General features: G+C 45.7%; 1 protein-coding gene across 1 annotated transcript; it reads right to left on the reverse strand.

The window, feature by feature from the left end:
• Window positions 1-1,516: 1,516 nt before the first annotated feature.
• LOC136657168 (collagen alpha-1(VII) chain-like) lies at window positions 1,517-97,682 on the reverse strand. The gene is made up of 33 exons (XM_066633847.1): window positions 97,470-97,682; window positions 91,713-91,829; window positions 83,792-83,872; window positions 83,650-83,703; window positions 82,136-82,171; window positions 75,319-75,372; window positions 74,191-74,235; window positions 72,305-72,340; window positions 72,034-72,069; window positions 70,677-70,736; window positions 70,264-70,389; window positions 65,256-65,327; window positions 62,009-62,044; window positions 61,164-61,223; window positions 56,556-56,600; window positions 54,659-54,694; window positions 54,080-54,115; window positions 53,414-53,470; window positions 51,604-51,675; window positions 47,871-47,942; window positions 46,721-46,756; window positions 36,279-36,359; window positions 35,821-35,874; window positions 34,526-34,579; window positions 32,414-32,476; window positions 29,193-29,255; window positions 23,157-23,273; window positions 21,325-21,402; window positions 19,002-19,055; window positions 15,573-15,621; window positions 11,833-12,015; window positions 4,473-4,643; window positions 1,517-1,676 (listed from the first exon to the last, which is right to left on the reverse strand). Exons 2-33 carry the CDS (start codon window positions 91,827-91,829, stop codon window positions 1,669-1,671), a joined length of 2,142 nt encoding a protein of 713 aa, XP_066489944.1. The 5' UTR covers window positions 97,470-97,682; the 3' UTR covers window positions 1,517-1,668.
• Window positions 97,683-144,179: the final 46,497 nt, after the last annotated feature.

Raw genomic sequence — 144,179 nt, forward strand, 5'->3', positions numbered from 1 at the left:
CGCCTGTCCAGCAAACCAGATAAAATCAAATACTGCCAAACAAGTTCAAATACCACCACACACAATTTAATAAATTCTGCACACGGTGTAGAATCAATGCAAAGGCAAGGCAAAATAAAATTGCAGTGTAGAATCAACGCAAAGGCTAGGCAAAATAAAATTGCAGAGGCAACCAGGTAATGTGTATGGGGGAGGGATGTTAGGATTACACCTAATGTCCCTGCTTTTGACCGCCATGTGTTCATCTGATCTTCTCTACAGAACTCACAGCCTATTCCAAATGAAATCCCCACCAGAACACTTGTTGCATCCTGCAGTGTGCAGTCCCTTACCCTCCTCTGGGTAAGGGGACATTTGTTCCCTTGCTGGGTAGGGGGGTAAGCTTCTGCTGCCCAAATGAGTCTCCTTGGGCTGGCACAAGTCGAAGTGGACTCAGGAAGGCAGATCGAGGTTGGAAAGGGGGACAGGATATTGGTGGGGCTGCTAACCGCCAATACAGCCTCTCTTCCAGCAGTGGGTTACTAGCTGTGCTAGGAGCAGCAGACTTTGGCTGTGCTTGCAAAATGGCTGCTGCTGTGGCACACTGAGGGTGCCATTGGCAGGCATTTTACACCAGTGGATGTAACACCCTAGGTTGTGCCTGTTGCAAGCCCTCCCAGTTGTTGCCCCCTCAAACTCTTGAGACATGGTGGTAGAGCTGAGGCCTCACAATGGCCACTATGATAAGACCTCTACTAGACCCTGGATGCTGTCAAGGAAACTAGGGATCGCATGAACTACATTTCCCATTATTCCCAGTGTCCCTGGAATGGTGCCCAAACCTTTAAAGTGCTAAAGACAGAATCCATAAGCTTCTCACCTAAAGTGACAATGGTCTGTGTAAGAATGCTCAGATCCAACCATTTAAAACTCCAAGGGGTGTTAAAGTTGAACTAGACGTAATGTTCTCACAGGAACAATTTCCAAACTCATTTTGCAGGGCAAAATCTTCTTGTCTACTCTTGACATTAACTAGTTAATTTAAAAAAACAACAACACACCAGTTGTGTTGTATCTCCATGTTGAAAAGAACAGCTGCTGACGGGTAAGGCTGCAATCCTATATACCAGTGGGCACCAAATCCCCTGGGTGAACAGTGCTTACCATTCTGCCTGGGGGCCTCCCTGTCATGCTGCAGATCACCCCCAACCTTCGCACCAGCCAGCAGCTTCCAGGGTCTATCACCCCAGCAGGCTTTGCGCTCAAATTTCCAGGCATGAGTAGCTGGCCTGGGGATGTCTTTACTGGTGCATAGTGGTATCCACTTTCAAAACTACTGCTTATACACATTTATACACACAGTGAGTAAGTTCCATTAAACTCAATGAGGCTTACTTCTGAGTAGACATGCACAGGATTGTATTGTAGGTTGGTTAACTGCACTGACCTTTTGGTTCACATCTAGGGTTTTCACAGACCCAAGGAAAATCTCTGAATGTGGCAGATGTTACAATAAACCAAGCAAAACAATGGCATCCTCTTTCTGAATGGATTTATTTTCTCCTTTGTTCACAGAACAGGTAAGTGGCCAAAATCCAGCTTGTGCTAAATCACTCCTTTGTCATATGTACAGTCCTGGAGATGGCTGGGTTCTGCCTTTTTCCACCACTGCCTCTTCACTTCCCCAAGTCACCTTCCTGGGACAGATTTCCAGAAGCAAGGAAAGGAAAACAGTATGTTTTATGCTTGCAAAACGTGAAAGATACACCATCACTTGACCTTTTGGGAACATAAAGGGTCAGGGAGGCCTGTTTAACTTGAGGTACATTTGAATTCCCAACAACAGTCAAAGGTCACCCATTGCACAATGGATTCGGGTCAAATGAAAGACAGTATAGTCACAGAATGCAAAAATAACTCAGGGAATTTGCTGCTACCAGATGGTCACTAGTACCTTAGATAGCTTGAACAGGGGATCAGACAAACTCATGGAGGAGAGGTCTATCAAAGGTGATTAGCCATGAGGGCTCACTGGAACATCCATATTCATGTGCCTCTGTTGTTGGAAGGTAAGCAGCACTGGAAGGCCTTGATGTCTTGCTTATGAGCTTATTGGAAGTGCCTGGTTGACCAATGTGAACAGAGGCTCTCTGACCAGATGGGCCCTTCAGTTTTTCTTATAAACATATAAGCAGCTCTCCTGTGGTTGATGGCAGCTCTTCATAGGTCTTTCCTAGTGCAGGGTCCCAGGCAGGGGTCTTGCCCAGCCTATGTTACGTTTGTGTGGTGCTTCGAGGGACTGACCTTGGGCCCTTCTGCACGCAGACCAAGCACTTTATCACTGAGGTTGGACCCTTCCCCATAATGAGCATTGTACGTATTTGAAAAAAGTACATCATTCAGAAGGTATTTGATCATTTCAGGAGAGAAGTAGTACATTTCCCAAGTGTGCACTAAATTTTGCATGAAGGGAACTGTGAGGCACTTTTGGAAGAGTCTGCAGGAATTTCAACTAAAATTAAAAGAATTTCATGAAATTTCTCGGGGGTGTAGACCACAGAACATTGTTTCAAATCAGTACTGCAGCAAACTTTTTAGCAATTCAGAACTTTTGTCCTACTCAATATGCAAATTTGATTCTCCTTTCATGTACAGGAGACCAACCACAGGGCAAGTGTCATATTGACACCTGAGTGGAAGTTCAGGAAGTTCTATTGTAAAGAGGAGAATGACAATGTGAGCTCATCAAAACAGCAGTAGCTAAGGGGCTGAGGAGCAGTCAGCATGGCTGGTTTCATTGTCAGCGGCATCCAATTTCCTCATGAGACTCTCTATGCATCACCACCTACTAGCCTGGAAGGGATGGGGGGAGTGGGGGTGGGATAAGTAGGGCACCTGCTTTAGCACTTAACCCAACAGATTTTCAGTGAGGCAATGACAGCTCAGCAGGGCTTCCAAGAACAGTTTCTGGGATCAAGAGACATGGATGTGATTCTTAGAGAATGAGTGCAGTACCAGATCCGCAGCTGTGGTGATCTGTTTGGCACACAATTTATGAAAGTCACTGCCAAAAAGATATTGTGCTACCCAATAGCTTATAAAGGGCTGGAGGTGTTAGACAAATTGTTGACCTGGAGGACATGTCTTTCAATAAGAATTCACATAAGAAACTGCCTAATCCTGGTCAGACCCTTGGTCCACCTACCCCAGTGCTGTCTATACTGATTGGCAACAGTGCTCCAGGGTCTCTGATAAACATCCTTCCCAGCCCATCCTGCCAGGGATTATATGTGGGGCCACCACATGCACAAAAGGGGTGCTACAATTTAGTTATGGCCACATGGACCTTGCATGTTTACAGACAGTACACCTCTGACTACCAGTTGCTGGGTTGCAACAGCAGGGAAGGGCTGCTGCCTTCAGGCCTTGCTTGTGGACTGCCCAGAAGCGTCTGGTTGGCCACAGTGGGAAACAGGACACTGGACTGCACGGGCCCCCTCTGGCCTTATCCAGCATGGCTTTTCTTAAGTTTATATAAACTCAGAGAATTGTGTACATTCCAGTGGACAGGGACAGTAGTACAGAGAATGTAAAAATGCTGTCAAGAGGTAAGGCCAGTTCTCATTGGTCCTTCTCCTGGTTGCCCTGATGACTGTGAAATCACAGACATCTTTGCCTTCTCAGCCCTGAAAGCTGCAGCATTCCTCCAGTGGATGGGGGTGGGTGTCTAGAGGTCCCAACAGGCAGTCTCAGTTGTCACTTTTGGCATCCTTCCTCCTATATCTGTTCCTGTAGATGAGGGGTGCCCAAATCCTGGCCCGGGGGCCACTTGCGGCCCTCGGGGGTTCTCAATCTGGCCCACAGGGAGCCCCCAGTCTCCAATGAGCCTCTGGCCCTCCAGAGACTTGCTGGAATCTCTGCTGGCCTGACGAAACTGCTCTCAGCATGAGGACGACTCTCACCTGAGCTGTGGGATGAGGGCTCCTTCCACTTCTTGCTGTTTCAGATGCAGCAGTGGCAGCAAAGGAAAGGCTAGCCTTGCTTTGTGCAAGGCCTTTTATAGGCCTTGAGCTACTGCAAGACCTTCATTCATTCATATAAATTCCATCTCTAACAAATTCATTTATGTAAATTTATTTAAATTTTAAATGTAAATTAATTCTTTTTTCCCCTGGCCCCCAACACAGTGTCAGAGAGATGATGTGGCCCTCCTGCCAAAATGTTTGGACACCCCTGCTGTAGACTCTAGACCCATGCCCCCATATTTGTTTTAATGAAATAGGCTTTGTCAAATGAAAACAAGTTGCCCAGAAAAATACTAAGACAGGGTCAGTTTATATTGTCAGTAAGCAGGAATGGTAGTGCTTTTGTGGTACTGCAAGTAAGTGTGGGTATTCAACGCTCCCTATGGAATAACTCCCATCATTCAGGAAATGAGCCTATCAAGAAGAATATTTCCAGCATTTCCTAGCTTCAGTATTAACCCATCTCACCTGTAGTTCTCTTGCACCACAGCTCACATTGCCGCTTGGATGGAAACTGGTTTGCATTCCCGCCACAGCCTCCAAATATGAATGGCCGGCAGTTGTTGTCTTCTGGATGATAATACCAGAGAACTGTGTATTGCAGGCACGAGCCCTCGTCCATTGGCAGGACACAAGGATCTGCAAGGGGCATCCCACCAAAGAGGAGACATTAGTATCACTGTGTATGTTATGAAATATAAGCAGGTTTGAGGAGGGGGCAGGAGGGGAAAAAATCCCTGGGGCCTGGGCTTCCAGGGTGGGGGAGGGCCAACAATCTATACAGTACAAAACAAATTTATTACAAAGTAAAAATAGGTACCTAGATCTCAGCCCAACCAGAGCTGTGTTACCCCGATGCATTCTGCAGACTGTAGTTTGTTAAGGTTGCTGTAAGACTTCTCAGATTTCTTAACAAACTACAGTTCATCCCCCCCAAAGCATTTGGGGAACAGAAGTGCACTGAAGGTGGATTAAAACTGTAGTGGAAATGCAGCCCAGGTCTTCTCCATAAGCACCAACATGAGTACAATTCAGATAGGGACAGTGAAACTTACATCTTCAGACCAGAACTACTAGGCCCCAGTAGCAGGTTCAGACCATATGGAGAGATGTCCTTGAATGACATGTGCATATCATTAATATTTTTGTATACGTGGAATAATTGTGAAATTTGGGTAGCACAGCAAAAGTCTGAAGTCAGCACACTGGATCTGAAGGGCTGTGGCCAGCAAGGCCATAAACCAGCAGGAAAGTTTATTTCACCTGGGCCTTGTTTCAAAAATTATCACATGGGAATGAGGAAGATCGTGTAAGCCAGTCCTTGGATGCCTGCGCATTATTAGAAGAAAGAGCAAATGAGGAGGATTTTGCTGTGGTAGAAGAAAAGAAATGCAGTAGCACTACACAAAGTAAGGAAATCATCTCATTCTGATAAATGTTTTCATTTAGTTTCAGTCTTGCTCATGCCAAGTTAAAATTGTCAAATAAAAACTTGTTTTAAAAATGTGGTAACGTGATTTGTAGGAAAATTTAGGAAGGAGGCCTCAATCAGGCATCTTGCCCCAGGCCCAGTGCCATCTCTCAGTGGCCCTGAGCACAAGAGAGAAGATCCCAGCCCCCAGGGACTTGCAGGTTAAAATCTGACTTCATGCAGTTGTTCTAGGAGGCACCCCAGGCAGACAGGCCTGGTATGCCTTTGCCTGAAGCCAGCAAGATACTAGAGTAGAGTCAAGTTGAAAATGCCCTTTCCAATGTTCCCTCCCTCTTTACAGGTTGGGGCCTTGGGAAGGGCATTCCCCCAAATGATGGGGGAATGAAAAGGAGCTTTGGGGGGGGGAGAAGACTGGGGGAGGTGGGTGGATCAAGGCAGAGACGTGGGCAGTATTGGTGGCACTGGCACTGCTGATACTCTATCACCCTTCCTTACTGGGCCTTACTGGGTCCATTCAGACTTGCACCAACAAAATTGCTGGCGCAGGTTTGGGTAGACTCATCAGAGCAGTGGAGGTGCGCCCTTGAGCAAAGTAACAAATGATCCCTTTCCTCAAGGAAGTTTCTGGGACCTGAAACTCCCTTGTGGGATGCAGAACGTGCTCCATTAGGGCACATGCATCAGCACAGGTGGAGTTAGGTAGGATTGGGTTGCTTGACACCAAAGTGCAGGGAAATGGGACACAGCTGGATTGGGGAGGTATAGCAGACCAGTCACTAATATCCTGGTGAAGGACAGGCGAAGAAGAGAGCTCTATGAAGTGGAGGTTCTGTGAAGCTGCCATAAAGAAAGGAGGAGGACCAGGTGATCCAACCCAATCCACTTCCTCAATATGTGCATATAACACCATCTCTGTGCATAGATCTTTTTTAAGTGTGAGGAAAATCTCAGTCCCAAAGTGCTTATAAACTATAATTCAGGGCATGAGAGATCACAGAAGAAGGAGAGGGACATGGAGGCAGGGGTAAACAGGGGAAGAAGATGCATTCATTTTACCCTACAAGAGCCAAGAAGGATTATTTGATCAGATGCAGCGTACCTGTCAGTGGCAAAGACCCAGCCTACTGGCTGATTTCCTTCCTGAATGCAGAAATGAGGTGGGGGATTTTCAGAGCGATTAAACCAGTTTATAACTGTCTCTGCACAAGCTCCATTATAAAATCTACTTTCCTTAGTGAAAGTGCCTCTCCTAAATGCCATTTAATTCAGTGTCTTTTGCCTCGCATTGGGCTATAGAGCTCATTGCTGCTTGTGCCGAGATGGATCCATTATCCGCTTATCCCTCAGAGCTGGTGCTGTGAAAGCAAATGGAAATTCATGGCTAATGAGGACACACAGATAAATTAGCCACGATTTAAATATTGATCGTTAGGGGCTTACATGCTCTCCCCATCATATGAGAAGCTCTGGATAAAAATGTCACGGAAACAATCCCCGGGTGGCGGAAGAATCGGCAGCAATAAAAAGAAGTCTTAATGGCTTTTAACAACTTAGGGAAAAAGGTCAGTTGTTAGTCAGAGGAAGATTGAAGTGCTGGTGGTTGCTTGGCGGGAGAATGGAGATGAATGTCAGAGTGGGGATTTCTACATCTGAGAGGTCTGAAAAAGAAACAGAGGTGGGGGCAATATCCCTCCTGAGTCTGCCCTGACTGGAGAATTCTGTCAGCTTGGAGATCTATCCATGCTTGGCACTGAGGAAAAGCTATTTATAAGCCATGTTGCCTGCCACTCAGAGCGTAATGGAATTTCTGGCTGGATATGTATATGGCTATAGCTGCGAATCAGTAGTGTGTGAACTCACAACTGTTGAACCACTGGCTCAAAATATTTTTGTTGATGTAAAGAGGAGGAGTTCATCCTCAGCATCGAGTTCCCCTACTTGGTCCAATTCTGTGTGAACCCCTACCTGAGCCTGGCATTAATGGGAAGCAACAAGTACACATCCTATTCTTTAGTACAGTTCAGTGGAGGTTCCCACAGCAAGTGCAAGCCTTGTTCTCATTTGAGGCACCCCAAAGCCTGCCTGGGTTGCACCACTGCATGTTACAGGGGGTGAAAGCTGTTCCATGCAAAAAATTCCTGCATATAGAAAACCAGCCTGTCCAAAAAAAAAAAAAAAAAAAAAAGGTTAGGCTAGAACCTGCCTCCCTGACATGTGACTTTCCGCATACAGGGAATTCCTTGATGGAAGTACATTCAGCCATGGGAACCCTCAAGCTGCAGTTGGTAATGGGTGGAGAAAGAAATACTTTCAACCTTCTTCCCTCCACCTGAGGTCAGAGGGAATCACTGTGGGAACCAAAGAACAACACGAGAGCTGCCCAGACTTGTTCTCCTTTCTACAGTAGTGTTTCTTTCCTCCTGAGATCTGCCCCTCCTGCCAGAAAACCTGAGCTTTCCCCCCCAAAAAATTGGTCCTGGAAAGACCCTGAGTGTCCCACTGAATTCCTTAAAGTTGAGTTAGTTTCCTGAGCAGACCTATTAGAGACCTATTCAGGCCAGATCTGTGAGAAAACACAGATAACATGGTGTCGAGAAAACGCAGATAATGGTTTCTCTGTGAACAACAGGGCCTCTAAGAAAGTGGCCTTTTGATATCATGAGATCAGGAAGTGGAGAATGCAGTGGTCCAGCTTCCCAGATTAGGTGGCCAGACAAAAGCTGAAATAGTTGATACTTTTAAAATTATATGGAAAATAATGGGAGAAAATTCTGTCCAAAGTGGGCCATGTGCTGACACTGATTAACACAAACACACAATATGGAACACTCTACATATGGTGAAAGGTCAAACTCAAAATAGAATGGGGGTGAAGTTGATTGTAAAGGGGTGTAAGAAAGATATACCCACAGAAAGTATGGTGTACTTTTTCTTTTGTTTTTTTCTCCCATTTTATGGTGATTCTCATTTTTAAGTTTGACGCTTCTCTGTTTCCTCTGGGATCATGGACATACTTTTATTTTACTTTTGAATGAATCCCCTATGGCAGTGGTTCTCAAACTTTTAACACTGGGACCCACTTTTTAGAACGAGAAACTGTCAGGACCCACCAAAAGCGATGTCATGACTAGAAGTGACATCATCAAGCAGGACAATTTTTAACAATCTTAGGCTGGAATCCTACAAACACCCAGAAGTTCCATTTTCTATCATTGTTAAACGCATATACAGAGTAGTCTGTTAAAAGTACGGCTGTGTAGCATTTCCCCAAGTGCAATCACATACCATGGTAGCATCAAATCTAATATATTAAAAATAAAATATTGAATGAATACGGCCCCCCTGAAATTGGCTCATGACCCACCTAGTGGGTCCTGACCCAGAGTTTGAGAAATTCCTATGGATTTATTTTATTCATAGATTTTTTTAAAAAAAAATTTCCTGCTCTTACCTCAACTTTTTCTCATCAAGTTTGCAAACTCATTTCTGGGTTATTTTTGTGGATTGCTAATCTTTCTTTCAGTAATGCTTTTCTGATTATACTTAAGCCATTTCTGCCCAATGGTGCATATATGCAACAGGGATCAAATGTGTACACCTGTGGGCTGGGCAGAAATGGGTTAATCATAGCCCATGCTGGGCGGATAGTCAGCAATTTGGGATCTAACCAAAATCCTGGGAATCCTAGAGATATCTATGTGGGCTATTTGCTGTTTCAAGCAATGTGGTTTTCTGGAGCTGAGATGGTATAGTTTGTGCAAGGCCAAGATTGTCGAGGAGTTTTGTCAGATTTCTAGGCACTGCTCCAAGAGCTCCAATGACAATTGGCACAATGCTGAACTTCTTCTCCCAGAGATGCCCAAGTTCTATTTGCAGGTCTCAATGTTTTGTAATTTCTCACATGCTTTGTCTTCAATTCTACTGTCACCAGGGATTGCAATATCAATGAGCCAAACTTGATTTTTCTATTTGTCAACTGCTGTTACATTTGGTGTACAGGCCTCTGCCAGATTCAGAATGACTGTAAGCATTTTAAAAAATGCGACCTCTGGTTTTTTGTGAAAACTGGAAGTGATTTTTTTAATGCCTTATAAGGCACAGTGAGGTCTGGGAAGTTTCCGGGAACTTAGATGAATGAATGGGCTCAAAGTTCCAGGACTTCTCCAAGCACCAATACACACCACAGAAATAAAGCACACGCTCAAATTGACTCCCATACCCCACCCCACAAGCAGCTTACTTACATGTACAGGAATAAATACCTCAGAACCTGCAAATCACAGGATATACCCAGAGTGTGTTCTGAGGGCCGGAGAAGCCCCCCAATCCTCAGAAAGCTTTCTAAGGTTTGCAGAGGACCCTTCAGAAGGTCTTTTTTTTGGTTGTTTTTTTTTTGGGGGGGGGGGGGAACTAGGAAGAGATGCTTTTAGGTATTCTGAGGGCTGCAGAGGCCACGTGCAGCCTCCCTGGCCCTTAGAGCATACCCCTGGTTGCATTCAGTCTAGCGGGCCAGAGGCCCATAAGGGATCAGAGATTTGCAGTGGGCTGCATCCGGCCCCAGGGCTGGGGTTTGGAGACCTCAGCCATAAATCAATGAACAGCTTGTGTTTCAGTTACACTTTGGGGTCTGTGGGCTTTTCTGTTGGATTAGCTAACCCACTGGGGTGTAGAAAGAACCTTTCAGTGCATGCTTGTGCCCTCCCATTGCCAGAAGGGATGCCCATCCGACTCTGTTGGAGTTTGTGTCTCCTTGAGAAGGGGAGGGTTGCAGACTTGCTCAGGAAAGTTTACATTACCCCTTTTTCTTCTAAACTCTGCAAAAGAAGCCAATCCATCTGATACATGAGCAGTGCTTTAAATTCTGTAGCTCAGGGTGGTATTTGGGTCAGTGCTAAGGCGGATTCTAATTGCAATGCCTTGGGGGTCAACAATAGGTTGGGGAAGGGGACACAGGCTGTTAACAGGAGGTGGGAGAATTAACCTTGATTGTCTTTTTCTTAGCATTTCATTTTGTATGTGAATTTCCTGTGCTTTCCCCCTCAATTAAACCTAAAGTAGTACACAACATGTTGCCTGAGCCTGCTGGATTCTTTTGAAAGGTGACAGGAATCTCAAGAAACAAAAAGAGATAGTAATGGACTGATGCAGCTTACAACTTGTGAGGAAGTATGGGATGGAAAAGGACCCTCTCTTCTCCTGCTCTCTGGTCCTTCTTTCCCCTTACACCCCTGCCCACAAACTTGAGTATTCCCCTCAGGAACCCAAAATATTTCTCCTTTCTGCCCAGCTTCTCTTTCTATTCCTTATGTCTGCATGTATCCTTCATGGAGAACATAGTTGTCAGTGGCTATTAGCATGATGGCTATATGGAACTTCCAAGCTACAACACAGTGTGCCTTGCAACTGGGGTGAAGGCACAACAATGGAGACTAGCAGGGTTTATCACCTGCCCACTTCCCTGAAGCATTAGGTGACCGCTGTCAGAATTCAGATTTCTAGACTAGATGGACCTTTGGTCTAATTCAGGAGGGCTCTTCTCGTAGCCCAATGCTCTGCTTGCTTACTCAGATGTAAGTCCCACCCAATGCAATGGTGCTTACTTCCAAACAAGTGTACCCCAGGGTTGCAACCTTACTGTATGTTCATAACTCTCACTCAGAGGAGCTATGTGATACCATTGCCATTCTCCCTTGGCCTTTAATCTCTCCTCAAAAGCCTCCTTTTCACATGACTCCCCCTAATTCCTATCTCCAACTGAAGCAGTGCTTCATGGCCAAACTACATGTGATGACAAGCATGTGATTGACTCTTGACTGCTGAGTTTTAAAAGTCTCCATTTCAATCAGACAGCTGCAGTTGTCCAATCTGTCTCTGGCTAGTATTTGGAAGAAAGCTCTCATTGGGCTAATAGGGATTCTTCCCCTTGGAACAAACTGCAGCTACAGCATGAGGGGGGATCCAGGTCAGGACTGTGGTAGAGGCAAAGAGTTAAGGCCTTTTCAGTCCATGCCATGGTCCCAGTTTCAATATGCTCTGTTTGGCTGCTAGCTAGAGTTTAAAAAAACATGCACATAAGGGCCAATCATGAGCATATTGTAAGTTGGCCCAAGGTGCATAGCTTGTTCCCCATGCCTCTCTGCCTTTCATTCCTTTCTTTACCTCCTCCTCCATTGAACTTAGACTGCAAGCTGCTCAAGGCAGAGACCTCTCTTTTTCCCATGTCAAACTGTAAAATGGAAAGTATATGATAATATCATATACACTCTTACTTATGGCTGGAGTGTGTACATTGGGCCTCAGCCCTGCATGACTGCTCTTTGGAGAAATTCATTACCTGTCACTGAATACCAGTTCAGTGTGAATGTATTTAGAGTGAATAAAAGAAAACCAACTTACCTGCAGCAAACAGAGCCAATTCTCTCAGAAGCATGTCTGGTTTTGTTCTGTTCTGCATTTCGCCAAACAATTCTTGCTTTATCAAATCTTTGGACAATAAGGCCCTTTCCTCCCCCTGCACAGTATCTGTTAGATAATCATCGCCTAAGTCTTCAGATCTATTTGCCAAGAGAACATTTCTGCCTGCATAAAAGGAGGGGGGGAGAGAGGGCACAAATCACTCAATTGCCCATCAAACACAGAACTGACATGACTTTCTGTATACAGAGGTGCTGAAACTACGGGCCAGTTTAGGACATTCTCCATGCAGAGGCCATAACATGTAAGCTGGTCCTCAAAGCAATTTTCAACCTTTTTCATCTCATGGCGCACATCTCAAAGCACTAAAACTGTCAAAGCACACCATCAGTTTTTTGACAATTGGCAAGGCACAACCACAATGCCATCTGGGGACCTACATCCACCAAACCAATGTGCCATGACACACTGGTTGAAAATGTGTGCCCTAAGCTGTTGTGTCTGAAGCAAAGAATGTGTCTGGAAAAATCCATGCAAAATTTTGGGTTCACAGATCAGAGACATGAAGAGCTGATCCAGGTGTGTTCATGTGAGCTCCTCCAAGGATTACTGTGTGTGCACAGAAACACTGTCATGGGATGGGCTGTTCTGGCCTAGTGTGCACTATCTGATTTTGAGATTAAAGTTCCACACTTATCCTTTGGGTTAGTCAGCAAACAGTATCACGCGTGATGCAGTCCTTTTTCCAACTCACCAACACATGCTATGAAAAAAGGAAAGAGAAATGCATGCATAAGGCTCATGATCCAAAAACATTGATCAAGAGCAAGTCTGGAAAAGAAGCACCTTTCAAGTGTTTCAGATGGCTTTTCTTTTAGGACCAGGTCTGTGCAGGACCGTGATTTTTGCACTGGGGTGCTCCACCATCATATAACCAGAACCTGGCAAATTATTTCTCATCAATATGTAAAACTCAACATCCTCTGGGCCTCCCTTATTGTTGGCTCCAGGTCTTTGGTGTCCCTGTGGATCCATAAAGCAAGGAACTCTCTGAGCCTCCCTAAAATATGAATGTTCCCACCCTTCTAGTGGCACAGTGTACCTATCCTGTCCATGGCACCAACTGAAGGAGTGTAGAGAAAATCACTGGCTTTCATGCTTAGCGCTCAGCCTCAGTGTACTGCAGCCGTAAAAAGGGACAGTTGCATATATTATTTGACCTTGGCTATCTTGGCTGACCTGGTATCTTGGCTTACTTTTTTCAGTCAGGTGTTCAATATGTGTTTATATTCTCTGCCATGGATGCATGTGTAGCCCAAGATTGTTTTCTCAGCCTGGCAGGGGCTCTTTCCCAGGCTTGCCAGCTGAGATCCTTCCATCACAAATAGCAGGTCACTGTGACTAGTGCTACATCTGAGCCAACATTTTGTAAATGGCTCCAGCTAGTTTAACCAGAGCTCTTCTCACCCATGAAGTAAAAAGTTGCTTTCTACTGACTCAGATCTCTGGTCTCTGTAGCCCAAGATGGTTTTCTCAGCCTGGCAGGGGCTCTTTCTCAGGCTTGCCAGCTGAGATTCTTCCATCACAAATACCACAGACTGATGTTGAGACCTTCTACATGCCCTTGAGACATTGTGCCTTGAATTCCTAGAAGTTAATAAGAGCACAGAGCAAAAGAGAACTGTATACGGCATTTTTAGATCTAAAAGGAGCATTTGACTCCGTAGAATGTGCCCTGCTATGGGAGAAACTAGCTAGTCTTAAACTAGATCCCAGGCTCCTAGCCCTTATTAAAAAAACTCCACATGGGGATGACTTGTCAGGTTAAATGTACATCATCCGGGAAGTTGACACCCAGAATCTCGGTGGAAAAGGGTGTGAAGCAGGGGTGCATTCTGGCACCTTTCCTCTTTCCTCTTTTTGAAAGTAATATGACCCCCTTCAAGCTGACAGGCACTGTCCCAAGCTAGGTTCAACCTATATTCCCATTTTATTATATGCGGACGATGCTGTGTTGATTTCTCAAACACAAATTGGCCTCAAAAGACTATTAAAAAGAAGCTCTGCCTACCTTTCCAAAAATAAATTGGAGTTAAATACCAGAAGACTAAGATATTAGTGTTCTCTAAATCTTGGAACCCGCTTACCTGGGATATAAATGGTGAGAAAATCGAACAGGTCAAGAGTTTTAAATATCTAGGGGTACACATCCAACATAAGCTATCATGGTGTATTCATTGTAAATTGGAAATTAACTTAGCCCATGCTACCTCCCAAGCTATCCTTAGGTTTTTCCATAGAAAGGGTAATTGTTTCATTCCTGTGGTAGTTAAGATCATTAATGCTAAGTCAGTTGCGCAATTACTATATGGCATTCCAATTTGGATTAGGGCAGCAAACCATGAGCTGGAACGAGTCCAGGCAAAATTTCTTAGGGCAATGTTGGGGTTACCTAGGTATGACCCCTATGCCGCCACATGCTTGGAAACAGGGCAAAAGCTCTTGTTAACCAGAGCCTGGCTTTTGTCCATCTGATATTGGTTGCACATTCATTACAATTTGCCTCCAGGCAGTCTGCTATAGTTGATGCTCAGCAAACTTGATCTTTCTTCATGGTCAAACTATATAAGGAAGAAAATTGAGACAATAGGGATCTCACTAGACCATCTGAACATGTGTTCATATTCTGAGGCCTATCGGAGCATCCACAGTCAGACTGTTGGATATTGAAATTCAAAATCTTAATGAACAGGCAACAAAGGTATGCTCGCCCTTATATTATTCCATCCCATACCAGTTAGGGAAAATGGCAATCTAACTCTCCTCACTGACAGACCCCACAGAACGTCGTGCCATAAACCTGGCAAGGTTCATTCCCTCAAGGGTGACAATTGGGAGGTATAAGACTCCCTATCAAGATTGTCCCTGCCCTTGTAACATGGGGTCGATTGAATCTCTTCCGCATATATCTTTCTACTGTCCTCGGCATAAGAGCACCTGCTCTACCTATCTAACGCCCATCCTGGTTAATAAGGTGGGTCTTCCAGATATGGAAAAAATCAAGCTATTATTAAATGATTGCTCACCCTCAGCGTTGAAAAAAGTTTCAAAATTCTTGATGGCGGTGATAAGCCATAACAGCTGAATGATGTATTCAGTCCTATCACTGAGAGGGTGGCAGTCTATCTGCAGCTGATGGTAGCAAGTAGACCCAAGAGAGGCTATGCAGTATATTTTATATGTTAGGCCACTATGTTTTATATGGGACAAATATACTTGATTTATTCAGTTGTTATGTATCATATATCATAGGTTTGTACTCACTACTGTTGTTCTCTTTGTTGTGTTGTTGCGTTTGTGTTTGTTATGTATGCCAATAAAGGTCTTATCTATCTATCTACAGAGGAAGTGGTGAGAAAAGAAATGAAGGGGATTTGATGCTAAGACTCCACAGTGCAAGGGAATGGGGAAACTGAAGTTCCAGATGACATGACAGCCCAAGGTCAGGGTTACATCAGGGACCTCGTGCCCAGCAGCAAGTAGGATTCATCTAGCCAATTGGCTTGACAAAACAGCCCTGTTTGAAACTAATGGGGTGAAATTTGTTTTGCCAGGCAAGGCTGTGCTGCCATTCAGATTGCTCTAATTTACATTACTGACTGGAGACTCAGGGGCAGGCAGTGTGCCTCAACAGAGGGAAGGGTCTGTGTTGATGTGCTCACCATGTTTGTCGCTCATCTCGCCTCTGATGATGTCTTTCACTTCTTCTGCCTGTGTTCATAAGGCCCAAAGCTGAGGTTAGAAACCTGCTAGTAGGATTTCCTAATTCAGACTTCCTTTACACACAAAATAGATTCTGCTCCATTTGCAATTGTTGTGCAATACAAAGGTCAAAGCCCATTCCAAGCAATGCTGGGGAATCTCCTCCTGGCTCAGATTGGATTGGTTTAGAAATTAGCAGAGCTATGTCTAAAAACATGGGGAAATAGCTTGTCTTATTCCTTAGCAAACCCAAATTCAATTAACCTACCTCACACTCCATTCCAATCAACCTCCTTTCTCTCCTCCTGCCCCCCACTGATACTCCAAATCACTTCTCCCTCTGGTCTGGCAGCTGCTGATGCACCAAGTTAGAAATGGAAGTTGGGGTTCTCTCCACTCCAGTGCAAGTCACCCTTGACATTGCTGCAGCCCTTAAAAAACCCTATTTTCCTGGGTCTAGTTGCATCTATCTTCCTTATTTCCTTCCATTTGCTTGCTATTGGACTCAGGTTAAGTAGGGAGGGAAGGAAAGTGAAAAAGGGGTTGGGAGATCACAGGTAGTTAAGAGAGGTTTGGGGGCAGGATGAGAATTCTTCTCTAGCATGTACTAAAATGGGAGCTGGAGAATAATTTGACTCATACACTATGTTGAGGCAAAGCAATACAAGCCCTGGAAACCACAGAGACGCTCGTCTCGAGTCAGGGATTAGCAATCAAGGCACAAAAGAAAGGTCCTTGTTGAGGTTGCCTCACAAAAGCCACTATGCTATGGGAGTTTAGAGAGAAGCTGGATCATGACATCTTCACTGGCTGATCTCAGGATGTCAAAAGATCTCAAAAAGCAGATCCAGTAACATAGCAGTGTTGGAGTTGATGCAACTCCGTCTGCTGTCCAGAGGGAGCAGGATGCTGTCCAGAAGGGGTCAAGCTATGGCCCAGTGACTCTGACCTTTCTACCTGTTCTCTCTGTGATACTTGTGGGGTGTGGCCCTAGCCCTTTATCCTTCCCTTCTCCTCTGAGCACTTCCTCTTGTCCTCTGACCACCGACCTGTTAAGGTGGCGCACACCAGGGCTCTGATGCCCAGGCCATCTTGAGCACAAGACATGCAGGGCAAGGCAGCTCTAGGGCCTTGCTATCTCTAAGTGTTAGCTGAACCTCTGATCCTAATCAGATGCTGTAAATATACACTCAATGGAACTGTAAGTAAATAACTTCTTTTTTGCAACTTTAACAAGCCATTGCCTCTTTGTCTTTTCTTTATTGATTAGCAGTCAGCCGGGTGAGGGAGATTCCCTGAGGTGATACCCAAAGGGGGGGGGGTGTCTGCTGCTTAAGCTACTCTGCTCCCCCCCCCCCACCCAAAGAGGAAACTATTTTTAATTTCCTCCAACAAGCAGTCCCTGAAGGGTAGTGCATTCCTGGCCATAACAAGCATATTTCTAATCTTAGAAATACAAGGTACGGTAATGAATTCTTGACTTGCTCGGGAAGCCAGGGCATCAATTAACATACAACTCTTGAGGAAAGCTTGGATTGGAGACCCTTCTATTGTGTCGGTAACTTTTTGCTCCAAGTCAGGAAGTTCACACAGTGGCGTCGCTAGGAGGTGCAGTGGGTGTGGTCTGCACCGGGTGACGCGCACAGGGGGGTGATGCACTGGGGGGGTGACACGCTAAAATCACCCCCCAGTGGTTAGGTGGTTAGGAGTGGTTAGGAGTAACCCCATTATATTATATACTTTTGGATATGGAATTTCGAGCTGAATGCAATGCAAAAAACCAGAGTGAAATATCTCCTTGCTATCAAAAGTTATGGCCAAAAAACAGGAGAACAAAAAATGCATGGAGCCCTATGGAAAGTTAAAGTGAGCCGTATCGTGCATTTACTTGTGAGTAGGCGAACTTGCCTTAGTCCATCAAAAAGGGCAGGCTGATAGGAATCCAACTAAACCAGAATGGTCCTGATCCAATGAATGCAGCCCCCAAAAACACCTGGGAAGGAAGTCCCTCCTTCCAAGCAGATGAATGTAATGAGCCCTATGGAAAGCGAAACTAAGCCTTACGGTCGTGTTTACTCACAAGTAAGCAAATGTGCCTTGGCTGGTGTGGAAGATCAGGTGAAGGAGAGTGCAAGGCTACCATAATGGTCCTGATCCTATGCACCTGCAGCTAAACAAGTGCTCCAGAAGGCAGTCCCCCCCCCCCACTAAAAAGGATCAAAACGGAGTATTCAGCTGATAAGGTGAACCTTTTTGAGACTTGCAAAGCCAGGTGGATCCTGACAGTGATCTGGTTTAAACAGAAGTTCTTAAACTGAACTGGGCACTGGGTAGGGCTGAAAACCTAACTGGTTTTAGAGGGTGGTGTTATTGCAGGCAGGCTATAGAGGAAATTCACTTGGTGGAACATGGCTGGCTTCTGCTTATTTAATTATTTGTTTTACTTTAATTATTTATACTTATTTTAATTTGCCTGATGATGTCACTTCCACCATGACATCACTTCTGGTGGATTTTGGGACAAATTGTCATTCTAAAAAGTGGGTCCCAGTGCTAAGCGTTTGAGAACTGCTGCAATACGGTGTTAGTAAGTTGACACCCTGGGTGTGTGTGTGTGTGTGTGTGTGTGTGTGTGACACCACTAGTGACCAAAATCACTAAAATCATAATTTGGAAGAATAATACCATCATGTTATATATCAATCAATGCGTAATTTCATGCAGAATGTGTTCTATCTTTGTTCTATCAAAAGGGTGGTGGCTTATGTATATGTGTGAGGTCTTCCTTGAGGCCTGTGGAACCTGAGGCCTCTTGCTATCAGTCCTACGTGACATTGGTCTGGATCATGCTGTCTTGGCAAGTACAAGTGCAAACAAATGCATCAGTAAGAAAATTTGAATAAAAAGCTTATCTGGCAACAGCTCTCTCAACAACATGCTATCTCATCCTGCCTTTATCTTAACATGTATTAGCCTCACTTTCTACCAAGCAATTGCCTTCTCAATTGTTGCCATCCAAGTCTCAGCCTGCTACTTACTGTCCAAGTCCTTGGACTGTACAAACTGAAAAGATTCCAAAATAACAGGACCAACAGATGCCATGGGGATGTTGTCAAACACTGTCAATGTGGAGTCCAAATCATATCCAATGCAAGTGATTTTACCTGCAACATTGCCTAACAAATGTGTTATAGCAAACAACCAATCCGTCCACCTAGGGGACCAGATGGAGCAAGTTCTCTGTCATTTAGCATCTCAGTTTCCCAATGCATCCCCAGCTTATCCTTTTACTCAATTTCTTGCTTGTGTTCTAGTCTAGACCTTCCTCTTGGAGGATGCTACCCTATTGTCTTGCGTAATATGCAGGGTTCAATAAATAAAGTACTTACAGAAAGACCAGGATCACCCTTTTCTCCTTTCCGACCAGCTGGGCCTTCTTCCCCCTGTTCAAAAGATTTCAGCAATGATGAAAAGACAACTTTGGGGGAGAGGGTTGTGTCATTATCCTTCCTCCCACCCAACAAAATGTTTTGCAAACAAAGGGCGATGCCAAAAGAGGGGCAGCCCAATCCTAAAGCCAGCGGCTCTGCTGGGTACAGCGGTGCCAAAACGGCTACCACTGCATCCAGCAGTATGCCAAGGCCACCAGAGATCTCCTGGGGGGATGGGACACTTTCATTCCTTACCTCCAGGGAAAGCCCCAAGCTCTGCAATGGGGCTTCTCATGTCTGCACCAGCTATTTCGCCAGTGCAGACTTTAGAGACTCTGAGTTCAGAATCTGGCTGGTCCCATCCCCTCCCGCCCTGGCTCCTCCCTCGCCTTGGCCTTGGAATTTAAGGTCAAGCCAAAATTTTCTTAAGAGTACTTTCAGTTTGAATTGAATGGTAATGTGTCCCCCCATTTTATTTATCTGAAGATTTATATTCTTTCAGCCCCCAAAAGGGCTTTTATGGTGGTTATGAGGTGTTTTCCCAAAGCTGCCTGTGCTCACATGAACTTTTGGCAACTGGCCTGCTGACTCTCTTAACCCTCAAGTCTAACACAATGGGCTAGTGACGATTCTCCAATTCTGTGGAATATTCTGCTCTTGGGTTGCTTCTAGTAATGTCTGAGTCACCAAGGGCACAATCCTACCTAAGTAGTTAGGTACTTTCATGCCACCCTGGAGGAAGTTAGGCCAGCGCAAGTCCCTAACTATGCCATCGCAGGCCCCAGGCACAGGGGTTTGGGATGGTGTGGGAAGGGCAGGAGAAGGTGTTTTGGGGCAGGTGGTGGGCAGTCCTGGGAAGTGGGCAGGTGGGGAGCGGAAGATGGGGCAAGGATCCAGCTGTTATACTGGATCCTAACCCCATTCCTGGGCAGCCTGGGCCAGCCCTGGGCTGATTGGATTTGTGCTACCTCTGGAGGTGGTACAGATTTGTGTAGCCCCATTGGGGCTGCAGTGGCTCTCCCCAAGGTAAGGTGAAGTAATTCCTCTTGCCCTGGGTGGAACCACTAAGCACCTGAAACTTGCACTGGGTACAGCGCATGCCCACTGGCCTGCCTGTTTCCAGTACAAGTTAGGATTGCGCTGCAAAGAGCTCAGTGACATACACAGATGGAACAACTGTCCAAGCCTCAGGATCCAGAGGGGGTGATGTGAGACTTTGAGGCTAAGTATTCCACTCATCCCTATCCCTGATTCTGCTGTTATTCTTCCCTTCCATCTTCTTTACTCCTCAGGTCTGGGTTAATGGTTTGTATGTGTGTATAGGGTGAAGACACTGCTTTGCAGTTGCTGTGTGTTCACTTGCTCCTTTCACAGAACCAGCAAAATTCCCAATTCAGGACTGATGAGCTGTGTTGGGTGCATGTTTACTATGTGAGTGTGTGTGTGTAGCAGCAATATCAGTTAGAGGGGATCCAAAGTCCATGTCCAGGGTATTGGAATAGCTAGGCATGGACCTGGTTATTCTGCCCAATGCATGACTCTTACAGGACCAGGTTCCCAAATTAATGTTCCTAGATCTGAAATTGACTTCCACCAACTGTGCCACTTGATTTTTGGGAAGACAGGTGCTTTCTCTAGGCACAAGTGTTTTTCAGTCAAAGATCTATGGACCAGGGTCACCTGTGGGCTGCTCTCTACCTGTTGAAATGTGGCATGGTTTGCCAATTTGCTCCACCTGCTGGCAAGTGGGAAGCCTCTACATTTGTCCTCCTCTAGGAGCAAGCAGAATTTCATCTTTCCAATGGTGAGAAGGCAAGACTGCCTTTTGCACCTGAGTTCAAACAGTGAAACTCCTCCCATGCAAAAGTGACAGAGGCAACAGGTGGTGGACCAGCTTGCTGCATACAAAGGAATGGAAGCCACATTTCCATGCCTTGTGGGTCAGGACTCAGTCCATAACAGGATTCCATTGGGTATCTGCTTAAGGAATGTCAGGCAAGGATTCAGCCTGTGTGCCACACACACCTTTGGCCAAAGACAGGAAGATCCACCATGAAAGCATCTTCATACCAATAGGGTGAAATGGGCCAGGTGATACTCTCTGATTAATGATTCTGGGTCAGCCTTACTTGATGGTTTGTCACACTATGAGATATGCTCTAATTAGTTACAGGTGACTTTTACCTTGTCCCAAACCACCCTCAGCTTCACAGGATATGTGTCTGATAGGCTCTTGGCCTTCCATTTCATCATCAAAACTATGAAGTGTCTAAGTACTCACAGTTCCTCCCTTGGTGCCAGGAGTCCCTGGGGCCCCCCTGAGGCACAGCTGTTGTCTTCCTCTTCTACCCCTTTCACCCTGAAAAAAAAAATGCAGACCTACTATGCGTATATAAGTATCTGTGCCATATACAGGTGTGATCTATACTGGTCCTGCAGTTTCTCTTGATGCCAGCGACCATTGCAACATGTCTGATTGTAAGCTGAAAATAAATGCACACCAATTTCACTGCCCTGTTCACAGACAATGAAATTGGGAAAACTATTTCAGCAATTTGGAAGGGGAGGGGAACAGACATGGCTCATCATTAGTTGATGTTCACCACCACCATCACCCCCCAGCTACTAGAATGATGCTATATGATGAGTTTCTCTGATAGGAGCTTCTGGTAAACAGGCAATAAGGAGAAAAGGGAAAGCGGTTCTCCCCCTTCCCCCAAATCAGCTCCATCCCAGCTCTATGTTCATTTTCATTACAGAGAAGGGTTCCAAAATGCATGAAATGGATTCCTCAGTCACCAGGGAACTGCTTTGAACAAGCAATGCACTGAAGAAAGTGACTTATGAACCATGGACCTGCAAGATCACTTGCACCTGCTAAAGGGAGGATGGAGCCAGTGCTAAGCATATCGAGAGTAATTAACATGGAAGAACAGAAGCAAAGATGAGCTTCAGAATGAGTGCTGAGCTAGTAGAAAAGGGGAGAGCATGTATGAAGAAGACGGCATGTTTACTTCTCACAATCCCCAGATAGGGAGAAAATAATCCCTGCCTGAAACCCTGGAGAGCTGCTGTTGATAGTGTGTGCTGATAGTCAGAGGGAGCCAGACTGAGTCAGAGGGACGAGTGGTCTGACTCAGTTGAAGGCAGTTTCCTGAGTACAAACATCTTTAGTCAACCTAGCCACTGCTGACTGTGTTTTCTCACTTGGCCTATGCAATCTTCTACAGGTAGGCCCATCCTTCAAGATAGCTTGGCCAGTGCTGAATGCGGCAAGTCATTTGCCGATAGGAACAAAATGTTGGTAGCACACTGGCCTGTTTGGGGCCATTTTTGCATTGGCTTCACTTTGCCTCTGGGCTCAAGCTGCTGCTGGTGCTTATTTTGAAGACCAATAAAGAAGAGGGGGAACTCTACTGTGCTGGAAATAAGTATTGCATTGCATTGATTGAGGTTTCCACACAGCAAAATTTTGTTGATTGATTTTAAATTGATTTTACTTGACCGACCACTGAATCTTATCCCCTACCCCATTGGCGTGCAGCCAAGCCAATGGACGCTACATTGCATGTTATGATTGGGAGGGTGATCAGTCAGCCTGCAGGAGGAATTTTTTATCCCCCAGTAGGCTGCCTGATAGCCTATGAGTTCCTTGGATCTATACTGGGCATTTTGCTGGTGTTAAGTTCGAGAAGAGAAAAGGAGTGAGGAGAGTTCAAAAAGAGAAGATAGGATCCCGGTGCAAGTTGCTGCAGCACAGTGTTTAGTCTCATGCTGGGGTTTGACAGGGCCAAACCTGCACATTTGAGGACTAGTATGGAAGTATTAGAACCCAGCACTGATAAAGCCTAATAAAAACACATTATAGCAATGATGGCAGCACCTGACCTTCGCCCACATCTCCCTCAGAGGGAGCCAGGAAAGTCCTCCTGCTTTGTGGCCACCCTGTGGATAACAGGCTGAAGCAGCCAGCCCCCAAAGACAGTTCTGGACATTCTTTAAAGAGGCTGCATAGGCAAGAAGAAAGGGGGTAGCAGACAAGACTACAGCCCATGGCTCCTGTAAGAAATTCCATTTTGTGTACACCTTCAAAATCCACCCAAAGCCTCTTACCTGTGGTCCTGGCTCACCCTGCAGTCCTTGTGGCCCTGGAGGCCCAGGGGCACCTATCTTACCAGGTAAGCCAATCTGTCCTTTAAAGCCGCCCAGGCCAGGCACTCCCTTGGCACCCTGAAAATTCCAAACAGAGGCTTCCTTTAACAATGTAAATGGTTGAATCCCAGCATTGTTGCCACATGAATACACTATAGCCACTGGTATGCCACTCTGAGTGAAGACAGATGTCTACTCTAAGCAGTGCTGAGCCAACAGATTCTTACAAAATAACTATTGACTTAAAATTAGGGTGGGGGCAGAAGGGGCAAGGAAGTTGCCCCAGCTCACCTTTACTGATGTCTGTTTCATGGCAGTGGTGAAGTCCTGGAGAGCATACATAGCTAGAGGAAGCTATTTTGTGCCCCAGAATTCCCAGTGCCACAATGCTATGGGGTTGGCTAGTTTCCTGGTTTTATCAGCAGGTTTAAAAGGGCTATGCATGCTCTCCAGGTTGTGAGTTGGCATCTCAATCAGGCTTCTTGGATGCATGATACTTTTAAGTGATCATATAACTAGCCCAGAACATTTTTGAAAGGGCTTGTTTGATGTGCTTTCATGCCTAATGAAAGACATGAGATTAGGAGTGGGGCCAGGAGAACATGGCTGTTCAGTTCTCCCTAACACCCTCCTCACCCACAGAACATTCTAGACAGTGTTTCTCAAAGTGCGGGTCGGGACCCACTAGGTGAGTTGTGAGCCAATTTCAGGTGGGTCTCCATTCATTTCAATGTGTATTTTATTTTTAATATATATATGACTTGATGCTACCCTGGAATGTGTACAGATCTGTACTTTTAACAAGCTACAATGTATAGGTTTTTAACAATGATAGTCAATGGGGCTTACTGCTGGACAAGTGTGGATAGGATTGCAGCCTTTGAAATGTTTGGAGAATTTTTTTTCAAACTGATCAGCAACTGTTTGGGATGGTTAGGAGGGTTCTTCTTTATTTTAAATAAATTTATACAATAAATACTTATTGTACTTGCAATAAATACTTATTGTAAACTTTTAATTTGTTTACTTATTTAATGTAATGGGAGTATTAAAAATTTTCCTGCTTGATTATGTCGCTTCCAGCCATCACTTCCGGTGGGTTCTGGTAGATTATCATTCTAAAAAAGTAGATCCTGGTGCTAAAAATTTAAAAAACACTGTTCTAGAAAGTTCCAGGCAAAGGGGAGGTGTGCGTGTTTGTGTGGGTAACCTTAAGTGGAACTACACAGAAACTGTTAATGGAGTTTACGTATGCAAATTGTTTAGACAGATTAATGATTAAAGATTTGCCTCTCTCTTTGCTAGCTGAATACATGCTGTGAGTCTTCTTCTTTTATTGGATCTATAAATAGGCTCATCTATGCAGCAAGAGAGGCTTGTGTCAAAAGGTGGTAACATCACTCTCCAAAGAAGAGTCCTCCTGGCAAAAGGAAATGAACTGCTGAACCAAGCAGGCTGTGGAGTGCTGGCTGATTAAGATGGGAGATTCCGGAGATGATGGATGGCATGAGTGGTTTACACTCGACAAGGCTGGCTTTCCCATTTAATACAAGTGACCCCCAGTGACTCCCAATGCTATTATTACAGAAAAGAGGCTGTGCAAACAGATTAAAAGTGAGATGACTAGAACTATCAGCAAGGAGGCCTGACTTCTATCTCTCACTCCACTGAGCCGGTCAGCTGCCAGGAGGGAAGGAGCTCATTAGCAACACCTGTGGACCCTTGGGACTGACGAGTGGCTCCTTCTCTCTGCAGGTACCTGCTAAAGCCTCTGGCTTGCCAGAGGCGCGAGCGTTTGGTGCAAGCCTAAGGGCAAGAGGCAAAGGGCTCTTGGCCCGGGGATCATGCCCAGAAGACAGAGGTTCCATTCCTGGCTGGTGGACCAAAAATAGTGGTCGGAATATTCCTCCCCTTCTGTTAAGGCAGGGGAGAGAGGAGCAACATAAACTCTTAGGGCAGCACAGTTGTTTTCCGGCAGAGCATTGGCCTGTGAGACACCCAGTGCTAGGCTTGCCTTGTTTTTATCTTTTTCATAAGCAGTCCTGCTGGGTGTTTCTCTTTGTATAGGCCAGTCTCAGAAGGTGGGCCTTGCCACATGTGTTTCTTTTTAGGAGGGAGCTCAGGGGAGGGGAGGGGTGCCACTATCAAGAGAGTGACGGGCCAAGGGAGATATAGCGGTGGGGGTTGGACAGGCCATTACAGGAGAAGGAGAGTTCATCATAGGCAGATCATCTCCCCTTCTGGTCCTTCCCCCAATTCTCGGATGCCTGGTGGTCTTGACAGTGAGTCCCTGGATCTGAAGCTGCTGCTTTTGAATGCCAGGTCGGTGAATAACAAAACCTACATCATCCGGGATTTAATCCTGGATGAGAAAGCCAACCTGGTATGTATTACAGAGACCTGGTTGGACATGGCGGGAAGAGTTAGTCTCTCCGAACTTTGTCCAGCAGGTTTCCAGGTGTTGCAGCAGCCAAGATTGCAGGGACAGGGAGGGGGAGTTGCAATGGTCTATTGTGAGTCCATCTCCCTTGCCAGGTGCCCTGTCCAGCAGTTTGCTGGGTTCAAGTGCCTGCATGTTGTGTTGAGAGGACTGGACAGGATTGGGATTCTGTTGGTGTACCGCCCGCCCTGCTGCCCAACAGTCTCCCTGCCCGAGCTGACCGGGGTGATCTCGGGGGTGGCATTGGAGGCCCCCCGCCTACTAGTGCTGGGGGACTTCAATGTTCATGCCGAGGCCCCTGCAGCAGGTGCAGCTCAGGATGTCATAGCTGCCATGAAAACCATTGGCCTGTCCCAGAAGATCTTGGCCCCAACACATACTGCAGGACACGTGTTGGACCTGATGTTTACAGCTGGGCACGGGCGCAGTGATCTGGATGTAGAGGAGACCAAGATCACTCCGCTGTCATGGACAGATCACTTCCTGGCAAGGTTTAGGCTTGTTGCGACTTCTTATCTCCACAGAGGCGGGGGACCGCATTCTATGGTCCGCCCCCGGAGGCTAATGGATCCAGAAGGTTTCCTGAGGGCTCTGGGGCATTTCCCCACTGCCAAGACTGGCATCTCAACTGAGGCCCTGGTTGACCTCTGGAATGGGGAAAAGACCAGGGCAGTGGATGAGATTGCTCCAGAGTGACCTCTGCCACATCGCAGACTCGGAGCGGCTCCTTGGTTCACTGAGGAGCTACAAATGATGAAGCGGCAGGGCAGGTGTCTAGAGCGACGGTGGCAGAAAACTTGGGATGAATCCAATCGGACACGGAGTAGAGCTCATTACAGAGCCTATTCCGTGGCGGTGGTAGCAGCGAATAGATCTTTCTTCTCTGCTACCATTGCATCTGCTGACAACCGTCCGGCAGAGCTGTTCCGTGTGGTGTGGGGCCTCCTCCATCAGGCCCCTCCAGTAGACCAGGAGGAACACACGGTCAGCCGCTGTGACATGTTTGCACAACATTTTGCAGATAAAATAGATCATATTCGTCACAACTTGGATGCCACATTGACAACGTCTGACGATGTACCCTTGGCAACTGCTTGTCCAGTGTTGTGGGATTCTTTTCAGCTTGTACAGCCTGAGGATGTGGTCAGACTCCTTTGGAGTGTGAGGCCATCTGCCTGCCTGCTTGACCCTTGCCCAGCTTGGTTGATAAGAGCTGCCCGGGATGGACTGGCTGAGTGGACAGGGAGGGTGGTCAACTCTTCCTTGATGGAGGGGAAGTTTGTCATGTGCTTTGCAACAGGTGGTGGTTCACCCCCTCCTGAAGAAGCCCTCCCTGGATTCCACTGTGTTAGACAACTAGTAGTTGGAGAGGTAGCTGAGTGGAAGAGACTGCAAGGCATGCAGAAGCTCCCAGGTTTAGTCCCCAGCAGCATCTCCAGGTACGGCAGGACCAGACCCTGCCTGCAACCCTGCAAAATGGCTGCCAGTCAAGACAGGCAATACAGCAGTAGGTGGACCAATCATAGAATCATAGAGTTGGTAGGGACCTCAAAGGTCACCTAGTCCAACCCCCTACCTGTAGCAAGAAATTCTCTTCAACAGGTGCCTCTTCAGCAGGTGCTTGTTCAGCAGGTGCTTGTTGAGCCTCTGCTTGAAGATTTCCAGTGAAGGAGGATCAACCACCTCCCTTGGCAATCTGTTCCACTGCCGAATCACCCTTACTGTCAGGAATTTTTTCCTGATATGTAATTGGAATCTCTTGCAGTTTATGCCCATTGGCTCCAGTTCTACTTTCAGAGGCAGCTGAGAACAAACTTGTCCCTTCTTCCATTTGACAGCCCTTCAGGTACTTGAAGAGAGCTATCATATCCCCTCTCAGCCTTCTCTTCTCAGGCTGAACGTGCCAAGTTCCCTCAACCTTTCCTTGTACGGCTTATTCTCCAGCCCTCTGATCATCCTTGTTGCTCTCCTCTGAACCCGCTCCAGTTTGGCTACATCTTTCTTAAAGTGAAGTGCCCAGAACTGGACACAGGACTCCAAGTGAGGTCTCACCAATGCAGGATAAAGCAGACCCACTACTTTTCGCAACTTGGAAGCTACAGATGTACTAATGCAGGCTAAAATTGCATTCGCCTTCTTTGCAGCTGCATCACACTGCTGACTCATGTTCATCTTGAGCATCACTAGCCCCTGAATTCTTCTCTGGCTAAAATTCAAATCCAAGGTGAAGAAGAATTTCTGGTTTGCAACCCCACCTGGTCTCTAAACCCCATTGTTCACCCTAAATTGTTTCCACTTTCTTTTTAAACACATACTTGGTGGGACAGCAATGGTGGCATTTTGGTTGGGAGAAGGAGAAGGGAGGGGAGGGAGATCTTTCCTCCCTCACCTCTTTGGCACACTACTAGCATGCCAGCACATAAAGTCTGCTAGCTTGCCAGGACAAAAAGTCCCAGAGGCCCTTGGATTAAGTAGTCTGACAATTATGACAATGCTATTGTTTAAGGGGTTGGTGCACGAATTTGGATTACCTTGGAAAAATGTGGAGCTAGTTCCAGTGGGGTTTTTGAAAATAGCACAGAACATTTCTGAGTCAAACTCCTATGCACATGGGGAGAATTTTGGGAGTTTTTTCATTTCCTAAGAAAGGAAGAAGAGCTTCCAGTATGATGGAAGTGGGTTTAATTGGGAAAATAAGATATTTTACATTGTTATTGGCCTTGAGGTACAGAGATAATGATGGCAATTGTTCCCAAGTGTAGGGAGTTGTAATTAAGATAAGCAGCTGAGTGCAAGTGTAATCAGAAGTTTGACTGGACCATAAGCTTGATCCATGATGATTCAGCAAATTTGGAGTAACACCAATGGTCTAAGGACCCTTGTGGGGTTTTGGAATACAGCCATAAATTTGGTGTGAGTTTTTTGCTCAGGGCACATCTTCCTCTGCAGCTGCCAGCAGAAGTCCTGCTAATTTGACTTCCGGATGAGAAGTTCCAGTATTTTGATGTGGTAAAGTTTTAGTATTGTAGAACAGCTAGGTTCTTTGTTTTGTAAATTGTGCCTTTGTGTATTGACTCTGAGTGAACACCCATTGAATTGCTCTCCTGTCTTTTGAACCTGTGAGTGGTGTTCTCTGATATGTTAATTTTGTGCCTAGCTCTGAATAAAACTCTCTGTCTGAATTACCATGTTTCTTTGGGAGAGATTAAGCTCATTAGAACCCAGAGTTTTGTGCCCTTGAGTGGGTTTGGTAGCTTTTCCTTTGCCCTGACTCTTTGAGACGAGGTAGGGAGGTTAAGAGTGAGCAATTGAAAGCACTGAGAGTTTTAAGCGCTGGGACAGTTGTTTGCAATTGTTAGTAAGACCTGTGGTGGGCGGTCTATCCCTTGAAGCAGCAACCTCTGTCACATCCAGCACCTCAAGGGTTAAAGTTACTGCGGCCAACAAGAGACAACCATTTTCTGCATTTTCAAGAATTGTATGTAATACTGTTAACTGTGACTGACTGACATTTGAGGATGAAATAACCTTTTGCAACATGATTTGAGAGCACTAACCTTTTCTCCTTTCTGCCCCCAAATTCCCTCCAGACCATCCTTGCCAGACTCTCCACGTTCACCCTAGATACAGTCCAAAGATCACAGTAATCATTACAGAATAAACTCATATATGCAGAATGGACAACAAAGACGCATTACCCTTGAGAGACAAACTACATGTTCGATGCAGGCATGGGTATCAAAACACACAGCTACTTCTTTTGGGGAAAGGCAACACTAGTAGGGGGCAATTCAAAGCAGAGAAGTTATAGGTGACAGGGTGTTCATCCCCTGGCTGAAGTGGACTGAGCAATGGGTCAGAGAAGGAAGCAAACCGAAAAGGGATGTCCTATACCAGGGGTCGGCAACCCGCGGCTCTGGAGCCGCATGTGGCTCTTTCAGCTGTCTGCTGCGGCTCCTCCGGGTGAAAGTGGCAAAGGGGGTGACAGGAGGCACCTGTGTTGGGAAGGCAGGCTTCTTCCCTCCGCCCCCTGAGCTCACTGCCCTCCTCTCCCTTCACCCCCACCTGCCCCGCATTGGTTTCCCTTTTCAATTTTGCCCACTCTGCAGGCTTAAGCTCCCTGTTTTTCCCTTCCCCAACTCTCCAGCAGGACGCCCTCCTCCACAGCAGAGGAGACATCCTGTGTGTCTACTCAGTAGTAAGCGCCATTACAGCGGATGAGGCTTACTCCCAGGAAAGGGTGCCTGGGATGGCAGCCTTGGAGCCTGCTCAAGGCCAAGCGCAAGGACAGGTGAGTGGGAGCCCGCACCCGGCAGGTCTGTTCGCGGGCAAGCCCCGCTGTAGTCCCTGGGCTACTCCCAGGAAGGTGTGGAGGGCTGTAGCCTCAGCCCCCTCCTGTGCAGGTCTACTCACAAGTAAGCCCCACTGTAGTCAGTGGGGCTTCCTCCCAGGAAGGTGTGGAGGGCTGCAGCCTCAGCCCCCTCCTGTGCAGGTCTACTCACAAGTAGTCAGTGAGGCTTCCTCCCAGGAAAGTGTGGAGAGGACTGCAACCTGAGAGCTCCAACCAACTTGTCTGCTCAGTCCCATTGTAGTCAATGGGGCTTACTCCCAGGATAGTGTGGAGAGGGTTGCAGCCTGAGTGAGGGAGGGCAGGCAGGCAGGGCAGAAGCTGGCCTGTGGCTGCCCCCCCTTCTTCCCCACCTCTGGAGTCTGTGTCCTTTTGTCCTTCCAGCAGGGTGCCTCTGGAAGGTGGGGGGAGTTCTTTAGTATCCATGTAAGATAAGCAGATGTCATAACCGCCATATGTATTGGAATCCTGGAAGATCTGGTGAGGAGGTAGATGTGGTGTCAGCAGTGGCCCCTTTAAGGGTAAGGCCTGGGCATCCAGCAGAGTGTGCTGCACAGCTGCAGCCACTTGTAGGCAACAGGGCCCTCAGGGATATAAGGAGCACCTGAGGAAGGGGGTGTGGGTTGTAGAAGGAGTGCAGGTTGAAGAGGAGACTGACTGAGTGGGCTTATTGACTTTGACACTCTGACTGATTTGACTGACTTACTTTGGATTCTGACCTTGGACTGTGACTTGGCTTATTGACTTTGGACTCTGCCCTGGATTCTCTCTGACTGACTTTGTGACTAACGGACTGCTGGAGACACTGGAGTTTGAAGTGTGGCTGCTGTGCCCAAGACCTGCTGACAACCCAGGGTCTGCTGTAGTGGTGGGAGGCTGCTGGCAGGAGAGAGGACCTCTGCAGGTTGAACAGGCGAGCTACCCTGGAAGTGGGGTCCAGCAGGACTGCAGGGCAGAACCAGGGTCATTTGTTGGGGGAAAGAAGGGGAGCTAATTTGCTTAAAGTGGGCATAATTCTCCCGGCAGAGAATGGCCTTGGAATCAGGCAAAACACCATAGAGGACCAGGTGTCTGAAAACACAGGACAAGAATGTGTGACAAAACAAACTAAAAGCTACAAGAGGGGGCTACATTATAAAAATGGGATCTATAAGAGCATAAAGGTAAAAAAAAACTATATATGCAGTATTATCTTCATTTTAGATGTCAAAAGGGTTTTGTGGCTCCCAAGGTGTTTTTTCCTTTGGAAAACATGTCCAAATGGCTCTTTGAGTGTTTAAGGTTGCCGACCCCTGCCCTATAGTATGCACCTGCATGCAGCCTTGTCCGGCCCATCACCCACCTGGCCACTTCATTACATGCTCTCACTCACTGGGAGTGAGCGCTGGGGCAGCAGCAACTAACATCTTCCTCCAGCAACTGCCCTGCCAGCAATTGCTCTGGCACTGCTGGAGAAAAAAGCAGCAGGAGGCCACGGCAACATGTTCTGATTGTTAAAAACCTTCTCTGTTCTTTTCCAGCATCAGTTAAGGGACTGGCATAAAATAGCAGGTGTCACCCCAACCCCTGTTTTCTTGTTCATTCTTTTCCTTTGATGCAATCAATATGCTGGCTTTCATGCATTCCTTCACTGATAATGTACACCATTAATTCTGCACAATTGATACAATTATCTGTGAACTCTGTCAAAGCTGCTTTCCTCTCAGGGTCCAAACCCACCTAACTGTAGTCCTGGTGGAACGCGCATTCCACTGATGCAGGACATTGGGAGAGGGGCACTGAGAGGACAGAATGGGGAGGAGATGGGGCAGGGGATGGGTGTGGGTTTGGTGGTGGCTGTGCTAGCCAAATCCAAACCCCCTGGGCCAAATTCGCCTGCATGGGTAAATGCATACTTGTGCTAGCAATATTGCTCAGGCAGGTTCAAGCTGATGCATAGCAGCTGGAGGACAAATGTCACTTTACCCTGTGGAGACCTTCAGCAACCAAAACCCCCCTGCAGGATGCAGTGAAGACTATGCCGCTGCATCGCCAGTTCACCACATGGGGGTTTAGGTAAGATTGGACTGACTGTCTCTTAAATTGTTGGCCTTTGCTCATGCACCTTGTCAGACCCTGCAAAATCACCAGTTGGTTGTTGAGATGCAACAAGAGTGTGCATTCCACACAATTTCAACTGCCCACACATTAAGCCCCAAGTAAGCCACACAACTGCCCCCAAGTAAGCCTGTTGCTAACACCAAATCTATTGGAGAGAAATCCAGTTCTTTAAGCATGCACACCCCATTCACAACAGATGGTGACATGGGCCATTTGAACGTTTTTTGGGATCCAAGTCCAAAAGCAAAGTAATCCATGTCATCAGCCCTAAGATTAAGGATGCATAACCACTCTTTCATGCAGAAAGAGGAGAAGGGTATTACATCTTACCTTTGGCCCCAAAAGCCCATCAGCCCCTGGGATTCCTGGCTTCCCAGTGCCACCAACCTCACCCTGTACATGGAATCAGATGCACAAAAATTAGCCTCTGTCTTTTAATCACACAGGTTGGAAATTTTCACTGTCTCACATGCTTGGTTTTATGTATGTGCCAATCTAAGATGTGGTACAGCACGTTACATTTTTCCAATCAAAATGTTTGAAAAGCAAACTTTTAAGATTCTGGAGAAAAATCCACAACTGCCAAAAGTTTTAGCTTTGGTTCAAAATTCTTGACTTTTGCTTTGTGTTCAAAATTTGGGACAGCTAAAATATAGCAGCACTGAAACAAAACCTTAGGAACTATCTGGAAACCACAGATTTTTTTTCCACATGGTGGGAATGCACTAGTCCTCCCTGCAGCTTGTGTTATCTGTGTTGGGCGAGAGGGGATGAGAAGAACAGGAGCAGCTCTGGGCAGTAGTAGTACTAGGAAAGAAGGTGGCAGCAATACCAAGAGCTTCGGAGGAGCTGGTGAGGGAGCCCTATTCCCAGGACTTACCACTTCCCTGGTGGGTGTATTTCCAGTGGCTGTGTCTGTGGTGCAGGGTTGCCACCAGCAGGGTTGCCCCTTAGGAGAGAACTGGGGGTGAGGGCCCTCCCCATTCTTCAATCTTTGTGAGGGGGGCTGGAGGCTATGGGGCGGGTAGAGTTATAGGTAGAGACCCAGGGGTTTGGGTGACTCAGGTGAGAGCTGATAACCTTGCAGATGGGGAAAAATTACTATTTCCCTCTCGCTCCAGCTCTCCCCTTCAACAATAATTAAGGTGGGTGAAGGATAGTAGAATTTGGAGAAGTGGTTGGGAAAAGTGGGATCTTTTGGGGGGAGTGAGTCCTGCCGGGATTATGTGTTGTAGGGCTGGGGGAAGGGTTGTCGTGCCGCATTTAAAAGGATGGCAGGTCACGGAAGATATGGGCGGTGGGGGTTGGGTCAGCTCTTCCAGGAGATAGAAGGTTAAACCATGTTCAGTCATGAAAACCCATGTTCAGTAGAATTCATCAGCTGGGGCATTTAGACCAGGGCTGTGGAATGGGAAATAGACTCCCATTTCCCCAGATCACAACCCTAATCCATACCAACCCCCCATGGCTATTTTTTGAAAAATAATAATACTTATAAATATCAAATATAAAACAAAAATATAAGAAGACATTTTAGGAGTTTTAATCATGGCGCTTGTGTGTTGTATCTAGTTCGTAGGGTTAGTAGGGCACAAGTTGTAAATGTCAAAGACTTTTGCAGAAAAGGTGGGGCTTGAGAAGGAATCTGAAGGAAGAAAGAGGCAACCCACATGAGAGGGAGAGCCAGACACAAGGGGAAGGAAAAACAAATAGGCAGACAGGGCAGTGTTAGAGATTGGTCAGGTTGGGCATTAATCAAGGGCCCTTGAAGGTCCACTCAAGCCCCCCAAATATACCTTTATGTGAGGCAATAGTGGAGCAATGTACTCAGCTGAGTGCATCACTCCATTGGCGCATGCAATTCAAGGCAGCAATCCAAGTGGCCAGGTGGCTGAGGAAAGGAAGAAGGCCCAAACAATTCCCCGACCCCTAGACTTGTCCCTGAACCTTCTGCCTCCATTCCCCACCAGTCAACCAATCTTCTAGAGAACCTCAATATGCCTCTGCCTGCCCATTTGTCCTACCTCAGTCTGGGGTGAAGATGAAAGGTAAGAGCAATGGAAGAGCAGAGCTTGTTTATGGGAGGGGGGGCATAGAGAGGAGGCCATAGACATGCAAAGCACATGCAAAGCACATGCATAAGGGTCCTCCAGTATGGGATGAGTGTGGCCTGACAGAGAAACCTGGGCTGCCACTGTAGGCAGGGTTGTTCAAGAGAGCAGAAGACCTTTGGGCTGCCAAGGGGGTAAAACTGGAGGAGCAAAGGTCACAGGCAGAGTTGGAAACATTGAACTATGATGTAGGAAAACAAGGAGTTCTAGAAGCTCCTTGCCTGTCCTCTGGAAAGGAAGAAGCTCTTTTCTTTCAAGGGCTATTTGCACAGGTACTTTTCCTCAGTGCAAAAACTCAGAGAGGTCAGAGTGGCAAAATCATCTTGCTTACCTTGATCCCATCTGTTCCTGGGGGCCCTGTCCTCCCTGGCAGCCCACGTAAGCCCTGAGGACAAATTGCAACCAAGCATTAGCTAAGAGCAAACAACAAGTAAAGTACAAAATGATGCCTCCTATTGGACAAGGTGTGTTTCCAGAGCTGCAATCCTATGCACACTTGTTCCAGTGAGGCAAATACACTTCAGTGGACTATGGGAGGATGGCCAATGCCAGGGGCTGCCTATTCCAGTCTCTTTCAAGGGTCACTCCCCATAATAAAGAAAACAAGGTTACTTCATCCAAATGGCCAGTCTTTGCTAGGTCCTTGCCCCTGGGGTCAAACACCCCCCTTTTGCTTCAGGGAGAGCACCTCTGCCTAAGGATACTTCCCATGGTTCAGAGAAATTGGAGGGCTTGATTGGCAAACTGGATCAGCTATTCTAGAAGCGACTGTGATGCTGTGGAGCCCTGCAGCGCACCACAACTCTCATTTGGAAATGAGTCCTATAGAACAAAATGAAACTCACAGCCCAATCCTAGCTAAATTTCAATACGCCCCCCCCCCACCGCTGATGCAGTTATGCCAGTGGCGTGTGCATGCCAACGGAGTATCCTGCCGCAGGGGCAGTCTGGTAGTTTCTCCAAAGTAAGCCTATGCTACCCCAAAAGGTCTCCTAAGATCTATACCAGCTATTTTGCTCACACAAGTTTGAGGATAGTAAGGGAGATGGAAGAGGATAGCATTAGGACTTTGCACACACCAGTACTAACAAATTCCACTCCCTCCATCTCCCATTCCACTTCCCACCCACTCCCTCCCTGCCCAGAAACTCCCCTGTTCACTCCTCCCCATCCTGCCCACACCCTATAGCTCACCACCCCTGCTGCCAGGCAACCTTCACTGCTGGAGGTAGCCGGCAGTGGATCTCCAGCACCACTGCTGTTTGTGGTGGTGGAGCCAAAATGGCTGCATCCCTGTATAACCATTTACAATGGTTTACTGTGTTCTGCTGACATAAACAGCAGCCGAGTCCCAGTTAGGGACTAGGGACTAGTAGGCTGTTACTTCTGAAAAAAGATACATGGGATCAGGCTGTAAGCTTTTGCAGACAAGAATAACGAAGGTGACAGTTGCTCAGATTTTTCCAAAGAGACTGCAGATAGTTGTTCAACCATTCTGCTTACTGCAGTGGTCTTTCATGTCAGTTCACATTCCTACTGGGAATACTTTTTGATCCTCAAACAGTACAAAGCTGAGCCCCACACCTCACTCTTCCTGGCATGGCTTTTCAAGAACCATTCACTCACCTTCGAACCTTTCCGTCCAATGTCACCAGTGATACCAGGATCCCCTTTTTCCCCCTGTGTGGAAAGCATATGGTCTGTATATCACATAGACAATGCAGTACAAAAGTGAAATGGCAGCCTTCTAATGCAATTGACTTGTGACTCAAATGCAGCCCGCATCACCGACAAAGACCCAAACTCTGACTTCGTGCTTGCATAATTGCTTCGCTCTCATTTTCCCTCACCCCTAAGACGTGATGCAGAACACCCCAAACATTGAGTTACTTTATCTATATAGGTTCATAACTTCCAAACAAGGCCAGCTCTCTGGTTGCCTCTTTCAGAATGGAACAAAGAGGACCTTGGCATTCTTCATTTGTGTACACTACAATATTCAAATATATGCACAGTTCAAATAGATGCACCCATTTTCCAGCAGAGGGGGTGAAAAGGAAGAGGACATAAATGCTAATACTCACTGGTTCCCCTTTCTGGCCCTGCAGGCCTCTGTCCCCCTTTCCTCCTTTCATGCCATTCTTCCCATCAAGTCCTGCAGTTCCCTGTAATCGGAACATTCAGTTTGTCCATGCTTTGGAAAATTATGAATGACTCTTAAGTAGTGCATCTCAAACTCTCTGGTAGAGTTTGAGAGCCTGTAAGTCCTAGCACGGGCGGGAGGAAAGCAGCAACACGATGCCCAGCATTACGCTGCTGTGGAGGGGCGCAGGAGCGCCCTTCCACTCACCCCCGCCTGCAGTAGCCTCCCAGGAGTCAAAGGAGCCTGGTGCCAGCCTCAGTAAGGCTCTCCACGTAGCGCAGAAACCTGCAGAATGTGATCGCCACCACTTCCTGTTTCTCAATCACAAAAGTCTTGCTGAGGCTAGCGCTGGGCTCCTCCGACCCCCGGGCGGCTGCTGCAGGCGGGGGTGAGTGGAAGGGTGCCCCTGCGCAGTGATCAGAGGCATGATCCAGGGGATCGTGTTTCTGCCTTTCCCCCACCCCCTCCCCTTAAGGGGACAGAGCCCAGGGTTCTCAGGCTAGGGCGTCATGACGCCCCAGTTTGAAAACTACTGGTCTTAAGCCTAGATAGATTGATCAGACAAACAACTAACCAGTTCTCAAAATTCTCTGACACACTACAGTAACCAAGAAACACAACCTAGGATGTGACTAGGCAGATAGGGCGTGATAACTCAGAAACTAAGTAGAATTCCAGCGCAATCAAAGGAGAGGCTGGACTCTTGCTGTTGCAAGCTCTAGTCTCTCCCTGTATAGTAGCAGGCATGTGAGGCTATTTTCATTGGAGGCGTTGCCTCCCCTGCCCACATGTCCTTGGCTAATACATATAGAAGACAGGAAAAGGATCCAAGCTTATCTTGACAGGATACAGACTGGACAAATGTGAATAAAATCGACTTCAGCAGGGAAAAATGTGAAGTTCTGTATTAAAGTAAGAAAAACCAGAAGCACACATACAAGACTGGGGATACTTACCTAAGTAGTACGTCTGAAAAAGGCCTGGACTTTAGTAGATGACAAGCTAAATGTGAGCTGACAGTGTGACATGGTGGCAAAGAAGGTGAATGTGACTCTAGGCTGCATAGGCTGCAACAGAGGTATAGTATTGAGATAGCGAGAAGTATTGGTACTACTGTATTCTACTTTAGTCAGACCTGAAATATTGGGTCCAGTTCTAGGTACCACAGGTTAAGAGGGACATTGACAAACTGAAGTAGGTCCAGAGGAGGTTGATTAGGATGTTGAGGGAGATGGAGACCATGTTCTATAAAGACAGATTGAAGGAATTGGGCATGTTTAATTTGGAGAAATGATAGTTTTCAATTATTATCAAATATCAGTTATAACTATCCATAAATATCTTAAAGCCTGTCAAGTGGAAGAGGGAGCAGATTTGTTCTTGGTTGCTCTGGAGGTAGGAGAAGGACAAATGAGTTCAAATGACAAGGGAGATTTCAATTAAACATTACAATCAACTTGCGACAGTACCAAGTTTTCAGCAGTGGACCTGTCTGCCTCAGACTCTACTTCAATTAAGCAGAGTCTGGATAGCCATCTGCCGAGGTTGATGTAATTGTGGATGGTCTAAGTTGGCCGGGATTGAACTCAGTGACCTTATAGGTCTCTCCCATTTCTATGATTCTACTCCAGCCTACCCGTGTCCCTCATAATAATGCGGATTTTATTTCTATTTTGTACAGATGGAAAAGGTACAGAAAAGGAGAAACAAAATGATCAGCGATCCTGTCCCTACAAAAATAGGCTAAAGGGTTTGTCTAGTAACACTGTTGCAAACACTTTACCATGCTTTTGTGACAGCGCATATCAGTCAAACACATGTTCTGGTGCTGAAGATGGATAGGATTGGGCTGTGAGGGGGCAGGACCTGATAGAAGTTTATGAAATGATGCTCAGTGTGGAGAAAGTAGGGAAAGGAAAGTTCTTCTCTATTTCCCCCAAATTACTAGAACTCAGGTCATCCCAATGAATCTGATTGGCAGTAGTTTGAGAACAGACAAAAACAAGGATTTCTTCATAAATGAAATTCACTGCCACAGCATGTGGTGATGGACTCTAACACAGATAACTTTAAAAAGGAAAAGGACAAACACATGGCAATGGAGGAGGAAGAGGAAAGGTCAGTACTGGCTACCGGCCATGACGGCTATATGGAACCTCCATGTTCAGAGGCAGTGTACATCTCAATACCAATTGTTGGGAAGCTATAGTGGGAGAAGGGCTGCTGCCTTCAGACCTCTTCTGTGGGCTGCTTGGAGCCATGTGGTTGGTCACTGTGGGAAGCAGAATGCTGGACTAGATGGGCCTTTGGTATTATCCAGCACAACTGTTCTTAATATATGCCAGTTCACACTTGTGAGGCATACAAATGTGGTGAACATTTGATATTTTGAGGAGAGATGCATATCTCTGAACACACAGAAGACACACATGGGACACCTTCTAGGCAGTTGCCACTGGCAACACATCTACTATGTTAGGGATACTAGAAAATACTTTTCTAAACCCATTGATAAGGCATTGGCCTCTAGCATAGGAGAAGCCCACACATTTTTCCCCAGTCATGATTATATGCATTTGCTAGTTGTAAACTGACCCACGTAGTGAAGATTGAAGAAGTGAAGATAATAGGTATGAAAAATGGGATACTGAAATCTGACGGAGAATCTGGCAGTGTTGTTAGAAAATACACATCCCCTTTACTGCTTGTCTTTCTTCTTTAGTATTAAAAATTCTATTTCATGTGGTAATCTGCTTCAGAGGTAATGACTGAAAAGGGTTTCTCCTAGAATGAATGAGGCAGCAGATGCATGCGCTGTCTTCCGAGACAGATTGTTCTGTGAGTCAGCAACACTTTAATGGCTCACACCAATTTTCAGTTATTTGTAGGATTACTGCAGCAAAGTGACTGCAGTGACTGAATGAACAATACCACACCTCCAAATGGATCTACACAACAGATGAAAGTCACACACAATGAAATGGCAACATTCTCATTTTCTCCATTAAGTGGTGGCTGGAACAACTCACGTAATCTTAGGCTTCCATGGCCTCTTCATTCTCTCCTTCACCTCCAAATTCTCAAATCACTTCCACCCACTATGACTCCCTTAATTTTACTGTAAGCAGCAGATTTATTTGGGAGGAAGTCCTTCTGAATTCAACGAGGCTCACTTTTCAGTAACCATACATAAGATTATACTGTTAATTGTGTAACTTTATTTTGCATATATGCAAGTAATGCAACTCCTAACAATGCACTCAGCTGAAAAATGACAAATGAACATGAATGTCAATTTTTTAAAATGTATTGATATTACATTTTACTCCACTCCTCTTCCAAGAATAAAAATATTTTGTAATTAGCAGAACTGAGGAAAATCAATCCGTTCCACACTCAGAAAACTTGTATTTTGTTAAAAAAACTTTACTGCAACAAGAACAAAACTGCAGCCACTGCTACAGCAGAAAAAGAAGGCACACAAAAGAAAGTAATGAGAAGTCCAAAGTAGGAGAGAACAATCCACAAGTATTTAAATGAGGAACCAAATATGTAACTGCTCCCCCTTCTAGTGACAATAAACATATACAACAGTTATTGTGTGTAAGTCTAACTCGCATGCCATTGCTCTTCCAACACTTATTGTTTTATCAATTTTATTTATTGTTGATGTTAAAAATAAACTTTGCTCCAGTCAGTGGAAAGGCCTTCTGCATATGCAGAGATGCACTGTGCCTTTAGATCAGTGGTTCCAAAAATTTTTAGCACTGGCACTCACTTTTTGAAATGACACTCTATTGGGACCCACCTAGTTTTACAAGATTGTTTTTAAAAAGGAGATCTGAAAGAAATGTTCTATTTATAAATAATAATAACCAGAAAAAAGACTCTCAAACATTTATTTCCCTATATTTACACATATTTTTAAACTGCAGCAGCTCAGACACTGGCGGACTTCCTGCTCCTGGGGCAAAGTTCGGCAAAGCTGCCCTCCTGTGAGATGCTGCCCCCTCCACCTATGAAGCATGACAGAGCCTTGTGCGACTTTCAGACCAACTGGGGAAGCATTCTAACACTTCCCTCCAGTCTTAAATTGCAGTTCCAGAAAACTGGAAGTGCAGTTTCTGACCACGTGAGGAGACGCACTGAGGTTTTCCGTGTGGTCCTAGAGTAGTGCGGGCTTAGCCCCTGGGGCACACTGGATCCACTGCTGAGCTCAGCACCTGGAGGGCAGTTAGCAGCTATCTGACTTTTTGAAAAGCTTCAGGACTTGAGGCAATTGGTTATCTGATCTTTCCATCACCTTTTGGCGACCTAGCAAAAATCAGGTCATGACCCACCAGTGGGTCCCAACCCACAAATTGGGAACCACTGCTTTAAATTCATTTTCAGTAACAACTCTTTTAACTAAGGGTGGTCATAACCAAGAGCTATTTCTTTCCAGTAGGAGGGGAAAGTCTTCAAGACTGCTGCACTAGAAACGCTTCTGAGAATCACACCTGTACTGTTATGAACCAGAGTCTGTCTCAGAGCTCATAATACATGCATGAATGATTTACACATGCATTAGACTGTTATTAAACTGTTAATCAAGAGAGCTGCACCAGTCCATGATAAACAAGAGAAAAATACCCAGAGACAAAAGTCAGTGAAGAAAAAAAACGTTGCACTTCTATGAAAGCTTTGAAACACATTGACCATTCTGAAATGAAAACTAGTTTCTTTCTTTCTTTCTTTCTTGCTCATTAGCTGCTCATATAGACTCTTTTAGCAGTCTATAACAAATCAGCAAAATCCAAATGTACTGTTAAAAGAAATGTGAGATTTTCTACATGAGTGGCCCCATGGTCAGGGCGAGAGTGACACCAGGTCTCACCCTCTCCTGCATGCCTCTGGTACAGAGAGCAGAGAGAACTAAGGAAAGCTTGTAGGCGCAGGGCCTCTATCACTCCATCTCTGCCTCATCTTGGCACAGGCAGGGGTGGAGAAATGTGGCATCTCCAGTTCCAAGGACCAAAGTCAGCAGATATGTTCTTGGAGAGCTACAAGTCAGAATATAGCAGCCAGCACTGGATTAGTGGACCAGGGGTGCCTCTAGATAGACAGCGCAGCTTCATATGTTGAATGCTATGTGCCAGTGAACCACCATACATATCTGGTGCATTTAAAGGTGTGAGCACATGCAGGGAATGTTCAGCTAAATATTTTACCTATAGCCTGTCTAATGTAACAGTCAGGACTGAAATGGTTGTCCCAGTATCATTAAACTATAAGCCGGGAAGAAGAGAAGCTGGAAGAAAAATGGGAAGAAAAGGCGAGTCTAGGAGATGTTCTGCTATTGCAGGAAAATTATTCCAGAACGGCTTCTCTCCCCTGCGCTGTGCAAGGCTTATAGTGGGGTTAAGTGAACAGCTGTTAACATGCATTTGCTGCTATTTGCATTTCAAATCTTCCCAAAGCAAATAAAAGAATGATATGAAAAGCTTCTAAAGAGGTAATTTAAAAAGAAATTATTGATCAAGTCCTGGCAGCTAAGCGATAAGGCAAAAACTGTCACTGCAATATAGCTAGGGAAAGATATGATATCCTTTCCTGTTTGGAAAAAGGAAAAGTCCCATGCTACACAGGTTAAACTCATTGTCGGGGGACAGCAGGGGAGAAAGGAACTCCCCACTACTGTTGGGGGGGTAAATAAAGGGGGTATGGGGTGTTGAAGGTTAGTGGGAGGACTGATGAGGCAGGAGCTCTGGTTCTGAAGCCAAGTATTAGGAGTTCATCTCTTCTTTTGGGGTTTCCAACAGAAATTCTTATTTGCTCTACTGGACAGAGAACCTGGAACTTTATACACACAAAACAAGAGCTCTACCTTATCTCCTGTTAGGGATGATAGCTGAATGAAGCCTCTGTGTTCAGGAACACTACACCTGAGTGCAGTGGGGAAGAGCTGTTGCCCTCAAGCTCTGCTTATGGGCTACCTAGAAGCACCTTGGCTGGACATTGCTGGAAGTTACAAAATGAAAAAATAATTCATTTAAGAACAGCCCAATTCTACCTGCGCCTTGCACTCCAGCACTGCAAGGCCCTTTGTGGTAATGCGAAAGCCAGGATGTTGTTGCACGCTTTCGGACCATTGCTGCAAATGGCCAAAAGTGTAGCACATGTGCCAGCAGCTTTGAGAGGCCCCACCATTGTCAGTAAGTTGCTGGTGGGGTATGGGTAGGGCAGGGGTCGGAAGTCTTCCGGGGTGAGTGGGGAGGGCAGGGGGTGGGGTACAGGCTGGAGGGAGTGGATCTCCTTGGCAAATGGGCACACCAAATCCTATCTCCCATTTTGCAGTCTGCCATGCCCCCTTTTTCTCCTCGGACTTATACCAGCTACATAGCTAGCATGGATCTGAGGAGGTGGCAGAAGGCTTAACCAGCGGTAAGTAAAAAGCCATACCAACACACATTTTCTTTTCACATAAAATTTCCTGACATGCACCCTGACTCCCCTTAGTGTTTTACCTCCCATGCTCTTTCTGTAGTGTATGTAACTTCAAAAGGTGACACTCTAAATCAGGGGTGTCCAAAGTTTTTGGCAGGAGGGCCACATCACCTCTCTGACACTGTGTCAGGGGGCCAGGGAAAAAAAGAATTAATTTACATTTAAAACTTGAATAAAATTACATACGTTTACATAAATTTATATATTAAAGATGAACTTATATGAATGAATGAAGGTCTTGAAATAGCTCAAGGCCTATAAAAGCAAGGCTGGCCTTTCCTTTGCTGCTGCTACTGTATCACAGACGTGAAACAGCAAGCAGTGGAGGAAGCCCTCATCCCACAGCTCACATGAGAGGTCAAACAGTTGCCCTCATGCTGAGAGCAGTTGCATCGGGCCAGTGCGGGGTCCAACAAATCTCCTGAGGGCCAGAGGCTCATTGGTTACTGGGGGCTCCCTGAGGGCCGCATTGAGAGGCCTCGAGGGCCGCAAGTGGCCCCAAGGCCGGGGTTTGGGCACCCGTGCTCTAAATCAGTGTTTCCCAAATTTTTTTTATACTAGGACACACTTTTTTAAAACAACACTTTATCAGGACCTGAGGTAGTCCTGGAGGGGGGCAAAATGGTAAGTTTCTTCAGGGGCCTGGATACCTGTGTAAAGTGGCTCCTTCCCCTTTGCTTCAGAGCCAATCACAGCTACAAAAGCAAAGTGAAGGCATCTCCTCTGCTTTGCCCTTACCTTCCCACTAGCTTGGAAGCAGAGGAGCAGCTTCTCATGGGTATCCAGGCACCTGAAGAAACTTACTGTTTTGCCCCTCCAGGAATGCCTCTTATCAGAACTCACCTAGCTTTAAGAGACTTTAAAAATATCACTTTACCAGCCTCAAGCCTCTGTTTTTATGCTTTTTACTATAATGGGGGACTGCCTTCTGGAACATTTGAGTTCCATGTTCACTGGATTGGGACCATTCTGGTGGCCTTGTGTTCCCCTTGGCCTGTCCTTTAAAGTGGACCAAGGTATATTTGCCTACTTACATGTAAAAGTGCATATAGTGCTCTGTTTTGGTTTCATAGGGCTCAATATCTTTTCTTTGTCAGCTATCAGCTTGTCAGTTTCATAACCCACAAAAAAATTGGGTTGTGACCCACTGGTGGGTCCTGACCTACAGTTTGGGATCCACTGCTCTAATCCATTTTTACTACTTAAATAGCACACAAGTTATTCTGTGCACAAGTTGATCCTGTGCAAAGAAGAAAATAATGAATTTTAAAGAGTATTGATAAGATTGGGCCCTTCCTCAGGAAAAGTGCTAATATAATGACTTACACTTTTAATAAGCAAACAAACTGTGGGTGGTATTATCTGTGTCTCAGCCACTGGCATCGCTAGAGGGGTGCGGGCCGCACCGGGTGATGTGTGGGGGGGTGACACGCCCTGGGGGGAGGATGTGCTAACATCACGGCTTTAGGAGCTACCATGTCATGCCATACACCATTGGATGAGGGATGTCCAGCAGAACACAATACAAAAAACGGAATTGAAATAGCTCCTTTCCTTCAAAAGTTATGGCCCAAAAACTGGAAGGAAAAAATGCATGGATCCCTATGGAAAGTGAAAGTGAGCCGTATTTCGTGTTTACTCATGAGCAGGCATACGTGCCATAGTCCTTCAGAAAGGGTAGGCTTAGAGGAATCCAACAACACCAGAATGGTCCCGATCCAATGAGTGCAGCCCCCAAAAACACAAAAGGGAGGAGGTCCCTGCCTCCCTCCCAGCTGCGTCTATTGAGCTGAAACGAAGCCACATGGCCGTGTTTACTCACAAGTAGGTGAACTTGCCTTAGTCCATTGGAAAGGACAGACAGAGAGGACTCCAAGGACGTCAGAATGGTCCTGATCCAATGAATGCAGCCTCCAAAACACCTGAGAAGGAGATCCCTCCCTCCCTACTGCAGCCTATTGAACTCTTTGGAAAGCAAACTCAGCCACATAGTCGTGTTTATGCTTGAGTAGGCAAATGTGCCTTGCTTTTTGGTCAGGCCAGGCAAAGGGGAATGTGAGGCCACCAGAAGGGTCCCAATCCAATGGAACTGGAGCACAACAAATGCTTCAGAAGGCAGCCTCCCCCCCCCCCCCCACTAAGAAGGACAAAAAAAGAGGCTTCAACTGGAAAGGGGAAAGTTTTCTATTGCACTTGCAAAGCCAGGTGCGTTCTTATCTTGATATGCCTGAAATAGAAGAACTTTAAACTGGGCACTGGGAGGGCTGGAAATCTCACTGATTCTTTTTTTTTGGGGGGGGGGGGTTATTGCAGGCAGGCTACAGAGTAAGCTCCATTGACCAATATGGGACTTACTTCAGAGTAGACATGCATAGGCTTGGGCTCACAGGCTGCAATCCTACTCACACTTTTCCTGAGTGGCCCCATTGACCACTATGGGACTTACTTCAGAGTAGACAAGCATAGGATTGGGCTCCCAGGCTGCAATTCTACCCACACTTTCCTGAGAGTAAGCCCCATTGACTACTATGGGACTTACTTCAGAGTAGATTCACTTGGTGGAACAGGACTGGCTCCCCCTTATTTAATTATTTCTTTTATTTTAATTATTTATAATTATTTATTTTAATTTGCTTGATGATGTCACTTCTGGCTATGACATCACTTCCAATGGGTCCTGGACAGATTGTCATTATAAAAAGTGGGTCCTAGTGCTAAAAGTTTGAGAACTGCTGCAATAAGGTGTTAGTAAGTTGATATGGGTATGTGTGTGTGACTCTACAAGTTTTCAAAATCACTAAAATCTGAGTTTGGAGGAATAATACCATCATGTTATATATCAATTAATGCGTAATTTCATGCAGAATGCAATGAAACAAACCACACTGAAATATCTGTATTCTATCAAAAGGTACAGCCCAAAAAACAGTGGGGGTGGGGCGATGGTACATCACCACTCCCACCACCTGGGGCATTGCCCCGCACACTGTATGGGGTGAAGTGCAGGCCTCCAGCACCCGGTGACACGAATCCTAGTGATCTCACTGGTCTCAGCCAACAGTCATAAGCACTATCAACTTAAATTCCTGGGTGAGTGAAACTGTTGCCAACAGCACCCTTTGTTTTGCTTCCTGTAAGTCCTACAGACAGCCTGGTGGAGCAGAGGAAAAGGTGCCCAAAACTGTCCTCTTGTTCATCTGTAGCCCTTTGAAATTCAAATGGATTCAATTCAAGTGAACTGCTTGGCAGAATGTTGTGTGGATTTTTAAACAAATAGACTTCCCAGGCTGTGTATTTATAGAATGAAAACATAACATCACTGTTTGCAGTGTATGCAAACAGACCCTCTTGCGTCTGTATACGAGGATACAAGAAAAGCTGGGCCTTTGGACTGACCTAGAAGGACTCTTATTTTGCTCTTATCCAATGGGGCTATGGACACTTTGGAGCCAGTAAAAGAAGACCTGGAAAGTTGGGATTGTGCTCACAATCCAGCTCCTCTGTTTCAAGTTCCTTCAAACAGCCACTTTCCAAACTGATAGTGGAGGGCTGTAAAAAACTTCTACTGTCATGAAGTGTGTCAGTTGTGAAGCTTGCTGAGTTGTCTTGGACAAGGAGCTAACTCTGCGCACAGCCTCTCCATAAGGATCACCATAAGGGTAGAGGAGTTAAGCACTGAATACCATTTTGTATATTGGAAGGCATTTTAGAAACTAAAGAAGTGACCAAAAGGAAACTGCAATATTCTCTGCATGCTTTCTTTTATGATTTGCTGCCTCTGATTTTAGTCTCACTGCTGGAGACAGAATACTGGGCCTAGACAGATCACCATAATCAACTTGAACCAGCAAAAAGTTGCTCATATACGGTCAAAAAACTATAATGATGCAAACTCACAGCGAATCCAGGCAGTCCAGGTTCCCCAAGCTCACCCTGTCAGAAAAGCAAAAACAAATCAAGCACTCTGAAATGATGCTATCAGAAAGGCAACAGTAATTTTAAAAGTACATAGGGGGATTTTGTTTTAGCTGACTTGGCCAATTGTGTACAAATCCTAGGAATTATTGCCATTCCTTTCAGCCAATGGGGATGTGAGCTTCTCCTAAACCAGGGATGGGCAAACACTTTGGCAGAAGGACCACATCATCTCTCTGACACTGTGCTGGGGGGCTGGGGAAAAAATTAATTTATATTTCAAATTTGAATAAATTTACATAAATGAATACATTAGAGACAGAACTTATGTGAATGAATGAATTTTAGTGAGCTTATTTACAATACACATGAGAACTATAATACAGGCATGTAGAACCACATGAAAACTATGAACTGTTTGCCACACATCTCTTGCACAATGAAAACATACACATGGAAACATAAGTTGTTCAGAGGCCAGCGTGGTCTCCAACAGTCTCGAATGGGCCAGAGGCTCACTGGAGATTGGGGGTTCCCTATGGGTCAAATTGGGGGTCCCCGAGGGCCGCAAAAGTTCTGCGGGCTGGGGTTTGCCTACCCCTGTCCTAAATGCAAACATGGCAAAAAAGGAAATCAAGATGGCCAAACATTCTGAGTAAGATGGAGTTTGTTTGTGACAGTTTTCCTTAACAAAATCCAGTCAGATGAACTTCTATCAATGGCCTGTTGGCTGCTAGGAAATATTTGGGAACCAAAGAGGACACCCCAAGAATAGTTGTGGAATGATTTCTTGGGATGCACATCTGTAGCTCCTGATACTTGGAACACGATTGTTGTCATGCTAACCTTGGGGCCAGCTGTAATTTCTAGGTGATTTACTTATCACCATCAGATTACATTCTAAAGGGGGGGGGGAGACATTTCTTTATCATAAAGAAAATAATTATTTGGACAATAATTGTTCCCAGAGAGACTCTGATTCAGTTCCTGGCTTTGTCATTAATTCCTTTTTTCAAGCCATGTAGCCTCTTGGGGGAAAATTTATCAATGCAAGAGTGGAGCTGGAGCTTAGAAGAAGAATGAATTCAGCCCAAACTAGGTTCTGTGTAAACATCTGGACCACTTGACTGACCTTCTGTCCCACAGGCCCTCTTGTACCAAACAGCCCCATGATTCCTTTTGCCCCTGCTTCTCCTTTCACCCCCTGAAGAGAAACAAAAAGAAAAAAAAGAAGTCCACAAAGAAAGCAATTTCAAATTGCATTAGGGCAGTACAGTCTTTTTTCCAGCAGAGGACTGGCCTGTGAGACACCCAGTGCTAGGCTTGCCTTGTTTTTATCTTTTTCATAAGCAGTCCTGCTGGGTGTTTCTCTTTGTATAGGCCAGTCTCAGAAGGTGGGCCTTGCCACATGTGTTTCTTTTTAGGAGGGAGCTCAGGGGAAGGGAGGGGTGCCACTATCAAGAGAGTGACGGGCCAAGGGAGATATAGCAGTGGGGGTTGGACAGGCCATTACAGGAGAAGGAGAGTTCATCATAGGCAGATCATCTCCCCTTCTGGTCCTTCCCCCAATTCTCGGATGCCTGGTGGTCTTGACAGTGCGTCCCTGGATCTGAAGCTGCTGCTTTTTAATGCCAGGTCGGTGAATAACAAAACCTACACCATCCGGGATTTAATCCTGGATGAGAAAGCCAACCTGGTATGTATTACAGAGACCTGGTTGGACATGGCGGGAAGAGTTAGTCTCTCTGAACTTTGTCCACCAGGTTTCCAGGTGTTGCAGCAGCCAAGATTGCAGGGACGGGGAGGGGGAGTTGCAATGGTCTATTGTGAGTCCATCTCCCTTGCCAGGTGCCCTGTCCAGCAGTTTGCTGGGTTCAAGTGCCTGCATGTTGTGTTGAGAGGACTGGACAGGATTGGGATTCTGTTGGTGTACCGCCCGCCCTGCTGCCCAACTGTCTCCCTGCCTGAGCTGACCGGGGTGATCTCGGGGGTGGCATTGGAGGCCCCCCCGCCTACTAGAGCTGGGGGACTTCAATGTTCATGCCGAGGCCCCTGCAGCAGGTGCAGCTCAGGATTTCATGGCCGCCATGACAACCATGGGCCTGTCCCAGGAGATCTTGGCCCCAACACATACTGCAGGACACGTGCTGGACCTGTGTTTACAGCTGGGTACGGGCGCAGTGATCTGGATGTAGAGGAGATCAAGATCACTCCGCTGTCATGGACAGATCACTTCCTGGCAAGGTTTAGGCTTGTTGCAACTTCCTACCTCCGCAGAGGCGGGGGACCGTTTTCTATGGTCCACCCCCAGAGGCTAATGGATCCTGAAGGTTTCCTGAGGGCTCTGGGGCATTTCCCCACTGCCAAGACTGGCATCTCATCTGAGGCCCTGGTTGACCTCTGGAATGGGGAAATGACCAGGGTAGTGGATGAGATTGCTTCAGAGCGACCTCTGCCACGTCGCAGACTCGGTGCGGCTCCTTGGTTCACTGAGGAGCTGCGAATGATGAAGCGGCAGGGCAGGCGTCTAGAGCGACGGTGGTAGAAAACTTGGGATGAATCCGATCGGACACGGAGTAGAGCTCATTACAGAGCCTATTCCGTGGCAGTGGTAGCAGCGAAGAGATCGTTCATCTCTGCTACCATTGTATCTGCTGACAACCGTCCGGCAGAGCTGTTCCGTGTGGTGCAGGGCCTCCTCCATCAGGCCCCTCCAGTAGACCAGGAGGAATACACGGTCAGCCGCTATGACATGTTTGCACAACATTTTGCAGATAAAATCGATCGCATTCATCACAACTTCGATGCCACATTGACAATGTCTGATGATGTCCCCTTGGCAACTGCTTGTCCAATGTTGTGGGATTCTTTTCAGCTTGTACAGCCTGAGGATGTGGACAGACTCCTTTGGAGTGTAAGGCCATCTGCCTGCCTGCTTGACCCTTGCCCAGCTTGGCTGATAACAGCTGCCCAGGGTGGACTGGCTGAGTGGACAGGGAGGGTGGTCAACTCTTCCTTGATGGAGGGGACGTTACCACTTGCTTTGAAATGGGCAGTGGTTCACCCCCTCCTGAAGAAGCCCTCCCTGGATTCCACTGTGTTAGATAACTACTGACCAGTCTCCAACATCCTGTTTCTGGGCAAGGTAATTGAGCGGGTGGTGGCGTCCCAACTCCAGAGGGTCTTGGATGAAGCGAATTATCTGGATCCTTTTCAATCTGGTTTCAGGCCGGGCTTTGGCACGGAAACTGCCTTGGTCACCTTGGTGGATGACCTACGCCGGGGACTGGACAGGGGGAGTGTGTCTCTGTTGGTCCTGCTGGACCTCTCAGCGGCTTTCAATACCATCGACCATGGTATCCTTCTGGGCCGATTGGCCAAGTTGGGAGTTGGAGGCACTGTTTTGTGGTGGTTCTGCTCCTACTTGGAGGATTGGTCCCAGATGGTGGTGCTGGGGGATGCCTGTTCAACACCCTGGCCCTTGAGGTGCGGGGTACCACAGGGTTCAATTCTGTCCCCCATGCTATTTAACATCTACATGAAACTGCTGGGAGAGGTCATCCGGGGGTTTGGAGTGGGCTGCCATCAATACGCCGATGACACCCAGCTCTATCTCTCCTTTCCTCCAGACTCCAGGGTGGCGGTTGAGGGCCTAGAGCGCTGTCTGGAGGCAGTGAGGATCTGGATGGGGGCTAACAAGCTGAAATTAAATCCGGATAAGACAGAGGCTCTCCTGGTTTGGAAATCCTTGATGCAGGTGCTGGACTATTGGCTTGCGCTGAATGGGGTTGCACTCCCCCTGAAGGAGCAGGTCCGCAGCTTGGGGGTCCACCTGGACTCGCAGCTGCTCCTGGATTCCCAGGTGGCGGCTGTGGCTAGGGGGTCTTCGCTCAGCTTCGGCTGGTGCGCCAGCTGTGGCCGTACTTGGATCGTGCAGACCAGGCCACGGTGATCCATGCCTCGGTGACATCGAGGTTAGATTACTGTAACGCACTCTATGTGGGGCTGCCCTTGAAGATGGTTTGGAAACTGCAACTAGTGCAGAATGTTTTGGCCCGTGTGGTTAATGGAGGTAGGCAGTTCGACTCTGTCAGTCCACTTCTCCAGCGGCTGCATTGGCTGCCCATTCGTTTCTGGGCCCAATTCAAGGTGCTGGTTTTGACCTTTAAAGCCCTATACTGCTCTGGGCCAGGGTATCTTAGAGATCGCCTACTCCCGTACAATCCAGCTCGTTCTCTTAGGTCATCAGAGAAGGCCTTTTTGCAAGTGCCGCCACCTAGGGAGGTATGTGGGGCGGCGTTAAGAAATAGGGCCTTCTCAGTAGTGGCACCAACGCTATGGAATTCCCTTCCCCTTGACTTAAGAATGGCTCCCTCTCTTGAGACTTTTCGGCGAGGCCTGAAGACCCTTCTGTTTAGACAAGCCTTCTGAGTTCTCAGCCTTTTAAACATCTTTTTAACATCTTTTAATATGCTGGAAAGCACTGACATAAGGGGTTAGGATTGCGCCCATAGTGAGGCAAGTGTTAACTAGCATGGAATCAAATTTTTCTCATTTTTGATTTCTGCATCAACCTTTGTAGGTTGTAAACATTTAGGTTAAATAAATCACATGAAACAAGCTTGGAATTTTCATATCCACAGAAAGCCAAACAGATACCTGACAGATTTTTTTTTGGGGGGGGGGGGGGGGAAAGCAAAGTGCACATGGAGGCAGGTCATCTGACCGCAACAGTATATAGAAAGATTGTAAAGTGAAATATTCTTTGCAAAACCTGACCAGAGGGGCATGCAATCCCCCTCCCAAGCCATCTTCCAGGACAAAGGAATATGTGCAACAAAATAACTCAATGAAGCCATGGATACCTTTTCTCCTGCAGGACCATCCTCCCCTTTCTCACCCTTGTCTCCATCAAAGCCTGAAGGGCCTCTTTCACCCTAAAGAGTAATGCAGAAAGTTTTTCTAACATATTTCACCTTGTACAAGTCAACTCTACCACATTATCATCTTTCTTTTGTGAGAAACATGCCTTTTTATTTATGAAGGGGAAAAAGGGGACTCCATTAAGTGTTACATTCACACTGAGAAAACCATAGCTAATTTAGGGCCCAATCCTAACCAATTTTCCAACACTCCTGCTGCTGTGCCAATGGAGCGTGTGCCACATCCTGTGGTGGGGGGAGCAGTCCCAGAGGTCCCCCAAGGTAAGGGAATGTTTGTTCCCTTACCTTGGGGTTGCATTGCAGCTGCATCAGTGCTGGAAAGCTGGACAGGATTGGGCCCTCAGGTCCCTTTGTCTCTCCAGCCATTGGTTTTTTTTAGTTTCTCCTTGTACACACACTCCAGGGAAAGGTTTTATTTGGCAAGCAAACCCATGGTTTCACTCAGGGCCCAATCTCACGGACTGATCTTAAGCCAGGGCAGCGCTGGCAGCTGGCATGCTGCTCTGACAACAGCCATCATGTGAGTGCCATAAGGCTCGTCGCTGCCAGTGGTAAGCTCACAATGCCAGCGCAGAGGCCAGTGTCAGTTGGTGCTCCCAGCACCAGACTGATGTTCCCAGTCAGCACTGGGAAGCCATGCCTGAGGAGCTCCAGCTGGTAAGTATTCCTGCCAGCTAGCACTGAGGCAGAGGGAGGGTGGACCAAGGAGAGGATAGGGCCTAGGTGGGAGAAGGGATGGCAGCAGACTCTGCCACTGAACCTATGCCCTCTCCTGAACCTGAAAGGCCAACATGGGCCTCCTCGGTTCTGTACCCACTAAATAGTGGGTGCAGATCTGAGAAGACCCATTGCTGACCGCAGAGCTTGACAAGGGTAAGAGAACAACAATTCCCTTACCACAAGGAGACTCTGGTGGCTGCCTTAGCCCCATAGGATACAGTGGCGGCCATTTTGGCACTGCTCTACTGCTGGGTGCTGCCATGGCATAGGATTGGGCTGCCCACCAGGTTTAAAACAACAATGCATTTAGTAAGAAGACAATATACCCTCTTCCAGGACAAACTTAAGATTCAAGCCTCTGGTGCTTCATGACTTCTTTGCTTTAAAGGCTGTAGCAGGTATCTATCCCCTTGTCTACACTTTTGTATCTGACAGGTTTTTAGATATTGCTAACAGATGGAGCTGAAGAATGTAGCTATCAGATTTCTACTGTGGATCTCACAGTTCCACTTACATCACTGATTAATTAGATGGTGCTGAAGAATGTAGCTATCAGATTCCTACTACGGGCTTCACAAATTAATCAGGGATGTAAGTGGAACTTGGCCTGACCTGTCCCTAGCAGTCGGTAGTCATAGTTGAAGTAAGACATTTTGATAATTCCCATTCCTTGATTACTTGTTGAGCAGTAATGATGCTCCCCTCTCCACAGTGACACAAGGTGGAAATCATTCAAGTGAAAACATTGCTATCTAGTCTAGATTAAGTTCCAATTTGTTGGTCTATATCTAGTACATCACTACCTCCAAACTCCAGTATTCTGGAACATGAGACTCATGAGCAGAAGGGGAAAAGATATTAAGCTACTGGGATAATGGGATTAAAGGCCTGGGGATATTATAATCAGAGTATAGAATATGCAAGTGAAAACAACATTCACTTATCTCTGCCAGCTATAGAGAAGGTACAGTTAAGGCACTGCGTAAAAAGCAACAGGAACCCTACAACTCACCGAATCTCCTTTATTGCCTTTATAGCCTTGAGGTCCAAATATTGTCATGGGATCTCCCTATGATACAAGCACATGGCACAAAAGATATTTATGAGTTCACCATGGGTCAAGAATGAAATTGAAGAAGGATTCAAATAGTGGCAGAACAACCTATGGACTCTGGAGTCCCTGGCTCTCACTTCTCCTGATCTCAGATTGCAGTAGGCATGATGTCAATGTCACTTCCTTTCCTGGCAGATTGATCACTGGCAATCATAAGCAGCCACCTACCCCAAATGCTTAAACAGAGCTTTGCAATCAGTGCATCCCCATCTCACAAGAAATCTGGGTACTCAACAAGATATCACTATGATAAGTAGTATCACTGTGAAAGGTAAGTTCCCTTCCCTTGAGGAGACTTCTGGATTACCCCCTTCCTGGGGTTAGTGCAGCTGCATCTATGGGGTGCATCTACGGGGTGCCCAGTTAAGACTGGGCTGTAAGCTATGGAAATGAGTGGCTCTGTTGGCTTTAGACTATTGGCTTGTCTGGGAATGGAGCTGTAGTTCACAACAACTGTTTCATATGCTGAAGGGCCCAGGATCAAACCCTGGAAACATCTCCAGACAGGGCTGGGAAAGCCCCTGACTAGAAAACTACATTGTCAACCCTCTGCATGTCCCTTACCCTTTCTCCTTTGGGCCCAGGGGAGCCAACATCACCCTAAAAAAGTAACATGAAAATGAAAAATAATATATAGCTTGTTAAAATGGTTACATCACCTATTCCACAGCCAATTATTAAAACATACCTGTCTCAGCTAGTGTGGGGTTAGATTAGCTTTTGCAAGATGAGGCCCACAAAAGTACATGTTAAATTGGATAAACATAACTCTACCACTCTGAAGAAGCAAGAAATTGAGTTTCAAAATTTTGTTTTCAAAATTTAGCTACTACTATCAGTCAATATATTAGCATTAAAAGCATCGCAGGAGGTATGGATGGGAAAGGCATCTGAAGCCTCTTGAAGTGTGCATGCTGTAAGGATCAGATGTACTAGATAATCCCTGTACTGACCTGTTCTGAGAGAAATACAATATACTGTATGTAGGCTATGATCCAATGAGATGAAAGAAGTTGCTCAGGTCTATATTACTCTCCTCCTGTCAACATCTCAAATATTTGGCAGAAAAAATTGGTTCTTGAAGAAGAAAGAAGTACAGAATCAAAGATGCACAACATTAAGAACCAACATTTTGCCACTTACCTTTTCACCTTTAAGCCCTGCGATGCCATTCTGCCCCTGAAACAGATGAGCAAGAGAACGGAAAATACCCCAAAGCAAGAACTGTATAAAAGTGTCACAGTGGAATCTGAGGCTGCCTGGGTGGAACAGCTTTGCTTTTTTATTGCAGGGACATGAAAACCCCTGGAGAGTAGTTCTGCCACAACTTCCATTAATATGAAGACAGGTTACAGTTTGCCATGGAAAACTCCACCTGGATAGCTCATTTTCCACTGGCCCACTCAGAGATGTCATCTTTCCATAATGCAATAAGATGAGGTAGGATGCTGCATAAATTAGGTGGCTTCAAAAGACTGATTGGGGTGACAGTATCATAAGTAGAATGCACAAATAATGGACACCTATGATACAGCAAAACAGCAAGGCAACATGTTTGGGAGAAGGAGAGACAGGATAGTAGGAACCATTGGGCGCAATCCTACCCTGCACTGGAACAGGCAAGCCAGGAGGCTTGCACTGTATCCAGCACAGGATAGGGGCCAAAAGTGGCTCAGTCAGAGGCAAGGGGAAACTTTCCCCCTTACCTCTGGGAAAGGCGTCCTTTCCCGTATGGGTCTCCTCAAATTTGCGCCACCTCTTGAGGCGGCACAAGTCAGAGGAGAGCAGAGAGGCTTGAAGCTGTTTCATTCTCCCTGGGAACAGGGGTTGGGATCCGGCATAACTGCTGGATCCCAGCCCCGCCTCCCACTCCCCATCCGTCCCAGGGCCGGCCACTGCCCACCCTCCCCCAGCCCAGGAATGCCTCCCTCCCGCCTCCTCCCCACCACCTCCCTGCCTACCTCAGAGGCTTACATTGGCCCAGCCGGGTCAACGCAAGCCTTGGTGCCTCTGTCAGTGCAGAGGCTTGTTCCAGCCTCTGCAGGCTGGCACACCTCTGCGCGCCAGCCTAGCAACTCCTGAGGAGGCACAAACGTGCCTTATGGCATGTTTGTGACCCTCCTGGGCCACTGCAAGGGACTTGCACCAGCCCAAGTCAAAGGCTGGATTGCACCTATATTCAATGACAAGATCTGCAGCACCGAGAACAGTTCCATGGGTGGCACAAATGTTACTCCAACAAGGGCTGAAGCACAGCTGAGCAAAGCAGGCTTGATGATTGCCAGAGCCCTGCCCCTAAATTTCAGTTGCTAGGAGTTTTTCAAATAGTGTTCTCCACTGGAGCCATTCACTATGTTGCCAATGATGATAACTTCATCATGCATGTTGTCTCCTCAAATGGCACCTTCTTGCAGAGCCAACAACTTTATTTAGTTAGTGGGCTGATGCAACAGCAGATTCAGATTCCTTGCTTGGACTCAATCTGATGCACAGGTTTTCAATCTGAAGTACGGCATGATGACTTTCTCCACAGTAAGGGAGTCTACTATTGATCTGTGTTTCGGGATGGCTTGGGAGTGACAAGTTATCTGAGGAAGTGTGAACCATGGTGCTCTAAGATGTGATTAAAAGGAATATGTATGATTATGGCCCAAATCCTAACCAACTTTCCAGCACTGGAATAGTGGTGCCAATGGGGCATGTGCTGCATCCTGCAGTTGAGTGGGCCTCAAGGAGGCCTCCTCAAAGTAAGGGAAAGTTTGTTCCCTTACTTCAGAGCTGCACTGCCCTTATGTCAGTGCTGGAAAGTGGGTTAGGATTGCACCCTATGTGTGTAATGCACAAAACAATAAGTACAGCAGAGAAAACAAGAACCAGCCTGAATCTGATGACCCTTCCTCAAATTCTGGGACGTGACTGAGTGAAACCCAATTTCACCTCTTGTTCTGTTTTAATGATTCCCAAACAAGAGAGTTCTTGGAAATAAAGACTTATTTCAGACCAGGCAGAGAATTTGATGCTAAGATCAATTCACTCTTACCATTTGGCCAACAGGGCCACGAATTCCCAAAATTCCTTCTTCACCCTGTTGAAAAGAGGTTATGCTTGTATCAGTAGATCTGTGAAAGTGGCTTTTCAGTTGAGTTCAAGGACCTTTAAAGAAGAAAGACCTGGAGAAGACTTAATATGGCTGACAAAAGAGCCTGAATAACTGCACTATAATGCTGAGAGAAATCAAGGAAGGGCAAAATTGTTTTATTTCTGAAGTAGATTTCCATCAACTCAAATTATCTCCAGACCTGACTGAAACCGCTCCTTTTGAGCTGGATGAATTTGTTGCTGCCTGGTACATCAGGTCTGTGCCTACTGAGGCACAGTTTTTGCAACCATCACCACTGCTGAGGAGAAAGGCTTGACCCAGGCTTAATGCAAGTTGATGATGCAAATTCTGACTACTGCCACTGCTGCCAGTGAGGGTTCAACCAGGACTGGCATGATGGTCAACAACCTGTAACAGCAATCCAAGCTTTCACACAGGCTAGTAAGGTCCAATACAGGGTAGAGGACTTTCTGGCCCTGTGGCAGATTCCAGAAAGTTCTTTCAGATTTCAGAAAGTTATCAATCCCTGATAACCAAATAGTGGTAGAACCTAGTGTTCACTATTAAATTTCAGATACATTCAGAATTTGAGAGCAATGATACTAATGCCATATGTGGGCCAAAGTAGACACTACGTTTAGCATGCCACTGGTTCCTGCATGTTTCTTCCCCTTTCAAATAGCAGTCAGTGGGGAGGATGTTATCCAGGACCATGGTGCAGGTGAAGGGCAGTTTTAGCTGTTTGCACTACTACCATTTCTCCACTGAAAAGTTGTTGCAATGATACCTTCAAAAGGGCAAATAGTCACTAGACCCCAATCCTATCCTTTCCCCTCCCCATTGATGTAGCCGCACCATTGGAGCATGTGCTCCATCTTGGGGGGGGGATTTGTTCCCTTATCTGGGGGTAAGCCTCCAGCATCAGAACAGGTTTATAATTTTGCTGGTGCAAATTCAAGCATATCCAGGTCAGTGGATTGAGGCCTGGAAGAGGATATTGACAGTACCACTGCCACTGATTCTGGTCCTTTCCAGTCCTTGTTTCCACCCCCATTCCACTCTAGTCTCTTTCCCATTCCTCACTTTCCTGCCCCACTCTGCCCCCTCCCTGCCTCTCTCCCATCCCTTATGTTGACTAAGTGGCACAGAAGGATATGGAGATTCCACTGGCGTGGAGCCACAGCCACTCGCTGCTTGCAATGGTGGCCCAGTTCTGTTATACAGCTTGTCATCTTTTGTGACAGCTGTGAAGGACCTTATGCCACTGGAGTGCTGTATCCAGCAGTATTAGGCCACATAGGATTGGGATGCCTTGGAGGCAACTTTTAACCCCCTTCAGAAGGGGTGCATAGGATTAGCCAAGGCCTCTGTCTGGATCACTGCTGCCCTCTCCCACTGCTACTCGACACACTTGCTATTTGAAAGGAAAAACAGCATCCAGAAGATGATGTGAATATTTCATCTAGTTTGGTCCTATGACGAAGGCCTCGTTTCCACCTATTTTCTGCCTATTTCCCCTTATTTTTAGATACTTCTAGAAGCTCTTGTGCAAATTCAGCAGTCTAAAAAGCTGCTGAGACAACAACAGTCTGAAACTGCCTTTGTCGGTTTGAAATGCGATCAGCCAGCCATGTGCATTTGTGGAGTCAGAGTCCTTCACCCTGTCTGGAAAGCATATGCTTACTTATTGGGCAGACAAACCTGTCTGTCGAGGTAAAAAGTGGGATGAAGAGGCCAGGTGGGTTCCATTCCTTCAATCAGGTAACTCTAAGACCTCATCAAACCAAGGTTCCTTAAGTTCAACCACAGGGATGCTAGTGTGTGTTTCTCACATGATGTCTAATGTTGGTTCATGGAAGGCCCACTTACTTTCTAGTTAGCACAGGGACCAGGATACTTGGGACAATGTAATTAGCTACCAATAGGTACTGTATATCTTGCCAGACACTTTGTTCTCTTTCACTCCGAGACAGCTTGCAAACTTCACCAGTTTCGCAGACACAATGCATCGGGGCATTTGTTTGCTTTGCTCTTGAGTAGCCTCCCAGCTGCAGCTGCTGGACATTACTAGTTACTAAACCTAGCTTGGTCAAGCTTTCCTTTGTATCCATCAAACCAAGTTCAATCATTTTCCATCAGAATGCTTGTACTTCTTCCAACCCCTCCTCCATTCCCCACTTCGTTTCATTCCTTTCTTCTGGATTTTGGATAGTTATCTTTTGACTCTTGCTTACCTAGTCTATGTTCACAAGTAATGTAATCAGTTGCTATGTCTGATCACTCTCAGATGCTACTACAGTTGGAATTTGAGTCAGGCTTGTGTAGTGGTTTGGGGGGGTGGACTTAGACCTGGAAGATCCAGGTTCAAATCCCCCCTCAGCCATGAAGCTTCCTGGGTGACCTTGGTCCAGTCACTTTCTCTCAGCCTCACCTACCTCACAGGGTTGTTGTGAGGACAAAAGGAGAGGAGCAGCTGCGTACACCGCCCTGAGCTCTTCGGAGGAAGGGTGGCATAAAAATGTGGAAAATAAATAAATTTTAATGAGAACCCCCGGGGTTCTGGGCTCTCCTGGGGGTGTTTTATCTTTCCAGATGCCCCCCCTGCATGGTCTCTGTAGCCCAAGATGGTGGCAGTGGAGAGAATTCCCAGTTTTCCCACCCACAGTCAACTGCTGACCCAGTAAAAAGGCAAAGTAGAGAGCAGGGAGAGTAGGTGAGTGCTAATCACTACTAGACACTACTTCATAGTCAGTCTGCTTTCTCCTGGTACCTTCTTTAACAGGTGCCAATTTTAGTTTTTTACTCACTGTTCTTGGAGGAAAGGGCTGTGGAGAGGGTTGGAGAGGTAGTGGTTGCCAGTTGGCAGCCATTGGAAAGAAGCAGTAGTGTGTGAAATAGAGGGTGACAGTGAAAGAAGTTAAGACATGAGGCCAGTCTTGGACCCCCCCTCCCCATTTTAAAATTTTCAGCTTAATCGGAGGACTTCTAGCTTAGCCCCAATATTTATTGTGCAAGTTTTGTCTTCTCAGTGAATTCCAAAAAGGTGTTTTTACTTGGAAAAAAGAAAGTTTCCTTCCAAGTCAGAACTTAACCAGAACATTTTTTTTAAGCAGATCAGACCAAGAGTCAGTCTAAATGAGGAGAATGCCACATTCCATTTCTTCAGATTGACACAGCTGTAACTTTGCTCCAGTGGTGCTTTCAACCAACCAATAAACACATGCCTGCTGTCTAGCATCCACTTAGCACATTTGTCCTCTACCCATTAACCTTTAATGTGCCATTTGTACAATATTTAAAGTGTCAAGTGGGGCCAGATGTTGCTTGTTCATTTCAAATAACTTTTTGTTTTCTTAGCAGCTGAGTTTCCAGTCAAAGACTTTGGGGGCCAAATTCTTATTTCTTATATTTCAATGGGCTTGCCCCTTGGGATGAATGCTGATACTAAGCATGAGGGGAAATGTCAGCTGAATTGTCACCAAGCAAAACTTGGGTAAGACAGCTAAGACTGGAGATGGATAGTTTTTTTCAGACAGTCAAAACTGATGGACAGAGAGTCATTATTTCCTGTGGCATACGCACAAATTTCCTGGGCAGAACATCTGGTCGATCAAGTTTTGTAACAGCAACATTTATTGTGTGAAGTAAATCTTTGCCAAAGAGCGGCAAATGTCTAAGGCATGCCTTTCTAAAAATGTTCCCTTTTGCCTTGAGGTTCCATTTAGGAAAACAGACAGCCTACAGCTGTCTGAGTGGAATTTCCACTAGTGGGGTGAAGAGCTCTAAACTTCTGATGTCTAAACTAAGAGCTCTAAACTATTGGTGTCACTAGCCCAGTCCTAAGTTGGTGCAATTTCTTCCAAACAATCTTACAGCCCAATCCTATTCAGAGCTGATGGCGATAGATCTAAGCCCATTGGTGCAAAAGCCTCATCGCTGTTGTGTGCTTAGGACTGATCAGTTGCAAACAGCTGGAGGTTGCACGTGCACGCCAGTGGCTCAACCAGCTTGAACTGGAGCAGGTAAGGTGGCAGCAGTGATGGTTCAGAGGAGGATTGGGACAGGGAGCAGATCAAACTAGGGGTACTTCAGGGGTGAATCTAGGTGGCAGTGGTTTGCCAAGATCCTACCTCCCTTTTCAGGGCCTGATGTGCCCCCTGAGCCTCCTTATGCCAGTTGTGGGGGTCCAGGTTGGGAATGTGGGATGGGATTTGGCATGTGTGACTGCTAGCGAGATCCACCCCCTCCCACCCTCAAACTACCCCCCCCAAGTTCAGCCTACTCCCTGCCCCAAACTACCCACAAATCACCCCCTCCAGCACCTTACCTGCACTGGTGGAGAGTCTGGGCAGTTCTGGAATACCTCTGACCATTTCTACTGATGCATGCAATGGCAGTGTGGCATTTGCGCCATCACAAGATGACTTACAGTTGAGGATCTAGCAATCTGCTGCTGGAAGTCACCCTTTGGAATGGTGTAATAGGATATTCAAAGCAGAAGCTACTATGAGAAGATACAACAGAGATTGTATTAAGGGGTCTTCATACCTGTGGGCCAGGGAAACCACGTGGTCCTCTTGGACCCACCTTGCCAAGGCCAATATCACCCTATGAAACAGAAAAAAACCAAGTATTACTGTTAGGTATACAGTATTTGTTTCTGAACATTTTTGTTATCTACAATTTAGCTCAAAATCCAAGAAAATGAAATGTTAGTCAGAAGCCTGCATGTTTATTTCTCCTGTCCTACTCCTCCCAAAACCTCAGTTGTGAGCACTTGTTAAAAGGCAGTTTATACATTTAAATAAATGAATAAAACAGCATTCTCTAGGTCTATTCGAGAAAACTACCCAATTATCTTGCCATCATATTGTCGGTTTTCTTGAATACTGGCATAATCTTTTCAAAGAAATCTGTTTTGTTGTTCATTTTTTCTTGAATTTAAAAAAAATGTTAATTTCAACATCTTGGCTTGAATCCAAAGCAACTTGGGCACAAGTGGAAAGCAGGACTACATATGTGCCTTCCACTGATTTGTTCCTCATTTTGGCTACAGGCCCTCTGCCCAAACCACAACACGTGTTGTTCCAGAAGCTCCACCGACCCTCAGGAAGAGCTTTTCATGCACTGGGGTAAAGAGCTGCAGCCAGAAGGAGGATATAGACTGTACTGTACAGTGACTCTGAACACAGACTTGCCATTTAGCTATCGCAGCTAGTTGATAGACCTCCTATGTGAATGTGCACCAATTCTTTTTAAAAGCCATCTCAGTTAGTGAAAATAACCGCATCTTAAGCCAGCGAATTCGACATTATTATGTGTTATGCCTATATGTTTCATGTTGTCTCTGCTCTATCAACTTCATGTGGAGCCTGCACCAAGACATGTCTCACCTTGCTGCCCTTAATCCCAGGGGCACCAGGCATTCCCTATGGAGCAAAAGAAGTGACAGAAAAGACAAATCAAAAGTGAGAAAAAAAAACAATCATTTGCTATTTTTCAGCAAGAAAAGTGTTGTAAAGTGAGTTGTAGGAGTTCGGAGGAGGTTTGGGACAGCAAGCTGATCAAACTAGGGGCACTTCAGGGGTAAACCTATGAGTTGTAGAAACATGTGAAGACCTCAAACAGACTTAACAAAGGAAAGGGAGCTGATGCTGCTTGGTGTCTTTCCTTCCTTGTATGAATGCTTGAATTACCGGGTGGGTGGGTAGGGAGGGAAATCCTCTACTGTTTAAGACAATTCCCTTAGCTATGATATATGGAAGTTACTGGTTCCAGTAACTGGTTACTGGTTGCTGGTTACTGGAATGACTTGGTTAGAAACAGAATTTAATGGAGGGAACAGAGAAACAGGAAAACAGCTTGTAGAGTTTATTAAGCCCCCCTCCCACCTTTTCTCCATAATCTGAGGATTGCTTGTAAACACAATGTCTGATGCATGTTGCTTGCCCCCATCCCATATCACTAGCTGTTAGCCATGAGAATTATATCACCTATCACTACAGAGTTTTCAAAGCAAGTCACAGATATTCTTTCAGATGGTATGATCAGTCACAAATTGCTGGTGGGAGATGGAGGCTGAGATAATGTGGCTTGCCTAAGGCTGCCTAATAAGTTTGTGACAGACCCAAGATTGAACCCAGGAACTTTCTGAAGTTCAGTCTCTTAGGCTGCAAGCCTATACAGACATACCTGGAAGTAACCCAATGAACATAGTGGGACTTTGTTTTTGGGTGACATTTGGTGGTAACAGCTATGAATGTTTTCCTTCTTCAGAACACAGCATGAGCTTGCATGCCAGTTGTCTCATCCTCAAAAAGGAGACTTGCTGCTGTCACTGCTGCCTACCATTACCCAGTAAGCTTGTTAAGGGGCATGTTGCAATGGGGAGGATCACCAGATGGAGGTTTACTTTAATTTACTGATTAATTTAAATTACTGATTACTAATTAATTTAATTAATTTAATTTACTGATTAATTTAAATTACTGATTACTAATTAATTTAATTAATTTAATTTACTGATTAATTTAAATTAAAGATCAATAAGTCACCGGGCCCTGATGGCATCCACCCAAGAGTTATTAAGGAATTGAAGAATGAAGTTGCAGATCTCTTGACTAAGGTATGCAACTTGTCCCTCAAAACGGCCACGGTGCCAGAAGATTGGAGGATAGCAAATGTCACGCCTATTTTTAAAAAGGGAAAGACGGGGGACCCGGGAAACTATAGGCCGGTCAGCCTAACATCCATACCGGGTAAGATGGTGGAATGCCTCATCAAAGATAGGATCTCAAAACACATAGATGAACAGGCCTTGCTGAGGGAGAGTCAGCATGGCTTCTGTAAGGGTAAGTCTTGCCTCACCAACCTTATAGAATTCTTTGAAAAGGTCAACAGGCATGTGGATGTGGGAGAACCCGTGGACATTATATATCTGGACTTTCAGAAGGCGTTTGACATGGTTCCTCACCAAAGGCTACTGAAAAAACTCCACAGTCAGGGAATTAGAGGACAGGTCCACTCATGGATTGAGAACTGGTTGGAGGCCAGGAAGCAGAGAGTGGGTGTCAATGGGCAATTTTCACAATGGAGAGAGGTGAAAAGTGGTGTGCCCCAAGGATCTGTCCTGGGACCGGTGCTTTTCAACCTCTTCATAAATGACCTGGAGACAGGGTTGAGCAGTGAAGTGGCTAAGTTTGCAGACGACACCAAACTTTTCCGAGTGGTGAAGACCAGAAGTGATTGTGAGGAGCTCCAGAAGGATCTCTCCAGACTGGCAGAATGGGCAGCAAAATGGCAGACGCACTTCAATGTCAGTAAGTGTAAAGTCATGCACATTGGGGCAAAAAATCAAAACTTTAGATATAGGCTGATGGGTTCTGAGCTGTCTGTGACAGATCAGGAGAGAGATCTTGGGGTGGTGGTGGACAGGTCAATGAAAGTGTCGACCCAATGTGCGGCGGCAGTGAAGAAGGCCAATTCTATGCTTGGGATCATTAGGAAGGGTACTGAGAACAAAACGGCTAGTATTATAATGCCGTTGTATAAATCTATGGTAAGGCCACACCTGGAGTATTGTGTCCAGTTCTGGTCACCGCATCTCAAAAAAGACATAGTGGAAAAGGAAAAGGTGCAAAAGAGAGCGACTAAGATGATTACGGGGCTGGGGCACCTTCCTTATGAGGAAAGGCTACGGCGTTTGGGCCTCTTCAGCCTAGAAAAGAGACACCTGAGGTGGGACATGATTGAGACATACAAAATTATGCAGGGGATGGACAGAGTGGTTAGGGAGATGCTCTTTACACTCTCACATAATACCAGAACCAGGGGACATCCACTAAAATTGAGTGCTGGGAGGGTTAGGACAGACAAAAGAAAATATTTCTTTACTCAGCGTGTGGTCGGTCTGTGGAACTCCTTGTCACAGGATGTGGTGCTGGCGTCTGGCCTAGACGCCTTTAAAAGGGGATTGGACAAGTTTCTGGAGGAAAAATCCATTATGGGGTACAAGCCATGATGTGTATGCGCAACATCCTGATTTTAGAAATGGGTTATGTCAGAATGCCAGATGCAAGGGAGGGCACCAGGATGAGGTCTCTTGTTACCTGGTGTGCTCCCTGGGGCATTTGGTGGGCCGCTGTGAGATACAGGAAGCTGGACTAGATGGGCCTATGGCCTGATCCAGCGGGGCTGTTCTTATGTTCTTATGAGGTAGGTAGCAGTGGAACTCCTTGTTCTTTAGCACTGCTGCACTGATGGAGATACTAAAGGGAGGAGTCTACCTCTTAGCTTTCCCAGTGCCAGACACAGGAGGGGAGGACCTGCAGGCGCACCTGCTGATCAACCACCTCCCCCATAGTGCCTAGTGCTGGGGAAGTTAAGCAGGCACCATAGTGGGGAGAGAGCCAGGCAGATTCGGCTACAGCTCTATGACCACTTCAGTCCTCCCACAGCTGTGAATGGGAACCCTGTGCTTGCCAGGAACAGGTACAGTGACTGAATCCTCCCAAAGGAACCTTCCGAACCAAGATTTCCCTGTGTGTAAAGCAGCTTATCTGTGCCATGAGAAGTTATTGAATGTTTCATTTTCTGTTTTCCACCCACATTTTTCAGTTAATCAAGTGACATTTTGAGCACCTTTTGTCCCATTGATCCAGGAGAGCCTTGTGGTCCAGCAGATCCATTTCTGCCTCTCTTCCCACGTTCTCCCTTTGAAGATAAAATATTTTCAAAGATAATGATACTTCTCCTTTTCCCTAAAAAGTTCCTTACTTCCCACTTTACCAAGTGTCAGTGTCCGTCCCAGAACCAGCAGCATGGAGAAAAGCAGACTCATCAATTGTAACTCAATGGTTAACTATGGGCAGGGCTGACCCAAGACCTCCTGACATCTGAGGTCAGGGCCAGGGCCAAGGATGGGCCAGCTTCTGCTTCTCCTATTCTCCAACAATCCAATCCAGGAAGTAGAAGCAGAAGGAGGAGCAATGGAGGCAGGTTGGCAATGGTTGCCCCCCACCAATCTGCTGCCTGAGGTCACCACTTCAGTTGGCCTTGTAGATGGGATGACCCTGACTATGGACTATAGGACTTCTTGTTAACAAATCTGATTAAGATGAGGGAAGGAAGACAGCCATATGATGTTAATTTATAAAATGAGTTTCTGTATTCATTTTTGGAACAAGAAAGCACAGGACAATGCAATCAATCCCTTACGTTCTATTGCTAACAAACTGATCTTGTTATGCAGTTGTGCTTAAAATTAACATTTTGTTAAATATCTGATACATGTTATGATTATTTTCTCTTTCATAGTTTTTCTCATTTCATAGTTGTAAGCTGTAGAATCTGAATGTATTGGAATAATTAATAGAACTTTGTGTGTGTGTGTGTGTGTGTGTGTAAATATGGTAAGATGCAGTGCAGCAGGTTTCATTTTTGTAGAAGTGTGATAAATGCAGTGGGGTTTGGTTATAATGAAAAATAAATGTTCCACGAAAAAGAAAAGCAGCTTTGCACTGTGCGAAGTGCATTGCATGGGAGTGCCTTTTCTATTTCCTCCTCCCTTTTGTCTTCCATTATGCCAGCAGTAAAAGGAAAGGCTGGCTGCTCTTGGGGCTTGTAGGCTTCCCAAGAGGCCCCCCCCCACTCTCCCTCACGCTGCCATTGGTCCTACTTGCTGCTGCCTGGGACCAGAAAGTAAAAGGAAAGGGGGGAGTGAGGTTTTGAAGGATGGGGGGAGCTGGCAGGGAGAGTGTTTTGGGAAAGCAGAAAGGGAGCAATATCTCAGGAACCTTTCTGAGCAGAGAAGAATTTGGGGGACATTACTCACTTCTCCTTAAGGGAGGGCTCTTTTGAAAGTCCCAAATTCTTCCCAAACATGACCTCGGATAATTCTGCCAGGTTTATTAGATACAACCTCTCACCCTCTTCCTTTAAATCCCTCCTTAAATCCTTTAAATCCTTTCTTTAAATTCCTTCCTTAAATCCTTTTGCTGTGAAGTGGTGTAATCCTTTGGTCCTTATTCTTAAGCAAAATGAAACCTAAATAAGTAGAATTGCATTTGATCTCATTCTTCTCTTGTTAACCTTTGCATCTCACATCCCTCCCTTTGTTGTCTCTTTCATTATAAATATTTAGACTGTATGATTCTTGGAAGCAGGACCTGATTTCTTTGACTGTGTTACACTAAGCATGTGGTTGTTGCTACATAAATAGTAGAGCTGAGCGGAAATGCCCTCCCCCCAGCTTTGCCACCCTGTTTACAGGCTATGAAACTGAGGGGCATTTGATGATTACATAGGACATAAACAGTTGGGGGGGGAGGGACTTACTGGTAGTAACAATTATGCTGCAGACTGTTGGTGGACAACATCTTTTTACCCACAACACTTCAGAGTGAGGGAAGAAAGCATTACCCTCACTCTGATTTGACTTCAGACATCACAGAACACCACCATGACATCAAAGCTGAGGGAGGGCAATCCTTTCTGTCCTCAATCCACAGGCTTGTGTATATAAAAAATGGTGCCCACCAGAAGCCTGATCACTGCTGTGGCCAGGGCCATGAAACATGCAGCAACAAAAATGGTGAGCTGGGAAAGGACATGTTTTCTTGAAACCTTTTCTCTTCAACATCCTCCATTTTGGAGCCATAGAGAAGACTTCTGGTTCAGTTCTAGTAGTAACAGCATGGGGGAGCACTCATTAGATAAACATTATAATATTATATTTAGCATCTCTTAGCATAAACACAGCCAAAGTGTGAACAGCGCCTACCCATCTCATCCAAGCAACCACAGCCAAGTGAATTTACAGCTCTCCATATCTCAGGGAACAGTGGCAAAAGAACAAAGCCATTTCAGAGGTGAAGCTTCAGACTGAGCCAACAATTATCCTCCTGAGTCATTCTGAAGCCGCCCATTACATGGTCACTCGCTCCAAATGTTTTCCTCAAGGCATTCTGGCCATGACACTTTATTCTGACAATCTTGGCATTCAATCCTTGTCATGGTGACACAAGCATTTATGAGATGGACTGCAGGACACTTAACTCCTTGAGTCTTAAAAGAAAAAAGTCTCATCTGGGTAGGGGAGAATGACAGGTGCTAGACAGACAAGAGCAGTGCATCAGTACACTCCAGAGAGGGAGCCATGTTGGTTTGCTACAGCAAAATCCACAAAGACTCTTATGGCATCTTCATGACTAACGAATGTTTTCCAGCATAACTTTTCATGGGGTGCTATGAAACCTGCTATGTCAGATCATGTATACATGTACAGAGAAGAGACAAGGGTTGCGGGGAGGGGGTGAAAGAGAAATGTACTTATTTGCAGGGACGGAAACTCAAGTCATGAAAAATCAGCATTTTTTGCTGACTCATGGAGACTCAAGTCACCTGCACCAATGACTAGACAGTGTTTCTCAAACTGTGGTCAGGACCCACTAGGTGGGTGACAAGACAATTTCAGGTGGGTCCCCATTCATTTCAATATTTTATTTTTAATATATTAGACTTGATGTTACCATGATATATATGTGATTACATTGGGGAAATGTTATAGACCTGTACTTTTAACAAACTACTATGTATATTCTTTTAACAATGATAGTAAAGGAAACTTACTCCTGAGTAAGTGTGGGTAGGATTGCAGCCTGGGATAGTTAAAAATTTTCCTGCTTGATGATGTCACTTCTGGTCATGACATCACTTCCGGTGGGTCCCAACAGATTCTCATTCTGTTCCGGTGGGTCCCGGTGCTAAATGTGTGAGAACCACTGGACTAGAGTACTGACTTGAGTCTGTGGCCACTTGATTCGGCACTGATTCCCCATGCATGTGCACTGGAGTCTGTCTGGGTGTGCTTGCTTACTTTTTTTTGCAGCCTGAAAAACCTAATGGAACCATCATTCAGAATGGGTGAGCAGCAGGGAAGTTCCAGCCAGGAGGCAGGAAGGGTTAATGTTTTGCTTTTGCATCAGGCAGGAGGAGGCCGGAGTGGGCTCTCTTGTTCATCTCTAAAAGAACCAATGATCATTGGATAAAGGATGGGTGGACTGATTTTTTTCTTCAGATGAAGAGGGGCAGAAGGAGGAGCCCAAGGGGGTGCTTGCCTTGGAATGAGGCTTCATGCAGCATGTAGTATTTGCAACCAAGGCAAGGTTCTCTGCAAAACTTAGTGCTTTGCACCCTCTCCAGCTATGCCGTTGTTCCTTGGGGGGAGAAAACCTCATTGAATGACCAGTATTTTAGTATATTATGTGGTCAAGAGCCTATGTTAGGATGCTGTGATGGGTCGTATGTATGTTCAGTTGTATACTATGAATGTATTGTTATTTTTATGCTGGTCAGTGACCATAATAAAAGTGAACTGAACTGAACTGACCAGTACAAATAGGACTACTTCTAAGTAGAGTTGCAAAGGATTGGATCGTCCTGGTAAGCCTTGGTGCTGCTTCTGTGACCTTCCTCCCTCTTGCCACTTCTTTCCCCGCTCTCTCGCAGTCCATCCCATCACATCCTGCCTTGTTTACAGATAGGATGGGAACATCAGGGGAGTATTTTAAAAGAACACACACACACACACAACCATGCAGCAGCTCTGTTTTTTTCCATGGCAGGCTTTTTAAAGGGAACCATTCAAGACTCGAGTCTTTTCAAGTCGCCTAACACTCTGGGTAACTTGGAAAGTCCACCCATTATGACTTGTTTTCGAGTTGAGTCATGGGATGGAGATTCGCTGAAGCAGTACTGGATTTATCCACCCCTGCTTATTTGTATAGGTACTAGGAAGATTAGCCTAAATACAATGACAGAGGGACAGGCAGCCCTTCTATGCAAAAGTAAGAGCCATGTACTCCATTCCCTGCAAAGAGCTACTCTCAGGACTTTCCCAAGGGACATACAAGACGATTCACTGATTGTGAGATTTGGGCCAGCATGCCTGTTTTCCCCACCGCCACCACCACAACTAGCAACCACATGAGGTCCCAATCCAGCCTGAGACTAAGGCAGGGCTTTAACCCTTTGCCCCACTGTGGTCCCAGTTCAGAATGCTGCCCCACAGTTGCTATCTGCCCTAGGAAGAAACAGTCTCAATGGTACCAAAGGGGTTTTTTTTTCTCCAGGGCAAATCCCAAGATCTCTCCTCCAGCTTCTACTATGGCAGGTATTTACATTTTAAACAAACAGGTCTCAGTCTTGCAGTCAGTATTTCTGGTCCTGATGCAGGTATGCATTTCATCTAGTTGGGCACTCTATATAGAATTGGATTGATTCCCTGAGTCATTTGCCCATTAGACCAGGGATGTCAAACTCATTTTGTACAGAGGGTTGAAGTTAGAATTCATGGTGCCTGGAGAGGGCTGGAAGTGACATCATTAAGCAGTAAGTGATGTCATTAAGTATAGAATGTCCAGAAATAAGCACTTTGTTCTCACCTAGAAACCCATTAGATGCAAATGGGAGAAGAGAAAATGTGCAAATCTTGTTTATATTTTCAAAATAAGAGACAGCCCAGTTATCAAGCTTGGAGAGTCCAATTATAACAGGGGCCGGATGAATTGCTTCCGGAGGCTGCATTCGGCACACAGGCCTTATGTCTGACACCCCTGCATTAGACTATCGTCCAAAACATGCCACCTACCTTTTGTCCTGGAATTCCAGGTAGCCCTGGTGTACCTCTCACTCCCTGGGATCCAGGAATTCCTGGGTTGCCACGGATACCCTGGATACCTTGCGCCCCTGGTGGTCCTGGTGCCCCAGGCTCCCCCTAGTGGGGAAAAACATATTTTCAGTGTGAGCAAACATTTTGTAGAAAAAAATACATTTGATCCTTTCATTTCCTTTTCATCTTTGCCTTGCTCTCTTTAATTGAAAACAATTCCCTTCACAAATTATCCACCTCCTCTAGCCAAAGCAGCTCCCCTATCCTACCTCCCGTTATCTATTTTGGGTTAGTCTGCATTTCCTACATGCTGGGTGACTTGGCTCAGCAGAGAGAAACTAACTGAACCTGAGAGAGATGTAGATAAACACAAACACAATCACAGCACTGACCTTATGCCCAGGAGGTCCGGCCTGGCCAACAGGCCCCCGGAAGCCAATCCCTGGCTCTCCCTTTAAAAAAGAGGGAGAAATGAAAGAAGAACCCAACAAGTTCACACTCTATCAGAATCCGTGGCAACATTTGGGAGTGTGCTAAGAGCCTACTACCAAGCTCTGTCTGTAGCTTCATGATCTGATCCATGGTCAGCAGCTGCAGAGCAAAAGCTTCTGATCTTAGTGGGACTGCGCTATGAGACAAGCCACTGGCACTGCAGAACAGACGGTTTCCTGGGCTGTGATGTGCCTTTGGGTTCCAGGGTGACTCTGCCCACTAGGAACACACACTGAACATCTTATTGTATATGAAGCCCTGTTTATTTGGGGGCTGTTTTTCCAAATTTCAGGCCCATCCTTATTCATTCTGGGCCCATTCATTGGTCCCAATTTTTTTTCTTGAAATGCCACTTGTTTTCAAGATACTTTTAAAAAGGAAAAATTGGATTTAACTCATCTTCTGCCACCTGTGACAGTAAGTAGCACAATAAAAAATTTTCAATGCTGAAACCAAAGTTTGAATCCAAAATCCAAACTTATAACTTTCAGAGATTTCTCTGCCAAAAAATGTTGTCTCCAATGTTCTTTTGATAAAAGTATCTTAAAAAATTCCTAACACAATGATAGAATTTTTCAGCATAAGGATAGGGCAGTGATTCTCAATCTCTCTGGGAGAGTTTGAGAGCCACTAAGTCCCCAAGATTGCGCCACTCAGGGGGGCTGCAGGGACTGGGATGTACTCACCAGTCCCTGCAGCAGCCTTCCCGGGGTGCAGGGAGCCCTGTGCGAGCACCTGCAGGGCTCCCCAGCCGCTTGGAAGTAAAAGTAGAGCGATTGCGCTCCACTTTCCGGTTTTGCTCCACTTTCACTTTCCCTGACCTTGGGAAAGTGCAGGTGCTTGCACAGGGCTCCCTGCACCCCGGGAAGGCTGCTGCAGGGACGTGTGAGTACATCCCAGTCCCTGCAGCCGCATTAGCTACCTTCCCCCCACTCCTGCCCCTTAAGGGGGCAGAGGCCAGGGCCCGTGACGCCCCAGTCTGAATACCACTGGGATAGGGCTTTGTGTATAAAGGAATTGGGCTTCTGCGTTGTGTGCATCTTTTCACAGTAGAGAACTTTTGCTTACTATGTCCACATAGTCCAGGATTAACAGCAGGCAAAGATTACCCTGGCTTGGTTTCTGATACCTTGTCTGTGGGTCTGACTAACAAACTCTGCAAGAGTAGAATCAGTTTCGCTCCATTTTAAAAAAAAGCATTGAGCATTCCTCCTGGGGTGACCTTTCATCCAGACCAAGGCAATGCTTGTTCATTACCTTTTGACCAATTTCACCATCATCACCTCTGATGCCCTAGAAATAAAAACAAGGTTTAAATCTCCAATCCTTGTGGCTTCAGAACACACACTGGACATGGCTGGACAATGGCTAAAAAGGCTGTGAGGACAGTGTTCAGATGCAATTTATCTACTGTACAACCAGACTTACCTGCCACTTTTCACTCAAAAATGAATAAAACAATGCAGAATCATAATTATAACCAGTCAAGACCTCCCAGTCAGTACCCAGCTCTGACCTTGTTGCTCACCTTCTCACCAGGTTCTCCTGGCTCTCCTGGTTCTCCCTGGAAAAACAAAAACACCCCTGACCTCAGACTCAGATTTTGAAGCTACCTCTTTATCATCAAACTGCAATGTTCTGAATCTGCATTGAGTAGTTCCATGCAATTCCAGTGATAATCCTAGATTCCTCTCCTTATCCCAGGCTGTTATCAGCTCATGTCAGTTCTCCTTGCCCAGCATTGCAAATAATGGCCCACATCCTTCTACACTCTCAAGCTAAAGCCCTGTTTCACACATTGGGTCATTTTCCACCTTGACAAACATGATCTTCTTCTCCCTTGTCTTCCCTCATCTCACCTCAGTCTAGAACTCTCCTGTCGAATTTTCTCTTGTAGTTCAGATCACATGCTAAACTTCATCAAATCCTTGCATTTGCCTCCTATTCTTTTGTTTTTGCCCCATTGTTGAAACTTAAATTATAAGCGACTTGGGGCAGGGACCTGTCCCTTTGGTTATGTTACTCTGTAAACCACATGTACACTGGTGGAAATATATAAAATAATGATAAATCTACATAAATTAAAACAATAATGTGGGAAAAGTGGTGACATTGAGGGAAAGAAACCAAAATTTCACATATATGCTGATGGGTTCTGAGTTGTCTGTGACAAATCAGGAGAGAGATCTTGGGGTAGTGGTGGACGGCTCAATGAAAGTGTCGGCCCAATGCGTGGTGGCTGTGAAGGAGGCCAATTCTATACTTAAGATAAAATGGCCAATATTATTGTGCCATTGTGCAAATCTACGGTAATGCCTCATCCGAAGTACTCTGTCCAGTTCTGGTTGCTACATCTCATAAAGGATGTTGTGGACATGGAAAATGTGCAGAAGAGAATGACCAAAATTATTAGCAGGTTGGGCCACTCCCTTGTGAGAAAAGACTACAACGGTTGGGGCTCTTCAGTCTAGAAAGAAAGTGCCGGAGGGGGAACATGAATGATAGCCCAGTCCTATCATGGATTGGCCTGGCGTGTGGAGGGAAGAACTGTGTTCTACAGTTATAAAATGCCAACAGTCATAAAATGCTGGGAAGGGAGGCAGACTGGGAAAGGTATTGGTGGCACTTGTGTGTGCTAATATCCTAACCCTGTTTGTCTCCCTTACCACATGCCTCAAATTTATGCTAAACAGCAGGCATAGATCCAAGAAGTCCCATGGCAGCGGTGGAGGCTTTCCCTGGGGTAAGTAAGCTAACATTCATTTACCCCAAGAAGACTGTTCCAATCACCCTCTCTCCCATGGAAACAGCACATGCTTTGTTGGAACAGCTGCACTGGCAGGAGAGGATGTGGGTAGGATTGGGCTGTGAGAAATACAAAAGTATGCATAGAATGGATAGAAAGTTTTTTTCTCTCTTGTAAAACACCAGAACCAGAAGACATCCACTTACATTGACTGGTGGGAGAGTGAGAACAGAGTGAAGGAAATATCTCTTTACCCAGTGCATTGTTAATCTGTGGAACTCAGGATGCTGTGATGGCACCTGACCTAGATGCTTTTAAAAAGGGATTTGGCGGGAAAGTCCATGCCAGGTTACAAGTCATAATAACTGTATACAATCTCCAGGTTTTAGCCTATCTCTGAATGCCAGATGCAAGGGAGTGGCAACAGGACACAGGTAACTTGTTGTCTTGAGTGTTTCTTGAGGCATCTGTTGGGCCACTGTGCAGGAAGTTGGACTAGATGGGCCATTGGCCTGATCCAGCAAGGCTCTTCTGTTTTTAACCCTTCTTGGGTTGAAACCATTCTGAGATATGCAATAACTGTTAGAAGAAGAGAAAGGTGCAACAAACCAAAGAGAAAGGTGCAACAGAGTCCATGATGTAATGCACAAAAAAAGACTGAAAAGTACCTTTTCTCCCTTGCTGGCTTGGCTTCCAAGAGATCCTTTTTCTCCCTGCAGAGACACACAGAAAACTCTGTCACTTATAAACCCAGTCAGCTAGAACCCTTTCCTCTTCTGGAACATATTAGCAAATCAGATAGGATTTTTGCTGAACATGAGAATCTATAGTACTTCCTCCAGGATTTCTGCCCATCAATTTTAACCGGAGAGTCCAACAGAGAATTCCATAGTGGGGCAGAAAAGAATAATTCTCTCTCTCTCTCTCTCTCTCTCTCATTTCTCCTAGACTGACTGACAGTTTGCAATGGCAATTAAAACAGCAATAGTAAAATAGAGTAGTGACACATGCAAGTTAAAGCCAATCTCCAAAGCAAGGAGGGAAACCACTACAGGTGGCATTTGAGGTCAGCCAGGTCACATAGCTTACTGCATGTCAAAACCCTCACAGTGCATTTGGTACCAGTTGAAGTTTCAGAAAAGTCTTCAAGGGCAGCCCCATTATAGTAATCTAGGTAAGAAATGACTATTGTATATCAAGCCAGACCTTCATTACAACTAGACACTTAGCCTCAAATCAAAGCCATATAAGGGAGCTTATTTAGGTTGTGGCACTCCTGGTCAAACACTGCAGGAAATGTCCAGGGAAAGAGTTGTACCATTCTCTCTTGGTTGATCAAATTCCAAGGGGCAAGGAAGAGCCCTTGGCACTTCGAGAGAGCCTCATGCAGACAAAATGTAGGTGGTGTTAACTTGGTGTGGAAATGCAACCTGTGGAAATGCAACTGGAAAAACAAGAGGAAAGGTAGCACATGGCCAGCAACCCAGCAGCAAGATTCAAACACTGCAGAACTGTGGTCAACTCCCAGGCTGACAAGTTGTTTCCCCAACTTTCAGCCTCATATAGTGATATGGGCTCTGAAGCTCCAACAACTTGGTGATGAATAGATCTTTTAAAAGTGATTACATTCTGGTTTGAAGTCTAGGACTCCCTCGATGTTCTGTATTTTTTTTTAAAAGGTTGAGTTGAAGGTTCTCCATTAAGAACTTGCAGTTTGAATTTTAGGTGTGAAGATCCCAGGATTCAGACTGCATTACTCAACTATGTTCACAATTACTGCTAACAATCATGCAGACCTTTGGACCTTGGAGGGGTACTGGATTGGGATCCACTGTGTCCAATTCTTGCTTCTAAAAAGAAAGAAAATCACTAATTTTAATGTTTTCTTTATTCTATATTTTCAATCTTATTTTAAATGGGCCTCCCATCCCAAGCCTCTGGAATAGTTAGAAAACATGGTGTTGTCATAAAACAAGAAAGAATTGGATCCATTCTACAACAGCTCCTGTGAGACCACATGACCCTGGACACATCGTATGTACTCTGAAACGTCCAGGCCCACTGAACTTCCTGCAGCCTGCATAGATGACATGGAGGCCTCAAGGTCCTGGGGCACAGTGATGACATCATTTATACATATAAACCTCTGGGCAGGTGTTATATAGTGGGTCTCACGCATCAGTAGACTTGAATAAAAGTTCCATCATAGTTTATTCCTACTCCAAATGAGTTAAAATCACACTCCCACATACACAAATAGCCCAGATATATATACACAACTCCAACAAGCCTACATCCCTCTTGATTGGACAGCCAATCACATATAACCTGTTGCTTTTCCCACAGGTGATAATACTCACATACATAACACCCCTTCCCCCCAAGGGTTGTTTAGAATTAACACACATAGTCCTCCAAATATCTAGGTCGTGTACGCTCTCGTACAGAGCGACGCAACACTGGGACTGAAGCCTCAGTCTCCCTTGTCAGCTCTTGAGTATTCTCTGGAGCCGATAATGTCACTGTAGGAGGACTCTCAGAAGGTGCCCTAACATCAGTGGGTCCAGGTGGAACTGGAGAAAGCTCCAATTCCTGAGATGTAACGTCCTGACTGGCACCTGCACTGGGCACATCTTGTTGTTGATCCCTGGGGACAGGGAAAAATGTCACTGGCGCTGAATCAGACACTCGACGACACATCTGATCCAGATGACGACGATAAATCCTCCCATCTGGGATGGCCACCTCGTATGAAACTGGACCCGTAGCACGAGAAACAGTCGCTGGAATCCATGCCGGGCCATTTGCATAATTCCTGATATAAAGTGAATCATCAGGACTGAAGCTGCATATTGGCTCTTGTGTCTCCGCAGTTGGCAGCTTATCAGTTGTTCTATCAGGATGCAATCTGTCCAAACGGGTTGTCAAACGCCGTCCCATTAAAAGTTCAGCTGGACTACGACCTGTAGTAGTACAAGGGGTCACTCGCTGGCTAAAAAGAAATGCTGCCAGCCGATGATCCCAATCACCCTGGATAATACGAGACAGAGATTCCTTAGTAGTCCTCACCATCCTCTCTACCCGGCCATTCGTGGATGGATGGAAAGGGGCTGATGTCACATGGCGAATCAAATACCTGCCTATAAACTCTTTAAACTCTTCAGACATGAACTGTGTAGCATTATCTGATACAATAGTGTCTGGTAGTCCATGGGTAGCAAAAATCCTACGAAGGGCCTTAACAACTGCCCGAGAAGTCATAACTGTGACTGGTATAACTTCCAGCCACTTAGTATATGAATCAACTAATAAAAAGAAATTCTGGCCTTGAAATGGCCCTGCAAAATCTATATGTACCCGGGACCAAGGAGTGCGAGTGGTCTCCCACTGCTGCACTGGTGCTCTTGGGGCTTCTGGCCGGGACTCCTGGCATGTTTTACAACGATTTACCCATTCTTCTATGGCAGCATCTATTCCTGGCCACCAAACATAACTCCTTGCCAATGCCTTCATTCGCACAATACCCGGGTGATTTTCATGTAAAGCCTCCAGAACTTGATTTCTTAATTTTGGGGGGATAACCACTCAACTACCCCAAAGAAGACAACCCTTATGGGCTGAAAGCTCAGTCCGGCGAGTAACATATGCTTTAAACTCTGCATCTATATGGCCTCCTGGCCACCCCCTCCAAACCCAGTTAAGAACACGGGAAAGAATACAATCTTTAGCAGAATACGAAGCTACAACAGAAGCATGTAATGGTGGTTCTGGGAGGGATTCTAGAAGCATAATACCATATGCTGGAGCCGGATCTGGTCCGGAAACAGGCAATGGCAGACGACTAAGAGCATCTGCATGTCCAATAGCCTTCCCTGGTCGATAACACAAAGAATACTGATAAGCTGACAAAAAAATAGACCACCGCAATATGCGAGGGGACAAAATCTGTGGTGTTTGCTTATCAGGGGCAAAAAGGCCCAACAGGGGCTTATGATCTGTTATAATGGAAAAACAACGACCATACAAATAATCATGGAATTTTTTAACCCCTGCCACTATTGCTAAGGCTTCTTTATCTATTTGAGCATAATTTCGCTCAGTTGGGGATAAGGTCCGTGAATAATAAGCTACAGGCGCCTCTCGGCCATCCTGCAGTTTACGACTAAGAACTGCACCAATACCATAAGGGGAAGCATCACATGCCAAAACCACAGGCAATGACTCATCAAAATGAGCCAATAAGGAATTAGAAGTAAGTAGTCTCTTCACTTCTTGAAAGGCAACCTCCTGACATTGACCCCAAACCCATGGAGCCCCTCTATCCAAAAGGCGATGGAGTGGCTCTGCCACTGCTGCCTTATGAGGCAGAAAAGAATGGTAAAAATTTAAAAGTCCTAAAAAAGCCTGTAGTTCCTGCTTAGATGTAGGAGGTGGAGCATTCACAATAGCCCGCACCTTCTCGGGAGCAGGGTGTACCCCATTTGCATCAATAAGGTACCCCAAAAACTCCACCTTTGATGTCCCCAAAATACACTTCTCTCTTTTAACCCTTAATCCCACTGAATGAAAACGACGGAGAACTTCCCGCAGACGACCAATAAATTCACTATCTGATGACGCTGCTATCAATACATCATCAAAAAAAGGAATAACCCCAGGAATTCCCTTCAGAAGTGTATCCATGAAATTTTGGAAAATTCCTGGTGCCACAGAAAGCCCAAATTGAAGGCGCTTAACTTTAAATGCACCCCGGTGCGTCACAATGGTCTGGGCTTCTGCCGTATCCTCATCAACAGGCAACTGCTGATAAGCTTGAGCTAGATCCAATTTCCCAAAAACCTTAGAACCTGCAAGAGAGGTCAAGAGATGGCTAACAACTGGGACTGGATATGCATGCTGCTGCAGGGCCTTATTAATAGTACATTTGTAATCTGCACAAATCCTTACATCCCCATTTGGTTTAAGGGGGGTGACAATAGGTGTCTCCCATCCTGCATGAGACACGGGTTCCAAAACTCCCTGCTCAACCAGACGGTCTAGTTCTTCCTCTATCTTGGACTTTAGTGCGAATGGAACTCGCCGTGCCTTCATACGTATGGGCAACATAGCTGGGTTTAACTGTAAAGACACTGGGGGACCTGTATAACAACCAAGAGTTTCCTCAAAGACCTGGGCAAACTCTTTACAAACTGCCTCTAGATCCTGTTGGCCCATACTCTGAACCCCAGTTACCTGAATACCCAATGGGCCAAACCAGGCCAATCCCAGCAGGCTAGTACGGCGTCCTTCCACAACAACCAAATCCAAAAGCCCATCAAATTCTTTATAATGGACTCTAAATTTGCCCACACCCCGAACAGGGACATGATTTCCTTGAAAATCAGTAAGCAATAACCCTGCAGATTCCAACCGGGGACCATTTTGGGGGCAAAGGCGCTTAAGGGTATCCATAGAGATGATGGAAAGTGCGGACCCTGAATCTACCTCCATTTTACACGGGGACCCTTGAATCTCCACCATCACATGTATTTTTTCTCTAGTGGTCAACTTAATACTCTGCACAGGATAAATGGAAGTAGTATAAAGCTCCTCCTGAAGGATGGACCCTTGATGGATTTCTCTACTACTGCCCCCTACTACCAGGGGAATTCCCCCTGCTGGCTTACTGCGGCAAACTTGCGCTAAATGCCCCCACTTTAAACAATTTTTACATTTAAAATTCCTATAACGACAGTTCTGACGTTCATGTGCTTCCCCACAGCTTGCACAAAACCCCTGACTAGGCGTCTCAGAATCTTGCCGGACCCTTAGTCAGGAAGCTGGTACTCTATGATGGTTACTCCGTCTCAGTCCTTCTCGATGAATTTGTAACACCTCTCCCCTATCGGCACCTTCAGAAACAGCCTCCTCACAATGATTTACAGCTGGCTTAAGGGAGGGACGTAATTGTTCTGTAATGCCCTCAGCTTTTTCGAAGGACAAAGCTTCTTTGAGAGCTCCTTGGAAGGTCAATTCCTCCTTTGCAAATAACTTCTGCTGTAGTTTTATATCTCTTACCCCACAACAAAATTTATCAAGGAGTGACTCCTCCAAATTATGGAACTCACACCTCCGTGCCAACTGACGAAGAGCAGCTACGAACACAGGGATGGGCTCCCCAGCTGCTTGATCTCTTTTGTAGAAGGCATGACGCCGTGCAATTCGAGAAGGTAGAGGTGAAAAATGACTTTTAAAAAGAGTCATAATGTCTCTATAGGAAGTAGTCCTTAATTCATTTGGTGCCACCAAACTTTGGGCAATTTCAAATGTGGCAGCCCCACAAACACTTAGCAGAGTTGCCCTTTTCAAAGCAGCCTCAGTAATTCCTCTTGCTTCTAAAAAAAATTCCAAACGTTCTGCATAATTGTCCCACAGTTCAGGGAATGCAGGGTCAAATACCTCCATCTGTCCTTGAACGGCCATCGTTATCTCTCGTAATAATTCCAGTTGCTCAGACTGAATCCCACCTTCATCGCCAGTGTTATATAGCGGGTCTCATGCATCAGTAGACTTGAATAAAAGTTCCATCATAGTTTATTCCTACTCCAAATGAGTTAAAATCACACTCCCACATACACAAATAGCCCAGATATATATACAACTCCAACAAGCCTACATCCCTCTTGATTGGACAGCCAATCACATATAACTTGTTGCTTTTCCCACAGGTGATAATACTCACATACATAACAGCAGGCCTAGAGTGCCTGGCAAGACAGCAGTCCTTACTGTTTCCCATATGTACACCATTTCGGAATCCACCTGTCTCCGCTACACAAATTCAGCAGAATAATCTGTTCCAAGGTTCTGGCAGATTATTCTATTTAATTCTTTTTGGACCTACTGGTGAGGAGTAGCCTCTGAAATGAATATTTGGAGGCTGCCATCCTATCCACACTTTCCTGGGAGTAAGCCTCATTGACTATAATGGGACTTACTTCTGAGTAGACATACATAGGATTGGGCTCTGAGTCTTTCAGAGTGAATTCACCTGGAGCATTCCCTTCCTTGAATACCAGGATAGGCAGGGTTTCATTATTTGTGTTCCTTGCTTCAATGCAAAGCAAGGAGCCAACCCAGGCTCAACTGTGGTCATCAGTGAAGCATCTACTGGCAGTTTCAAGGCAGAGGGCAGAAAATTCAGCTATATAGCAGAAACTATTATCTCCCCTTAAGGAGCTTTGGAGGGTTTGAACTGTGCTACTCTGTCTATGGTCTGTTTGTAGAAACCAGGGCCTCGAAACCACCTAATGAAGCAGAATTCATTTACTCAGAGAGGTGGAACAGCACAGCATACACTGTACCTAACTGTCCAGGATTAATGAGACATGACAGGAGGAAATGGCTCCAGGAACAGATCTGAGATCCAGTTTTCAAAATCGCAACATGTGGAAGTGGTCTCAGGAACTGACTGTCATAATTTGCTGATGAGGTTTCATGACAACGTAACTCAACCTGAAATTAGGAGACAGGCTATACAACAGTTACTGTAGTGGGGAGAACATGAGAAGAGCCCTGCTGGATAGGGACAAGGGTCCATCTAATCCAGCTTCCTGCATCTCACAGGAAGCTCAATGGGTGCTTTGGAAGCACTCAGGACAACAAGAGTGCTGTCCTGTTGCCACTTCCTTGTATCTGGAATTGTATCCTTGTATCTGGAACCTCAAAAACCTTGAGGTTGCATATAGTCATTATGGCTTGTAACCTGTGCAATAGTGGTGCTAGAGGTGCTAGAGGGGGTGCAAATGTTTTTCAGGGCACCTCACCTTGGTGTGCAAGCAGCCCGTCCACCCCTTTGGAGCCATTCCAGGCTGCTAGGCAATGGAGACACCTCCATTTTGCTCTCGTGACCCGGAATGGTTCTAAAAGAGAAGAGGAGGGGTTCACTTGCACTCCAAGGTGAGGGGTCTGCAAAACTTAGTGTTTTGCACCCCCTCTATCTACGCTGCTGAACCTATGATCCACCATAAATCTGTCCAATCCCCCTTTAAAAGCATCTAGGCCAGGTCCACTCACCCACACCTTTCTACTTAGGTCAGGCATAAAGGTGTTAGGCTTGCAATTGTCTGTGTCCATGTTTGTCCATCTGCCACTTCAGGAGTTGCAAACTCCTTCAGACCAGTTTCTATCTGCCCCTCTACTGGGTTAGAAGACCCCTAGAAGCTTCTATCTCTGCACCAATGCTTATACTTTGGTGCACTATTCTCAGTAAATTTGCTTCATTAGTCTATGGGAATATGTAATTATGTCTGTGTGACTTTTTAATAAACCACTCTCCTTCGGCCCCCGCACTGATGGCAGTTGCTTGATATGAGTGGCTCTACTGGGTCTACAGTAATCTGTTTTTCATATTGCAAATGAAGCTGGATTGAGATTTCAGTGCTGGGTACAGGTGGAATGAGCCAGAGCATTCTCCTGTCAATGAGACAGATACGTAGCAATCGCTCTAATCAATAAGGAAAGAGAATTGGATATGAAAGAGAGAGGATTTCTGCATTATGGGGGCCTTGTGCCTTATCTAATATTCTTCTATATTTCTACAGTCTGTAGGACCTTCTTAGCATGAAGATTTACCTGAATTCTTCTTGCACCACGGGGGCCTGGATAACCCTTGACAAAAAAAAGTCAAATTTGTAAAGGTAAGTGTTTAGGTAGAATCAAACTCAGTGACAGGCATAAAAGGCTAACAACTAGACTAATAGCACAATCCTCTTGCGCTGGAACAGGCAGGTTGGTGGGCCTGTGCTGTATCCAGTGCAAGTTTCAGGCTGTCTGAGGTTTGGCCTGAGGCAAGGGGAAACTTTTCCCCTTATCCTGGGGAAAACTGCAGCAGCCCCAATCGGTGGTGCAAATCTGAGCAGCCCAGGACTGCCCTGGGCCACCTGGGAATGGAGCTAGGATCTGGCATAAGTGCCACATTCTGGCCCTGCCCCCAGTTCTCCACCCACCCACTCCAGGAACGCCTGCCGTCCAGCTTCCCCTTGCACTGAAATGCCTCCCTCTCACCTGCTCTCCGCCCTTCCCATGTCCCATTCCAGACTCCTGCACCAGCTGAGCTTGGCCAACACAACCTTACCGGGCTCTGGGGCTCACATCAGAGCAGGGAGGCCGGCACACATCTGTGCACTGGCTTATCTCCCCCCCCCCCCCCCAGAGTGGCACAAAAGCGCTTTATGGCACTTTCACGACACATGACCTTGTGCCAGCTGAAAGGGTGTTCTGGATTGCACCCTAACAGCTCAATCCTCTCCATTCCCACCCACCCCATTGAAATACCAAAATGGTGACTACCACATCATATGGAGGAGGTGCAGTTGCGAAGGTCTCCTCTGGGTAAGGAAACATTTGTTCCCTTACCCAGGACTAGCCTCTGTGGTTCAGGGGGGTCTATTCAGACCTGTGACAGCAAAATAGCTGGTGCAAGTCTGTGGGGACCTGCGCCGCAAGATCTGGTCTGGGAAGTGGATTAGGATATCAGCAACTGTGTGCATGTGTTTATGTGCATTTTTTTGGGTGGGGGTGGGATCCATTGCTTTCATCAGATTCTCAAGAAGTCCATGACCCAAAAAGGTTAAGAACCACTGCTTCATTCCTCACACATCAAGTGATATTGCTGGCACAAGTCCTCATCGACCTTTGAAGGCAGACAAAGCCTAAGAAGGGAGCCCGGATTCAGTGAACACTGCTGCCACTGATTCTGCCCCCTTCCTAGTAGTATTCTGCCCACTCCCGCCTCCTTCCCTGTGTATGATCCTACTTGGGGTGGTGTGCATCTGGAGTCCACTGCCATGCAGAGTCAGCCACTCGCTGCTTCTGGCACTCACCCCAGCATCACGCTTTGAGACTGCTGGAAAGTGCCTAGAGCCACCAGAACGCTTTTTCCAGTGGCACTTGCCACAATTAGGAATGTGCCATTACTCTTCCACCTTAGCTTTGATTCTAGAATCAGAGCTAAAATGAAACGTTGAGGGAATAGTGCTACAGTAGTTCCTAAAAGAGGTCAGACAGCAAGACTGTTCCATCATTATATCAAAACAAAAGCACAGAGAAAATGAACAGCTCTGCACATATCATAGCTTGTTACTCACCCCACTTTGCACAGCGTATCCCAGCAGTGGTTCTCTAATTCCAAGAGAATGAATCTGCACCAACAGGACAAAGGAGAAAGCATGTGATTTCATTAAATAAACCAAGCCCTTCTGGACCTGGAGGGAGAGGGAAGATCCTTACCAAGAAGCTCTGGCTTTCCACCATTCTCCGAACTCTGATACTGCTCACTTTCTTGGGATCAGCAATAGTACCTACAGTTTCCTGCTCAGAGGAAAACAGCTTTTGTTAAAACAGGCCTGCACAAGTTGGGACCTCCCACCCCCCCCCCCAAGTGAAGAGAGTCCCTGAACCACATATGATGTCAGGTTACCGAAACAAGGTGGGGATGGAACTGGAAGGGGCTTGCTCTCATACGAGAATACCGATCTGTTTTGCATAGCCTTGCCTACTGGAGCAACTGGGAGGTTACAACTCACTCAAGGACTAGTTGCAGTTTTCCACTGTAGGAAAACAGGGGACACAACACATCAAGAATGACACATTCACAGAGAACCCTCCCCCAATCTTTCTACATGAACTTCCAGTTCAGTTCATTCTCTCTGTTCAGACCAACCCTGTTTATTCGATTGGGAATCAGCAAAATGCACGTACATGTCTCTCCCCTCCCTCAGTACTTGAAAGCCTTCCTTTTCTTGAATGACTCTCTCATATACCCTGTTCAGCAGCTAGGGTCCTGCTTTGGGTACCTTTAGCAACTACAGGAATCTAGTAAGAATACAGACTTCTCCATAGTGGCATCAGCTTTGTGGAAATCCCTTCGCCAAGAAGACAGTCTGGTCCCTACAATGTGCTCCTTCAGGGGACAGGTAAAGATCAAGCTTCTTAAGAAGGCTGGGCTGCATGTTTTACTGCTATTTTTTGTTGCTTTTGAGTTTAAGGCTGAATTTATTTTTTACCAAAGTGGTTGCAGTTTTATTTTCATTAAACATTTAGACTTTGTTTCAGTTTGCTGTTTGTTGAAATGGTGAAATAAAAGAAGATTCAACAACAACAACTTTTCAAATGTTCTTCCAAAACCATGAGGTCAAAAACTTGCTTTTGAAAAGAAAACCAAAGTACTGTAATGGTTCTTCATGTTCATCAGCAGTCACATCCTGCAAAACTCCACACCCAAATTCAAGGTAGGAAGTTCCACCAGCTGTGGAGTGGTCCTTGGCTTTAGACGCCGCAAGTACATATCAGGTCTCAGTTCCCAGAAATGAATCACACCCTGCTGCACTTTCAGCAATGTGATGGGAAACAGCAGCAGGGGGGAGGAGTTTGCGTGCCTTATAAAACTCTCCAACTTGTCATCCTCTGGTTATCTGTGTGATAACCAATTTCAACAAGCAGCATGCAAAGCCAGCCTTCAGGTGCTGCATTCTCAATGGGGATTTGTAGCTAGTGAGGGGACATGATTTGGAAAATGCTAGAAATGTTAAGCAAAAAAGAGAGTGAGGAGGAGAGCAGAGTGGAAGGGAACAGAAATCACTGCAGAGTGGAACAGAAGTTGGACAATGCTTTGATTTTTCCTAATAAACTTGGATGCAACATTCTGATAAGTGGGGCTGCAATCCTATCCACACTTACCAGCAGGGCTTTTTTTCTAATGGAATGTGGGGGGACGGAGTTCCGGCACCTTTTTGCAAGGGCCCCTTCCCTTCAGAGGCATTCGGGGGGGGGGGGAGCAAAACAGAGGCATTCGCTGGGTGGGTGCTGGGGGGTGCAGGGTGGGTGGGTGCCTGGCCCCTGCCTGACCGCACAATGACCCCCTCCTGCCCCCACCCCCAAGCTCTCGCCTGAGCCCAGCCCGCCTCCCCTCCCCCCGCGCTCTGCTTCCCCGCGCAGCTTCCAAGCTGGTGGAGGGCACAGGGGACACACGCCAAGGAGGAGGACGGACGGACGGACGGAAGGACGGACAGCCAGCCAGCCAGCCAGGGAGATGGGCTGCAGCACCCACGGAACATCCAGGTACTGGCTTGGCGGCGGAGGAGGGGAAGGAAGCTGGCTGGTGCAGCCCCCATGCCAATCTGCAGCACAAGCCTAGGCGTGTCTACTCAGAAGTAAGTCTCATTGTGCTCAGTGGGGCTTGCTCCTGGGAAAGGGTCCATAGCCTTGCAGCCTGAGAGCCCAAGCCTATGCCTGTCTACTCAGGAGTAAGTTCCATTGTGTTCAATGGGGCTTACTCCCGGGAAAGTGTCATAGCCTTGCAGCCTGAGTAGACAGGCAGAGGAGGAGCTCTGAGGCTCCTCCACACTTTCCACTCCTCCAGTCCTCTCCACACTTTCCTGGGTGGAAGCCCCACTACCTTTACTGGGACTGACTTCTGAGTAGACAGCCATAGGCTTTGGCTCTGAGGCTGCAGTCCTCTCCGCACTTTCCTGGGAGGAAGCCCCACTGCCTCTAGTGGGACTGACTTCTGAGTAGACAGGCACAGGATTGGGCCCTGAGGCTGCCATCCTATCCACAGTAAGCCCCATTCACTAAAGTGGACTTCTGAGTAGACATGCATAGGACTGGGCTCTTAGGCTGCAATCCTAGGCACTTTCCTGGGAGTAAGCTCCATTGACTAGAACGGGACTTACTTCAGAGTAGACATACCTAGGATTGGGCTCTTAATCTTGGCAGAGATATATATCTGCACCCATTTTCACATGCTAAGGGCAGGTGAAAAGGGATTCTACATGTGTACAACCTGCTGTCCAGCCTTGCCAGAGATCCTCCTCATCCTTTCCCCACAAGCATGCCCTCCGCCAGCCAGCGTTTGCAGCTCCTCTCCAGCAATGCACAGCAGCTGCTCAGGGCAGCAGAGAACATACAATTGCATGCCAAGCGCCTTCCCAAAGACACAGAGTATTCTGATACCTGAATTAAACCATATTTAATTGCTTGTTTGCAAACGTAGCTGTTTCTATGTGCACCTAAGGACCCCTCTCGTGTAAGAATTCCTTTTTTGTTCTTACTCCCACAGTTGCTTAGAGTAATTTTACTACATGGAACTCATGTAAGCCATTTTTCGGAATCCATTCACTGCTTCCTCTCCTCGAAGTAGTGCCACACTACACACTACAAGTGCACCTGTACAGTATTTTTCCCCATGTGTAGAAAAAGTAGCTTGGGGGAAGGGGGTATGGAGATTGACAGCCCAATCCTCTGCATGTCTACTCAGAAGTAAGTTCATCTTTAGGGGGGAAGCACATAAAAAATCTTTTATTTCTCCAATAAAAAATGGTTTAAAAATAAATACATAAATAAATAAATAAAAGATTAACAAGTTGTGAGTTCCTGCACCTTTCTTTTTACAAAAAAAGCACTGCTTACCAGAGAGTAAGCCTCATTGGCTATAATGACAATGACAATGCATAGGATTGGGCTCTGAGACACAATTTAAGCAGAGGGGCTCTCCAGCAGATTGAGATTTTGCTTCAAAAAGTAATTCAACCCCACAGTTTTAGAGTTATGACCCAGGATCTTCTAGGCCTCCCTGTCTGACCTCAGTGGATGGACAAGGTGATAAGGAAGGAGACTGTCCTTTAAGTAACCTGGTTCCAAACAATTTAATAGCCCAATCCTAAGTAATGTTCCAGCACCAAAGCAGTTGTGCCAACAGGGCACAGGCTACATCCTGCAGTGGGAGTCATGGAGGCTTCCTCAAGGTAAGGGAATAGCTAGAGGGGGTGCAAAACACTTTTGCATGGTGCCTCACTGTGACATGCAAACGGCCCCTTCCCCCCCTCTTCGAAGCCATTCTGGTGTCTCCTCCATTTTGCTCTAGTAGCCTGGAATGGCTCCAAAGAGGAGGCAGTGTTCATGCTGTGGTGAGGCGCTGTGCAAAACTTAGTGTTTTGCACCCCCTCTAGCTATGCTACTGTTTGTTCCCTTACCTTGGGGCTGCTTCAGTGTTGGAAAGTTGGTTACAACTGGGCTTAGGTCTTTCTGACTAACTATCAGAGTTTTTAGTTGAGTCTGGATAGGAAGAGACCCCTAGCCAGTGAAACAAGAGTTGGAGCTGTCCTCCATGAATTTGTCAAATCTGCTTTTAAGGCCATATAGGCCAGTGGTCATCACCACATCTTCTCCAGTGGATTCTATAAGTTAATTTTCTGCCTTTTGTGAAGAAGTACTTTCTTTGGTCTGTCCTGAACATATTGTGAACTAGTTTATAATTCAAGTGTTCTGCCCAAACATCACCTTGTGATGTCATAAGGGATTCTGGGAGGCAACTCTCAGACTGCAGGTTGTTTGACCACCAGATTTCCACATGACTGCAGTTACACCCAGACCAAACATGCAATTTTTCCATGGGAAAGAAAGCACCTCCATGAGTCACATCTGTATGTCTCAACCCACATGACATTTGCAACTATATGTTCACTGCAATCTGGGTCTTTCCTAATGACAAATGCCATGCTTCTCCCTCCTCCTGTGCTGCCAATTAGTCTTTGGTAGACTCTCTCTGTCTGCATATATCCCAGCAGCACTTGCCAGCCAAAAGAGATGGGAGCTTCTCCCTTCAGAGGAAGCTTCAGAGGATGGTAAGCATTCTGCTCGTGTCTGAAACAGCAGAATTCAACCTTTGTTTTCTGTGCCAGTGTGCATGGAAGGCTGACTTGCTTGCATGGGAGTAAGCTGCTGGCCATTGCTTGGAGCTTCTGAGCAAGCAGGCACAGGATTGTGCCCCAAACCAGGAATGTGGGAAAGGTCACGCAAGCAGCTGCCCTTCAAACTCCACACTCTGAAAAGAAAAGAGATCTCAATTCCCTACATAATTATGTGTTTACACACATCTATGCACACTTTCCTGGGAGTAAACCCCACAGAACACATTGGGGTTTACTTCTGCGTAGGCATGCTAAGGATTGTATCAGAAAGCCTTTTTTCTGCCTGGGTAGAAAAAAAATACCACCTCTCTCTCTCTCTCTCATTCCATGAATCTCGTGGGGGGGCGGGGGAAGCTTCTATCATTCAATTGGTAACAGCTAAGGGGCAAGGGAGAAGATGATTGGAGTGGGATACTGACAGTCCCCTCCAAACTGAGTCTCTCCCATACATGCTTTGCTGGAAATAGTAGCATAGTTGGGCAAAATGGTAAATACTTCAGGTGCTATAAAGCACGGAGTAAGTGGCCCCTCTCACTCACCGTTCAAGCTATTCAGGGCAGCAACAGTAATGCACAGGCTCCTTGCCAAACTAAACGGCATCTCCTGTGCATTGATAATACTTGATGCATTGCGGCACATGTAGTACTTACCGTTTGCCCTAAGCTACACTACTGCCTGGGAGTAACTCCCATTGAACTCCATGACAACAGCACCAGGCTTGGCCTTGCTCACAGTTCACTTCTCCCATCCCCCCCAATTCCACCCTGAAAGGGTTCCTGAGGCAAGAAATGAAGGAAAAGCCCTAATCACAGGCTGCTGCTCTGATTAAAATGCAGACACAACCCTCCTGTGTGTTTAGCTTTGGAAGACAGTGTCTTTGTAAAGGGAACCAAATAGGGAAAGGAAAAAAGTAATTGCTTGAAGGAAGCTGCATGTTTAATGCAAGCACTTTCAGAAAGGACACTGATGCAAGTGGAGAAGTGGAAGTTTGCAAGACAAATTACAAGTCTCCTCCCCCACCTCTTGGACTGCAGTCCTATGTATGCTTTTCTGGGAATAAGCCCTGCTGAACACAATGAGAACTTCTGAGTAGGCATGCATATAGTAATATACAGGCTGAGTCTTGGCATCTGCAAGGGTTCAATTTCCAGAATCTCCGTGGATGCTGAAAATTGCATTAAATGAAATCCATTTTAAAAAACAATGTCCCTTTCCACAGTGGTTTAAAAATAGCTTCCTTATCATTGTAATGCAAGACAGGCAGCAAGCAAGCATGTGGGTGGGCAGTCAGACAGACAGACAGACAGACAGACAGTCCGGTCCCTCTAACCCACAACTGTCAACTCTGACTGGCAGAGGTTCTCCATCATCTTATTTGAGGATCTTTCCCAGTCCAAGTTCTTTTAAATGGTAGTGCTGGGCTTGAATCTGGCACCTTTAGTGCACAAAGCATATGTGCTGCCACTGAGCTGCAGCCCCCATTCTTACCAGTAGGTGTGATTAGCCATGAAATTAGATGTGATGGAGATGCTGACCTCAGAAAGCTGATTCACAGAAATTGGTCCATGGAAGGGATCACCCTGCCTATTTTCTCTCTTTTTTAATCAATGTCCTTGCTGAATTGTTTTAAAGCCCCACAGTTTAATTAGAAGGAGTGTTCATTAAAGGATGCTATTTGACTATAACTTGTCTATCTGACATTGCCCACTTGTGGCTGTGCAATTATTTAAACTGTTCCAAAGCTGGAAACAAAAAGTGCAGGATGGGGTGGGCTTGAAGACACTTTATGATCAGGCCAGATCTACTGATCCCACTTGCAAGCAATCAAAGTTGAAAAATAGTCAATGGCACATAAGGGGATAATTTAAAACAGATATTAAAGTGTGACTTGGACTTTTAAAAGTGTTCTCTGCAACAAACAACCCTGTTATTTGGAAACTGGAAACAACCTACTGGAAACTGAGAGATGACCAACTCCACCAATGAATAAAAACACAGGTCTGCTAAAAGAGTATGCTATCCAGCATTGTATAGGTTGAAAGAAAAAAGAAGGAAAAAGAGGCAAGTATTGGGAGGCAGCAGCCCAGAGGAAATTATGACCAACAGGAAGATATGGTTGCAGGGATCAGGTCCTAGATAATGTAGAGATCAGGAAGCTGGTCAGAATGAGGATGTGGAACAGCAGAGATTGTCCTGCAATCCCAAGAAAATGGCCCAGAAACTGGCCCAATCCCAAGCTGAACTTGTATCCCCAAGAAGAGACTGATGTCATCCAGAGTTGTACCCTTCAGCTAAAGAGGTACAACATGTCAAGGGATAGCATGCTGCTTCAGATATGGGTATATATTTTTATATGCTGGCTGGTGCCTCATTTGAATCTCCCTCCTTACAAAGAAAAAAAAATCTGCACATAGCAAAACTAGCAAACCATTTGGAGACAAAAGTAGTTTACTACCTCCGGGAAGAATTTTCATGGCAGATTGCATACAGCAAGATCAGCTAGGAGGTTACATCAGCACCACAATGACACCCTCCTGCAGTATGGCTTAGTTAATACTGCAGTATTGCTTAGCCTTACACAATCAATCACATCTAACACACAGCCTGTCAAAGGACTCTGATATTCCATTGTTGACACCTAGTTTGAACACTTTATACCAGCATCACCACAAAAACTACCTTGAAGTGGCTAAGCCAAAGGGGTACCAGCTGCAAATGGCCTGTGTAATTTGATTTACTCCTGAAATTGCCACCAAAACCCCACAAATTTTGGACAACACTGCCAAAATACTGGGGATATGCACTACATGCAGTTTCCTCCAATCCCTCCTTCTAAAAAGACTACCCAAGCTAAATCTGAGTTGTGTGTGTGGTCTACCCTCTAGTGGATACTGCAAGAATAGCCTAGGCAGCATTAAACATCTGACTGAGGGTTTCAACCTGACTGTACAGGCTTCATTAGCAAAATATTGGAAGCAAAACTGGTTACGAACACTACAAGACCAGACGCATACGCCACAACATACCAATGATTTTCAAAGACAACTTTCTTCAGATGCCAATGGAAAGGAACAGGTAATCTAAATCAGTCATAAAATGGGAGCCCTGGCACATTTGAAGGGGGGCGTAGACTGAAAACTATGAGAAGGGGATTTTATGATTATCTGTTCATGTTGTATCCGTGTTTGACAGGGGAGGGGGGCTGGAATCTAAGAAGAGCTCCCTAAGGGGCCATAGACAAAAATAAGAAAAGGTTGGGAATGGTTGGTCTATAATGATCAGCTGTTGAATACAGTCGGAAGCCTACCAGTTACCTCCAGGTCTACAACCAAAAAAAAAGAAGGTAACACATTCACATGTTTTTCTGTTTCCCACCACCATTCTCAAGTATCTTTAACAGGAATCCTAACACAAAAAGGGGAAACCCAAGCGAGTTTCCCCAGAATTTCCCCTTCACTTACTTGACTGGTTTCTTTGCCCTTGTACCACTGCTCGTGTCTTTTCTCCAAAGGCAGCAGCTCCTTGGATGCACTCTCTGAAGCGTTGTGTTCTGCCACCAGTTCAAGACTAGAGGACATCTACAGAGGCAAAAGCAAGGAAATGATTACAAGGAAGCAGTGCAGAGGAAACCGAAAAGATGTCTGGGCACCCCACTTTAAGAAATATGCAGCCAAACTGGAGCAGGTTCAGAGGAGAGCGACGAGGGTGTTCAGGGGGCTGGAGGACAAGCCCTACAATGAAAGGTTGAGGGAACTTGGCATGTTCAGCCTGGAGAAGAGAAGGCTGAGAAGGGATATGATAGCTCTCTTCAAATACCTAAAGGGCTGTCATATGGAAGAAGGGAATAATTTATTCTCAGTTGTCTCAGAAAGTGGAACTAGAATAAATGGGTACAAACTGCAAGAGAGGAGATTTCGATTAGACATCAGGAGAAAATTCCTGATGGTAAAGGGCCGTTCGGTAGTGGAACAGATTGCCGAGAGAGGTGGTGGACTCTCTCTCACTAGAGACATTCAAGCAGAGGTTCAACAAGCACCTGTTGGAGATGCTCTAAGAGGATTTCCTGCCTAAGGCAGGGGGTTGGACTAGATGACCTATTAGGCCCCTTCTAACTCTATGATTCTATGGCACTGGTGCAAAAATTCCAGTTCAATCACATCCTATAATAAACTTTATTTATTTTATTTTTATCCCGTCCTTCTCCCCAAAGGGACCCATGGCGGCTGTGTGAAATGGGCAGAAGTGACAGGAAGACAAACGACTGTATTTCTGTTCAACAGCTTGCTAACATATCACAGGCATGTAAGATTGCATGAAATGCACCTCGATTCCAATGACTGACAAATTAAGTACTTGGGGCTCCATTTTAGATTTTGTTTTGGGGGCAGAATTTCTCTGATAGATGCCAGGAGAGAATCAGGAGAGAATCAGTAAATTCCAAAAGGATCGTTAAATCTCTTGGGTGCATTAAAAGTGGAGAAGATGAAGAAGACAAAAAACTGTGTGTTTTAAGAGCACTGGTAGCAATTTCTTTTTTGATAATAACTATTGCAATTTTACTAATACAACTCTCACTCTCACACATTTTTAACTAAAGGAATTTTGTGTTCTTGGTTTGCATGCATAGCACTTAAGTATATGTACTTGTTTACAGCAGACCTAATTAAGTTTGGAAACTGGATGAGCTGAAAAATGTGATATACAATTTGGAAACAGGAAAAAAAACAGGCTCTAGGAAAACAGAAAAGGAGTGGATCATACAAAAATAGTAACAATAAGGGTTTTTTTTGTTGGCATCCTTCAGTCTCAGAAGACTATGGTTATCGCGCTATGAATGGTGGTTCTGGAACAGAGTGTCCTCTCCAGTGCGCGAAGCCTGGGTAAAGTAGGTATGGAGGATAGGCTGTTACGCATGCAGCAAATCCCCCCTCTCCACGTCGCTGAAATGGTCAAATGGAAAGGCAGAGGCCAATAAGGTTGGTTCCAGCGGCGTCGCAGGAGTTGCCAGAACGTGACTGTGTTCAGCCATGAACTGCCTTAGGGACTCTGGCTCCGGATTTTGCCTCGAGGTTGACTCCTGAAGCCTTTTCCATAACTGGATGTAGCCACGAGGCAGTGGAGGTTTGGGGTCAGAGTTTTCCTTCTCTCAGATGAGCTGCCTTCCCAGGCTGACGAGTCCCATCAACCCGGTGGCTGTTTAGTCGCCTCTTACGACAAGTACAGCCAACTGAGGGCCTATTCTTATCCCCAGCCCCCAGGGGAATGTTACAGGGTTATTGTAACAATAAGGTTACAATAACAATAAACCACCTTGGGTGCCCTTCGGGGAGAAAGGTGGAATATAAATCTAATAAATAAATAAAATAAATAATTTCTGACATTTTCATATATCAAAATGACATTTTTGGCTGGGATTGTTTTTTATCTATTCAAAGACTGCACTATTTTGAAAATTTGAGAAAATGTTGTGAAAACCGAAGCTGCAGTCAGACATTACATTCCCAATCCCACAAACCATGGTTTGGACAATCAGGAATGAACAACTGGTTTGAATACTCTCTCCTCTCACATTCCCATCACACACCTTAATAGAACTGACAGTCCAATCTTGCCCTGGAGCAGGAAGGGCCCTCAATAGCCCTGGGACTATTTAGATCTGAGCCACTGCAGAAGGTGGTGCAGATCCGAGCAGCTCAGAGCTGCCCTGGGCTATCTGGGACCGGAGATGGGATGTCTGGGACCATCCCCCGCTTACCTGCTGCCACCCACTGGCCCACCTGTCACCCCAAAATGCCTCCCTCCTCCCCATGCCCCCCCATCCCTGTGCTAGCTTGGATGCTGCGGGCTTACCTGTTGTGCCAACCGAGCAGGGCTTGTGTTGGCCTCTGGAGGTCGGCACACGTCCATGCGCTGGCCTCATTCCTCTCCCAGTGCTAGTACAGATATCATAGCAACCTGTGGTTTGAGGAAATTAGGGGCCTGATCCTATTCCCGCCAACTTCAGTGGTGCACTTGCACCACCAGCGCTGGATGTTGTCAAAGTGCCATAAGGCTCTTTCCTGCCGGTGGGAGACTGTCAGGGTATCTAGGAACCTGAAATTTGTGGCCTGAATGGAACAAGGGCATACGATCCCCTAAACCAGGCATCTCCAAACCCCAGCCTGGGGGCCAGATGCGGCCCGCAGCAAGCCTCTTTCCGGCCCGCGGCCAACCTCTTGTCCCCTGAAAGCCTCTGGCCCGTTCAACTGAACATGACCAAAACTGTGCTCTGATTGTGTCTGGAGGGTGTTCTGAGGGCCAAAGAGGTTGAATGAATGAGCCCATTCATTCATTTGTTCACTCATCTAAGTTCCATCTCTTATTTATTTAAATTTTATTTGTTAATTTTTTTCTGGCCCTCCACACTACGCCAGATATTTAATGCGGCCCTCTGGCCAAAAAGTTTGGAGACCGGCTGAATGATAGCCAGCTTGTTCATGTTCATGGAATGAACTCTGCATGGAATGAACTCTGCAAGTGATTGCTGGGCAGCCCTAGGCAGTTGTACGTTCGGGACACAGTAGCCTCAAAGATAAGTCTCACTAGGAAACTATATCGGGCGCACCTCCAGCCTGGTGGGAGTGTGACTGGGAACCTCAAGTTCATGCAGAATGTCTTTCTGGAGTTGGGAGGAGAAAAGAATGCATTTCCCTGAATCACATAAAACAGTGGTTCTCAAACTCTCAGGGAGAGTTTGAGAGCCAGTAGGTGTTTGCCTCCAAAGGCAGGGGATGGGGGGGAAGGCAGAGACACGATGCTCAGCATTGCACCTCTGATCTGGGCACAGGGGCATGCTGCCACTCACCCCTGCCTGCAGCAGGCTCCCGGGGGTTGGGGCAGCCTGGTGCCAGCCTCAGCAGGGCTCCCCACACAGCACAGACCCTCCAGAAGATGATCGCGACCACTTCCTGTTTCACAATTGCAAAACCGGAAGTGGTTGCGATACTTCAGGTACTTGATGCGATGCAGTTCAGGTACTTGAAAGGAATGATTGACAAATGCATAACAATTTAACCAAAGGGGCCACCAACACTGACTACCTATGTAGATGCAGATTGGGCAAGTGACATAGAGAGCAGGAAGTCTATGTCAGGTATGATAATAAAGTTTGCAGATGCAATAATTGGGTGGAGGACAGTAAAACAGTCCACTATCGCTATGTCATCTGCAGAAGCAGAATATGTCGCACTGTCACTACTATGTACAGAAATGATATGGTATACACAATTATTAAGAGACTTAGGGTACAGTCCTAACCCCTTATGTCAGTGCTGGAAAGCACTGACATAAGGGCAATGCAGCTCTGAGGTAAGGGAACAAACATTCCCTTACTTTGAGGAGGCCTCCGTGAGTGACACCCAACTGCAGGATGCAGCACATGTCCCATTGGCTGGAAAGCACTGACATAAGGGGTTAGGATTGCGCCCTTAGGCATTGACAGTGAAAAACCAGTGAAAAACCAGTGTTGGTATGGGAGGATAATCAAACATGCATAACTATGGCCACAGGAGAGAGAGTTAAAACCCGAAGTAAGCATGTAGACATTCGCTACTGCAATGTAAGAGAGGCAATCAAACACAAACTGATCACATTATTGTCCATCAGATCAAAACCTAGCAGATGTTATGACTAAGATTCTTGGTATAGTAAAACATGAACAAATGTTTAAAAACCTTGGAACGGTAGATAGTATGCTCTATTCAGGTCAAAATTTGGAGGGGTGTCAGGGTATCTAGACAGAGGACCCTGAAATTTGTGGTCTGAATGGAGAAAGGACACGCGATCCCCAGAAAACTGTCAGTTATGCCAGCTATTAGGGGGTGAGGTCTTTTGGCTGGCGCTGACAGCCATCTAGTAGGTAGGGACAAAAACGACAGTTGCTCTCTGTGTGGACCTGTTCTGTCAGAGCTCAGGTGATGAGGTGAGGTGATGAGGTGAGGTGATATGTCTGAGGGTTGTGTCAGAGCTGAGTTTTATGTCTGAGGTGCTGTTCCATTCTCTTCATATCTGCTTTATCATGTACATAGTTAAATACAGATTCAGTGTTGAAACTTAGACTATCTGTGTTTATTCTCTCACCAGATTGCCTCTGCCTTAAGATAAGCTGCCTGCTGCTACTCTTAGTGAGGAAAGTAAAATTCCCTCTCATCCTTAACAGAGACATTCAGTACGAGGGAGGCCAGCACGAGTCAGCACGGAGCCTCAGTGTTGGGATGACAGGGGACTGGAGCACCAGGCAGTGAGTATCCCTGCCAACCAGTGGGGAGCTTTTTCGAGACAGGAGGATGGTAAGGGGAAGACAGGAGAGGTGGACCTGGGCAGGGGGAGGGAGGGCCAGTGGGCAGATCAGGTCCAGGAGGGGGGTGGGAAAGGCATCATTGGCGGCCGCTGAATCCTATGCTGTCCTCTGAGCCAAGTTGTCTGACAATGGCCTCCTCAGTTCTGCATGGAGGGCTTTCCTGGGTACCCTTAATGCCTTATAAGCTATTAAAAATGTCGTTTGCAGTTTCTCTTTGGAGACCCGAAGCAGTTTTGGGGTGTTTTTTTTTTTTTTTTTGCCTTTTAGGCTATTCTGAAGCCCACAGAGGCAGTGGGTGGACACACATGGCCTCTGCAGGCTTCAGAAAGCCCTCCGGAGGATTTACTTGGGGCCAGGTCTGGTTCAACACGAGTCCAGAGGACCTGTGTTGAGCCAGATTCGCGGATATGAAATCAGCAGATAAACAGGCTCCACAGGTACTGTTGTCCTGTGTTCTGAACAAGGAAAAACCACTATATTCTTGTGCAACCTTTTCTGAGCTATTAGTGCCACTCTGAATAGGCAGCATTTATGTAACTAAGGGCCCAATCCTACTAACTTTCAAGTGCCAGTACAGTCGCTATGCAACCCCAAGGTAAGAGAACAAACATTCCCTTCCCTTGGGGAGGCCTCCATGATTGCCCTTCCACCACAGGATGCAGCGCATGCCCATTGGTACAACTGCATCAGTGTAGGAAAGTTGGATAGAATTGGGCCATAAGTGCTTAGGACCACAGTAAATGGAGCAGAGCTGCATGGTTTTTGTTCTAGCATAGGATTCCACTTTCCACTCTAGTAACTTCTGTTTACCTCACTGCTGCTAAACTAGCATTGCAAAATTGCACAGACACACTTGCATGAAGGTAGTTTGATATGTTACCTCTCCTTCTGTCTCTTTTGGCACAGGCAATTCTTCTAGAGACCAAGCTTCTTCCTGGGTCTCCAAAGTGGTATTTTCAGCAGCTCCTCCCAAATATAAAGAATTCTCTTCCTCACTCCAATGAGACTGTGTTGTGTTCTGCCCTTCAGGAATGTCCTCTGCAGTCTCAGCTTTGAGCCCAGCAGTGCCTGTCCAGTTAGGTGTTACATCTAGCACCATGGAGCCAGTGTTATTAGAACTATTAATAGTGATGGCAAACTTCTGTTCTGACACTGTCTGATGACATAAGACAATAAAATTGATGAGACATAAAAGGACAAAACAGCTTGGAACAAAGTCAGCCACTGCACTGCTGAAGGTTTGAGGTTCCTTCTCACCTGATATGAGGTCAGCATCACTGATGGAACCAAAAGGAGTAAAATGCTGGTGTGTGAATAGCTTGAAAATATTTCTTCAATCTGGTCCTGGTCCCGGCTGTGTCATTTATGGCCCAATCTTATCAAGGGCCTAAGGCAGTGGATCTTGTAATCCACTGCTGTAGGCTCCATTGTGACAGTGCAAAGCCACACGGCCACTGCGCACAATGGAGCCACTGGCAGAAATAGCCAGCTGCTCTGCACATGCGCCAGACTTACCTGGATGCTTCACCAGTGAAGATAATGTGGTAAAAGGGGAGGTTTGTGGAGGAGAGGGAAGGGGTAGGGTGGGGGGGGCAGATCTTGGCAGCAAACAGGCATTCTGGATCCTATTTCCAATTTTACAACCCTCCTGCTCCCTGCCACTCCTTGGATTTACAACAGCAAAATAGCTGGTGTTGGTCCCAAAGGCCATCAGGTGGCCTGCTGAAGGTAAGCATGACCACATCAGACTGATGGAGGTAAACATGACTTCTCAGCATGACTGCATGGTGGAAGATGGTGGGGGATAGAATAGCTCTGCTAATGCTTTAAAAGTGAGCTGCTTTCCTGAGCAGAAGCCTGAAGCATGAGCAGAAACCCAAACAGGTGGATTTCACAATCTGCCACCATAAATACTGGTGTGAGGGGTGCCCCGAAAAGGGGTGGTCCCAAGGCGTCACCTGGCAGGGTGCCGAGGGTCGGCTGGATGGTCTCATGGGACACCAGGGTAGGGTGTCCACCTCTCTGGGGTTCCTTGCAGGGGAAGCCTCAGACCAAGCCAAGTTCACGACACCCCTGTCCTCCTCCCTGGAGGCAGGACCTGAGGCCCTTGGTCTTCAGGCAGGGGCTCCAGCTTCAGCCTCCTGCCTTCCCTCCAGCCATTTAGTTATTTGATTTTTCTCTGTAAACCGCTTTGTGAACTTTTAGTTGAAAAGCGGTATATAAATACTGTTAATAATAATAATAATAATAATAATAATAATAATAATAATACTGTTAATTCCCTCTCCAGAACTGCCTGTCTTCACAGGCCTCCCTGCTTTTATCCTCCCCAACCACACCCTCGGCTCCTCCCCTTCCTCTCTCTCTAGGGGCACTGATCCTGGCCTGCTTCCCTCCTCTTTGGTGGTTAATGGTGACCTGGCCCTGCTCAGGTCAGGTGAGCCCTGGGGGGATGGTCTCTCCCACCCAGCTGCCCTATGTCTTACCTGGTCAGCTGGAGAGGTGGTGGTGGCTCTATGGCCAGGCAGTTCTGCCCCTGGCCTGCAGCCAGGTAAGGCAGGGGTCGGACAAGGGCTCGACCCCTGATACCTGGATTAGCGGTGCAAAAGCTGAACTGCCATCATGGATCTTTATTCACCTCTCCCAGGCTGTCCATCTCCCACTCATAGCATGCCACGCACATTCCAGCAGCAGCACAGGGTGCTAAGGACTGGTAGGAGGTAGAATTAGGCCCTAAGCCTACTGTAAAGAAAGTGTGGGTGATGGTTTCTTCTTGAACAAGAAATCCAAGCACAGGCCAGATGAAATTAGGAAGCAAGCCTCTAGGAGCTTCCATGGAAGCCTTTTGTATGGACACCTGAAGTTGCCATATGCTGGGTCAGATGCTGGCCTGGTCTAACTGTCCTGGTCCTGTTGCTTCTGACTAGCAGTGGCTCTCCAAGACATCAAAGAGAAGCCCTTCCCATCCATCACCTACTTTGCTCTAAAACTTGGATCAAAAAGTTATTCACCTCACGAGGTTCTCTTGTGGGGAAGAATGGAATGATGATTGCATTAGTATAGCCACAGTAGGGAGAACTAAAGCTTTACTTTACTCTGCACTTCCATACCACAGCACACTGGTGTTCTCCTGAGGTACTCACCACATAGTCTGCAGCTTGTTTGGATCCCTGCTGCTTCTTGGCTCCCTTTCCTTTCCGCTTCCTGGAGCCAGTCATCTGCTGGGTCACCATTTCAAGCCCATTCTGCAGGAGAAGGTCAGTCAGTTCCTTCAGTAGAGCCAGCTGTAAGGAAAAACAGAAACAAGCGGATATGACTGAACAACCCTGGATGGGTAGGTCCTGCTGGAACAATATGGTAGGACCAAGATGCCCCTCCTATCCAGTTCCTAACCACTGTCTGGTTCTATGTGTGTTCTCAGCACACCAGTAACTAATTAATTAAACTACTATTCATGTAACAATAAAAACTACTATTCATGTAACCTCCCCCCCTCCCCCGCCATTACAGGCAGTTTCCAGTGGTTTTTCTGCTAAGGTATACATTGCTGACATCACCACCATGTGCCACAGACTGCAGCAGCTCCTGCTTCAGGGTGTTACCTGCCCCCTGGGAACATCATGGGGCTGTGGGTTGCCACAGGCTAACTTCATTATTTTTATTGGGGGGAAAAAAACACCTTTCAGTTGAAAACCAATGAAAATGTCCCCCCCAGTAAAAATAGTGCATGGAGGGGACATAAATGGGAGTGAAATCACAGTACAGGCAAAATGCTAAAGTCCCCCCTCCAACAGTTTCACCAAATACAACATTCACAACATTCACAAAACAAAAACACCACAACACTGCACTACACATTCTGCATAACATCTAGTTTGGTTCTGCGAATCATTCCGTTTGCAATTATAGGCGTAGCAGTCACATACCTTGATTCCATAGGCTTCAAAAAGGCTCTCTAGCTCCTATGTTCAAAACAAAAGACAACAATATTAAACAGTTGTTCATCACACCTAGCATGAGAACAAGAGAGAAGTATTGGGCACAAATCACAGAAGACAGCCTGAACCACTTGTCCATACAAAGCTCATCTGGGCATTAAAAGCACCCACTGAGGAGCATCCCTTTCCCTCAAACCATGTGTGCAGGCCAAGCCATTCCCATTTCCCAAGGGGCGTGTATAATGTAGAACCTATATTTAAGGAAGCTTCTACTGAATTTTAAGTATGGTGTTCAGGTCTCAAACCAGGACTAGAGAAATTCACACACACACACACACACACACACACACACACACACACACACACACACACACACACACACACACACACACACACACACACAAGATTAGCCCATCCAGGAGGCAAACCAAAGCGGCCACTACAGGCAGCAGACTGGCAGAGGGTGTCCACTTCCATCTATCTAATAACCTCCACTGATCCTCCTCCTCCCACACCCTGGATTGGAAAGGAAGAGGAAGACAGAGCAAAAGTGTAGAGGAGAAGAGACTAGTGGGCTAGATGGTTGGGGAGCTGATAGGGGCACATCACAAGGTAAGGGGATCAGCCTCAGATGGCACCTTGGGCTGGCCCCCCCCCCCACACACACAAAATTTGGGGCCTGACTATATACATTTCTATGTCAGAACAGGCAGGATGCAGAAACTCCTTAAAAATGTCACGAATCTGTTAGAAACTCACTTGGCTTCTCTCAAAATATCCTCAGATATTTTGTCTTGGGAGAGATTCTGAAATTCATGACAAAAATAGAGCTCAGAGAAAGAAAAAGGTACAAGCACACAGGAACGAACACACACACACACACACACACACACACACACACACACACACACACACCCCTCCTGGAATCCACCAGCTCTCCCACCTCTCCACCCAAGAGAACGGTTTCACATCACTTCAAGCACAGCCCTGTAGAAGGACTGACCAGTGCTTCTCATCATATTGGTCACCATGTTTCTTGATTTACCTTGATGTCTGTTCCTTTGCCAGGTGGTCCAGGTTCCCCCTGGGAAGAGAAGCTAAAGTTGGCATGTAAATGTTAAAATGAAGGAGCTTCCAACATTTGGGGTGGGGCTGTCCCCCACACCCACTGGCTGTGCCACTACAGTCTGGATGCTTATAGACCATAATGCTGTCAATTAGTTATGCCATAAGTAGAGGTGCTTTTTTTTTTTTTTTTTGTAAAAACACATAAAAACACAAAACACTGTCATTTTGTGTTTAAAATATCCAAATAAAAACAGAAAACACCACATTTAAGTGTTTTTAAAATTAATAAAAATGAGAACTTGGAATAAAAACCACATAGCACTTTCAGAATGAAATCTGCCTTTCAGAATAAAATCTGGGGGGAAAATAAAAACATTTTCAAACACCCCTAGCCATGAAGATTTTGCTCATTAATCTCTCATAGAAGGAAGTCCAAATGAAGAAGAGAGATTCCCCGTGCCTGATGGGCTTCATTTCACAGAAATCTGGTGTCTACTTCTACAGATTCCGGTGGAATGAAGGGCACCCAAGCCACGGATGTGCATCTCATCCAAGACATTTTGTAGTCCCCTGGGAAGTCACCAACTTTTCATGTTACAGATATACAAAGTTGCCATAACTCAGGCACACTACTGACTTTCTCCTGTCTATGTTGACTATCAGTGGCTCTGCAAGGTCTCAGTCATCTCCCAGGGCCTGTTCGGGGCCTCTGAGAGGAATTTTATCAAGGGGTACAAATTTTCTTTTAGGCCCCTTTCCAAAGAGGGAGAGGGTGAAACGGGGGGGGGCAGCAATGGGGTGGGCAGAATGGGGGCAAAACAGACAGGGGGAAAGTGGCAACAGCCAGAATAGTCTTTGGAGCCCAGGTCTATCAGTCTTCCCAATGCAGAACTTAGGTCTACCTGCCTGCCTAGCTTTGGCAGCTAGTTACAGAAAACCAAACACACTCCTAAGGCTCTCTAAAATGTTTCAAATGTAGAAAATTAGGAGATTAGTAGCATTGTATTTAGGCTCACACTAGAATGGAAGATGTCTTGTGTACACCAAAACTGACTTCAGCAGCAGCCCTGCAGCTGTGTCCCTGAGCTCTTCTACGCTTCTTCATGGTTAGTGGATCCATAAGCCAAAGACCTACTGTAGCAGGTCAGTTTCCTCCCAGATGTGACACTGTTAAGGAATGGATGCATCCCTGGGCTTGGTGTGTAAGGCTTGTGGCAGTAGTCACCGCCATGTGCCCATGGTAATGCCCCCAGCATCCTCCATGGGCAGTGAGTCTGGGTGTGATTCGAAAATGTAAGATCCCAGGAAATTTCTGGGCCCCCTTCTTTTGCTCCTGGGCCCCCTTTCTGACCCGGGCTCAGGTACAAATTACCCCCTTTACCCCCCCCCAGGTCCTGGGCCTGTTACTAAAGCCCAATCCTGAGCTCAGTGTGCTGGCTCACCACTGGCGCACAATGTCACATAAGGCACATTTGTAGACCCTAGCGCCAATGCTAGCCCAACTGTGGCAGGTGCTGGGCTAGTGCCGGTGGAGCACCAAAGCTCTGCCACTCAGTGGTTGCGTAGACCACCAAGCAGCAGAGAGGTAGGTAGAGGTGTGGGGGAATGCGAGCAGGAGGCATTCTGGAGAGGAGGGAGGTGGGGGGATGTCAGGGAGACGGTAGGGAGGAGGCATTCTGGGGGGAGGGAGCAGGGCGGGAGGGATGCGGGACCAATGGAGCTTTGCTCCACTGGATCCAGAGCCTCTGTGTTGGGCTAGCCACCCAACACAGAGGCTCTTGATTCTACACTGACCTTTGGGTCACCATAGAATCGAGTAGCCCCATTGTAGGGCTACTCACTTTATCTGGGGGAAGGGGATAAAAGTCCCCTTTTCCGAGGAGCTGCCAGCTCCACACACAGGATGTGGCGGCAGCCATTTTTGGTGCCACTGCAGCCCTGCATGCTGGGCAGTTCAGAATTGGGCTGCCTGGCTGGTAAGCTCTGTTAGTTCTGCAATTTCATCAGGAACTCCTCATGATTAATAGTATTAAAAAGAAAAAGAAAAACTAAAAACAATCACTAGGACGCAAATGCAGCTGTCACTCTCCAAGGTGGAGACAGCCAACCAAGGCCATGTGCTATATCCATGTGGCAGGCATGAAGTATATCAAAGCAAGTAAGCCAGCATGTCTGCAAAGTCATGTAATGTACTCAGTCATGTCATTGATTCCCCAGTGGGCAAAGCAATAGTACCTTCTCTCCTTTGATGGTGATGCTGTTTTCCAGGGAAGGTACCTACAAGTGTCAAATGAACAATAAGAATTAATAATCATGGGGGTGGAGGGAAAAGTACCTTTCAGAGGAAGACATACCTTGCAGTTTCCTAGACATGACAGCAAATTTTCTACAAGGACTTCCTGGGTCACCTGTGGTTGTTAGGCAACCTCAAGATGTTACTTTATCCCCTTGCCACAAATCAATAAAATACACAGTAATGCTAAAAGAACCATAGTAAAACTGGAAGTTGGCTGCACAAGATCTCTCTTTGCAGGAAAACAAGAGAATACACAAATGTATCCATCAGTTCAAGGACAGACACTGAAACAGAACCCGAAGCTGCCCATCCAGCCTAGCAATCTAGGTAAATTCTCATTTGTACATTAGGATCGTTAGCTCTGATGGACAAACAGGAACACAAAAGCTTCTTTTTCTTGTTAAGACACAGGGGCCTTTTCTGAGAGCAACTCAGACAACAAAGATAACACTGGGAGCCAAATGTAAAAACATTTCTCCATGCAGTTTTTGTCTATGTTTGAAAGATTTAACAGGGAACTTGTGTAGGGGGATCTTACAAAAGATGGAGATACAGCATGTACAAGTCACTAACCCTCCCCCCCCCTTGGGACTTTGAATTCTAAGTGAAGGGCAGCCAGTTCAATGTGGAAGTTACAGCTTACTGCAGTGCCACTATCTTGATAGGGAGGGAGTGCTTACTGCAGTGCCACTATCAGAAGTGGGGAGAAGGAGGACGAACAGACATGTTCTCAGGAGCTCCTGGCAGACAGTTTGTTTCCCCCCAAATACTGCAGGTCTGAAGAGGACCTGAAGATCTTTGTTAGGAGAGACAAGATCTTCATCGGTGCAGGTATCTGGGAAACTGAAAGCCCGACCGGGGGGGGGGCTTTCTTCTCAGAGGAATCTAACCATTTGTGACAGTATTGGGGGAGGTGCACTGATCTGCAATCAAGCTGTTGGCTCTGTGCTGAGATGCCATATGGAGGGGGGAGAAAAGTGTGAAGTGTAAAGTTTAAGCTGGAAATTTAACATAAGCAAGTGTTAATATTGTCCCCAGCTCTGATTGACTGATTTGGCTAAAAGCCCTGGATATATTGGAGGCGTTAACAAGAGACTTTTTAAGGAGGTTGAAAGTGCTCTTTTTCTCTGTCGTGGAATAAATTGGTGGTGGATTATAATTACAACTATAACTTGGGTGTGAACTAAAATCCAGAATTATTCTTGGACATAATAGGATATAAATATAATTCTCATTAGATTTGAAAGAGCTTTGTTTTCTCTGCACCAGAGACGGTGAGACTCTTTTCTTTCGCTTTGTTTTTCTCTCCGTTAACCGTACTGGACTGTTATCTGCAAGGAATGTGGATGGCAGAGTAGTAATGATGTGGTGGAAGTGAGGAGAATAATATGTTGTGGACATCTAGTGGACTAGAGAGAAATTGCAAAATGGACTCTGTTCCAGAAATGTGGATACAGAAAATCTTGATTAATATGGAGAGATTGCTTGTTATGGAGCAACAACAGCTGAATTGGTCCTCACAGATTCAGGCCAGTCTGGAGACTCTTTCCCAACAGAGAGATGTCTGTAAGGAACAATTGGAAGATGTGAAGAAACAAGCAGAAGATAAAATTAAAAAAATATAGCTGGAAATGTAAACGTGTGGAAGAATTGTTTTATATGTGGTTATTATGTCAAAGGAAAAAAAATGTAATTAGATTGGAGAATTAGATTGGAGTTGAAATAGCTGAGATGATAATTTTGATAATTAGATTATTTTGTTTTAATATTAATGAGCAATTGAAGTTAGTTTACGCTTGGTAGAAAGTGAATATTTAGAAAATATAGTATAGGGCATTAGGGAAAGCTTATTGTATATTATATAAATAAATGGATAAATCAATAAGAGGTAGGAGGTCTGGGCAGGAGGTCTGGTCTAGAGGGTAGAGCCTCCATTTGCCTGAAGATTAACATCCACAAGGTCGCCAGTTCGAGGCCACCGGCACCGTGCGACCTTGAAGCAGCCGGCAAGCTGCAGCTGAGCTGTTCCATCTGCTCGGAGCGTGGGAGGATGGAGGCCAGAATGTTAAACCAGATCGGAGTGTAACATCTTGAATGTGGTGGTTCTTGAAAGAGAGAACCTTCTTTCAATTTGTAAAAATCCCTGCGTGGATTTAATAAGCCTGCCTGTGTAAACCGCCTTGAATAAAGTCTTGAATAAAGACCAAGAAAGGCGGTATATAAATACTGTATATTATTATTATATATTATATTATATTATAAGAGGTAGAAATAGATGAGTAAGTAGATTAGAAGATATAGTATGATTAATTAGTAATGGTATGTGGTATTTAGCACTCCTAAATGTATGTTATATGTTTGTATGTTTGTGTGTGTAAATAAATAAATAAATAAAAAAGAAACATACAGAAGGATTTTCCAATCAAGTCAATGGTGTCTTCATACGTACATAACCAAAACAGGCAATAATTTGTGACAGTAAGATCCTTCCAGTATTTATTTGCATAATTCCAAAGGACACTGCTGGACACCCATTCTTATGAAAGTTAAAAGAAAAGTCCTTCCATTCTGAAGACAGAAATTTCATTGTCCAGCTTGAAAGGCCTGACAAGGGTTGAACTTGTACAGGGCCACCCAGTGTCTCAAAGGCTGTATAAGGTTAGCAGGGAAGCCAAATAAGCTCTTTTAGAGTAGGTCAACTACTGGATGGTCCCTCTGAAACCACAGTAAGTACCTCCAAACCTCATTCCCTTGATCTGTGTGGCCTGCCAAGTGCAGCCTTCAGTTCTATCTACTGTCCTGCTACTCACTCACCTCCTCAGGCACACATTTCTGCTTTAGCCTGAACACAGAAGCTACTTCTCCACCAGCTTCCAGACGCCTTCCTGGAGCAAAGCTTGCCCACTGGCTTGGTCTTGACAGCTCAGATTTCTCAGGGAATTAGACACCTTGCTTCCTACAGACACCCACAACAACATTCTCCCTTTGTGCCAAATTCGTCAGGAAAACAAGCGTTACTCACTGCCCTTCCAGGAGGTCCAGGCTGTCCCTGAAGATGCAACACACACACACACCACCATGGAAAAAAAAAGAGAATGATTCATGGTGAACATTGGTTAGCTTTGAGGATGTATCATTGGGCTCTCATGCAAGGCTGACAAGGAGGATCTGTAAACCTAGGGATTGGCCCTTCTCTCCAGTGGCTCCTATGGAGAAGGAGATGAGTCAGAGCGGCTCTTGGTTTCCTGAGATGTCACCTTATGCTTCAGAGCCCCAAGACAGTGCTGACAATCCCTTGCAGATCAAGAAGTTCAGACAGTCATCCAACAGTAGCCACCCACAAATCCACTGGTCAGTTTGCCAGGGGTAATTGCCAGCCATGAAGAGCTGATTGGAGGTGTTCACTCTGCAATCTTGGAAAGTGTTGCAAGAGGACAGGTGGGGTAAGATAGTGACCTTCAGGGAGTTGAGGGGAAAAGAAGGCCGATGGGGATAAAAGGAGAGAGAGAAGGAAGCAAAGGGGTGGCAGGAGCAAATGAGAAAGGAAGGAGGCTGGGAAGCGAGAACAATTTTGTCAACATTGACTTACATCCTTGCCAGGTTCTCCCACATCTCCTTTCATCCCTCGTTCACCAGGACGTCCTGGAAGACCTAAAGGACCCTATAAATGATTGAGAGAAAATCAGTGACCTACTTCTTGAGATACTCAATTTGTCTCAGTCTCTGTTACTTCAAATTGAAGGTTGGGGTTCACAAGTCTGCATATTCCCTTATACTAAAGATATTCCCTCCACTTTGAGAGCAAGCGTATGAGGAATAAGGTTTCTACTGTAGCCTTTGTATACAGAAGGTTCAAAGTTCATTCACTGGCATCTCCACTTGAAAGGATCTTAGGGAGGAGGGTTGAGAAAACTCTCTGCCCAAGCAATGTTCCCTCTAATTTTTTCCCCCCACTGTATGGAACAGTTAAAGATCTTAGCAGTAAATAACCATTGTAAAATGGCCAGTCTGACTACTAGGCAGTAAGTAAAGTATTTCTGAAGAATCATAACTAAGGCGAGCAAGTGGCAGGCTTACATGTTATCAGACATGAGAAAGAATTATGTAATCAGTATGCAGTTAGCTCTTTCTAATGTTTACAGAGCCATTTGGTCTAGTTCAGAGCGGCCACTTCTCTATTTCTTCATGTACCCTCTTCTGGCCAAGCCACTCCAAGCTCAGCCAAGTGGCTTCTTCATGTTCTTGGAGCAGCTCAGTTAGAAGTGGGTGTGTGAAGAAGTGGCCACTACTCCCTTCCTTTGGCGGTTCTGAGCTAGCAGCAACTTCCCAGCCAACTCTTGGTTTCTGCTGAGCCAGTACAAACTTCCAAGCACAGCAATTGTGCTTGGAGGTTTGCAGCAACTTGGTGGAAGCCAAATTTGGCCAGGAAGCTGCTGGAGAAGGAATGGGGGCAGCAGCCACATCATGAAGCTGACTTCAGCTTCCTCCGAACCCAGTTGTGATGTCACCATGACCCGTGACATCACGGCATCACATGAAGTCAAAATATCACTGCCCCAGGCGGGGCTGCTCCTGGCTACCCCAGTGAGATGAGAATTACAGTTCTCAGTGTGCAATTCAGAGAGAGATTCCTTACCTGGACTCCTCTCTCTCCCGGCTTCCCAGGAGTACCTGCTTCTCCCTAGAAGGACACAGGAAACAGTGTTCATTGCAATACCTTCACAGGTAGCTATTTCTAAGCTCTTTGAGTGCTTGAAACATGGAAAGCCTATTTAAGACATCTGATTTGATTCATGTGTTGATGTGACTTTCAGTTAAGTGTACTGTGGATTGTATTGCAAGTGATGAAGGAAGACTAGATTTATTAATGCATTGCCTGGATCCCAGATTCCCCTTTCTTCCCTGGTTCACCCTGGAATTAATGGAAATTGCAGTTTATATTGAAAATCATGGCTCTATTTTGCTATTCCATATTTCAGTACTAATTTAACTCTTTCTATAACCTTTGCTACACCACATGCAGGTAATATGCAGGCAGGCCCAGACTAGACAAGCAGAAGCCCACATGAAAATTAGCATTTTCCATGTGATAACTACATATTTGGATGCAAAACCGACATGGTTTTCCTTTTCCTTTTAAAACGGAGGGAGTCCTGTTTTCTTGGTTAAAGAACAGAACTGAATAATGGGGGGGGGACTTCTCTGGCATGAACCCTTCCAGTCATGAACCTCTACAAGCTGGGGGGGGGGAGCACTAGGGAGGCTGGATTCCCCCTTCTGTGAACCCAATTTGCCAGCACTTGTTTTTTGCACATTTGTAAATAGCTGCTGTTGCACTGGAACATGGTTAACACACTGTTTAAGATTTATTTTGGGATATTATTAACAAGTAACATGGAATTAACTGGTTTGTTTGTTTGTTTTTGAAAGAGAAAACACAGATATGACTCAACACGAATGGCCCCTGCAAATGAGAAGGAATGTGCTGATCCCTGGAGAAGGGGAAAAATGCAGCCTTTAAAATGCTTTTCTGTTGTAGAGATTTTTATCTCAACATGATGAGAAGGGCCCTTTAAATTAAAGGAAAACAGTCCTTTACAATAGTTAGAGAGACGGCAGCCAGCTGACAATCCATCAATCATTCTTTCTCCAAGCAACCCCCTCCCTTCCCCTTGAACATGTGAAAGAAAGATAATCCTTCCTAAGTGCCTGGAGAGAGACTGATTGTTGGATTGTCATCTTAGGGCACAATCCTAACCCCTTAGGTCAGTGCTTTCCAGCACTGTCATAAGGTCAATGCAGCTCTGAGATAAGGGAACAAACATTCCCTTACTTTGAGGAAGACTTTGAGTGCCACCTAAACTGCAGGATGCAGCACACATCCCATTGACACTGCTATGCCAGTGCTGGAAAGCCCTTAATGACTATCTTAACACCACAAAGGTCGGCAAGGCTGTTTTTAAATCATGAGCAATGGGACTTTGTTTTTTAAATTGATTTGCTATAGCTCGATTTTTGCCATCCACGTGAGTTCTGGAAACGGAACTGAATAATGAGACTCAACCTGTACATTTCTTCCACAGAACATAAACACTTAAAGGCCTGCAACAACATGGGCAGGGTCAATCATGCAAGTCCTCACTATAGAGGTTTTGAACTCTTCACCCAAGTTTTTTTTATTTTTAACACAGGACACACACACACACACACACACACACACACACACACTTTTTAAACCCAGAAGCCTCCAACAGAGCAATGTCACATCATCAAATAGCATTATTCAGGGGGCCTTTGGGTGAAAAAAATGGTGATTGCCAGCTAACAGCCACTGGGAGAAGTGCTTCTTCAGCTCTTCTCCTCCAAATCGAGCACCCCCAGTTTTGTCACTCATGAATTCGGTAGTGACTTTAGGGGCTCCATTTTGTCTCACCCTTACAGAAAAGAGCCTTGGTTATTTCTCCTGTCGGGCCTCTTTGTTTTAATTAGAGAGGATGCCTGAGAATGACCCTGGAACCTTTTGCATACAAAGTATATGGTGCACTACTGAGCTATCTGATTCAGGCCGCAAACCTAACCCTCCAGCACTGACATAAGGGCAATGCAACTCCAAGGTAAGGGAACAAACATTACCTTACCTTGACTGCCCCCCAACTGCAGGATGCAGCACATGTCCCACTGGCACAGCTATGCCAATGCTGGAAAGTTGGTTAGTACTGCACCCTAAGACTCGCATAGAACTTTAACAAATCATTTGGAGATTAAGCAAGTTGCATTTAAGGAAAATACAATATTTGACTTTGTTTACATTGTTAATTACTATTTTTACCAAAAGATGAGGGCCTTATCCTGGAGGGAAAGGGTTTTATAGAGATGGAGCAAACTTTGGATAAATGAGACTTACAGCGCAAACCTATGCATGTTTACTCAGAATTAAGGCCCAATGTGTTCAGTGAGGCTATTCCCAATAAAGTATGCATAAGATTGCAACATTAATCTCAATTTATACAAAATTTTAGACTTTTTGAAATACCCAGAATTTGTGAGGAAGGCCCCACACTGAACAGACTGTACAGATATGTTTGCCCTATCTCTAATATTTCATCAAAGCACACTGATAGGGTGATATTGCACATTGCAATAAGCCCCTACATCTATGCCTATATGAGCAGCTTAATGAGCAGGCATTAGCAGGTGATAATAATATTACCTCCATACTATGAAAAGCTTCACCTGCTGATTTCTACGCATCAAACTGTGGTTAAAGATGCAAAGGCAGGGCAGTTTTTCTTCTGGTCTTTTGGCAACCCAACTTCAAGATTCCCAGGTCAACAAAATGGCATGCTGTATTTTTTCCAAGCTTCTTCAATCTCGATTTTAGAAATGGCAGCACACCAGACTCACTGCAATGCTTGTTTCTACTTACATCGTTACCTCTTAGGCCGGGCTCTCCTGGCTCACCTTTACCTCCCTTTGGACCAGTTGCTCCCTGCAAGAAACAGTATCCAGGAAGTCTGTCTGTCCATCCTCTTTCCTTCCCTGCATTCCACGTACTCTCTGCTAGCAACTGCCACATTATATTGATATAATAACTGTCTGTTCACTGGCACTCCATTTCATGGCCAACTTGCTTGGCAACAGCTGGCCTAAGATTCAGAGTTACCAAATTTGGCATGCTAGAAACTGTTTTATCACTAGGCTGGTTCATATGCGAAGGGCGCTGACTGCAACAAAGAGACAATGGCTGTGATATTTGTTAGTGGGCTCATCCACAGATCCTCATATTACCTACAAGTCAATCGACATATTGATTCCCTGCATCTTTCCACCTGGGGGTGAAATAGGGAAATGGCTTTAAAAATTTCCCCTGCCACCCCCCCCTTCCCGGTCAGTTTTCCTTTTGTGATTATTGCCTGAGCTGTTTCGGGTTTCAAAAACACACAACAGAGCTAAGGAGAAAAGGATCACAAGACTTCACATAACATGACGAGTCTAAGCGTTGAACGTACGTGTGTGAATTGGGCCCAAATCTTAATCATCTAGACCAGGGGTGCCCAAACCCCGGCCCTAGGGCCACTTGCGGCCCTCGAGGCCTCTCAATGCGGCCCTCAGGGAGCCCCCAATCTCCAATGAGCCTCTGGCCCTCCGGAGATTTGTTTAAGTCCATGCCGACCCGACGCAACTGCTCTCAGCATGAGGGTGACTGTTTCACCTCTTTCGTGAGTTGTGGGATGAGGGCTCCCTCCACTGCTTGCTGTTTCATGTTTGTGATGCAGTAGTGGCAGCAAACTAAAGGCCAGCCTTACTTTGTGCAAGGCCTTTTATAGGCCTTGCGTTATTGCAAGACCTTCATTCATTCAAGTTCATCATTAATATATTCATTTATGTAAACTTATGTAAATTTATTCAAATTTTAAATATAAGTTATTCTTTTTTCCCCCGGCCCCCAACACAGTGTCAGGAAGACGATGTGGCCCTCCTGCCAAAAACTTTGGACACCCCTGATCTAGACCAGGGTATCAAACTCATTTCATCTTGGGGGCCAATTAGATTCACAGCACCTGCTAAGGGCCAGTGTTATACGTTATATTTGTGTAACAACAGAGACAATGACTAGTAGAGTGGGGGATCACTATTCACAGCCATTGTAAGTTATTACAGCTTTATCCAACTACTCCTGTGGTGCTATTACTCACAACTAAGCAATTCTGAAACAATAGAAATGAATAAAAATGCATCACTGTTGTACCATGATGCATATGCTGTTTAGTTACTGTATGTTGCTTCTTGCAAGTGACTGCAAGCTTCATAACAGCATTCAATCTGAGCTGAGAGCAGTATTATGGCTTCTTCATATTCAACACAGAAAACAGCAAGTGTAAGTTGTCCCAAACACAGACATAAATTCTTGCAGCAGAAGCTGCCAACTTGGCGTATTTTGAACTTGCATAGCAATAAAAAGCTGCTGCATCAACAACACTGAATTTACCGTATATACTCGCCTATAGGTTGAAAAATGTATGCCTAAAAATGGGATCCTGAGTCAACTTATACCCGGGTCAATGCAGAGTATGAGGCAGAGTCCTCTGGCAGCTTCTGGGAAGCTTATGGAGGCTCAGCAGCTGTCTGTTAAGTGGGGGGGGGGGGCATGGAAATGGGCTGAGAAGCAGGAAGCAGGTGGAGAAAAGGGTGAATTTTTACCAGTAATTACAGTATTCAGAGGCAGCCATTTTAGCCTCTTCTCCAGACAGGAAGAGAAGTGAAGGCGCTTCAGGGAGTTGTATGGGGCTGCTGCTATGGAATGCAGCACATACTCCCACAAAGCCTCCCCACAATTCCCAGAAGCCCCTTTGTCTCCCTTCCAGTTTGGAGAAGAAGGGAATTGCCTCCTTCTTTTGCTGCTGCCTCTGAACATTCCTGGCAAGTCATTTGCAAAGAATTTCACTAACCCCCCCCCCCCCCCAAGTTTAGGGGTCTGGTTTTTAAAACCCCAGGATGGGATCCTCATTTCCATCCAAAACAAGGTCCCAGGCTGCTATGCACCAGTACTTAAGAATAACACCCATGGAAAGCAGTGGGTCTGCTTCTGAGTAACAGGGTTGCAACTGTGCACAGCTCAGTCCTTGTTGCTTGTCTCCCTGCTGTGAACGGAACTGCACACTCCCAATTGCATGTTTTATGTTGCATGTTATATGTAGAGCCTCTGGCTTAACACACAAGGCACCTCAAAGAAGGATTTGACTAATGGTTCTACTGGTATGTTGTTTACAGGCACAACACTTACTCTGACAGTGTTTACACAAATGTTGTGAAGACCAGAATTTTAAAAGTTAATGAACAAATGCATCTTATGATCTTTTATTGTATTTTTAATAAATTAGAAACTGTACAGTTTCTTTAGGTAACAATTACTGGAAGGTTATTTTTCAGGATCTGGCCACGGGTAAAATCAGACAAAATTATAGTCAGACCCCCCTAAGTTTAACCCCGACTTATCTGAGGGTCATAGAAAATTCCATGATTTGGCGCTCAAAACCTGCCCTCGACTTATCTGTGAGATCCTTATGGGCGGCTGCCTGCGGTGCTCTTCAGTGAAGAATCACACTGCATATCAACTGCATACCAACTCCATCTGGAGTTCCTCTGGCACCTCATTCACCTGGGCAGAAAATGGATTTATGCTTCCTGATGCTTTACACCTCTTAGCATGGACAACAGCATCAGAGTTAGGAGTAAGTGATGTTTAAGGCCTTCCGAGGACTCAGAACGTCATTCTGAAGGCTGGGGATGCCATGTGCAGCATCTCTGGCCCTCAGAATTCTCCTCTGGATGTGACTGGAGCGAGTGGGGGTGGAGCAGCCCCAGAACTCCCCTGGAGCATGCGGGCTGCCTGAAAAGGCTCAGCCGCCTATAAAGAGACATCGGACCATATCCGGCCCATGGGCCTTATGTTTGACATCCCTCATCTAGACTAATTATTAGAATTGTCTAATAAAAAGTCTGGAGGAAAGGAGAATGCAAAGAACCCAGACTTGTTGCATGCACTATATTCATATGAAGCTGCCTTGTGCTAAGTCAGACCCTTTGTCTGGTCCATTTATCTTTGTGTAGCTTACGCTGACTGGCAGCCCTACTGGGAGATGCTGCCAGGGATTGTACTTGGGAACATTTGCCTGCAAAGAAAGGGCTCTACTACTAAGCTGCAGCCCTCCCCCAACAGGTATGCATGTGTGAACCAGTACACAGTTTGCTTATAGTGCATGCAAACATACAGTTTGCTTCAGGAAGTTTCTAGTGCTCATGAAAGCCACTCGCAAGAGTGATTCTTTGTAAGGAGATCTTAAACCTGGCATCAAAAAAAGGATGCACTGCAAGCACAAAGGTAGTCTGATAGGCTAGTCAGGTTATTATTATTATTATTAACAGTATTTATATACCGCTTTTCAACGGAAAGTTCACAAAGCGGTTTACAGAGAAATCAAACAAACAACTAATGGCTCCCTGTCCCAAAAGGGCTCACAATCTAAAAGGATGCAAAAGAACACCAGAAGGTTGAGAGAAGTATGTACGAAGGTGTGTTACAGGGTGTACAATGCAGGTAGATAATTCCTCAATGCAGTTAACACCAGATGGACTGCTGGATCTCCTGAACCAAACTTTGGTTTCTTGCCATGTCTCATGAGACGCGTGTTAGAAGGAAAGTCCAGCCTTCTTCATATTTCAAAAGACAAATGATTTGGGTGTCTTTGGGAAAGCAGGCCTTCCCTCTCTGAGAACTGGCACAGCCCTTTGAAGATGCAAGTCCTTCTGAATAAAACAGCCAATTATAAGGAGTTTTGTATCACCTCAAAATTGGGCAACTGGAGTATGCCTGATAGTTATCCCAGGTCCGAGTGAACCAATTCATTCGTATTACTGAATATCATCCAGTAAGAGCTAATAATTAGAGCACCTTTTTCCATCAAGGGGTAATTCCAATCACCAAACATGATTTATGATGTATTGTTGCCTCCTTTGATTAGAGATAGGGGTAGATAAAACAACAGTTGTTTTCTTTCGGTTAGAGAAGCTTGAACTGCAGGTCCTCACTGAGGTCTATTGCGGGCTTTGATTGCCCTTCCCCCTTCTCCCTCTATAAGAGGGAATACTCTATAGTATTATAGTATTATAGAGAAATACTCCCTCTATAAGAGTGAGAGAATGTGGTTGAAGAATGGGAATGGAGATGCAATCAGGAGTGTCTCCCTGCATGTGTGTAGGTGAGGAGATTTTGCTTCAGCCAACACTCTTGATCCCTTGGAGGTAAATCAAAGCCCAGTCCTTTGCCTGTCTACTCAGAAGTAAGTCTCATTATAGTCAAAGGGGCTTAGGTAAGTGTGGATAGGATTGTGACCTGTATAAATGCAAAATATCATTACAGTCATCGTATACATTTTGTGGGTCAGCTGTGTGCTTACCTTTTGCCCTGGTTTGCCAGATAAGCCAACGTTTCCCTGTTGGGTTTTTTAAAAGGTTAGATATGCAGTAATTAACAGATTACATGCATCAATACAATCAGAGAGATGTAAGAAAAACTGTTTAAGAACAAAATAAAATGAATTTGTAAGATGGTTAGATGCTTAATCAGTTGTGTTGGCAAGAATGCTATTTATCTAAATGTTGACACACACCCCATTCCTAAGCAGCATTCCTTTGCAAAGGTCACAGTATAAAAACCAATTCATGTTGTAATACACTCAGAATCATGCATGCACAATTGTCCCTGTTCCCATCATCCAGGAGAATATAGTGGCTAATAGTGCAGTCCTTGGCATATTTACTCAGATAAGTCTCACTTTATTAAAAAGGGCATATTCAGTTTTGTTGTTTAAGGGCCAAACTACCATAGATAAGGTGAGAAATTTCTACCAATAAATCAAGCTTAGATCATCTCCCTGTCTTATCTGCGAGGTCACTCAGGGATCAGTTTGGAGAAGAAGGTAAAATGCCTCCTTTTTTCTCTTTTTGCTGCTGCCTCAGAATGGTTCCTGGCAAGTCATTTTCAAAGAATTTCACACATCCCTCAGTTTAGAGGTCTGGTTTTTTTTAAACACCAGGATGTAATCCTTGTTTCCATTTGAAACAAAGTCCAAGGCTATACAATTCAGTGCACCATTACTTAAGAATAACACCCATGGAAAGCAATGGGCCTATGTGCAGCTACACATAGGGTTGCAACTATGAGTAGCTGCACTTGCTCATGCACATTTCTTGTTGTTTGTTTCTCCACTGTGAATTGAATTGCACACTCCCAGTTATGTGTTATGTTGTATGTTACATGTTAAGCCTCTGGCTTAACACACCAGGCACCTTAAAGGAGGATTTGATTAATGGTTCTACCAGTATGTTGTTTACAGTGCACTTACTCTGACAGTGTTTACAAAAAGGCTGTGAAGACTAGAATTTAAAAAGTTAAAGAATAAAAATGTATCTTATGATCTTTTACTATATTTTTTAATAAATTAGAGACTGTACAGTTCTTAGGTAACAATTACTGGTAGGTTCTTTTTCAGGATCTGGTCTCAGGTAAAATCAGACAAAACTATAGTCAGACACCCCCCTAAGTGTAATCCCCAATTTATCACAGGGTCACAGTAAATTGCATTATTTTTGGCTCAAAACCTGTCCTCTACTTATCTGTAAGATCAACTTATAAGTATCTATAGTACACATTGTGCTGAGCATGCAGTTTGGCAGGGCATGCTTGTGTGTTCATGTGTATGTGTGATAAGGAATAGGACTGTAGCATGTGGAAAGTGGAAGTAACCCTTCTCTCCCACAAAGGAATTCTGGGGAGGCCATTTGGTTCGGGACAACTACATTTTAAGTGGAAATAAAACATTGATATAACTAGGTCTGGAAAAAGATGGGAGGATAGTGAAGGAAACAAAGGAGTACTGTTCCCAGACAACAACATTGTCTGGATTATCTGTAAAAGTAAGTGAATGAAGGATGGCAACTCCTAATAAAAGGGCTACTGTCATGGCTGCTGTAATGAATTTTGCTTGGCAGGCTCCCAGAGCCTTCAGAAGGACTACCTGCTGATCCCTGGGACCACCTCTGTGCCCAAACCTTTCTACGGTGGCAGAAGAGTGGCTCTCTCAGGGCCTGCCACAAGAGAGGGGGACCTATGCAGGGCAGTAAAGACTCAAGCCAGGCCTGGCTAATGTGCAGCAACGTTAATCATGCATTTTCATATTTTTCTTCTTTTTTTTTTTGACAGAGAGAAGCAGACTTTTCTTCCAACTCACCCTTTCTCCTGGCTCCCCCTTCAATCCTAGTTGGCCTGGGATGCCAAATCCTGGGCTTCCCTGGAGAAATGAAGCAAAACATTCTGTCCAATTTCAGCATTTTTCAAGTTGCTTTTAAACCTACTAAGGCAGGGTTTCTCAAACTCTGGGTCTCAACCCACTTAGTGGGCTGCAACCTTATTGCGGGTGGGTCAAGAAGCTGCAACTGACAAGCTGATAGCAGATGAGCAAAATGAGTTGAACCATATGGAAAGTGAAATTGAGGGGGGAGAGCTGAGGTTTATGAAGGCAGGCTACAGAGAGAATTCACTTGGTGGAACGGGGCTGGCTTTCCCATCTTATCTCCCCTTATGTAATTATTTGTTTTGCTTTAATTTAATTATTTCTAATTATTCATTTTAATTTATTTAATTACTTATAGCCTGCCTATATAGGGAAAATGGTATAATTTCAGTGCTTGCCATGGGCAATATCAGTGCTTGCTGCATTCTCAGGAAAGCGCTTCCTGCTTGAGGTAATTTCTGACCGTGACAACACTTTCAGGTTAATGACATCACTTCCAGTGGGTCCCAACCGGACTGTCATTCTAAAAAGTGGGTCCAGGTGCTAAAAGTTTGAGAACTACTGTACTAAGGCAAACCAGCTAGTTTCAGGAAAAATGCAGTGGCATACATTTGAGAGGTAAACATACAATGTTGAGCATCAAGCTGTGGTACACGGATGGAGTTGCCACCCAATCCCTAAAAAGTGGGACCAGGGAGAGGTTTAAAGCATAGCTATAGGTGGTGCATCTGCTGTGCCAGTTGATGAAGAAAGCAGATCTAACAATGATGCTTTATGCCCTTGTCATGTAATGTGGATTACTGTAATATGCTGTACATGGGGCTGCCCTTGACAATGATCCAACATGCATAAGAACATAAGAAACATAAGAACAGCCCCACTGGATCAGGTCATAGGCCCATCTAGTCCAGCTTCCTGTATCTCACAGCGGCCCACCAAATACCCCATGGAGCACACCAGATAACAAGAGACTTGCATCCTGGTGCCCTCCCTTGCATCTGGCATTCTGACATAGCCCATTTCTAAAATCAGGAGGTTGCACATACACATCATGGCTTGTAACCCATAATGGATTTTTCCTCCAGAAACTTGTCCAATCCCCTTTTAAAGGCATCCAGGCCAGATGCCGTCACCACATTCTGTGGCAAGGAGTTCCACAGACCAACCACACGCTGAGTAAAGAAATATTTTCTTTTGTCTGTCCTATCCTTCCCAACACTCAATTTTAGTGGATGTCCCCTGGTTCTGGTGTTATGTGAGAGTGTAAAGAGCATCTCTCTATCCACTTTATCCTTCCTACGCATAATTTTGTATGTCTCAATCATGTCCCCCCTCAGGTGTCTCTTTTCTGGCTGAAGAGGCCCAAACGCCGTAGCCTTAAGGTGCCCCAGCCCAGTAATCATCTTAGTCGCTCTCTTTTGCACCTTTTCCATTTCCACTATGACCTTTTTGAGATGTGGCAACCAGAACTGCACACAATACTACTTTACTGCCACCGCACATTGGGTTGACACTTTCATCTGCCTGTCCACCACCCACCCAAGATCTCTCTCCTGATCTGTCACAGACACTCAGAACCCATCAGCCTATATGTGAAGTTTTGATGCAGCATTCTGTGTCCTGTCTGGGGCCTGACCACATTACTCCAGTGCTTCACCAAAGGCACTGTCTGCCAGTCTCTTCCTGGCACAATCCAAAGTTCTACCTTTAAAGCCCCATCTTACTTAGGACCTGGATACTTGCAGGACCACCTTCTGCCATGTGTAGCTGCTCATGTGCTTGACTGGAGGCCCTGCTTGGGTCCTGCCTTTCAATAAAGCATGACTAGCAAGAATGAGTGGCAGGGCCTTTTTGGTGGTGGCATCTAAACTGAGGAAAGCCCTCCATCAGGAAATACAGATGGCTCCCTCTCTGGTGACTTAGCATCATCTGGTGGCTTAGCATCATCATATAGAATAATAAAACAATATTTAGTCAAATCTTAATAAGTACACCATATCTAAAATATGTTTGAAAAGAAAAAGCCTCATAAGCTTTCTGGTTGAAAGCTGGTTGAAATAAAAAGGTCTTTCTGTTTAATTTTAACCACTCTTCTACTTATGAGGCTGTCTTCTTTTTTTTACATTTTTTAGATATGATGCACTTATTAAGATTTACCTATTGTATTGGCAGCCTTCAGTCTCGAAAGACTATGGTATCGCGCTCTGAAAGGTGGTTCTGGCACAGCGTCTAGTGTGGGTGAAAAGGCCAATCCGGGAGTGACAATCCCTTCCACACCAGGAGCAAGTGCAGTCTGTCCCTGGTCTGTCTCCCTGGCTATGGGCCTTCCTTCTTTGCCTCTTTGCCTCAGACTGCTGGCAAAGTGTCTCTTCAAACCGGGAAAGGCCAAGCTGCACAGCCTGCCTCCAAGCGGACCACTCAGAGGCCAGGGTTTCCCACTTGTTGAGGTCCATCCCTAAGGCCTTCAGATTCCTCTTGCAGATGTCCTTGTATCGCAGCTGTAGTCTACCTGTAGGGCGCTTTCCTTGCACGAGTTCTCCATAAAGGAGATACTTTGGGATCCGGCCATCATCCATTCTCACGACATGATCGAGCCAACGCAAGCGTCTGTGTTTCAGCAGTGCATACATGCTAGGGATTCCAGCACGTTCCAGGACTGTGTTGTTAGGAACTTTGTCCTGCCAGGTGATGCCGAGAATGCGCCGGAGGCAGCGCATGTGGAAAGCGTTCAGTTTCCTCTCCTGCTGTGAGTGGAGAGTCCATAACTCGCTGCAGTACAGAAGTGTACTCAGGACGCAAACTCTGTAGACCTGGATCTTGGTATGTTCTGTCAGCTTCTTGTTGGACCAGACTCTTTTGTGAGTCTGGAAAATGTGGTAGCTGCTTTACCGATGCGTTTGTTTAGCTCAGTATCGAGAGAAAGAGTGTCGGAGATCGTTGAGCCAAGGTACACAAAGTCATGGACAACCTCCAGTTCATGCGCAGAGATTGTAATGCAGGGAGGTGAGTCCACATCCTGAACCATGACCTGTGTTTTCTTCAGGCTGATCGTCAGTCCAAAATTTTGGTAGGCCTTGCTAAAACGATCCATGAGCTGCTGGAGATCTTTGGCAGAGTGGGTAGTGACAGCTGCATCGTCGGCAAAGAGGAAGTCACGCAGACATTTCAGCTGGACTTTGGACTTTGCTCTCAGTCTGGAGAGGTTGAAGAGCTTTCCATCTGATCTGGTCCGGAGATAGATGCCTTCTGTTGCAGTTCCAAAGGCCTGCTTCAGCAGGACAGCGAAGAAAATCCCAAACAAGGTTGGTGCAAGAACACAGCCCTGCTTCACGCCGCTTTGGATGTCAAAGGGGCCTGATATGGAGCCATCGAAGACAACAGTGCCCTTCATGTCCTTGTGGAAGGATCTGATGATGCTGAGGAACCTGGGTGGACACCTGATCTTGTGGAGAATCTTGAAGAGGCCATCCCTGCTGACCAGGTCGAAAGCCTTCGTGAGATCTATGAAGGCTATAAAGAGTGGCTGTCGTTGTTCCCTGCATTTCTCCTGCAGTTGTCTAAGGGAGAATACCATATCAGTGGTGGACCTGCTGGCTCGGAATCTGCACTGTGATTCTGGATAAACGCTCCCTGCAAGTACCTGGAGCCTCTTTAGTGCAACTCGGGCAAACAACTTTCCTACAACGCTAAGGAGAGAGATGCCACGGTAGTTGTTGCCGTCACCCCTGTCACCTTTGTTCTTGTACGGCGTGATGATGTTTGCATCCCTCATGTCTTGAGGTACTTCACCTTCTCTCCAGCAGAGACAGAGGATTTCATGCAGCTCAGTAGCGATGATCTCTTTGCAGCACTTTAGGACTTCAGCAGGGATGCTGTCTTTTCCAGGTGCCTTGCCAAAGGCAAGGGAGTCCAGGGCCACGTGAAGTTCTTCTAGGGTTGGTTCACTGTCAAGCTCCTCCAGCAAAGGCAGGCACTCAATGTTGTTCAGCGCTTCTTCAGTGACTACATTTTCTCTGGAATATAGCTGAGAGTAGTGCTGCACCCAGCGTTCCATCTGCTGCACCCGATCCTGGATGACCTCGCCTGTGGCAGACTTCAGAGGGGCAATTTTCTTCTGTATTGGACCTAGGGCCTGCTTGATACCGTCATACATCCCCTTCATGTTGCCTTTGTCAGCTGCTACCTGTATCCTGGAACAGAGCTGAAGCCAGTAGTCGTTAGCACATCTCCTGGCAGTCTGCTGGACTTTGCTGCGAGCAGCTCGGAGGACCTGCAGGTTGCGCTCACTGGGACAGGTCTTGTGTGCTGCTTGAGCTCTCCTCTTTTCCTCAATGACTGGTGTCAACTCCTCAAAGTGGGCTTCAAACCAGTCTGCCGTCTTGTTGGTCTTCTTGCCAAATATGGACAAGGCGGTGTTGTAAATGGCATTATTGAAATGTTCCCATCTGTTGGATGCGTTTGCATCGACTGGGCCTGGAAGAGATTCCTCAAGCGCTCATGCAAATTCCTCCACTTTTCTCTGATCCCGGGTCTTGCTGGTATCAATGCGAGGTCTTCCTTCCTTTTTCGTGTGATACAGTCGCCTTGTTTGCAGTTTCACTCTGCTGCACACCAGGGAGTGGTCAGTGTCACAGTGTCACAGGCAGCACTCTGATAGCTGTGTGGGAAGCTACTGGGAAGCTACTGGGAAGCTATTGGGAAGCTGAACGAGAATGGCCAATGCCTGCTAGAGTTTTGCTGTCATCACGGTCTCTGTGTCAGCAATACGTTCTTCAACACGAAGCCCCAACATAGAGTCTCTTGGAGACACCCAAGATCAAAGCACTGGCACCAGCTCGACCTGATTCTCACCAGACGCTCCAGCCTTCCCAGCACCAAGATTTACCTAAATATTGTTTTATTGTTCTATATGATGGTGCTAGTTGGATTGTCTGATTTGAAATATTTGGTGTAAGTTGCAGTGGGAATGAAATAATTTTTTTTTTAATTAGGTGGGCAGAAATGTACAGGGACTGAATCCTTCCCCTGTCCATGCTTTTTAAAGCCCCCCCCCCTTGTGGAACTTTTAGAGTAAACAACACTTATAGGAGGCTGAGGAGGAGTGGTTTCAGAGAGAAAAGCACAGGTGGGGTGAGGATTCTACTCCCTCCTCCTCCCAGGCTGTTCAGTACCTCTTCCTCTCACATTACATCTGTTTTAGCCTTAGGAGATGCATTATTAGATCAAAGTGAGAATGAGACACCAGAGCCTTGGCTGGCAAAACTCACCTGAGGCAACACATGTGTGAATGAGACACAAAATGATTGCCTGTCAAACCCAAGATTCATGGTTTATCTTCATAAAGTTTAGCAACATTTTATAACAGCCCTGTAAGAAGATGGATTATCTTTACCTTCTCTCCCTTTTCTCCTCGATCTCCTGAGTCTCCTTTCGGCCCCAGAGGACCCACTGGGCCTACATCTCCCTGTACACAAGTATAAAAAAAGATTTAAGAACATAAGATCATAACAGCCCCACTGGATCAGGCTATAGGCCAATCGAGTCCAGCTTCCTGTATCTCACAGCGGCCCACCAAATGCCCCAGGAAGCACACCAGATAACAAGAGACCTCATCCTGGTGCCCTCCCTTGCATCTGGCCTTCTGACATAACCCATTTCTAAAATCAGGAGGTTGCACATACACATCATGGCTTGTAACCCGTAATGGATTTTTCCTCCAGAAACTTGTCCAATCCCCTTTTAAAGGCATCCAGGTCAGATGCCATCACCACATCCTGTGGCAAGGAGTTCCACAGACCAACCACACGCTGAGTAAAGAAATATTTTCTTTTGTCTGTTCTAACTCTCCCAACACTCAATTTTAGTGGATGACCCCTGGTTCTGGTGTTATGTGAGAGTGTAAAGAGCATCTCTCTAACCACTCCCTGCATACTTTTGTATGTCTCAATCATGTCCCCGCTCAGGCATCTCTTTTCTAGTCTGAAGAGGCCCAAACGCCATAGCCTTTCCTCATAAGGAAGGTGCCCCAGCCCAGTAATCATCTTAGTCGCTCTCTTTTGCACCTTTTCCATTTCCACTATGTCCTTTTTGAGATGCGGGGACCAGAACTGGACACAATACTGCAGGTACAACAGCATTATAATATTAGCCATTTTGTTCTCAATACCTTTTCAAATGATCCCAAGCACAGAATTGGCCTTCTTCACTGCCGCTGCACATTGGGTTGACACTTTCATCGACCTGTCCACCACCACCCCAAGATCTCTCTCCTGATCTGTCAAAGACAGCTCAGAACCCATTAGCCTATATGTGAAGTTTTGATTTTTTGCTCCAATGTGCATGACTTTACACTTACTGACATTGAAGTGCATCTGCCATTTTGCTGCCCATTCTGCCAGTCTGGAGAGATCCCTCTGGAGCTCCTCACAATCACTTCTGGTCTTCATCACTTGGAAAAGCTTGGTGTAGTCTGCAAACTTTGCCACCTCACTGCTCACCCCTGTCTCCAGGTCATTTATGAAGAGGTTGAAAAGCACCGGTCCCAGGACAGTTCCTTGGGGCACACCACTTTTCACTTCTCTCCATTGTGAAAATTGCCCATTGACACCCACTCTCTGTTTCCTGGTCTTCAACCAGGTCTCAATCCATGAGAGGACCTGTCCTCTAATTCCCTCACTGTGGAGTTTTTTTAGTAGCCTTTGGTGAGGGACTGTGTCAAACGCCTTCTGAAAGTCCAGATATATAATGTCTATGGGTTCTCCCGCATCCACATGCCTGTTGACCTTTTCAAAGAATTCTATAAGGTTTGTGAGGCAAAACTTACCCTTACAGAAGCCATGCTGATTCTCCCTCAGCAAGGCCTGTTCGTCTATGTGTTTTGAGATTCTATCTTTGATGAGGCATTCCACCATCTTACCTGGTAAAGATGTTATGCTGACCAGCCTATAGTTTCCTGGGTCCCCCCTCTTTCCCTTTTTAAGGATCGGCGTGACATTTGTTATCCTCCAATCTTCTGGCACCGTGGCAGAGGGACAAGTTGCATTTAGTTTATTAATTGTGTAATTTTTTTTATTTATGTAAGCCTCCTTGGGTTTCCATGTAAGCAGCGGAAAGGTGGACTAGAAATATGTGTGTTGGCATCCTTCAGTCTTGGAAGACTATAGTATCGCGCTCTGAATAGCGGTTCTGGAACAGAGTGTCTTCTCCAGTGCACAAAGCCTGGGTAAAGTAGATATGTGGGATAGACTGTTACCCATGCAGCAAATCCCCCCTCTCCACATCACTGAAATGGTCCAATGGAAAGGCAGAAGCCAATACGGTTGGTACCAGCAGCGTCGCAGGAGTTCCCAGAACGTGACTGTGTTCAGCCATGAACTGCCTCAGGGACTCCAGCTCCAGATTTTGCCTCAAGGTTGACTCCTGAAGCCTTTTCCATAAGTGGATGTAGCCACAAGGCAGTGGAGGTTTGGGATCAGAGTTTTCCTTCTCTCAGATGAGCTGCCTTCCCAGGCTAACGAGTCCCACCAACCCGGTGGCTGTTTAGTCGCCTCTTACGACAAGTACAGCCAAATTAAGGGCCTATTCTTATCCCCAGCCCCCAGGGGAAAGACTAGAAATAGATTATCCTGTAAACAGATAATTTTCTCAGCTGTGTTCTAACAAACTCTGTTGAAACACTTTCCATGGAAACCACCAGCAGCCAGATGCTGCAGAGGATTCAGGACACAATCTAGGACCCACACCTGATTCAGATAGGCCTGTTGAACTGCCTCTTCATTGACCCACATCAACCTTAGAAGGCACCAAACATCCCCTGCAGTTGTGGATTGCACAGGGAAGATCTGTAGTGGTAGGTAAACTGTCATTCAAGGAAGCTTGTCGGCCATGATGTAGCCTCCCCCGTTGGGGTTTTTTAAACATACATTGTAGTTTACATAGACTTATTGGTGTCACACTGGGTATTCATGCCAAAGGCAGAAATCTCCCCTGCTTAACAAACAAGGTTAGCACATGTCGATCAGTTTTCCCATATAGTTATTATGGGATATTAAAAAAGAAGTTGCCAGAAATCCCCTCAAATACACTGCTTTTTAAATTTTTATCCAAAATTTTGTTGTGAATTCTGCCCTCCCAGCCCTTGCCGAGTGCCTTCACTACTTACCCTATTACCTTTCTTGCCCGTAGGTCCCACCACCTAGGAATTAAGAGACCATGTAAGTGCCTTGCAATCATGTTTATGTTGGAGCAGGGCTGAGTCATCTGATTGTGCATTTCAGCAGTCACTGCTCTTAATTTCAGAATGCCAGAAACTTGACACGCCCCTACTTTAGACTGTAAAATCCTAAAGTACATGGCTCCTATTGAATCAATAATGGACAACGTGGGCACCCCATCATGTGTGCCAAATATTGCACAGTGATGCAAGTCATCATGGACACCTACAGGCAGGTAGTTGGTCCACCCGTTTTCATTATTAAGAGCTTGATTCGTTTACTTAGTAGTGGAAGTATAAATATTTAAATACAGGTAGCCCTCAGTATCCATGGGTTCAGTAACCATGGATTTGAATATTCATGAGTTCTGAACCCCTGGGGTGGGCTACCTGTTGCCTTCTGAACCCAACCAGAGCTGTCAGGTCCAGAGGGCATTCTGAGGCCTTCGGATGGTTGAAAAGCATTGCTTCTGGTTTTTGGTCAAAAACCAGAAGTTGTGCCTTTTGGCCCTCAGAAGGCCTTCTGTGGGTGGGGGAAGCTGAGGTTGGGGGGAAGCTGTACCTTTTGGCCAAAAGCCAAAGTCGTGCTTTTTGGCCCTCTGAAGGCCTAAGTGGGCATTCTGACAGCTGGAGGGGCCACGGATGGCTTCCCTGGCTCTCAGAAAGCCCTCTGGACCCAACTTGGAGTGCAGCTCCAGTCGGTTTAGGAGAGCTTGGGGCCCCCAAAATCCATGGATTCAATCATCTGTGAAATTCGGTATCTGAGGGGGTTCTGGGAATGGAACACCCACAGATACCAAGGGCTGCCCTGTACTGCTTTTCAACAGAAAAGTAAATGAATATGTTTTACATCGTAAATAGCTTCCTGCCCCCAAAGAGTAAACAACCTTAAAAAAATGCAGAAGAAACACCAGCAAATAGCACTGGAAGGGACACGTGCAATAGAGACAGTTGTTCACCACCTGCTAAATATCAGAGGACTTTAAGAGTCCTCTTTGACCAGTTAACAGAAGTTTTCATAGTTTTCATTTGGAAGGATAACATTCATTCATTCATTTCTTTGGTTTTTGTGCCTTGCATTCACCTGCAGGTCTCATTGCCCATAGACTCTAATATAGCAGTGCCACTCCATTGCAGTTTATGAGAAACTTACAAATGTTGCTCCTCAGAAAATGTTGATTGGGGGAGAAAGGTCCACCTCTACATGGGATTTGCTTGCCCCTAGGCTCTCTGTGGGAGGTAGGCCTTTATTAGCTCCCAGTAGCCATTTTCCAGGTAGCAGGGTATTTAAATCCTCCAACCTGACCAACAAAGGAGTGATTACAAACAAGTAATCCATTTGTTAGGCATTTGGAAATTGGAGCGCTGCTCATTAGTTTCAGAACAAATGAACAATTCCGTAAATGGAAGTCTTGCCCTGATGAAGAGAATAAAAAGGAACATAAACTGTGGCAAAAGAAATGTAAGAAGGTGATAGGGGAGGCCAAGCGAGACTATGAGGAACGCATGGCCAGCAACATTAAGGGGAATAATAAAAGCTTCTTCAAATATGTTAGAAGCAGGAAACCCGCCAGAGAAGCGGTTGGCCCTCTGGATGGTGAGGGAGGGAAAGGGGAGATAAAAGGAGACTTAGAGATGGCAGAGAAATTAAATGAGTTCTTTGCATCTGTCTTCACGGCAGAAGACCTCGGGCAGATACCGCTGCCCGAACGGCCCCTCCTAACCGAGGAGTTAAGTCAGATAGAGGTTAAAAGAGAAGATGTTTCAGACCTCATTGATAAATTAAAGATCAATAAGTCACCGGGCCCTGATGGCATACACCCAAGGGTTATTAAGGAATTGAAGATTGAAGTTGCAGATCTCTTGACTAAGGTATGCAACTTGTCCCTCAAAACGGCCACGGTACCAGAAGATTGGAGGATAGCAAATGTCACGCCTATTTTTAAAAAGGGAAAGAGGGGGGACCCGGGAAACTATAGGCCGGTCAGCCTAACATCCATACCGGGTAAGATGGTGGAATGCCTCATCAAAGATAGGATCTCAAAACACATAGATGAACAGGCCTTGCTGAGGGAGAGTCAGCATGGCTTCTGTAAGGGTAAGTCTTGCCTCACAAACCTTATAGAATTCTTTGAAAAGGTCAACAGGCATGTGGATGCGGGAGAACCCGTGGACATTATATATCTGGACTTTCAGAAGGCATTTGACACGGTCCCTCACCAAAGGCTACTGAAAAAACTCCACAGTCAGGGAATTAGAGGACAGGTCCTCTCGTGGATTGAGAACTGGTTGGAGGCCAGGAAGCAGAGAGTGGGTGTCAATGGGCAATTTTCACAATGGAGAGAGGTGAAAAGCGGTGTGCCCCAAGGATCTGTCCTGGGACCGGTGCTTTTCAACCTCTTCATAAATGACCTGGAGACAGGGTTGAGCAGTGAAGTGGCTAAGTTTGCAGACGACACCAAACTTTTCCGAGTGGTAAAGACCAGAAGTGATTGTGAGGAGCTCCAGAAGGATCTCTCCAGACTGGCAGAATGGGCAGCAAAATGGCAGATGCGCTTCAATGTCAGTAAGTGTAAAGTCATGCACATTGGGGCAAAAAATCAAAACTTTAGATATAGGCTGATGGGTTCTGAGCTGTCTGTGACAGATCAGGAGAGAGATCTTGGGGTGGTGGTGGACAGGTCGATGAAAGTGTCGACCCAATGTGCGGCGGCAGTGAAGAAGGCCAATTCTATGCTTGGGATCATTAGGAAGGGTATTGAGAACAAAACGGCTAATATTATAATGCCGTTGTACAAATCGATGGTAAGGCCACACCTGGAGTATTGTGTCCAGTTCTGGTCGCCGCATCTCAAAAAAGACATAGTGGAAATGGAAAAGGTGCAAAAGAGAGCGACTAAGCTGATTACGGGGCTGGGGCACCTTCCTTATGAGGAAAGGCTACGGCGTTTGGGCCTCTTCAGCCTAGAAAAGAGACGCTTGAGGGGGGACATGATTGAGACATACAAAATTATGCAGGGGATGGACAGAGTAGATAGGGAGATGCTCTTTACACTCTCACATAATACCAGAACCAGGGGACATCCACTAAAATTGAGTGTTGGGCGGGTTAGGACAGACAAAAGAAAATATTTCTTTACTCAGCGTGTGGTCAGTCTGTGGAACTCCTTGCCACAGGATGTGGTGCTGGCGTCTAGCCTAGACGCCTTTAAAAGGGGATTGGACGAGTTTCTGGAGGAAAAATCCATTATGGGGTACAAGCCATGATGTGTATGCGCAACCTCCTGATTTTAGGAATGGGTTAAGTCAGAATGCCAGATGTAGGGGAGAGCACCAGGACGAGGTCTCTTGTTATCTGGTGTGCTCCCTGGGGCATTTGGTGGGCCGCTGTGAGATACAGGAAGCTGGACTAGATGGGCCTATGGCCTGATCCAGTGGGGCTGTTCTTATGTTCTTATGTTCTTATGTAACAATGAACCAAAAGGGCCCCATTCACAAATGAATGAGTACCCCCACAGCCCTTCAAGATAGACCTAACTATTCTGGACATCTGCTTTTGGAGTTACTAAGATGTTGAAATTTCGTAAAAGCTCATAACCTACAATGTGATACATGAAACAGCTTCAAAAACTCTCTCTTGTCCTAGCTACTTGTTTCTTTACTAGAAATTTATCTGATGAATGATGTATCTGATTGAATAGTCATGAGTCTACAACAATGTTTCCCAAAGTTCGTCCCCCGCTATTCCAGTTCACATGGTCCACCTATTGGAAGTAACTGATGATATCATCACCTTTTCTATCAGAGCTTTTCTGAGCTTGTGAAAACACATATTGGAGCTCTGCCTGCTGAGCTGAGTCTCCTACTACTGCTTGCTGTGTTGCATTGCTGGACTTGCTGCCAGGCAGCAAGGGTCTGGGGGGTCCCGTGTGTACCACCACACACTACCTCAAGTACCACTGGCGGTACAAGTACCACTGGCTGAGACACACTGGCCTATATGCCAATACACTGGAGGCCCAATATCCATGGATCCCGTATCTGCAGTTTCATTTATCTGCAGATCCAGGATCCACAGGCCCTCTCACACCCACACCCACCCCAGAGACCAGGGGAGCTCTGCTCCCCTGGTCTCTGGAGGGTCTTCTGAGCCCAGCAGAGGACACATGCACCTGTCTGCTTTGCCAGGCTCAGAATTGTCAGGATTATTTGGCCCAATAACTGAAAAAAATTGCTGTGTGAATAGGACAAGGCCTTGATGTTTGGGCCTGTGTTTGTAAGCCCATACAAAAGTATGTGAACCTGTATGTAACTCACTGTATACCATGTGACTCTGACCTGACCACTCGTGTGCATGAAAAAGTGCTGAGTCACAGTGACTATGCAAACTCAATGCAAGTCTATGCAAAGGTGTGACAAGTGCATCCTGGGAGGCTGATGCAATAGATCAGGAGAAGATGAGGTAATGGGATGAGGTCATCCTAAACCTGATTGGTGGACAGTAATATAAAAGGGAGGCAGGCACAGCCTACCCATGTGGGTTGTTGTGTCTGGAAAGAGCAAGAGTCTGTGTCAAAGTGTTAGAGAACTTGCTGTTTTGCTGCTGGAGAGACTGCTTATCTGTACATTTTGTAAATGCAGCTTGGTGGTGCACATCTGCCTTGTCTGTGTTATTTCTTCCTGGAACTTTCTTGGAGCACTGCTGGAGCCAGCAGTCCGCTGCACTACATTTTCATTGTTGTGCACGCAGTATAGCCCCAACAAGAATGACTATAAGAACTGAAAAAAAGTCACTTCTGGTTTTTTCAGCAAAACCAGAAGTGACATTTTTATGCCTTAGAAGGCATTATGAAGACTGGGGAAGCCCTGGAGGGCCTCAGAAAACCCTCCAGAGGTGAGGAGAGCAGAGCTCCCCTCATCTCCAGAGGTTGGGGGGAGATGTCCCCCATATTCACGGATTCATGTATCCGCGGGGGGTTCCAGAACAGAACCCCCGTTGATACGGGGGCATGCCTGTACTGTAATCTTAGGCATGTCTACTCAGAAGTAAGACCCATTGAGTTCAACAGGATTTATTCCCAGGTAAGTGTGTATAGGATTGCAACCAAACAGCCCAATTCTATCCCCCAGCATCTTCTGCCATGCAGGCATGCTGATGGAGTACATACTATGGTGTGGGGGGGGGGGCAATCATATGGCCAGCAAGAGGTAAATAAAAATCTTTTCCATTTATCTCCTGGTAGGCTACTTGATTGCTTATGGGTCTCCTTGGACCCACGCCAGCTCCTTTGCTGGTGAAAGGCTGAGGAGAGGAAGGGGGCAGGACAGGTTGAAAAATGGGATGGGATCTGGTATGCACCTTTGCCACTGAGTCCAGCCCTGTCCCTGCCCCCCTGCCCTCCCCCTCACCACCCCAAACTTCAGATGAATATCCCTCCTCTGCCACCTTAGCAGTGCCTCTGGGAAAACCTGGTACACATGCGGAACCACTGGTCATTTCCACCAGTGGCTCTGTCACTCATGATGTGACATTTGCGCTATCACACGGTCATTTACGGCAATTGATCAATAGATCTGGTGTCATAAATGGCCCATAGGATTGGACTGTCTTTAAAGTGCCACAAGACTGTTGATTTTGCAGCAACAGACTAAGGGTCTAATCCTATCCAATTTTCCAGTGTTGGTGCAACTGTGCCAGTGGCAGTGGAGATAGATAGACAGATACTTTATTAACGGTCATCTGACCAGCTAGTCACAAAACAATACAACAAAATACACAAAATTAAAACCAACATCCCTTTACACATATATAAAATCATAAAATCATCAATTTATACTCTCAATTTTCTTTCTTATCAACTGTGCAGCATGACAGAAACGGGCCACCCTGAGCGATATATCAGGATTTACATCAGACAGCAGAAAGGAAAGCTGCTCCTCCACCTGCATCCCCGTTACAGCGCCAAAGATCGGGAAAATAAATTTAGATTGCAAATCATCATACTTTGGACACTGCAGAATAATGTGGGCAGTTGTCTCCACCACATTATTATGGCAGGGGCACAGTCTCTCTGAATAAGGACGCTTTGTGTAACGCCTCAAAAGAACTGCTGATAGGAGTGCATTGCACCTGGCTTTAGTAAAAGCAATCCTGAATTTTGGAATAACGATGTTATAAAAATACCTGGCAGGAGAAAGCGTAAGAGCTTGGCAGTGGAGCATGCACTGTATCCTGTGGTGGGGAGGCAGTCACAGAGGCCTCCCCAAGGTATAGAATATTTGTTCCTTTACCTCGAGGCTGTGTTGCGGCTGCACCAGTGCTGGAAAGTTGGATACGATTGGGTCCTAAAGAGGTTGCCCTTCTAAAAATAGGAACTCTTACTTACCCCCATAGCTGGCGCACCAGGGAATCCTTGAATCCCCTGAAAAGGAAGGGGTGGAAGGAGACAGATAAAATAATTCAAGCTGTGTTATAATTGCAATACCAGAAACATGTTCTTGTGCATAAGCCCAACTGAACTTACACCTCATATACATATTCAGGAGAATGAGTTAGTAGGGTGGACTGTACTACTTCAAACTGCATGTGGGGATTCCATTTTTAAAAGCTCCTTCCTCCTTGTAAAAAAAAAACTCCTTGAATGTAAAGAGGCAGCTGGAGTGTGTACCACAAAGGAGGAAGGGCTCGACTAAATCCAGGATGGTGCCAGCATGGCTAACAAGCAGAGTCAGGGGGGTTGTAAAGTGTAGGAAATCTTCCTTTCATAAATTGAAGTCTTTCCATAATGAGGAGAATTAAAAGGAACACAAACTCTGGCAAAAGAAATGTAAAGAGACAGTACAGGAGGCCAAGAAAGACTTTAAGGAGGCTATGACCAGTAATATTAAGGAGAATAACAGAAGTTTTTTCAAATAGAAGCAAGAAACTTTCCAGAGAAGTGGTCTGTCCTCTGGACAGTGGGGGGGGGGGGAGGGGAGATAAAGGAGGACCAAGAGATTGCAGTTAAATGAGTTCTTTGCATCTGTCTTCACAGCCAAAGAGGCTGGGCAGATACCACTGGCTGAACAGCCATTCCTGACCAAACAATTGCACTGACCAAACAGTGCAATCCTAACTTGTGGTAGAATGGGGAAGCCAGCAGGTTTGCCCTGTATCCAGTTCGAGTCTAGTACTGAAAGTGGCTCAGTCCGGCGCAAGGAGAATTGCTTCCCCTTACAGCTGGGGGAGCCACTGCAGCCTCAATGGGGCTACTTGGATCTACGCCACCGAAAGATGTGGTGCAGACCTGAGCAGCCCGGATCTACGTCACCTAAAGATGTGGTGCAGATTCAAGCTGCCCGGGCTGCCCAGGAACAGGGACAGGCCCCATTCCTGGACCCGCCCCTGCTTTCCCACCACCCACCCACCCACGGGCCCACCTTCTGCCCTCTCTCCTCCCACCCCAAAACACCTCATCCCACCCTCTCCATGCACCCCAGGCTCCTGTGCTGAGCTTGGCTGGTGCAGACTTACCCCATTCCATCACTGCAGATGTTGGACTTGGCCACTGTGGGCCAACACACTTCTGTGTGCCGACCTGGCTGACTTCAAAGAAGTTGCAAACATGCTTTACAGCACATTTGTGACTTGCGCCGGCCCAGCACAATCTCATAATTGCGCTGTAAGGCCCCTATGGATCTCCTCGGAAGTGCGCCACCTCCAGAGATGGCACAAGTTCGAGGAGAGCAGAGTGGCTTGAAGTCACTCCGAACTCCCCGGGAACAGGGGTTGGGATCCAGCATAACTGCAGGGTCCCAGCCCCACCTCCTGCTCTGCACTCAACGACCCCCGGGGCCGACATCCACCTAAGGGTTCTTAGGATGCCAGATGGCATCCACCTAAGAGTTCTTAGGAATGAAGCTGTTGATCTTATGACTAAAATATGAAACTTTTCCTTAAACAGCCATTACACCACTGGAAATTACACCGCTGTGAACAACTGTCCTGCTGTACCATTTACTTACTTGATCTCCTTTTGGTCCTATTGGGCCTGGAAGACCCTGAAAAACATCCAAGAAGTCCAACAGATTGAAACTGCATTTAGTTAGTCAATTAGTTAATTAGTTAAACTGCATTTAATTGCTTTGTCATAGGCTCTGAAGGAGACCAACAATTTGACTTCAAAAATAATTCAGTAAACTATTAGTTTTTCTGTTCATTTATAAAGTATATTTAAAGTCTCCCTTCATCTTCAGAATTGGAAGATGATGAGCCCACACAAGGAAATTTAGGAGAAATGCAGTTAGGGTGTGCACTGTACAGCTGGGAGGTTTTCATTACACCCAGAGACTTGCCTCTTTGCACTGTCCCTGCAGGAGCAGAAAACACAAATTGTATGCTACAAAGATGTGTAAGTGCTTATTAGACTTTCCATATCAAGGGTGTCTAGAGTACAATGGACCATGAAACAACCTAAGTCCTTCTAGCTAATATCAGCTATCCTGAGTTTAGTCTGGACATCCCAAAACCTGTCTTATAGAATCAGTTCTTGACACTTTCACCAAGGCTGAATTGGTAGATTGATTAAAAGGACTTAGGTTGATCAATGTTAGGCAACTCTGCCACAGTAGCTCATCAGACATCATGGCTGCCTTACCGCAATTCCTTGAAGACCCTTCAACCCTGTCTCTCCACGCTCTCCCTGCAGGGGGCAGAAAACATGGATTGTATGTTACAAAAATGTGTAAGAACCTCTTAAACTTTCCACATCAAGGGTGTCTAGAGTGCAATGGTTCACTGGAGGTTATATATGTTTAATTCACTGTCTATGGAGAACCTATTCTCAGTGGTGCACAGCAAAACAGTTGTCAGATGCAGCATGTGGGAAAAGGAAATTGTGAAGAATAGGACTGTGTCAACCACACATCTTTCCAAAGCACACATAATCTGCCCCAGCCAACTAACTACATGCATGCAGCCCAATGCATGGGAACAATTGTAGAAAGTAGTTATATGATGGGATTGCAACTGAGAAACAACATGGTAAGATGAGTACACTAAGCACAAGATTGCAGCAAAGTTTCCAGTGGTGTATACAATTTTGCCCCAAAATTCCCATTAGAATGATACTATATCATAACATAGTGTTGTGACATGGGGAGAAAATGGCAGGTGCCAGCCAGTGGCCAGTGGCCAGAGCCACTGGCATACTGGGAAGGGCCAAGGTGGCAAAAGCCTGTGGGGCTAGCATCTTCAAAAGGCGTTACTTCCAATCACTCAAAAACTGGAAGTGAAGTTTAAGGCATTCTGGAGGTCTCAGAAGGCATTTTGAGGGCCATGGAGGCCATGTGTGACCTCTTCCAGTTCTCAGAAGGCCCCCCAGTGGGGGGCATTCAATTTTGGGTGGTGGTGGCATTCTGTAGTCCTGAACCAAGGTTGTCATGGGCCAGGATCACCATTGGCAGGAGCATTGGTACCACCACCAGCAGTAAATTTTGGATACCCATCCACATACACACATTACGCTCAACAACACACACCCTGAAGTATCATGGAAATGCTCCCTCCCACATTGTCACCACCTACAACTGGGGCAACAAAATGCAGCGGGGGTGACACATATTTTGAATCAATCTTAGTTTACACACCAGGGCAAAATCAGTTTTCCTTGTCGTCCATAGTGCAATATTCTTTATTTCTGTAAGCTTCAGGGATCTTACCTTTTCCCCTTTGACACCATCTTGGCCTTTTTTACCCTAGATTTAAAAAAACAAACACAATTATTCATAATAAACAACTTAATTCATAGAATTTCTCTTTTTTGTGAACTTTTTTGTTGAAAAGTGCATACAAATATTAATAACAATAGAAAGAATAATTTGCAAAATCAAAGCCTCACATGTTTTAGGAGAATGAATTATAGACACCTCCCTCAAAGAAGGATGCTGTAAGATCAGATCCTAATGGATCCTAACTGCTTTGCCAACAGAACATGTGTTCCACCAGCACATGCTGTCACAAAAGTGCCACAAAGTGCTTTGTGACAGTGCTAGTAGCCAGTGTGCTAGTGGGAAGGCCAGAGCCTTCCCACAAGTGTTGTTGGGATGCCCACCAGAGCAGGTAAGTCCAGCTCACTGGTCTAGCAGAGTAGTGTAGTAACAGAGAGCTTGGTGTTCTCACACAGCCTTTCCAATGGCATAAACTACCGTTTTCTCATAGTGGCATTTGGTTGAACTTAAGAAGCCCTCCCAGAGTTGACAATTTTGTTGTGAGTGTATGTGTGTGGGGGGAGGGGTTGGGAAATAGCTTTATTTATACCTAGTTCTTCCTACCCTCTCTGGGTTACACCACTTCAGACAATAAATGAGGGATCTCATAATTTACTGCTTCTTCATGCAAAGAAGTTCCCTGAGCATAGGAAAATTGCATGTCAGGGATGTCCTTGCCTAACATTCTCTCAGACTGGAAGTCTTCAAGCAGAGCCATCTGCTGGGGATGCTCCAACTCTGGATTTCTGCACTGAGCAGGGGCTCAATGGTCTGCAAGGACAAGATGGTCTATATGACCCTCTCCACCTCTTGGACTTAATGTTGTTCACTAAGAGCTTTCTGAGAAAAATTGTGGTCTGCCACTCCTATTACAAATAAGTTTTCCATTTGCGCTCCCTGCAAATCTTCCAGACCCTCTCCCATATTTCACCACCTATGAATCGTGGGGGCATTTTGGCCCAGCACTCATTCATTGATTTACATTACCTCCATAGCTTCTTTAAAAACAAACAATTTAAAATTATTTAAAAACTACAGTAATATCTTCTAACAAGAATCTCTAGAATATCAGCATATCTACAGAAACATATTGATGACAATATCTGTTCTGAAATCTAAGAATCAATTCCAGTTTTCATAATTTTAGTCTAAACATTTTATCCACGTCTTCATTTCTGAAGTTCCAGCTGCATTTCCATATGATACCCTACCCTCAAGCCTGTTGGTCCTTCTCCCCCTGGTGCTCCTGGCACTCCTTGTTCACCCTAATGAGAGAAAAATATGGGTGTTATGTGTTCCAGCAAGTCATTCATCTGACGAACTCTTCCTTGCAAACAGCTAAGTGGTAAATGGTGACATAAGATAGAAACATTTTAAGTTAATGAAAATAAAATCAAATAGCTGGACAAAGGTCCCAGTCCTATCCACCACCACCAGCGCTGATGCATGTGCACCAGAATGGCACGTGCTGCATCCTATGGTGGTGGTGGTGGTGGGGCACTCAGGTAGTCAGCAAGAGATAAATAGAAATATTGTCCACTTACCTCCTGGTAAGCTGCACAAATGGCAATGGGTCTCCTTGGACATACGCCAGCTCTTTTGGTGGTGCATGTCAGAGGAGAGGAAAGAGGCAGGGAGGTTTGAAAAGGAGAGAATAGGATCTGGTGTGCACGACTGCCACAGGATCCACTGTTCCGGCCTACCTCTGCCTCCAGTTCCTCCTCCCTCCCTGCCCAGAAACAATCTGATCCATCCCACTGCCCAGAAACAACCTGATTCATCCCAAGACTCATGTCTTGCCAGAGAAGAAAAGCCTCGCTGATGGCCTGTGTGCGCAGCGCCCAGCGACTACAATGGTGGCTTCATTACACTTGCCAGCAGTGCTGGAGAGCACAGCACCCACCAGAATCCAGGCACTTCCACCAGTATCTTGCCGGCTCCACTGGTGGAACACATGTTCTGCCAGTGGAGCCCAATCAATTGGATTGGGCTGCTATTGTAGAAAACATTCAGTCTTTAACCTAGCACCATTTTCTCAATGAAAATGTTAATTCCTCCAAAGCTCCAAAATGGCAGATAGAGCTCCAAACATATAGAGGCTCACAAATGCAAGAGTTTTTAGTTAAGAGTTTAGATCAACCAGCTTCCCAGCGTGATGAGCCTCATCAGGACTGTGTTTCCTCATAGCTTCAGTTTGTAAACACTTTGAAGAGGCAGAATATATTCATGCATTTCTGCTGTAGTGTGTAGTTGGGTCTCACTCATCTCAATCTGAGCAAACGCACCTTCTGCCCTTGGGGTCCAGGAAGTCCCATTGCCCCCTGCAAAGGAGATTAAGAAGGGAATTTAAGAAAGGAAGGTGTTAGCAAACAAGCATTTTCAGTATTCTAAGAATTGCTTCAGACCTTACTTATTTACTTACAAACATATATCCATCCCCTTTCCAATTCAGATGAAAGCTCAAGGTAACTTATAAAATGAAAACTACAATTAACAAAAGTAAAATATCAAAGCTAGCAAAGTAATATTGTTAAACAAATAATTATCACAAAAGGAACAGGAGTGTAAAAAACCAGCTGACTATGAACAAAAAGCATCTCCTGCAATAACAAGCTACAACCAAAAGAACTGAACAACAGACAAGCCAAATGCCTGTGGAAAACAAAGCTACTCTAGTCCTCAAAACATGCATATCCTCAAAACATGCGGTCCTCAAAAACATGCATATTGTTGACACAGCCATTTTACAGAGTGAATGCGTGGGGTTCAGGAGCGATAGATCAGTGGTAGGGAACACATCTTCTAGACACACTTTCTCAGAGGAGGGTTTACCCCAAGTGGCACCAATTACACAACACAGGTTTTGAGAGGGGGTTGTTTGGGGGATGTTTGAGAGTGGGGTGGAATCTGACTGTGGTGGGAGAGGTCACCACCAATGCTGGTAGCTGCATCCTCACCCCAGCCCCCAGAACAACACTGTTTGGTGACCAATTGTCAGGCTTCAAATAAGGCAGCTTCAGCATGGATGGCTATATTGAAAACAGTTGTACCCCATGGCATCTCAAGACATTTTACCATTAAAAACACAGTAAAAGCAAAACAAAAAACACAAAAAGGCAGTTCAACAACTGCCAGCTATATGCCAGCTATATAGCTGATGTAGGTCCAAGGACAAAAAAGGGGTTGGGGGGGGGTCCAAAAACAGGATCCTGGCACACTGATGGGACTGAGATCCTAGCCCTCCCTGCCTCCTCCCCTCCCCACACTACACCAAGCAGCAGAGCCTCCAGGAGCTGCTATCATGTCAAAAGACCTTGAGATAAGTTCCTGGATAAGTTCTCTTTTTACCCTGAACTACCAAATGTGGATAAAAGACAAATCCCTTCACGTTGGAATTGGCAAATTGCACTGGAGTGACAGGGAAAATTATACTTGCCTATTGAGTATACCTTTCCTTTACACCCATGTCTGAGCCCTTAAACAACTAGAATGATCTTAGAGACAATGTATGCCAAATGCAGCCTATTAATTTCAGGAACCTGAGCCCTCCCATTTTGGCCCTATGGGCCACTTTAAGCACATAACACAGCAACCTCAGTACAAAAATGAAACCCACCTTGTCTCCTTCTGCTCCCTTTAAACCAGGGACCCCTGGCACACCAACTCCTACTTCTCCCTGAAAAGCAAGAAGGAAAGCATTATCCAGGGTACTGCCAGTGTGTGCCAATCAGAAGAACAGCTGTGCCCTATTCTGTCCTCCTCCTCCTCCCCCCACATTGCTCCAGGATGCAGTTTTCCACACACACCTTACATTAGTCCAGTGGTTCCCAAACTGTGAGCCATGTCTCCCCAAGGAACCACAGAAACCAGCAAGGGAGCTGCAGAATCCTGACAAAAAACCTGCCATGCTATACAATGTATAGGATTGTAGCCCTAATGGGGAGCTTCGGCCAATGGCCCAATGGTCAAGGGAGCCACCATTTGAAAAAGTTTGAGAATCACTTCATTAGTCCCTCAGCTGCAGGGGTAAGGAAGACACCTTCTTGATAGCTATGATGGCCTTCCCTCTCAGAAACTCAGATTGACTGCCATTGCATTAGCTTCCACTGAGGAAACATCAAGGAACTATTATACCAACCCATCAACCAGGAACCTGCTTCATAAAGGAATGATTGAAGGTCACCCTGACTCCCCTATAAACACTTCCCATTACTATACAAAAAACAAAAAAAGGAAAGTGTGTTCATTAGAGTGCTTTTTTCCTCGTAGTCTTCATACTGTCTTCCTTTTAAATCCACCACCTTTTTGGAACCAAGTAAGCCAATTTGTTTATTCAATTAAATTTTGCTGTGCTTTTTTATAACATTTTATAACCCAAATGTCTTACAGCGACCTAAAACATATAGAAACCTGCCAATTCATCACTATACCATTTAAAACAAACATTAAGGGTGCAATCCGTATGTCAGTGCTTTCCAGCACGGGCATAGCTGTGCCAATGGGACGTGTGCTGCATCCTGCAGTTGGGTGTCACTCACAGAGGCCTCCTCAAAGTAAGGGAATGTTTGTTCCCTTACCTCAGAGCTGCATTGCCCTTATGTCAGTTCTGGAAAGCACTGATATAAGGGGTTAGGATTGCGCCCAAAAACACACCTCAAACTTGCACATTGTAAAACTATAGCAGTGATGTAATACATATATTTTCAGAAAGCAGCAAACCATTAAACATGAACAGCCTTCTTAAATACATAGCTTTCAAGCATCTGTCTGACAGGAAAAGAGGGTGCCCAATGGATCTTCCCAAGGAAGTGGCATACAATTGTTTTTGAACCTAAGGAACATTTAAGAACCAGTACCTTTTCACCCTTTGGCCCAGAAAATCCAGGAGCTCCATCTAGTCCTATTGGCCCAGGTAAGCCAGCTTTTCCCTATAAAAGAGGAGAGTTTGGTTTCAGGAAGGTTTCCACATCCATTGTATGAGGCAGTCCAAAGTCTGAAGTCAATAAGATTAAGAAAATTACCCTAGATCATCCATTTTCAAACACTGTACTGTGGTACACTGGTGTGCCGCGAATGGTCTGCAGGTGTGCTGTGGAATTTTTGGGGAGGGTCATTTATTAGTAGGGCCATTGGGGGATGTGAGCCCCCCACTGGTAGCATGGTGTGCCTTGTCAATTGTCAAAAACTGATGGTGTGCCTTGACAATTTTAGTACCTTGTCAGTGTGCCATGAGACAAAAAGGGTTGAAAATCACTGCCCTAGATTCATGGTTCCCAAACTGTGTGCTGCAGTGCCACAGAAAGCAACAGCAAACTCACAGGAGTGCCATGGGATATTTTAAATTTTTGAGGAAAATAGGCATTTTCAAGGTATATCTTTTGGCCTAGGATACCATGAAAAAAATTCTGAGACACTAAGGGAGCTGTGAATTTGGGAACATTTGGGAACTTCTGCCCTAGAGGCATGTCTAGTTCCTGTAGCCAGGGGAGAGAATGGGCCTTGAGATCCAAGCCTCAACACAAGCACAACTGACAGATTCCTGAGGCAACCACGAGTCACAGGTAAAAGGAGAGAAGTACTCTTTCCCCATGTTCCCACTCATGCTCAATGGGGCTGAACTGGATGCCACTAGGCACACAAGAACTGCTTGTGCCTGTGCAAGCCTTGGAAATAAACATTAGTAAGCCCCAAGATTCAGGAGGCAATCTATTAATTATTACTCATATATATATATATATATATATATATATATATATATATTAGATATATATATAATGCCATCACAGCATCTTGCAGAGTAAGCCTCTGCCTGAGGTGCTTACAATATAACATTTTATACTGGAGGAAAGAACAAAAGAAGAGGAGGAGAAAGTATAAGGGTAACGGGAATAATTTGCATTTATTTCAGTTCAACATAGTTAGGCTTAGTGTCAAGAGAAGAAGGTGGTGTTGGGATTGAAGGAACAGAGCGAGCAGAGCTTCTCAGATATGTCCAGCATTTGAGAACGCTCAAGGGCCATCAGATTTTGGGTATGGAACTACCAAATTGACTGAACATGGTCCACCGGCATACCTAGGGGGAGTCAACAGGTGCAAGTGCTCCCGAGCAGCATGACTAGTTCCACACCAATCCAAAGGTCACCCACTGGGTTGTGTCCAGAGGTCTTTTGAGGGCCAGAGATGTCATGTGTAGCCCTTCCGGCCCTCAGAAGGTCTTTTAAAACCTCTGAAAAGCCTTAGAAAGGTACTTCCAGTTTTTTTTTAAACCAGAAATACCTTCCTAAGGCCTTCCAGAGGCGTTATACCTTCTGATAACCAGAGAGGATGCAAACAGTCAGGGGATGGCACACCCTGGGGTGGCACAGGGGCCAGGACTGCTACTGACATGGTCAACACACCGCAGTTTCTGACTCCTTTGTGCTCCTTGTGTCCACTAATAACTTTGTCTCCGGCATGAGGTCTGGTTCAGGGCCTACATACTCTCCCAGCCATGGCCTGAAAATGTAATACTCCTAAGAAATGTTGCTTATTTTACTGAAACACTTTCTGTTTTCCTCAAAATACCTACAGATATTTCTCCTGGCCATGAAGACAATCAGAAGGTAATACTCACCAATTCTCCCATTTCTCCTTTCTCTCCCTTGATGCCATTCTTTCCCCGGGGCCCCTGTGCAACACAAAGGACCATTTTACTGCCTTTGCAATGGAACTGTGACAGGCATGGAAGCCCCCAACCTATACTTACTGCCTCAGGGGGCATAATCCCCAGGTATCCTTTGCTCTCTAGGTACCTGAATCCCTGCACACTTCTAATTGCAGGGCAGCACCAGGAAAAAAGATCCTTCTCACCGGTGGTTTCTCCAGATCCTGGATCCTGCCTGTCACATCTTACACTGGGGGTGGCTCTCCTGGTTCTCCTGCTGCTGCTATTCCTGTCCCTCTAGGGTTCAACTTGCCCCATTGCCTGCATCTTTGCTCATCTTAGAAGTGAGCTCTGCAATGCACTAGAGGGGGCCACATCACATCTGACCTGGCTATATTTACTTCTAGCAGGGTTGGCAGCACTTGGAGACACCAGAGTTGTAAATCATGTGCCCCCCTAACAATTATAGACTTCTAGCAGTCATCCCAGTGTTCTGATCAGGGTATTGCTTGAGCATAAAAACATTTATTTAATTTGCATATTCTCTCTCATTCTTGCTTTAGAAAGCTCAGAACATCTTGCACTGGGCTCCTAGTAGTCCCTCAACTAATGAAGCCCATGCAGGTTTTTATCATGCATACTAATGCATACTAATGAAGCCCATGCAGGTTTTTACCAGGGGATACAATGCTTATTTTGGGCCCCTTCCCCTTTGAGTAGGGGCTGGGAGGGGGCAAAATAAGGCAGGGGGAGGATAGCAAATGCTGGAATAGTCTTTGGAGCCTAGGTTTACCAGGCTTACTGAGCCCAGGTCTACCCGCCCTTGTGATATTGGCAGCTACAGTAATACAGAAAACCAAACATGCTCCTGAATCTCTCTAAAATCTTTTAAATATAAAAAATCATTCCAAAAAATTAGCATCATTGTCTTTAGGCTTACATTAGACTGGAAGGTGTCCTGTGCCTACCAAAATGTACTTCATAAACACAGACTATAAACATACCCTCGATAGAAGAATGGTGGACAAAACTTATGAACTTTGCAGAGATGGACAAACTCACAACTTTACTTAAAGAGAACTCAACAAAAAACTTCCTGAAAAATTGGAAACCAATTATTGACTTTTTGAAACAGAGAGAAAATAATAATTTAATGCATTATGGATTTGAAGATTAGTTTTAAAAGATTAGATAATAATATAGACTAACATTTGTTAATGTTTAGATTATATATATATAAAATATAAGTAGTTATAATGTTTTGGCTTCGCTCTTGCTACACCATTACAGTATATATAGTTTTTAGGGATTTTTTGTTTTTGTTTATGTATTTGTTTATGTATTTTATGTTTATTATAGTTTATTATAGTTGTTTATTGTTCTTTTTTCAACGTAAATGTGTCATGTTTGACAAACAAAATAAAACAAAAAAACAAAAATGTACTTCAGCAGCAGCTGTGTCCCTAAGCTCCTATACACTCCTTCCTGATAAGCAGATCCACAAAGGCTCCTGGGACCCCTTTTTGTGCCCAGTTACAAATTACCTCTTTTACCTCTCATTTGGGTTTCAGAAAGCATCCTGAAAAGCTTTACTACACTATTTCAGTTAGCACTGATCACAGGCATTTCCGCTTTTCCATATCCACCTAGTTGCTCTGGAGTCAAAATGAGATCAAACTGCTAAAAATGAGGAAAAAACTGAGGCTTGGTTGTGGGTTTTGTTTGCCTTTTCTCTCAGGGAACCAGGGTAGGCCTAATGGTAGCTCAACAGGGTTGCTGAAATGTACAAGGGAGGCAGGATGTTATGGGTGAAACCAGGAATGAAGCAACTAG

Source organism: Tiliqua scincoides, chromosome 7 (assembly GCF_035046505.1).
Source record: "Tiliqua scincoides isolate rTilSci1 chromosome 7, rTilSci1.hap2, whole genome shotgun sequence".
NCBI classification, from domain to species: domain Eukaryota; kingdom Metazoa; phylum Chordata; class Lepidosauria; order Squamata; family Scincidae; genus Tiliqua; species Tiliqua scincoides.

Coding starts and splice junctions, on each gene's coding strand:
- LOC136657168 (XM_066633847.1), bottom strand. CDS start 91,829: ATGTCCTCTAGTCTTGAACTGGTGGCAGAACACAACGCTTCAGAGAGT. Junction 54,116..54,658: donor CAGGGCTTAAAGGTGAAAAG/GTAAGTGGCAAA, acceptor TTACTTTTTTAG/GGTGATGTTGGCTCCCCTGG. Junction 34,580..35,820: donor TTGGACGGAAAGGTTCGAAG/GTGAGTGAATGG, acceptor ATTTGTCCTCAG/GGCTTACGTGGGCTGCCAGG.